Source organism: Leptosomus discolor, chromosome 2 (assembly GCF_034619465.1).
Source record: "Leptosomus discolor isolate bLepDis1 chromosome 2, bLepDis1.hap2, whole genome shotgun sequence".
Classification (NCBI taxonomy): domain Eukaryota; kingdom Metazoa; phylum Chordata; class Aves; order Leptosomiformes; family Leptosomidae; genus Leptosomus; species Leptosomus discolor.
Window position 1 is genome coordinate 22,603,651 of NC_141392.1, and position 139,476 is coordinate 22,743,126.

The following is a 139,476-nucleotide window of genomic DNA, read 5'->3' on the forward strand; positions in this document are numbered from 1 at the left end:
TGATCAAGTAAAAGAGGGTCATGGGCTACAGCAGTCTAAATAAACTTCACTTGTTCTACTTGTTCTAATTTGTAGGCTTCCAGAGGTGAGGATGTCCCCTGAAATAAAGTGGATATTGCAAATCCTCCACAGTGAGATTAAGACACTTAAGATTATCCAGGACCTTTAGTAAAATGGTGAGAGACAGACCTGAATAGCTTTGTTCTGCTGCTCAATAACCACCTTGTGTCTGATGAGTTTTCAACTTGATGTTTGTTTGAGTTTGGCTGTATTTTGAGCACTGCTACAACAATATATTGAGACTAAAGTAAGCTAACATAGGAAAGATCGTATATAGACGTTAGGAATTTCCACAGGGAATGCTCCATTTTTATAAGTTTAATTTTAAGAGTGCTATGATCCTGTAAAATTAGGAAATCATTTTTCCAGTAAAGCTGTTTAAAATGTTGCTTGCATGACAGAGAACATTGTAAGATAGGTAATTGGGTTGTATATATGAGACTTTTTGGTTGATTCTTTATTTTTTGGTGTCTGACATCCTTGAAGGGATAAAGGAGACATATATGTTATATATACACTACTTCATCTGAAAGTGATTGATAAAAACCACAAGTCTCGTGATACTGAGTCATATCACAGGTCCATCTAGGCTAGTATCCTCTCCTAAGTTGGCCAGGAGTAGATATCTAGGGTAAAGAATAAGAGCAGGAAAAGCATTTAAAACGACTCTGCAGAATGCTCTTGCCGGTTTCAGTGATTCGTGAATTCAAGACTTCCTAAGCTTAAGATGGAATACTTGTATGTAACTGTTTAATGGATTTTTTTAATTATTATTATTTTTAGTGAATTTGTCAAGTCACTTTTTGAATCTGTGTAAGCTTTTAGCATCTGCAGCAAAGATTTCTTCAGCTTAACAACTTGTACGAAGTTATTTTTGCTTGGTGTAGTTTGTCTCCTGATGAACATGTGTGTGAACAAGGCAGATGCATTTAATGTAAGACTTTGCCACGCTAATTGCAACATCAGGCCTTGCACTGAAATTCTTGCAGACTTTCCTCCTAAGTTTGTTACTGTTGGCTATTCCAGTCATGCTTCACTGCTGGATCTTGATTTTCATGTCTGCTAAGTAGTTGCAACTATAGTGCATCAGATTTTTGTAAGCTACCTTAAAAATGAAACCATTTACCCACAAGTGCTATTGGCTGGAACTGTCTAATGCCAAATACAAGGAACAGCTAGCAGAGCAGTGTGTCAGAATATATACTGGGGCTTATTAGCCTGTTTAAGCATGATTTTTTGGATTTTTTTTTTTTTTAAAGGCCAAGACTAAATTTATAAAGATTCTCCAGTATGGGCTGGAAGAGATAGCAGTATGCAAGAGCTGATTTCACACTTCTTCATGCTGAGGTTGGCCAAGAGATGGGATTTGGTCCTGTTGTCACTGTTTCGTTCTCACAGCTGCTTTCATTTCTGCTTCACTTGCTATTTCTAGGAAGCCAGTTTTACAGTCTCTTAGGATTGCTCAGCTCTCTTGCCTGTCTCCATGGGAGAGGAGTACAATCATTTCTTGACATCCTGTGCATTTCCTACAGGAAAAGCCAATCTGAATGTTCTTGTCTTCTCAGTCATTATCTTCAAAATTCTGTATCTGTACATTCTACAGTCTATACATTTCAAAGCTAAAAGTGATGCAGATGTGTCAAAGTTCACATGCTTGGTCACCCTTTGAATCAGTAATAGCTTTATTGGAGTTAGAGAGATGTAATCCTTCCATCTCTCCTCCAGTTCCCTGTAACACCACTTAGTATTTAGCATGCAGAAATGATGCTCTCTGCTCTGTGTTGGGGAAGAGACATTAGTGCCTTACCTCTGCCCCCACTGACCATCCTTTGCCACGTCCCTTCTGTAGCTACATTAGCAAATTCAGCTCTAGCATGGGGCTGGCTGCAGTCTTTGCTAGTCAAACAATTTTTACACTATATTTTATTGCTTTAGAAGGAATTACAATAATGCGTAAGTTAAAAGCATCATTTAAATGTGCTTATGCTTCCTGCACAAAGGTAACTTCATCCCTTCTTTTACCCTTTGTGAGGCTTCTGGAGATCTAGTCTAACGTGTTATGTCTTGCTATGGATGTAGGCAAAACTTCAGTGTTACTCTGGTAAACCCTTGGTCCATAGGCTTGAGCATGTTTCTGCAGTATTATTACTGCCTCAGGAACAAATTCTTGATATGTTAACACTGCTTTGTGCTGCTACTGTGATCTAAAACAGCTTGAAATTTGTCTTCGGCTGTAATTAAATTGGCTTTTGGATTGGCTGCATCACTCTGGCTATACCAGAGTATATCCGTAAACTTAGTTCTGTAATTCCATGTTGCCAAATGGCTGCTGTTCATGGTAGTGCCCAGGAGGATTTAGTTCTGTTTTGAAGTCAGTGAAGATTTATGCAACTCCTTCAAATAATAACTATGTTCTCTTTGTACACATGTATTATAACATTGATATAGGAAAGTGGAATAGTGCACCAGGGAAAACAGTCGTACCTTGCCTCGCTTTGACTGCTCATAGACTTTTGTGCTCTGTCTCTCTTCTAAAATTATTCCTTGGGATTACTTTCCACTGCTAGTCACTATACTGAAATCTTATACACATGCATTGCTAGTGTGTACATCACGTACCATACTTATTAGGTGTTTAGCTTCAAAGTGAAAAATAGCGCATGGCTGACTTTCTCTGCAAAACTGCTAAACTTCTTTCTATCTTGGTTGCTACTACTACCCCGCATCCTGGATCTCTAGCTGCCTTTGTATCCCCTGCAATCCAGAGCCTGCAGTATGCTGTACTTGTCTTCATGAACTGATACCAAGAGACCTTCAAGAGTAGGGAGGGGATATCTGTACCTGTGTGTTAATAGTGGGGTTTTATGTTTTTGTAATGTGGAGGGTTTGGGGCAGTCTATAATTAAATGACTTTTCTTTAAATAGTAGAAGAAAAGCCAGCCTTATAGAGATTTTTGCCGGGATTCTCTTTCCTGTGCAGTCTGTGGTGAAGTGCAGGGAGGCTGGGTGCACAGCATATGCAGAGTGCACTGGTAGCTTAGGGATAGTCAGTTCAGATGTTCTGGTGAGCTTAAAGGAGCCCAGGAATGGCATTAGACTTGCTCATCAGGAAGAAGCAGCACAAACGTTGAGCTGCCAAACACAGCATGTACTTTCTCACTGGACGGCTTTCCAGTTTCTTACTTCAATACCTGATGACTGAAAGGGCTGCTACCCCATACAGAAGCAGGAGACTCTCTATGAGAATTTGGAGCATTTTGCAATGCCTTTCTTCTGAATTTCTTTAATATTCAGTTTCTTCTTATTTTCCTTCTGTCATTTTGATTTAGCAGATGTTGAATTGTATGAACATTTCTCAGCAGCCCTCTTACTGCATTTTATATCTAGAATGAAATCATCTTTTGTGAAGATCTTTTGAGAAGATCTCTTTGAGATCTTTTGTTCATGTTTTGTTTGATCATCCTCTGTGTCTTGCACTTTTGACATACTTATTGTCTGCTGCTTCCTTGTGCACACTACATGCTGATCACTTTCTATCCATCCTTCTCATTCCTTTTATTGCTAGGGAATGAGCTGTTTTCTCTACTTGAGCTCAAAATTGGGAGCTACTGGTGACTTTTTTCCTTATTTTGGGCCTGAAGAAGTGTGATGGTTGAATAACCAGCTCCACTCTTTTTTTTTTTTTCCTATTTTGGTATTGATGTTGTTAATCATATTTAAGTCTGCAGTCAGAGTGCTACAGTAACACTTATTTTTAGAAAGGAAAATATCTCATATTTTGGGGGAAGGACGATAGAACTGCCAAGAAAGCTTAATAAAAGATCTATGCTTAATAAAAGATCTGGCCTACTTCTAAAGCCAGAAAAATATCTTCCAGGAAGAGAAGAGATGCATTAGGAAGATCATTTATTAGTCCTATTTCAATTCATTGTCTTCCAGGAAAGTGGAGTTAATGTGTATCTGAAAATATTTTTTGTAGAAGAATTAGAACCAAAAAAAACCTCCAAACAAAATTAATTTCAGCATAGGCTATCTGGAGCTCCCTATAAAAGCAGGAAAAAGGGGCATGAGGTAGAATGCAAACACCATAGAAACAAGGTATCTCTCTGTGTTTTAATTTGATAATTTTTAGCGCTGCGTGTATGCTATGAGGAGGACTAATTTATACATGGCTAAAGCCCTTTCTAACCATCCCCGTCTTCTTTGCTTGGCTGTTCATCACAGTGATAGCGTCTGTAATTCTGGCTCTGTAAAGGTCCTTCTACCCTATTCAGATGCTTTTAGGCTTATTGAATGCAATACCTGGCAAACCTTTCTGATTTGTGTTGGATGATGTCTAATGAAAACCATAAAAACTGCCTACGTAGCAGCTGCTTTGTTAAAGGAAAACCTTTTTGCTTGGTAACAATAATGGCTCTTGCAGCACTTGGCATTAGATTCTCTTTGACTTGTTGGCTGTCAGGACCAAGAGCCCTGGACTCCTGCATGGTATAGCAAATAATTGACACCCTTTTAGTTTGTGCTGCTGACTTGAAGCATGGTCGCGTCTGCCAAGTTTGTGCATGGAGTGAGCTCAGGTGTTCACAAGGTGAGTTTGCCTTCTTCCTAAGAGATGGGTTCTGATTTAGCCATAAGCAAAACCTGTGGAAGTGTAGCATGTACTTCTGCTGTGACCTGTACTAATTTTGTCATTCCTTCCCCCCGCCCCTTTTTTTCCCCAGATAAATGGCTCATTTAAATTGGGAGCTACTAAAATACTCTCTGGCTGGCAAATGCAGTGCCTAGCAGCAGTCATCAAGGACGAACCAAACATGAGTGGAGGAGGGGAACAGGTCGACATTCTTCCGGCCAATTACGTGGTCAAAGATCGCTGGAAAGTGGTGAGTAGCTCCATCTTTGTGCCTCTTTTGGTGTCCCAAACAGATCTCCTCCTCCTGTAGTAGAATAGAAACTTGTCTAGTTAATCCTCGGCTCCGGCAAGTAACAGTGGAGTGGTATGGTTTGGCATGTTAGTAAGGTACTGCAAGAAGATGGTTAGTATTGCTCTAGTGTTTCTCAGACTGTCTGGTATTTTTAGAAGACTAAACCTGCCAAGGATTTTTAGGTAGGATTGAACTCTTGCAACAGGCTGAGTCATCTTTTAGTAAGAACCTTAGATTGCGAGTTACTGTAGCAAAGAATACTACAGACGTGCCTATAAATAAATTGCATTACAATAAAATAATTTAAGAGCACATGTTTAGGGTTGGAATGTCAGCTACTTCAAAAGTGAGAAATTCCATAATTAGCTTGTTGGTACAACTTCTGTGTAAATTTGTAAGGATACTTTTAAAAATTATATCATCACATGTTAAGAGTTTTAATTCTTTGTGGGACAACTGTCTCATCTGTTGTTCAAGCTGGATGGGGTACGCTGAATTAGTAGCCACTTCATCTTTTATGTATTCATTATATGGCTGCAGATATCACTATCCATTTGAATTCATGGCATGAGTTTGCTATTTAAACTCAGCTCTTTATGTTTCTTATTGCTGTAATCTCTGTACCAGATATATATATTTATTTTTTTAATTCTTCATGCTTTTACCAGGTGATAGAGGGGAGAACTATTAGCTTGCTTTTACAGATAGGGTTTCAAATTGTTAGAACTTGATTTTTATTATTTTTTACAGACCATTTAATATTTATGACCAAAGTGCAACTCTGCTAGACATCATGGGCATCTAGGCACACTCATCACTTCTATAGATTGGACCTGGCTGTCTTGCCTTAGGCACCCAGCAGATGAGCATGTGATTAGTGATGGCTTGTGAGCAGAAACTTTAGCAGCTTGACCAGAATCGTGCAAGAATGCTGTGGCAGAGATATGGGAAGAATCTCATCCTCCAGACATGTATTTCATTGCCACCAGATTTGTTCAGAGGATGCAGTTCCACTTACATATAAGGCTTCCTTTTAAGTCATAAAGTGAGGTCTCTGGGATGGTGGAGGATGTAGCATTATGTTATCACCTCGGTTAAAGAAACTAGAATATAACATGTGAAAGGATCATGTACCTTCATACTTCTTAAAATTCTGTAGGTGTTTTTGGAGAATTTTTGTTTTCTGGCTTTAAAAGCTTTGCTTTTAAAAAGCTACAACAAAAAAATTAAATCCCATGTGTGCCGTTGTGTCCATTTTGAACTTGGATTACCAGCAGTGTCTGAATCATTAAACTTGCAGCAGAAGTCTTGCTAGTTTGAACTACAAGTGATTTGTAGTAGTAGCACTGAGTTGTTTCTCTGTGCTAACTAGCTATGGTACAGCTGCCCTTGAGTTTTGCAATGGGCTGTGAAGAGCAGAGGATTAAAGAGACTCAGGACTCTGAACTTGCTTCAGTTCCAGGCTGTGGAAAGGTTATTTTCAACAGCCCACTTCAGGCAACATATCCTTTCGTTAGACTTGTCCTGCTCGTGTTTCTTTGTTGCCCTGGACCGTTCCACCTTGTTCTGTTCTTGTTACTCCCTCATTGCCTGCCTCTCTTCATCCTAGCATTTTTCCTTCTGCTTTCTCCACAGCCTTCACTTTTCTGTCTGGCCTATCCCCAAACAGCCTATTTATATTTAAGCAAATCAAACTGCTCTTCATTCTTCACGCTTCCTGAGAGCAGATGGAGAATCTCAATTTTCTCTGTGATTAGATACCAAAATTGAGACAACCCTTATCCCCCTCCCAAAGCTTTCTGGCACAGATGAAGGAAAGTCTTGCTGTGCTCTTGCAGCTCTGGGCTGGAGCACGTATACTTGTTTTGGCAGGATGATACATGTGCAGGTTAACTGATGTATAGGACTTGAAACATGCTCTGTGCTTATGGACTTCTCAGAAAATACTGCTTGCAGCTTTTATCTGACATAAATGGAAATTTCCTCGAAGTGTACAATTTGGTCAGATTGGTGCATGTCATTTGCAAAGCTGAATTTAGATGCTTTCCTGATGCTAAGCCGTTGCTTCAGGTGCAAGGTTGCAAATACTCCTTCTTCTCCATTCTCCTTTACCCTCACTAGCTTCAGCTTATACCATTCCTACTGTTCATCAAGCTTTGAGTTTCTCCTTCACAGACAGGAGTACTAGAACTTCTGTAAATGACAGGAGTATTTTTTAACACAGTCTAAACAAAATAACTTTGAAATAAAGCCTAAAATATACTCTGTTGTGGTCATAGAGGAACATTTTAAACTAACTTTAAATTTGTAGAGGCACTAAATGTGGGATTCAGTGACTTCATTGTGGCATGAATCTGTGACTGGGGACTGCTAGAAGCTCTAGCCACTAACTCTGCCCTAGAAAATGTAGAAATGTGTGGCTATATTGTCAACAACAATTACCTCTAACTAGAGAAATAGCTTTTTATGTTTTATAATGTTGGTTCACAGTAGCCTCCAATACTGCTGTGAGGTCATTACCCCACTTGAAGGCCCTGAGAAATTACATGACTTGCTAAAGGGCATAAATAGCGATGAGAAATTCCAATTCACAGCTCTGAGTAAAGCTAGGAATTCGGCCTTGTGCTTGCTGAGCTTGTGGGCCTTCATTGAACAGTCAGTTCTGCTCGCTCCAAAATTGCACAGCCTTTAGGCAGGCCTCTGTCCTGTCCCCTTGCTTTGCTTGATGTTGGTGTGGGACCAGTGAGAACTGCGAGCTGTTTGGGGCTCAAAGTAATCTGGGAAAAACACAAAAATACCTCTGTGTGCCCAGGGAGATGGATAGCATAGGATCAAGTGACAGATAAGAAAGGGAGTGTACCTTAAAGCATACGGCTGTAACATCAGTAGTAGCATTTTTTTCTTTATCATAGACCTTTCTGAATCTCACCCATAGCATGCAAGCCAGACAGTCCAAGCTTTGCTGTGAGTGATGGATCTTGCTCGAGCAGGTGTGTGGCATATTTATGCAATGCTGGGGTTCAGCTGCCAGAAGGTTTTTTGTGTAATTTATCCTCCCATTGTGGCTGTCTGGCTGGGCATCTGCTTGAACCTTGTAGTTCTTAATGCTGGCATACTTCCAGTATTGAGCCAATTTCTAATTTTAGATTGGTGTAATGTATTCCTTGAATTCCTTTCCTCCGCTCCTATATGCTGGCTGACAGAATTTTGACCAATGAAGATGATAGTTATCTGCAGCTAGCCTGTTGGTAGTTCATTTTCCTGTCACTCCAAGTCTAAGACTTTACTAAGTTTGGTTGTCTGACAGCAATGATACTTTTCTTATTTTTGGAGAAAGGCATGGACAGGAAGTGCTTATGCTTTTTTATCAAAACTTTTGGACTTGAAATATTCTTTCAAGTCCTCATTCTTTACTTGCAGGTATTTTTGATGCTTTGACTGAATGTAATTTGGACAGTACTGGAACCACGTGACTTTTGCTGAGACCCCAGAGGGTGACTTGATCCACACGTGCTCTGAATGATGTGAACTGCTTTGTTCAGGAGAGGGAGCAAAGTCAAACACAACTCGTATTTGCTTTGAACTAGGTATATATGTTAAGGCTGAATGTATGTATCTCTTTATTTCACCTAAAAGCTTTGTATTGGGATTCACAACAGACTTATTAGCAAGACAGAGTTGACAGCACTGAGCTTTGAATACAAGTGATGAATCTTGTACATGTGTATGCTCTTTTGTCAGGCACCATCTATGCTTTGGTTTCTTCCAGGTTTCCAAGGTTCTTCAACTGAAGTTTTGGTTACATTTGTCCTTCTTCTGCCTATTTTGGAAACCTTGCTGTAAGCCCCACAAAATTCTGTGGACTCTTCACCTTGTCTTGGTCACAAAGGCCACTTATGGTTCCAAGAGGGAACTTGGGACAAGGAAGGTGCTTTGTCAGTCTTGGGGCTCGTTTTGGTCTCGCTCTGTGCAGAATTGCTTTAGGTGGGCTTTGACAGGTCTTCAGATGATTTAGAATGTGCCTGGTTGACTTCTTGATTGGCTTCTCAGTTCATGCCTGTTAGTTTTCCCCTGAGACCAGCATAACTCCAGTCCTCCTAAGCAAGTTGAGTGGACTGAGAGTTTGGTGAATGTAGGTCCACTCTTCCTCACTTGTTGTTAAGTCAGATGAGGCCTGCTAGCCATTTCTGGGTCAAGTAGCCCATTGAGTTGGGCTGCAGGAGTTGCAGGCTTGACTATACAAGTGCTCCTAAAAGGCAGTCACAGTAGTCATTGTTTGACCTTGTCAACATTTGAAGCCTGTGGATGACAGCCTTGACCCTGGCTGAGTTCACCATAGGTTGCTGGCTCTCTGTTTGGTCCTTTGCTCTGGTTTCAGAGCACATGTTCTTGTTCGTGACCTTGCCACTGATCCTGAGACTGAACCACTCATGCCTTGGTCCTGGAGTGTTTTCCTGGGAAGACCTAGTCTTTATATAATATCCTTGGAAGGCAGACTTTGTTTAGAGCAGCCGTGTCTTATACGCTTGCTGAATAAAAGATTACATTTGTAATTGAAGGCTATTTTTGGATGCGGGGTGGGGGTGTTGCCTTGGGTTTTTGAACTGTCCCTCTGTGAGTACTGATTTCTGCTTAGTGGGAAAGACTGTTTTGTTTTATTTTGGGTTTTTCTAATAGGCTCTGGAGGGTTGTGCTGCAAGTGTCTTTTCAGGATAAATCCAACATATTTCAGGATATTTAAAGGAGACTTCAAATGGAGCTATCTGTGCCCTGTGTAACTACCGATACATACAGGGGGGCATTGGGGAGTGGCTTCCACTATCAGGACATAGCTGGTTTGTGTTGGTAGTCCTGAGGGACAGTCCAGTTTGGGGAATTCCTGAAACCTCCTAGCTGGAGACTGCCACACTGAGGGGTCAAGTAGAGTGGCTTTTCAGTAACAGTTTTTTCCAAGGACCTAACATGCATGAAACTTCTTAGAATACAGAAGCAGCACTGCAATGAGCTGTATGGTTGTGTGGCCGTTAGTGGGATACTGAAAGGACTGAAATAATGTCTGAGATGCAGCTTACTTAATTTTTAGTTGTCTGTGTGCAAGTCCAAATAGATAACTGTGTTTGATCAGATGAATTGTCACTTGACTCCACAGGCTGTAATAGAAACGTGAACACCCAGCTCACATAAAGGCTGGTGCGTTTAGGTAGAATAAATCATCCTGGTGTCAACAGCCTGTATCCCAGTCTTAACAGTAAATGGACTGGTGGAAGGTAGGAAACAGGATAAGAAGAGAATACTCCCAGATCAGTAAGGCTTAGCATGACTCATGATTATCACTTACGTGTTTATGTTTAACAGTTTCCTTATTAATTTATTTTCTTGAGTGATATATGCACAGCTCTCCTTTGTGTCCTGCAGAAGGCTGTGTTGAGTTCATCTTAGACAGCAAACTCCCCCAGAGTACCCAAGCAATGAGGAAATGACTGTGTGGTAAGCCCCTGACCTCAACCAAGACCGTGAGTTGTAGGATAACTTGCTCTGCAACAAAGAAAAGACTATGGCTGCTGATGGCCTTTGGATGTTGCTGAAAAATCAAGGAGGATGGCAGTGCTGATAATGATGAATAGGACCATCTGGTGTGCTGGGAAAAGTGTGCCAGAGAATAATTTCTGTAAGAGGGTGAGGAAGGATGTGAGGAAGCAGAGGCAGCTTGAGTGCTCTTGGACAGTGAGGTGCATCCATTGGCTGGAATGTGTGTATAAAATTTGGTTTCTGATTCAGCAGAAGCTCTGATCTTGGTGTCATGTCATCTCAGATTTGTTGCTCTGTAGACTTATATGGGTCCACCAATTTGGCTGTTTTCCCAGGTAGGCAGTCTCAATACCTGTCCCCTTCTTCCTGAACCTGGTTCTCTGATGCACATGTTCTTTTGCTTTTTCTGAGGTAGCAGTCCTGGTCTGTCCATAGTTTTTACAGGCTCCTGATCATTCTTTTCATCCTGAGATGAAGCACTTCTAACTCAGCAAGAGCCCCTAGCAGCAAGGTGATCAATATTGTGCATTGTACATGACTAGACCTTCCTACAGATCCTTATAGTGCTGCTATCTTAATTATATTACTGTGCTGTTCCATTTATATTCTAGTAGCTTTGCAGTTTGACAACTTTGTGGATGTGGGAGCTGTCCCTGTTAAGGCCAGTGAATGGAAAAGGATCATTGTATGCATCTGTGCTAGCTCAGCAATATTTCTCCCCAGATCTATTTCTTGAATTTGCAACCCAGTGAGATGTTTGGGTAGCCTATGTTTCTTCTCCGTCCCAGCTATGCTGTGTTATATTTACTACCGTGACTTTTGCTTGTTATGATAACTGTTTTCCCATTGAGACTTTTTTAAATCTTCCTCAAAGTCCTTCCAGATCCCTACTAAACTTCTTGCTTTCTGCATCTTTAACTGTTCCTTTCCCTTCTGTGTTGTTAATACATCAGGCAACAGAAGATCTTGTGTACTGAATCCTGAGGTATTAGCTGGTATGTTGTTGCTATGCTGAGTGTATCATTGTTTTGATAGAAGGATTTTTAATAGCCAGCTCACTTAGTATGGATTTCCAAGTAGAAATAGGGCTGCACTGTAATAATTTATGAATAATATGTGGTGACCTAGTTATTGGGCTGTTTACTGTATGAATATGCATGTTTAGCCCAGTGGAAGGTAGTGAGGAAAATAACAAGTAAAAGGAGAAGAATGGCTCTGGACAGCAGCTCTCAAAGGGTTATCAAGAAATAGCTTTAGAGACAATAGTCAGGTTGTTAATACAGAAAGTACTACCTTCTTCATGCAGAGCTGTTTTTCTTGACCTGGGAGCCAGAAAAGCAAATGATTTGCGTTGCCTTAAGAAGACAAAACACCTGCCCTTGAGAGGCAGGGGCCTTTGTTCAGCAAACTGGACAGATGGACAGGACATGCCTTCTGTGGTGCAGAAGACAGTAAAATATCATCTAAACCTCATTAAACATTGTGTAAGATACATACTCTACTATCTGCCTGATTTTAAACTTCTTTTTCTCTTCAAGTGTTATTGCTGCTGTTGGAAAGAAGCAGCACTCAGGGCTTCCTGAGCAGTTGTGAACAGAAGGAACACGAAATGCTGAAGGGATTGCAGCTAGGTTCAATGAACAAGTGCTAAACAGATCAAAGGAGACCTGATCTAGCTATGCTGTAAACCTGAATTTGTTCCTGGGCAGCATAGTATGCTTTAAATGTATCTAAGAGAAACAAATATAAAATAATTTTCCTGGCATAGACATCGACACTTGCAACATGTTAGGAGTCTGTCTTATACATGCATATGTATAGCTATGTGCATATGCTGTCAAGTCTCAGCAGAAGGAGAATGAAGGAATCACCTTCCAGGAAAGGCAGAGGATCCCAGCTTGCTCTCTGAGTGGGTGGCTACTCTAGAACAGGCAGACGATCTGTCTCTAGTAGGTGCATATCAAATATGCTGAAACTTAGACATCTTTAGCTTTAGGTTTATCTCGACTGAAATTACTTTGATTTCCAAGTAGTGATATCCTTCTATTGTGAAAGTCTTTAATTTTGCTCAGCAACACAAAAAGCATCATTTGCTGTGGTTTAAAAATAAAAAGAATAAAAAAGAGAGAGAGAATGAGAAACAATGGAGCTGTACTTGTGACTTGTATGTAACTGTTTTGAAGTAATGCAGTTGGCAGTTCTCTGAAAGGTGACACTGAAGTAACCTCACTAGCAGAGCAGATCACGCGTCTTGTAAAATATTCCAGTGGATGTTTTGTTCTGTATTTAAAATCCTGAAAATGAGATGTAAACGTCATTTAACTTATTTCTTGAAAGCATTTGTTCCAACTACCATGGTTGTGTTTTACTGCAGAGATGTGTTTGTTGAGAGGGAATGACATTTTTTATCTACCATGGTCTGGATAGGGATTCTACTGTCTCCTTGAAGGATGTCTCTTGAATTTTGGCAAGAACATTGTTGAGGTAATAGGCATTTAAATGTATCACATGTCATCACTTGCTAGGCTTGTTCTTTGTTGTTACAGCAAAGAATTTATGCACAGCACAGTCAAGTGGGTAGCTGGACTTTTGCCTAGCTGTGCAGTGAAGGGATTCAGGCACAGCACAGATTGGGAGCTGAGTTTGTTCTCCCTATGCAGTAAAGAAGCTAGTGCCTGGCTCTGTGAGAGCCAGTTTGATGTTATCTCTCATGTACACTGTACCAAACCTCTTTGTACTTTTCTAGTTGAAGAAGATTGGTGGCGGTGGCTTTGGGGAGATCTATGAGGCGATGGATTTGCTGACCCGTGAGAATGTGGCCTTGAAGGTGGAATCCGCCCAGCAGCCCAAGCAAGTTCTCAAGATGGAAGTGGCTGTCCTGAAAAAGCTGCAAGGTAAGGCGGAAAGCTCTTTGGAAGTGCTAAAGGCCACTGTGCTTGTTAACAGTTAGAATCTGAAGTTGCAAATGGTTTTTGTATATTTTTTAATAATTTTTTCTTCCGCTTTCATCTATATGTGATGTTACATGAGGTCATTCAGCTCAGAAGGTTATCACATTCTGCAAAGCGTCCTACTCCAGTGAATTCTAACTACACGGACTATTTTTGTCCGCCAAGTCTATAAGAACAATGAGGAGACTTAAACTGACCTATTGGTACACTGGTCTGTGCAGTCTAGTGATACTGATTAGATAATAAGAAACAAAGTAAGCAGTGTCTGACTAAGAAATGAGGTTAGCTGATTGCCTCCTGGAGGACCAGGACAATGTTTGTGACTATTGCACTGTGAGCATGACGGAGTCTCCAAGTGAAATGGTTGGCTAGTAGGTGAGTGCAAAAAGTGGATAACATGAAGTATAGGGAAATTGGCAATTCGTTAATTTTTCATGTAACTGCCTTTCGTGAAGGCAAAGTGTGAAGTGATTTTTAGGTCACTTAGTTTTGGGAGTGGTGGTTGTGGATTATGTTAATTTGAATGATATGCCTATTCTTAATTTTCCCTAACACAGCTTTATATTGGTTTGGATGTGGAATTCAGCCCTGGGATCATCGATTTCTATAGCTGAACCTGGCAAAGCTTATAAGCAGGTTTCAAACTGGCTGGGAAGCAGCAAAATGGGAGCCTTCCTTGACTCATGTCCAACCCTGCTTCCACTTAAGAAATTACACTGAAGGGGGACCTGCCTTCTGCCAGGATGCCGCTTGCTGTTTGCTCAGATCAACCTATAAATAAAGCTAAAAGCTAAAACTTCCTGTGCCCTTCTTTAAAGTCACAGTCGTTCTCATGGGTGAACTAGTAGAACAGGGCAAAAGAAGCCAGCCAATATGCCGAAAGCTTTTGCAATGCTGATGAGATACACCACAGGGTGCAAGGGAGCAGTCTTGCTGCAGTTGTTCCTGGCTGAAGGAACAGTGAGGGGGCTTTTACTAAGAACTGATCACGAGGGGAGGATGTAAACAAGGAATTACAAATCTGCCTTTGAGGAACTGAGAACTGCTGTTTATTGAAGTGCATTGTGCATGGATTTCCTTGTGAAGGCGAGGCCAGCTATTGACAGGTACAGTTTACATGTTCTAGTATAATATGCCTTCGAAGGGATGTTCCTTTTCACAAGATTCCCGCTTGGGCTGAGGAAACACCTTCCCATGAAGCAGTAAGTAGTATCCTTACCACCAGAGCTCATGCTGCAGAGATGGCATCTGTGTCTATACCTCCGCTCTTGCACAAAATCTCCAGAGATATGATTGAATTAGAGGGTGAAACTGTGGCAGGTCTTGTGAAGCAGGGGTTTCTCAATATTTGTGACAGATCCCCTCTAGGTAAAAGTCAGTGAACTATTTTTGAAGGTCAAATAGTTTTCCACTGTTCATCTCTTCTGAAAGGAGGACTGATGAGGCCTTTTTTGAATGCACTGTATTGTAACAGATGCAGCTGAGCTGTGTAAAGAGAATCAAAACAAAGGAGAAAACAACACAGGTCATTAGGAGGAATGCTTGCTGTTGATCTGTGGAAGTCCTGGGTACACAGAGCTCCCAGAGAGCAGCAGAGCAGGTGTCTGAGGTTTGAAAGCAATGTAGCGAGGGCAAGCAAGGCAGAGATTTAGATTTTTGCATTTTGTTGTACACTTGGAACTGCTCTGAATTGAGTGAGAGTGTGATTGGGTGGAATGGCAGCTTATTAGAATACCAAGAGACAATCCTATCATGCTGGCTAGTATCAATATGTGTTACATCCAGGGCAGGGAATGCTTGAAAAGCATGACCTGAAGTCACCAAATCAGAACAAGCTTCAGAAAATGTGCAAGGAGTTGATTAATACTTGTGCTTTGCAATCGGTGTTTATTTCTGGAAAATAGTTGCGAATACCAAATGCTTGAAAAAACACCCACAGTTGTACACAGTGTGATCCTGGTAACTGGGGAGAGGGAGTGGTGGTGTGTGGAAATAGGAAAGTCCCTTGGCAAAGCAGTTAGCAAATATTAAGGGACAGAAAAGACAGAAGCAGCAGAATTGGCTATGCATCAGCTATCCTGCGTTTAAGAATGACAAATTACTTAAGCCATATTTTTCACAGAACAGCTTGATTCGTAAGAATTAACTTCTTTGGTTCAAGGTTAATCCCCAAATGCCTTACTGAAAGAAATGATAAAGTTAAAATAAGAAATAAGGTTGAGAGAGCTGGGAATCATGTGTTGTGTATGTTTTCACTGTGAACTGTTGCGAAGAGGTGAGAAACAGTACAGAAAGGGAGATGCTGACTTTATACAAATGGTGGATGGAGGAACTTGGTAGTATTACCATAGGTGATGTAGTCGGTTCATGATTGTCCAGGTGAAAAGCAAGGGAGCAGTGCTGTCTAAAATTCCTCTGTACTTTTCTGATAGAATTGAACGTTGCAGTCCCTCTTAGATAGTACAGCTTTATTGTTTTCTAGTTAGGTATCACACCAACATTAAAGGACTAATGAGCTGCTTCTCTTTTCAGAGCTTGTGGTCAGGGTCTTGCAAGATGCTAGAGCTTCACAGCATTTGGGATAGAGAAGGCTGGCCTAGCCCATACTGCAGAGCTACTTCAGGACCTGATTTGGGTGCAGCCCGACCTCTCCGTGCAGTATGATCACGAGTTGGCTGTTGCCAACAGTCAGACTTTCTGGAATAGCCCCATAAGGAATACAGCTGCAGGTCGCTCACAGTCTCCTTTCCGCACTGGCAGTCTACACAGAACAACTGGGGACCTAATCAGTTAATGACTTATAGCCTCTGTACCTGCTAGTAAACACTGTGTGTAGTTTTCTAGTGTGAGGTTGGTCAAACACTGGCACAGGTTGCCTAGAAAGGTTCTGGAGCCTCCGTCCTCTGACATACTCAAAACGCAACTGGACGTGTCCCTGGACAACCTGCTCTAGCTGACTATGCTTGAATGGCGGAGTGGACTAGGTGATCTCAAGAGGTCCCTTCCAACATAAATGATTCTGTTGTACTTGTGCTTGGCTATGTGAGACCACTGCCCCTTCAGTATCTCTCAACCGCCCTGTAGAGTCATTCTGTTCTGCTCTTATTTGATTTGATTTTTCTAACTGTATAGTGCTTTTTTAAAAATCTGTTTAGATATTAATGTCTTTGCCAAAGAGAAAGTTCTTTCTGACTTGTTTCTTGAAAGGATCATGGATCATCTTCTGACCAACCTTCCAAATCTTTATACTATCTGGAAGCACCAGCAATAGTGCCCTTTTAGGCTTTGGGCGAATCATGACGGAGAAGTCGGCTTACAGAGTTTCTTGCTCAAGCAGGCAATGAGCTGAAGCTCTCAGTTGTCCTGTTGTTGCATTTATGCAAAAAGTTTCCAGCAAAATTTCTGTCTTTCTTGCCTTCCATGGGCTATTTTAGTGAAAATCAAAACCGCTGGTCCCACAGAGTTTCTGTGGAGTATTTCCTTGCAGGGCTCAGGACATTCTGTCTGGTGCTACTCTATCTGGCCAATTCTAATCAGACCACCAGAAGATAAGTTTTTGTTTCATCTTTGTCAGGCACTGTTTGGCTTACATTGTCCTGTTGCTCTCCTTTTCTGACAGGGCCTTGGTGCTGTTGAACCAAAGCCATTTTCTCAGTATGTGTTGGTAATCTTGCTTGGGGAACAGGGGAATTACATTCTCTTTTCGGTACCATTAGGAATGTTGACTTCAGTATCACAATGTGTATTACTGTCCTTGCTTCTCAAGGAGGCCTGCCCCTTCCATGGTGCCTGATTTTACCCATATCATTGTTGCAGCATGAGCAGATGGGATCCTCCATGATGCTAGGCCTCTTCCATGAGGAGTCACCATTTGAAAATGAATCTTTCTTTCCAAATCCTTACCATGTGGTGGCATTCAGGCCTTGTTGTAGAGCCAGTGGCCACTACAGATGACCTTGGACCTCTCTTTTTACTTGAGATCACACCATGTGTTTACAACACTGTCTGCTGTAGGTGAAGTTCTCTGCTGTTTATCAACACCAGCCTGAGCAACCCTTTTGGCCTGGCTACAGGAGTTGCTCACCACTTCAGTTGGGCTTGATTATCTCTGGTTTATCTGTCCCTTCTGTGGATGAAGGACTAAGCAGGATTAAGTTGACTTAGAGGATCAGAAAATTTTCCTTCCTTGAAGAAGGCTGCTGTGCAGTTCTCAGCTACTGGGTGTCATGAAGAGTCCAAGAAACAACATCAGAGAGTAGACTTTTGCAGTAACAGATTCTTATGTACATATTTATCTCTCAAATGTGCAATAAGTAGCAAGTGATGTGGAAATTATATGAAGAATTCATGGTGTATGGCAGTAAGCATCAAGTGTATATAGTTGTTAAGTATAGGGATAATAAATCAAAGTAATAGTATGAAAAAAGATAATAAGAAAAAATATCCCTGCTTCAGGGATAGTTTGGTACATCTGCACAGGAACTTCTGCATAAACACAGCTTCTCTGTCAGAAGAATACTATTTTAGTGCCAAGCCCTCACTTTATTACCTTAATCGCTACTGTAATATTATGTTTAAGTGAGATAATTGTGTATGATTGTACCATTTGCATATACTTTTGACTTATTGGGCTTTTCTTCTTTGCAGTCAAGCATTTTAAAACCAAGCCTAAACTGCATTGACACAATATTTCCTGCAGGTACAACTTGTCTCCAGCAGAGAAGGTTGTGGTTTTAGTTGTATCTGCAAGTGTTTTGCTGTGTAGACAGGCCTTTTGATCATGTACATTAAAAAGTGAATGGAAATAAGATCTGCGTGGCTAGATGAATTAGCAACTTGCTTATCCAGAGAGCAAGAAGGGCCTTTGGGTTTTCTGTGTTTCACCCTCTTAAGCTATGTCTACACTAGTGAGCAATATAGTACCAGCAGATCAGTCCTTTATCTCTCCAGCATATGTGGCTTGGGGATTGTAAACTATAAACAACATGTGTTTTGGGGATTTTGCTTTGGGTTAGTTTTAATCTGGTTCCCCTGTCCAGTTGTTGGTTCTGACTGTCATCTTTAGGATTTGGGGACTATTTGGCGTGCAACTGGAATGGAGCTTCTGGGTCTGTTTGCTCAGAAAAGTTTACATGACCCAAAGCCACTCTGTGAACACTGACACGTGGTAATGGCGATGATTTTAAGGCAGCATGGGGGCTTGCTTTAAAACCTCATTGCAATTATCAATCAGGACTCTGAGACTCCTGTTCTTTGGAATCATAGGGAGAAAAAATAGAATGGTTTCCTGTCATTGAATATGTGGAAGGAAGAGTCCTATCATTTCTAGAAAAGCAGATGTTTTTCCATGTCTCCGATGGTTTCCTAACCCTTTGGAATACAGGCAGACATAAACCTGCCTTCTCTCTCTGACTTGTTTTTCCCCAGACCAGATTTGCTGTGGAGCAACATGCACATGGCAAAGGAGCACCTGTGAAATACTATCTGGGCTGTGTTTGCCATCTCTGAGGTCTTTGAGGTTAATCAAACTGCAGTGACACTGTTAGAGCAGCTCTTGCACAGCTTTTGAAGTGCTTCGCTGGGCTGTCTCAGTGTCAGTCTGCCCTTCCAACAGCAGCCTTAACTGCAGAAACAGCAAACCAGTATCCCTGATTAAATCCAATGAATTATTTTCTCTAGCTTTCAGGCTGCTGTAGAGAGGGGTGTGGAAGCCATCTTTACAGGCCGAACCTGGTACTGTGTCTGCTCTAGATGCTCAGCTGGAGCTGCGTGTGGCCCAGCAGCAGATCTTTGAATTCAAAAGTATTCTCCCTGTCCTTACCCACTTCTTGATAGGTCTCTCTGGGAGCACTCTGAGGGGTTGTGAGACTAGGACGGTACAAAAGGATCTCTCACAAGGCATGCGCTTTGGGTGTCTTCTGGTCCACAGGCTCCCCGAAACGCACATGTGGTCACGGCATTCAGCTTCCTTTGCTGGGATTCTCCTTGGAGCAGCCTAACAGTCAGATTGTCAGTTAAAATGGCCAGATTATTCTGGTGCTGAGCACTGTTTTCTGTTTATCTGCGGTGGCAGTTTTGGCCTGGTGTGAGGCCACGAGCCCCCATGTACTTGCCTTTGACCTCACTCGGCAGCCAGATATTCCTAAGCTCTCTTCAGTGTGTCTCTTTCTTTGTAAATGCCTTCTTTTCAGTGTAACCTATCTCATTGCTAGGACTCTGATTAATTTTATTCTGCAGTGCAGAGATCTTCTGCATATTGAGTAGTTGTGCAAGATGCAGCCTGGTCACAGGCATTGTAGTTTTAGAGTGCCTGATTTTATTACAGCAGGTAGTGAATCAGGTCTGTGTTGCTTGTTCCCTGTTTACTGCCATGGGTTGGACAGGTAAGGGTTTCCTAACAAAGTAAGGCAAGAAAAGGCATCTTGCTTGTTATTTCTCCTTTGTCAGTCCTAGTCTTTTCTCTTTGCATATGTGAGGTTTTTGAGTTGAAGTGGTGCCTTAACTCTCTCTGATTCAGTTTCTGTTGCTTTTGTAGACATGTTTTGTAAGTTTCTACAGTATTTTGCTAGGTTGATGTAACCCAGCTGTCTGTAAAGGCTGGAAAACAGGGTAAATTACCCTGGGCAGGTTTTTAGGCTATCGCAGGGTGGCAGATTCAGACACTTGATGTAGGTCTAGCCTCCCTGCTTATCACAGCATTTTTCCCTGTGGAAGAGTTCTATGGGTGTTTGAATGAACTGGCATTTGGGCCACATGTTTTCTGTGTCAGCCATGGTGTCACAGGATGGGTGAAGGACATGGGATGAATGAAAGAGGACTTAAAACACTTTTTTTTGAGGCTGTGTTGAATTCTCTCCTTTGCTATTCTTTCTTGTCCTGTGCGGGATCTATTATCAATTGCTTATCTTAAAGTTTTCAGTGGTCTTGGGAAACAAGTAGAGGAAATTATGTCATGCAAAGTCAGGCAGGTTTATGTTTTACTGTTTGATTAGAAGATGATGACCAGCCTTTTGTTTTTATGTTCATTAATTCATTCACTTCTTACAGAAGCACTAGCGAGGTTAACCCAGTTGATTAGAGCCTGGTTGATTACTATTGGATAATGTAGTTATTTAAGCCTTACTTCCAGCATAGAATTTGTTTTCTTTCACGTTCAAAACTCCTGGTCTCCAGCTGAGTTGACAAGTCCCTGAAGTCAGCTAGTTTGTCTGGCCAAAGGTGAAACTTGCTAACTGTAAAGGAAAGAAAACTCTATGCTAGTCAGCTTTGTCAGGCTCCAGACACACTTTCCAAGTAAAGTTAGAAGACGATGAAAATAACTCTCATTTCATTTTCCAGTCCTGATGGAGCCTCTATTTCTTTAGAATAGTTGTACAGAAGTGAATTCAATATTACCACAGTACAAAATCTGTAATAAGCTGATAAACCTGATACTGATGTTGACAGGTGAATAAAAAAAGAGGATATCTGTAAAAAGTATATTACCTGTAATGTAGAGCGTGAGAAATAGCTGCAGCTTTCCAAATGCCAGTGAGAGCAATTGTATAGCTACGTGTCCACAACTGTGCATATAACAGGGAACCTGGCAGTGCCAAGTGCTCAAGCAAGTTGTGTCACTAGGCACTTGGGCTTTACCTGTGCAGTTGTCTCTAGGGTTGAGCTGCTGGATGGCTGTGCCATGCTGGTTATTTTTGGCCAGCTGTATACCACTGGCTTTGATACTTCATGTATTACCTGAATAAAAAGAAACTTGACTGATGATTCTGGAACTAAGCTGAGTTTGTGATTAGAGAGATCAGAGGTCACTGCTGATACAAGAGGCAGGCCTTAAAGAAAAATGAGTGTTTGACATGGATAGATACAGAGGATAATTTAGGCTGGCAGGGGGCCTCTGGAGGTTCCTAGCACAACCTCCTGCTCCAAGCAGAAAGCAATAGATCAGGTTGCTCTGGGTCTCTTCCAAGGAATTTTTGAACGATCTCCAAAGATGGAGATCGCACAGTCTCTCTGGGCCTCTGTTCCAGGGTTTGACTACCCTCATGGTGAAAAAGAAGTGACACCTAATGGGAATTTCCCATGTTGCAGCTTGTGTCCAATGCCTGTCCATGCACCTTGGATAAAAGTCAGGCTCCATCTTCTTAGCGCTCTTCTATTAGGTGCCTCCAACCAGTAGTTGGATCCCCCTCTGCTGCCTTCCTAAGGCTGGACAAACCCACTTCTCTGACACTTTCTTTGAATGTCATGTTCTCTTTCTCCTGCAACCGTCCTGGTGGCCACTGCTGGACTTGCTCTGTTGTGTTAGTGTTGGTCTTGTACTGCAGAGGAAGTGGCAAGAATTGCTAAGGTAACAGTTAATGAGAGTAACAACAATTGCCCTGAGATTTATGATAATCTATGCAGCAGAAGTTTCTTCAGTGTTTTGGGTGGACTGTTAGCAATAAGACAGGTCATCAATGGAGATGAATCACAAAATAATTTTAGCATAAATTTAAAGATTAAATTCTTGAACTCCTTTGGGGAGAAGAGTGATTATTTGTTTTCTGCAGGTGAAAATGCAGGAAGTATGCAGTCTGTTATTTAAAAAAAAAAAGTCACATATTTCTTTCTTACTATTTATTTGATTAGTTTCATTGCTGTATTGAAAATATATTAGGAATATTTAAGAACTTAAATAAGTAGAAGATTGGAATTAATATTAGTTTCCAGCAGTTTAAAATTGATCCATGTGGAAAAATACACTCGAAAAAGGATCATCATTTAATTTTTAAGTGGTGCATAATGAAAGTTTTTCATGTAATAAAAGTTTTTAAGTGTTAACATAGGGTTTTTAATCATATCTCTACAAGATTATGAATATCTATCCTAGGGTGGAGGGGTTTTCCAGATACTTCTAAGTTATTTTTATACATGAGGGCATGGTTATTGACTGTAATTTTTAAGTTCCTTCAGAACAAGAATGGTGAAGACCATTCTGGTAACTGAAATATTTTTATTTCTTACCCAGTATTATATGTTCATTTTAGTTTAAAGGCAGCAGTAGAAAGAATATTTTTCTATGGATGACCATTAAAACGTTGCCTTAACTAAATGTTTGGAAAAATGAATGCATGTGAAACAAAATAAAACACATGTTCTCTGAAACTTTTTTCAGGTTTATGAACATCAGGCTGACTTATTCCTCCAACCTATGTTAGTTAGTTAGCAGGCCAAAACTCTTTATAATCTTTTGTTCTGTACCTTTATTTTGTTGGAAGATAGCTGATTTGTTTTAGTCATAAACAAATACAGATATAGGACTTATTTTCTAAATTATGAGCTTGTGATCTTCTGTAATATCAGAGGAGCTGTTTAGCAGAACAGTCTAGCAAAGGAGCAAGTGTGATCTGGCAGTTAGTGCAGTAAAATCATTGTGAGGCTCCCCATACTAAGTATACCTTGAAAAACTTTTTTTTTTTCCTTTTCTTACTTTTCTGGGTTAAAATATGCTTTGCTGCTCTCTGTGCTATGATCTTCATGCTTGAGGAAGGCGTATGTGAGGAAAGAGGGCTATTTCCTTCTGCCTTACAGGAAAGTATGACAGTCCCATCACCTTGGCTGAACAGGAGGTTATTAACATGACTGTTCTTGTGGGCTTCATAATTCTGGTCAGCCTCAGGACTGATCTGCAGGAATCTCAAAGTCACATCTGATGTCAGTCTCCATCTGCTACTTCAGCACAGCATGAACTCTTCCGAGAGCACATAGTTGTAACCTGGTGCCTCCTTTAGTTGAAAAATGAGTAAAAGCCTTGGAAACCCAGAGGGACTGATGCTGCAAGCATTTATCCCATCTCTGTGACCAGCTGGCTGTACATACACCGCCTCTAAATGTGGCCTTCTTTCTATATACTCTGTTATATTCTTTTTGTTTCATGCAAGAATTGGCAGAGTCTTCCCTCGCCTCCTTTCTTCTTCTTCTCCTGGTGTTGCTTGTATTGCAAAATAGTGCATCGGAGAGCTGTTCCAGGGAGAACCTAAATTCTCAAGATCAACAGGTCAAGAAGGAGCCCATTTTAGGCTGGAAAGGAAGATTCGGTATAAAATCAAGTCAGTTTGAGGATGTCGGTCATCGAGAACTGTCAGTCAGTTCATCATTTTCAAAAATTATAGTAAGCGGAAACATGTTGTCAGCCTAAACTTGCATACAATTCTCAGAGATAATAAATTAAAAATGTAAATGCTTTTTCTTTCTGTAAAATTTTTGTGATCCAGAAAACAATAATGTTATGGAGGAAACTAATTTAAAAAAAAAAAAGTCTCAGGAATATGCTTGGAATCAGAAGAGGCAGTATTGAATTAGCAGGGATGTGTCACAATCAAGTGTATTGGACACTACCACTCCTGTTTTGCTGAGATGTTTGATGCAGGTGGCTAGGTTCTCCTTGTCAGAGGATTGGTTTTTAGTGTTCTTGTCTATGGTCTTACAGCAATAAAAAGCACATGGTGTCCAGCCTATCAGTGCTTTGCAATTATTTAAAACAATAAAAGCAAGTAAAAATTGGAGTAATTTCCCCTTTTTACCACACATTAGCTCTTATTGCCAGTAGAAACAGTCATTGTTTTGGCTGTTGCCTCAATATCCATTTAATGGTGCTCTGAAAGGGAAAACAAAGCAAAGTGGGACTCACAGTATGTCTGTGAGTAAGCCAGGCTGGTCTGTGTGGATCTGTACAGACTTAAAGGAGTCAGGTCTTGGATGAGTATGGGCCAGTGCAGGCCTGTTCATCCTGTCTGAGACCTCTGTAGATTTCCAGATTGTTGAAGCACACAGGCATCATAAGCTCCTAAAGAGACATAACTGGTTCTTTCTAAGGTTACCAGCTCTGTTGACTTTGTAGCCACAAATCTGGCTTTGAGGCTGCCTTCACTTCAGCTGGCAGCATAGCCATCCATACTGGGACCCACAGCTGGAAGATATGTAGGACAGTTGAGGCTTGCTGGCAGTCCTTTCTTGGTAATGCCCAGGCCACGATGTGTGCTACATCCAGACAGTGTCTTAAAGAGTTCCGTCAGAAAACCAAAAACCTGTATGTCAAAATCAACACTGAATTTGCAATGAGTTTGCAGATAGTAGGAAACCAGTGGCACTCATTACGGATGGGCACACGCATGAAATGGGCTTGGAATGTGAGAAAAAGGATCAAGGAAGAGTGTGCAGGCTGCACTGATGTATAGGGAAGAGGGTACTTGCCTGATCTCTGAATATCTTTTCCTGAAATATGGTGGTTTGTGACATTCCTTGATGGTTTCAGCATGGCCTTGCATGCACACTCAGCCCTGAAACTGGACAAAGACCTTAAGTCTGTGCCAGAGACATGAAGGATCTGCAGCCACATAACATTCCTGCTTATCTGGGTGCTAGGATTGATTGGTTTGTTTTAAGCCTGTTCTTCCAAAGGAAGTAAGGGCTGACCAAGCCCTCTGTCCCTCCTGTTCTGGCTGCCAGCAGCTCTGTTCTCTCCTTGTGGTAGGAGAGAGAGTGTAGGTGTTCTGTGGGATGCTGCTGGGCCGTGGAGAGCAGGCTCTCGATGCTCTTGCTGAGACCCCTGGAATGGAGCTCCATATTCCACAGCTGTATGTATTGCTCTGGTCAAAGCTCTGGTTCTGCAGTGAGAAAGCTGCTTCGTTGTCTCCTACTGAACTTCAGATCCCTATTCTGTCACGTCTTGCTGTCCCCAACAGTTTTTGATGCCCCAGGCCTATGGTGTACAAAGTGAGAGGAACAGCAGGGTCCTGAGGGTGTTACAGGCAGTGCAATTACCGATTACTGTATATGTTCATGTTCTTCCCTTTTTTATTTTAAAACTGGGAAGTATCTAACAATAAGCTTTGGTTTAAAAAACTACTTAAAAACATCATTGCTCAAGTGCTACAAAGAAATACAGGGCAAAGCTATGCAACGATACTCACCCTCTTCCCTGCTTAAAAACCCCACCAGGAGCCAAATGTTCACCACTGTGGTGTGCATCAACCTTTACTCTGTTATCAGTAGTCTCCTATTAGAGGAATGTGTGCATCATGCTTCCCCTTTTGCTAATACAGAGAGCACACCATCACAAGTCCATTACAGCTCAGATTTGAAACCACAGCCTCCACTTGCTCTGCTTTTTTTTCTTTTGTTTGAAGGAAAGTCCTGCCTGGTGCCATGTGAGGAAATGTAGATGTTGCAGCAGCACTTTTGTACCACAGAGAATGAACCTAGAGGACTAGCTGAGTATTGCAGGGTAGCTGCTTAGTTTTGATTTTGCCTGAATAGATGTAGTTTGTACTTCTAACACCCTGCCAGAACTTTACATGAAATTGCCTGGGTTTACTTCCTTGTTTTACTATGAAATTGCTTTAATGTTTCAATGAAGTTTTTCCATAAGCATCTTTCTTTTCCAGATGTTTCTGACTATTAAAATCAGCATTTGTCCATGTTGCCATAGCATTAGTTTAGCTGTTTCAGGGCAAGCAATGCTAATAGGCAAGTGCAGTGCTGGTCTGTTAAAGTCAGCATTTACTGAGTACAGTTGGTGTAATGAGCTTAAATGTGCTGCCAGTGAACCTGTGAAACCATGTGGTCATGTGTGCTACCCATGTTTTAGTTCGGGGATGGTGGGGGCTGTGGTGGTGTTGCATTGTGGTGGGTTGACTCTGGCTGGATGCTGGGTGCCCACCAAAGCCGCTCTACACTCCCCCTCCTCAGCTGGACAGGGGAGAGAAAATATAATGACGGGCTCATGGGTTGAGATAAGGACAAGGGAGATCACTCAGCAGTTACTGTCATGGGTAAAACAGACTCAACTTGGGGAAAAACATAGTTTATTACCAATCAAATCAGAGAAGAGTAATGAGAAATAAAACCAAATCTTAAAACACTTTCCCCCCACCCCTCCCTTCTTCTCAGGCTTAACTTTATTCCTGATTTCTCTACCTCCTCCCCCTGAGCAGCGCAGCAGGACAGTGAATGGGCATTGCGGTCAGTTCATCAAACGTTGTTCCTGCCGCTCCTTCCTTCTCAGGGGAGGACTCCTCACACGCTTCCCCAGCTCCAGCATGGGGTCCCTCCCACAGGAGACAGTCCTCCATGACTTCTCCACTGAGTCCTTCCCACAGGCTACAGTTCTTCATGAACTGCTCTAGTGTGGGTCTCCTCCACGGGGTGCAGTCCTTCAGGGCGTGTGTCACCCGCGGGGTCACAAGTCCTGCCAGCAAACCTGCTCCAGCGTGGGGTCCTCTCTTCACGGGGCCACAGGTCCTGCCAGCAGCCTGCTCCAATGTGGGCTTCCCATGGGGTCACAGCCTTCTTTGGGCATCCACCTACTCCGGTGTGGGGTCCTGCACGGGTTGTAGGCAAATATCTGCTCCACTATAAACCTCCATGGGCTGCAAGGGGACAGCCTGTCTCACCACAGTCTTCATCATGGGTTGCAGGGGAATCACTGCTCCAGTACCTGGAGCACCTCCTCTCCCTCCTTCTTCACTGACCTTGGTGTCTGCAGAACGTTTCTGTCACACGTTCTCACTCCTCTCTCTGGCTGCAATTACTGCTGCACAGTATTTTTTTCTCTTTCTTAAACATGTTGTCACAGAGGTGTTACCACCGTTGCTGATGGATTCAGCCTTGGCCAGCACTGGGTCCGTCTTGGAGCTGGCTGGCACTGGCTGTATCAGACATAGGGGAAACTTATAGCAGCTTCTCACAGGAGCCGCCCCTGTAACACCCTCGCTACCAAAACCTTGCCACACAAACCCATTACATGCATACACATGGTGGTGGTATAAACTGCAGTTTGTAACACTCTCACTTGTGCCCTGTGTCAGTCTGAGGATTCAAGGATCGCTGACACTGATTTCCACTCATGACTATTTCACAGGCAGTTTTTGTGTTGAATGTCAGTATTCTTCTGAGCTACAAGACTGGGAAGTGGAAACAAAATCAGTTTGTTCTGCAGAACTCCCTGCCTGATGCCACTTATGGTTACAAGCCCATGATCAGAAACAGTTTTTCTAAAAATCATGATCACAGGGTTATTATCTTATGTTCCATTCCGTATGTTTCTGTTTCTTTTCAGGGAAGGATCATGTTTGCAGATTTATTGGCTGTGGAAGGAATGAAAAATTTAATTATGTGGTCATGCAGCTTCAGGTGAGTTCTGTGCTTTTCCTCTCCCCCCTGCCCCATGGAGATGGTGTCACAGGGAAGGATTTACAGTGAGAGAATGAGGCCAAGCACTGGTGTAGAGGCTCTGTGTTGGTGGAATGGGAGACAGTGAGTAGGGGTGGTGTTGCTGTGATATTGCTTGGGATAGCTCCAGTTGTCAAGATGCACTGAGATATTTCATCACTCTGCTTTTCTGTTTAAGATGTCTTTCTGTCAATTTTCTGGGGAAAGCACTCTATTCACAGTGCTTGCAGGAGCTACCCACAATATCATGCAGCAGTGGCAGCTGTTTGAAATATTTCCTGCTGAGCTCTGTGATGCAGCATTCAAAATGTGTCTTGTATCAGAGCTCAGAGTGCAGTAGGAGCCAGTGGTGTCACACCAGCAGCAGTCTTCTCTATGAAAGGGAGTGCTCTCTGGCTCCCCTGCTTCTACCAAGCTCAGCAGTAGCTTGGCTTCTGCTGTGAAAGTGTTTTCTCCTGTTTGAACATTGCTGATATTAAGTCAATATGGGTAAATACTTCAGTAGCTAGCACATGGTGACTGTACTGCTAGACAGCCAGCTATTTCTACCAGTTAGCCAGCTGAGGTCTTACATGGGTGCCTACACAAGCCACAATAACAGCAGAAGCTGCAGGGACCTCTGCATGGTTCAGCATGAAACTTCACCAATAAAACATGTATAGTTAGATCTTCAGAGCCAAAATACAGTGGTACTGTCATAAGAACAGCTTTCTTTTTCACTAAAGCAGCTTTCTTTTACAGCATACAGTCATAGGAGAAAGAGTTGGAAGGGAACAAGTGGGAAGAGATGTCTGAGTCAAAAGCACATGGAAGAAAGGCCTTTAAGGAGAGGGAGATTGTCCCTGGGTCGAGGGGAATACTATGAAACTAAAGGTCCTTTCTTCTGACACAGTTGCCTTGGAAGCTGGCCTGTTTCAACACCTGACATAAGAGTTGGCAGGGAACTTGTCCTATCTCTCTTGCAGCTTGTATGATCAGGGCTTTGCTGTGCAAAGCACTGTGTGATTATAGAATACAAGCCTGCCCTTCCCCTGAAGAGCTTACAGCCCATGTTATCTTTATGTATAGCTTGGGTGATAGAATATGCTGCAGGAAAGTGAGAAGGTTGAAGCAGTAAGTAATGAAAAGTAAGCTGCTGCATAAACTGTAAGGTTATTTTTTATTAGAGAATGGTGAACGAAGTAAAATACACGCCAGCAGACCCGAGTACTCCTTTAAAATAAACTTCTGATTCTTTTGAAGTGTAGTTCTACTTTGCAAGGCAGATGTATAAAACCAGTAAATTCTTGGTACTTGGGTTTGCCTTTTACACACCGTTGGCACCCCAGCTGCTATTATGGATAGAAAAAGCCTTTTTCTCTCTAACCAAACTTGGCTATTGCTGCTGCTGCTGCAGTGTGAGTATGAGTATAATCCTTGAAAGGGCTAATCTGGAGCTCATGGAACAGCAAGGCTTCTGACGCCCCAATCCTGTCCTTAACAAGCCTGATGAAGATGGCTATACCTTGGAAAAAAACTTCTCTGCACAGAATCTCTTTCTTTCTAGCCTGTTCTTGACTATGTAGCTGAGCTCGTAGAGGAGGCAGAGCTAAAAATCACTTCATTATTTGCAAATGAAGACCTTGATACCTAAAGCATTAGCTAGTTTTGCACCATCACTCTTCAGGCTAAAATTCTCCTTCAGCTTCAAGATCTGCTGAGACATGTTTTGTCATGTGTCCCTCAGGCTGTTGTGTACTAGTTCTTCCTTTCTTTTCAGTCACTGGGACAGTGGCTTCCACTCTAAGCTTTGCAACTCATTGCATCTGCTCTGTTTCTCAGCCAGCCTGGTGGTGTTTATTTGGAAAAATAATGCACACTTTCTGTCTTTTCCTGGTGGCAGTATTGGATATTCACATGCCTTGGATTGTTTCTGGAGAGCAGGTGTCTGAGACAGTCTCCCAAAGCAGCTGAGGAAAATTATGGCACATTTCAATGTGCAGCTCTGAAAAAAATCTGCCTTTCCATATTACCATTGGATAAGAGAGTTGGTGTCCAAGGAACCACTTTACAATGGAAAAGACAGATCTGCTGTTAATTCAGTAACTCAGATCTTTCAGGATAGCGATGACAAATCTGTGCTGCCTCTAGTAAATTGTCACAGAAATTAGAAAAGACAAGCACTAGAGAAGTAGCTTGGTCTTGGTTTGCTCATGCTAAGGAGCAAACCTGGGCTGGTTGCTGTGGCTTGGCTGTATCTGTATTAGCTGACCCATATCAGGTGTGGTTGTTCAAGGGACCAGAGTTCTGAAGTGAAACATGGGTCAAAATAATTTGAGAGATTAGTCATATGCTAAAAGAGCCAGTTGCAGTTGGCCCCCTAATGTCTGTGAATAACTTGAGAACTGGAAATGGATGGATGAGTAGATGGCATTTCACTGGGTTGGAGAGCAATCTATGTTTTCTCATCAAATGTGTGGAATCTTTTATATATCTTGTATTGTGAATTTTGTTTGAATACATCTGGACTTGTTACAAGCATGTATGTCTTTGCAGAAGTAGAATCAAGAGATTCCATCGTATAGTGATAGTCATCATGTCCCTATAACTTTTGTTCTTGATGCATGTCCTCTGAAACAGTGGACTTTTATTCCTATTGGTTTTGATCAGTTGATAAATCCATTAGTTCTGTGGATTAGAGGTGTACTCCACCATAAAATATAGTAACTTTTAACACCTTCTTTCTCTTTACAAATCTAAAGTTATAGACAAAACTGAGATAACAGAAATCAAAGAACACTGTGATTCTTCTGGTGTTTAGTCTGTTATTTATTTTTGTTTGTTTGTTTTGCTAAATTGTCTTTATTTTCATGCACAGCTGGTAGACTTTTTTTTCTCTCCAGAAATTTAATTAACTGGAGGTAAATTTTTTTTTTTTTTTTTTAACTTAGTGGAAAAATCCTCCTCTCCTGATTTTCGGTATAATTCTCTTAATAGACAGATTTCCCCATTGTGGCACTGCCACAACAATGCTGACTTGAGCTTGAGCCAGACAGTAGTGTGCTAGGGAGTTTCTGATGAATCTCCTTCTATGAACTGTAATAGATAGTGGCTTCATGACCTGCTTATCATATTTGTACTGCTTTAATCTTTAGATAGCTCAGAGAACAGTCAAAGGTTGTTCTTAAATCAGCTTCTATATAGTCTGGGTTTAACAGTAAGGAGATGCTGGGCTCATACAGTCTGAGGGACTGCTGTCCATGCCATACCTATTTCCCAAATAGTACATCAGCTGACTTCCCAAGATAACAGTCTGTTATCTTCTCATCAGCAAATACATCACTCAAAAGTTAAAAATGAAGTATTGCAAGATCACATACAAGAAATAAAGCAGACATAAGGTGAGCATCTCTCTGATTAGCATTTCTGCTTTTTTGGGGATGCATGTTAGAACTTGCAGCTGTGAAATGCTATGCTTTACTGTGATGATTTAAGTGTTTTATTGATTGTTTCAGGGCCGAAATCTTGCAGATCTCAGAAGGAGTCAGCCTCGAGGGACTTTCACGCTGAGCACTACGCTGCGATTAGGCAAACAGATTCTGGAATCAATAGAAGCCATTCACTCTGTGGGATTCCTGCATCGTGACATCAAGCCTGTATGTTGTTTTGGAAATTCTTCTTTCGATTGTGTATCTGTCTGTTCTGCTTGAGTCGATAAAGGTAGTCTGAATATGGGCAAATCTCGGTGGAGGCATTTAGGCCTCCTTACACACTCCCACTGTCTGACACATTGGCTATTTTCTATAAGTACAGAATAGTGATACAGTATTATCATTCCTTTAAGTGCATAGCAAACTACTTTTTATCGGCAGAGGCTGCTCTGTGGTGAGTTAGTAGCTGTCAATCATACTTGTACCAGTTAAGATCACGTGATTAAGCAATCTAATTTTGAATAATCATTTCAAGTCCAACCAATTATTGCTATAAAAGGGATTCAGAAAGGATGTCTTGCTCCATGACCCATCACTTGAATAAATACTATTTCATGTATTTGACTTAGCTGAATAATCCTATTAATCTTTTCTGAGCAATTGCCAAAAAAATCAGAGCACAGTTTCCAGTGTCGGAAACACAGTCATGGTGTTGGTCATCTGCCTAGGTGAGACACAATAATTCCAAGTCTCACTGTAGGAGCCAGTCTTTTTCCTGCAGCTCTTCACTACTTGACCTGAACACTTATTGCTACACCATCCCTGAGACCATCTTCCTTCCAGCAAAATCGTTTGCTGCTTTTAAAATCAGCTGGTTTTAGCTGATCAAATTCAGCTGAAAATCAGTTCTCTAATGTGACTGGCCGCAAATCCTTTAGCAGCCATCCATCATGGTAAAGGATATAACTTTAAGATGGGGATTAAAAAAGAGCTGTTCCATTTGCATGTTGTCAGTTTATTTACAAAGAACCAAACCCAGTGGTTTTTAGATGTCTGAATGTTCAGATAAAATAAGGGAATGCAATACAGTGGATGGGGGAAGATTCTGGGAGTTAGGGCAGAGTAATGCATGCTAGCAGCTGAACCACGAGCAGAAGCATTTGTCTACAATAACTCCAGCCTGTTATGCAAGTGATGGAGCTCTCACTGCAGAGCTAGGGGTGTTAAGTGTAGCTCTTTCTCATAGCAGCTGAAATTTAGCTAACCTAATGTGAATTTTAGTTATTTTGAGACCCTGCAGTCACTTGTCTGCAAAGTGAACTTCTTAACGTGGCACTGATTCTCTGATCATGATGTTTAAGATGCATCTTAAAATTCTTCTCTTTGACTTATGTTTTCACCAGAGGCCTATGGGGCTATACGACAAAGTTTTGTTAACAAATGGCCACTGACCCAAGTTGCTGGTATCAAACTGATTTTTTTCTTTCTTTCTTTCTTTCTTTCTTTGTCTAGTCCAATTTTGCCATGGGCCGCTTACCTTCAACATACAGGAAGTGCTACATGTTAGATTTTGGTCTGGCCCGTCAGTATACCAACACTACTGGTGAAGTCCGGCCAGTAAGTAAATTTTTTCCACTTCTGCAACTGCTCAGGCATGGAAAGGCTTTGTAATTTTTGGTTTGTGGTTGTTATGCTTGGTATTATATTGGACTGCATTTTCTGCAAGGTGAGAAGCAGCAGGTGACTTCAACTGAGTTGGGAAACTAAGAAGGGATGCTTGCTTTTGTCTTACAAGGTGTGTGGCTTTTCTCTTTTTTTTTTTTTTTTCTTTTTTCCCTTTATGATAGTTATGTTTTCCACAGGCTTGGAATACTTACCGAGTACATTATGGCCAAGCAAAGAGGGTGAGTCCAATGCTGGCCATGTAACTTTTGTTACCAGTCCCAGAGGACTGGTCTAGGTCAGTTCTCTGCAATCTGGGGAACAAGGTTGGTGCATTCTTAAAGCTTTTTATGAAAAAAATTCTAGAAGTTAGAGGCTGACCCCATTTATGAGGCTGAGCTTACTGTGAACTGCACCCTGTAATGCTGTTCTCACCCTTGCCTGGCTTTGGTTTTGTGTATATTGCCCCCTGTCCAGATTTCTTAGCGGGAGTATTTCAGTGTGCCTGTGCGGAGGGGAGGTAAGGGCAGGGGGCATAACTTGCGCCACATGACGTGTGTTATCTTCAGTCCTTTTACCAGCACTGTGTTATCTGGGATCACTCATAAGGATGCCTTAAGCTTCAGATGCGCTAGGTATCAGTCAGAGCATTCCTAGATTTATTTTGGAACACAGCACAAGCAAGGAGGGCTCAGACAATCTCTCTGTTTGTCATCCTAGGCTTATACCTTTTGGTCTGCACATCTTTTCCATCTGCAAGATAATTGTTGTCCCAGAAAATGTGACAATGTGAGAGCTAAATTCAAAGACTCTGTAGTACAGGATATGGTTGAGGAGTGGGAAGAAAGCAAAGATCAGTGAGCAGATTTTGTGTCTTTAGCAGATGAACACATCTGGGGGGGATTTTTCTTCTATTTTTTCTTCTTTTTTTATAGGTCTTTTCAGTTGGACATTGCAAGCCTTTTCATTTAGCTATAGATGAAGCAGCTCCAATGGTTGTGTCTGCATCTTATTCTTGAAAAGACACACACTGTGCACTACTGGTCTTCATTGTTAATGTTATTTAGTTTGGGGATAACCCTTCTCCATATTGCCCTTTTCAAAAAGCGGCCCCACTTTTTTCCTCTTTCTGCAGTCAGAATTCAAGCCTATTATGAACTGAAACTGGCATTTGGTTTTCTGCAAAATTTCTTCATTGCTTCAATGAAACAACTATGGTTTATGTCTATTTCAAGTCCCGTTGTTTGAACGCTGTTCTTTCTTTACAGTTAAAGAAACTAATTTTTCCAGATGTCTGTTCTTTTGCATCCTCTCTTTTCTTCCTTTCTCCCACTAATCTAAAATTACTTCGCTTTTATTTCGCTACATCCTTAGAGAATACTCTCAGGTCCTATTTTTGGAAACAGCACTACATCCAGCTTTGACATTTCTCAGAGCAAAAGATTCTTCAGCTGTGTCTCACAAGCTGTGTCCTGCTTGGGTTGGTGTGGGTGAGGTGGGGCTTTGTTAGGATGCAAGACTCTGAGAAGATTGGTGTTAATTGTAGTCGTTCTACTGGTTGGTTGCTTGCTTGCTACAAACGAGTCTCATAGGACCAATGACACGTAACCTTTTCCTGAAAAAAGATGTGGAGATCCCCAGAGGGGTGGGAGTGTGCTCTGCTTAAAGTGGTAAAAAGTGTCAGATTTTTGGGATGCGGGACCATCATATGGAGTAACGTCTCATATACCTAATGTATCTATTCTCGGATGCCACACTTGGGTGGTGAAGCTTTGACAAAAATGATACAATAAAAAACACATAAAGATTCACTTCAATCCCTTTTAACATTATGTTGTAGTCACTGGGCTGTTCGATTGTTTTGTGCCCCTGCTGCCTGATACCACTGTTGAGTCCCACTTAGCGGACTGAGGCATTTGCCTGGAGAAGCATGGTGTGATTGCTGCCCAAATAATGCACTGAGGATTAGAAAGGAGATGGGGGTGAAGGGCAGTATGAAGACAAAATGAGATTTTTTTTTTTGGTGAGCTTTTTCTTCTTTAAGAACTTTATCTTTTATTTCACCGAAGAGATTATTTCAAGCAAGTAAGCTAGATTCTTCTTTCTCTGTTCTCTTTCAGTTCCTTTATCCATGAAGAATACAATTCCCAGATCTATAACACGATCATCCTGAGCCTAGGTTTTTTTTGTGATTTGGTTCTGAGCTACAATACACAAGATAGGTAGGAGAAGGAGCCCACTTTCTCTTTCTCTGGAAGCATGTCTGAATTTTGCTTTCAGTCATATTCATTTATTAAGAGATTTTTTTCTGCTAAAGTAGGTTCTGTGCAGTTTCCTTCATTTTCAGAAGCATTGGTATACTTAATGAATAATACCATAAAAAGTATTTGCTGTTTTCACATCCTCTGAAATTCATAACCTTAATCTTGCTTGTCAGCTTTTCAGAAAGACTCTGAATGACTTGGTAGTAATACAGATAATGGGCCTGGCCTTTAGGATGCTGTGGTTTTGGTTTGGTTTTTTAACTTGCCTTTTGCCTTCTTACTTTTGGTCACTTTCCTATTTTTAGAACACCTTTGATTTTGAAAATGGGAAGAGCCAGTGATTCTGTGGAGCAAAACCCTCTAGAAAGCTGTGTTGGCACTGATTTTATGTATTTGGTTTTTTACATGCAATTCACTGATGCCAAACAGTATGTTGTTGTGTTTTGGGTTTTTATAGGAAAAAGCAAGGAGCAAGGCTGATAGCATAGGCTGTCACTAAAAGAGTCTCATTCTGATTTTCTAGAGATGGATTGAAGCTTTAGTGTAGCATCATTTCTACTTTTCATGATCTTCACTGAGCATTAGTTCCTCCATCCTCAGCTGTTACCGCTCTGGCTTTACAGACCCTCTTTCAAGGGCTACCACAGTAGCTTTTACCTAGGGAGCCGTTACTCTGCTAAGCTTCTAAAGAGTACTATATATTTGGTTTGTATGTTTTTACAGAGGTTAGCTACTTGACAGACAATCTTTATTGCTTTGTATTTGTGAAGTTATGGGCCACTTGGCTTAACTAAATCCAAATTTCATAGAATCAGAAGGTTGGAAGAGACCTCTAAGATCATCAAGTCCAACTGTCAATACAACACCACCGTGCCCACTAACCCATCTCCCGAAGTGCCACATCTACGCGTTTTTTTAACACCTCCAGGAATGGTGACTCCACCACTTCCCTGGGCAGCCTTTTCCAATGTTTAACCACTCTTTCAGTAAAGAAATTTTTCCTATGTCCAATCTAAACCTGCCCCTGGTGCAACTGGAGGTCGTTTCCTCTTGTCCTATGGCTAATTACTTGGGAGAAGAGAGAAACACCCACCTTACTACAACCTCCTTTCAGGTAGTTGTAGAGAGCAATAAGGTCTCCCCTCAGCCTCCTCTTCTCCAGACTAAACAATCCCAGGTCCCTCAGCCGCTCCTCATAAGACTTACTCTCCAGGCCTTTGACCACCTCCATGTCTGTCTTGTAGTGAGGGGCCCAAAACTGCATACGGTGTTCAAGGTGCAATTTTTTCTGAATCTGAATTTGTTCTGTGCTTCTAGGAAAATAAAACTGATCTACCTTATGTGGGATGCTAATATTAGCACAAATAATGCTCTTTCGAGAAAAGCTGTTGTCATACAGATTTTCTTTCATGAGAGCAGCCTAACCGCTCTACCACTTGACAGATGTTGCAAAATCTCCTGGATAACAGTCTGTAGGAACTCACATTGCACTATAAAGATAAAAGATGGTTGGAGCCAGAAGGTGTGTAAGGAAGCAACAATTGTAGCAAGCCTAGATGCAAAGCCTTCACAAAGATACTCTTGCCACACTGTCAGATGGATCCCTTCTTTCACCAATAGTCCTTTTTCATCAGAGAGGGACCCATGGTCATAGAAGCCAAAGCCTTGCCTTTGATAGCTGGGTGTAGACTTGCAGGATGCATCCACTTTTACCTAAGTCTTTCCCACTCACTGGCAGGATTTAGGAGGACAGAACCTGGGCCCCCATGCCATCAGATCTGCAGTCACTCTTAGTATACTCAGGGTCACCCCTTGAAAAACAGGTGCTTTTGGTGCTCCCATGAATGAGCAGCAAGGGTTAATAGTCAGAGAGCCACACAAAACTTGGCAATCTGTCCTAATCTTCCCATACCCAGGCTCTCAACAAGCCACAAAGCTCTTGAGACATCGAGTCAGGCCAGTAGATGGGGCTTCCATTTCCTGCAGGAAGGAGTCTTCAGTGACCATTGCTCGCCTTTGCTTCTTGGTATGAACATTTGGTTCAGGCTCAGCTGGCTCCCCTGACATGTCTTGTTCCTCCTCACCAGTTCCCAAGTTACTAAATCTATTGTGCAACTGAAGGTCTGCATGTGGAACAGAAGCCTTCCTTCTGCTGCTAGCTTCCCTCCTCTTGGGAGTCTCCATCTGTTGCTTCTTTGAGCATAACTGCTAGTTGTCCCTTTTTTTTTTTTTTTTTTTTGCTTTGCAGGGTTCATGACTTTCACTTTAAGAGGCTCTGTGAAGATTCTGTTGTTGTTCTTTTGTTCACCCTTCCTGATGCTGCAGTCTACTCGCCTCCTTTCCCACCTCACCACAGCTCCTTCACCTGGCAACTCTGCACCTCAGCCAGAGTACTTCTCTTAGATGAGGTGCTCTCTGCAGCCCAGTGTGGATGGCCATATCCTTCCTTTGGGGTTTTTTTCTGGGTTGAGTTCTCCAATGTGCTAAAGATAGTTGCATCAGCCCATGCTGGGAAACAGGCAGTGTGGCCCTTGACAACCATCATCGCAGCCTCAGTCAAGCCTATGCTGTCCTGAGCAGTTTCTGGGCCCTTTCGCATCCTTGTTTTGCTAAGTGCTGTCACACCTGCTACAGCTCTGTTAGTTGTCTTTACTGTGCTGCTTATAAATACCATAATAGAGGGGGGGGAAAAATCAAAATCTTCATGCTTTTCATGCCAAAGTTTTTGTTATAACATCAAGAATCTCACAGTTAAATTTCAATCTAAAGGAAATCAGTTTCTAAATGTGTCTGATCTCAAGACTTTATTGTCTCATGATATGACAAATAATGTAACAAAAGAGGGGAAACTGAAAATGCAACTTTGACCAGGTTGTATCATAAAGTTCTGGTTGTGTGCAGGTCTTTAAGAGTTTTTTGCCTCTTTGAAGAATGATTGTAATTGCCACCACTCAAATGAGAGAGGAACATTGTCTTTTGCAGTGTAATTTCTTGAAGTGTGGATGTTCTCAGGGACTGATGTTTTTGAAAATTCAGATGTACTGTACAGACTAGGTTGCACAAACGCTGCAGAGAACACTGTTGGTGATATGATGAAAGGCTGAGGGAGCTGGGTCTCTTTAGCTTGGAGGAGACTGAGGGGTGACCCGTCAGTGTTTATAAATACGTAAAGGGCGAGTGTCAGGAGGATGGAGCTGGGCTCTTCTCAGTGATAGCCAGTGATAAGACAAGGGGCAATGGGTGCAAGCTGGAGCATAGGAGGTTCCATGTTAACGTAAGGAAAAACTTTTTCACTGTGAGGGTGACAGAGCACTGGGACAGGCTGCCCAGAGAGGTTGTGGAGTCTCCTTCTCTGGAGACATTCAAAACCCGCCTGGACGCGTTCCTGTGCAGCCTAATCTAGGTGGTCCTGCTCTGGCAGGGGGATTGGACTAGATGATCTTTTGAGGTCCCTTCCAACCCCTAACGTTCTGTGATACATTACTTTCCATTAGAAAAGCTGTGTAGACTTTTCCTAATTACATCCCAGCTAGCCACTTTTCTACTGATTTTGTTCTTTAGGAGAGTTTCAAGTATTCATTCTGCTGCATGGGGTCCAAACCAACATTACACCTTTTAAAAATTAGTATTGCACATGCCAGATTGAACAGAATGCAAGGGGACTAAAACTCCCCAACTACATGTAGCCTATCTGTAGGATATCCAGAAGCACCTTCTTTAGGGCTGGAGGCAGAGTGTGCTGTGGTAAAGGTAAGGGCCAGCTATAGAAAACAGGGGGTGACCATAAACTGGCAGGTGAAACTCTGTGTGGATCAAAGGTGATGCTCATGGTGTGTGTTTGGCACAGGGGGGAGAACAGTTCTAATTTCACATACGTGATAGTGGCCTATGATCTGACAGGTATCACTGATAAGTGAGACCTTGATGTTATGGAATAGCTTCATGAAAACATGGGTTTGATATTCAATAGCTTTCAAGAATGTGCTCAAATATTAGAAGTCATCAGGAAAGGAATATAAGACAAATCAGAGATCACTGTTGTGACCCGTGATGAGAAGGGGGGTGTCTTTTCAGAGTTCTCATAGCATACCTGAGAGAAAACTTTAGACTGATCTGAGGTGGACTGAGTATCTATTGACGTTGTTCTTGAAAAGAGCCTTTCTCTTCGTGCTAGTCATAATGTGATGCTAGTAGCAATTGTGGGTATAGACTATCTCTGCCATCTACTGTTAAAAGAGCTTGCTTTAGGGTGCCTCACTTTTTAACCCCTCTTCTCTGAGATTCTTGCAGTGGCTTCACTTTGTGGTTGCATGCAGGCCCAGCAGTAGGAAAAGGGACAAATATAAAATCTATTTAGAAACATGTAAAAATAGGAGGTAAACCAAAGAACTGGTGTTCTCTTCCATATCAATGGTCCTCCTGCAGAACGTTTGCACCCCTTTTTTTGCCTTATTGAAGAAGAAAATTGGGGAAATATAGTTTGGTGGCAGTGTTGTCTAGGACCAATCTGACCTTTGTCCCGACTGCTGATAATAGGAAGCAGTTTTTCCTTCCCTTAATACCTAAAGCAATCCCATTTCCTCAGCCAAGGCCACTGTCCTTGTTTTTCAAGATTACGTTCTGTACCCTCCTACACCCCACAATACCTTTTTCTACGTGAGATCTTCCCAGGATTTGTGCTATTGTATACCTTCAGTGGCAAGGAAGCATAGGTTTTTATGTGGTTATGCTGATGTGTTATGTACTTTGTTATCAGCACAAGAGTTCCCATCCAAGTGGGCTTGAAGTGGGCAGTAGTTCTTGTTTTCCTTAGTCGCGGAAGGCTTGGAGATCTGCTTAAGAAGAGATGGCTTATGGAGGGTATCTGTTAGTTCAGCTCTAGTTAATAAGTGCTTTCAGATGCAGAGGGTACTCTTCTGAGAAACAAGTCTTGTTTTCTCTTTGATTTCCCCCCCACCCCCATGAGAAAGTCCATTTTGGGGTGAATCCCAAGACGTTCTGTAACAAATTTGATATTGCAGGATGTAAAGAACTTTTGTAGGGATTTAACTGTTATTCTAGATGCAACCTTCTGCCGTGGCTCAGACAGAGACATGAGCAGTTTTATTCACTGTGGTGTCCTGGTTGTACAACCTACCTTTGCCATGCAGCAATATAAGCAGTCAATGTTGATGCAAATGTTAAGGCAACAGAGCTAAACAACTGGAGAATTAATTGAATTTTTTTAATTTGTGGAAGTATTTTCTATAGAAAGCACACAAGCCAAAATTTTCATCTTACACTAATTTTTATAGCAGAGAGCTGGACTAGCAGAATGTGTTTCATATGGAGAACTAAGGCTGAGAAGAAAATTGGAGGGGAAATAGACATAAATGTCTATAATAATATGGACAACATATGCTTATATAGTGGAGGTGTTCTGAGTCAGGAAGGTCTTCTGTGCTAGTATAGGTCAGGTTTTGGACAATAATTCCTTGATCACTACCGGTCTTTGTTCAGGTTTGCTAGTTTTGTCACTAACGCAGTACAGAAAGCATTACATTTTTCCTCTGTCTGTGTACCCTGCCTTCAGAAACATATTCCCTGTGGCTCCACAAATATTAACTGAAAGTGGTCAAGGGTTTATTTATTTGAAAACAGAGGAGAGGTTATGTTTTTCCTGGAGTCTCTCTCCCGTTACAGGATCTGACATTGGGCTGTTATGCTCAGCAAGCACTTTTTTTTTAGCTTAGTCAGCTGCAGCCCATTGATTACATCTCCATCTCCTCGTGGCTCACACTGCACTGCAGTAGTTTGCAGTGCCTTGCTGAAGATACTGTACATGTGTGAGGGCGGCTCTGTGAGTCAGTGGGCAGAAAGATGATGCTGTAGGCAGGACAGTGCATAGCCTGTTCAGATGAGCATGATGAAGGCTGCAGAAATGTGTCAGCTAACTGAGAAAAAGGTACTTATTTTCCAAATGTCTATAGTGTTAAAAATAAACTTTGCTGCAGTGAACAAGGTATTAGAAGAGGAGAGTATGGCATGTTTCTCTACTAAGTAGTTTTCCCCCCACTGGAAAAGGAGCTATAAAATAGCACAAAGGATATGAACTCCTACATCGTAAGACCCCAAATATTCAAACATAGAAACCCAGTAGCTTTTATAGTTACTTTGTACTTGACATATATGTATAGCTGTAGTGTTATGTAGGAGACTAACATTTTGCAGTAGAATAAACAGATTTGTGGAGCTGTAGTACTCAGAGTACTATATTGGCTTAGGAAGTGGTATAATTTTTATCTTAAACTCTGTATTGTAAAAAGATAATTAGAGATAAGTCTGAAAGCACAGCATAGCTATATTAGTTCACACAGAGATGGCAAAAAGGAAGAAAACTGACCTATGTTTTTAAAAATATTGTACATTTAATATATTCTAGAAATGCTGTTTCTGTGGGAATGGGTTAGTTATAAAACAGATCATTGTGAAAATTACATAAAGGTTCTCGTTGTACTTTCATTGTTGGAGTAGCAAATTTGGACTTGAGAAGGGAGTTTATATTCTGATTTAAAGCATTACAACTACAGAAACCCAGTGCAGTTGAAATTAAATGTATGATAAGCAGACTAGCTGATGGATTTGAAAATGCATTGGCAAGCAGGGACTCTTGTATCTTGTTGTAACTAGCTGTTTCTCTGCTTTCCTTCTCTGGAAGCTGTGGTTCAGTGAGGGTGATCTCAGATCACCTACATCAGATTGTTGGCGGTTTTATTTTATGTAGCTGCTCTCTGGAGCTCTTGTGTTACAGGGGTGAGGGAGAAGGAAGGACAATTCAGGCTCAAATCCTACATACGCCTGCAGGGAACTGAGATCAAATTTTCCATTTGTGAGTGCCTTTACTGCCAAGCTGCAGGGGGGATACGGTACATCTGAATGTGTCATTCCTTCTGGTTGATGCAATTCCACTTGAAGCTCTGATTATTCTTCCCACTGGACTACAGAGAGAGGAGCAGAAAACCATTACTGTGTCCGGTGGTGAGGGAACAGGGGCTTTGTTCCCTGGGCAAGTGAATGTTGAGTTGCATTGCAGGTCAAGTCTCCCCTCCATCAGGTAAGTGCATTTGCTGCCATGTTTCAGAGTGCCTGTCATACACTTTCTCTCTCTTGGTAATAAATATTCAATTATTCTGTGCGAAAGGGATCCTTTCCAACATGAATGTTCTTAGACTTGTATCTCAAAGCACCCTGTGGCTTAGGGTGAAGGTGTACTCTGGAAGGAGGGAGGTGTGGTTTTCTGTCTGTCCAAGGGGTGGAGAGATTATAACTTAGCTCTGCTGCATCTCAGTGATTGCCGTGACGATCTCTTGTCTTCTTATTTTGGTAGAAAAGCATTGTCTTCTCCATCTGACTCCAGGAAAACATTATGAGCTGTAAATCCCAGATGAGATGTGACTAAGACTCTACAATGCTCTCCAAAACATTTCCATTTCAGTGGTTCCCCTGCTCTGTGTTACAGCACACGAAAACCTTATCTTTCTTACTTAGCACTCCTCCTGCATTCCATGGGGATATTCTGTGCTACTTATTCCCCTATGATACCATGCATGTAAGTCAGAAGTGCAGCTCTGAGGTGAAAATTCTCTTGTTAAAAATCAAATGATAATTGAATAATAGGATTACAGCTGGAATAAGCTTTTGATAAAAAAATTCTCATTCTTAGCCCTGTTTCTAATCTGAGAAAGGCATTCTCATCTCCAGACAAGTTCTGGTTCAGGAATCATATGATGAGACGGTTGGTGCATGCAATTCAGAAAGACAAAATTATTACCTTGGTCTTTTCTGATGTTAAAATCCATTGGAAATTTAGAATTCTCCTAAAGTAAAGAAGGAAAGATGGCATTCTAACTCATCTCCTTCAGGTCTTTTGTTTGGGAAGAAGAGTAGGAGACTATTAAGTAACTTTCTCAAACCTAAATTTAATGTAAAATTACGGAATTCTTAAAACTTGCACATTTTTAGGGAAGAGGAATACTGAGACTAAAATAAGAAACTTCATTGGGTTGATTGCTTTTGATTAGTTGATTTCTGTTGGAATAGGTATCTCTCAGCTGAGGTCTTTCCTCAGTTTACTGAATGGTGTTTTAAGGTTATATAATATATTATAATATTAGGTATTGCTTCTGATTAGGGTGGCCCTCATGTTTCCATACTGTGCAATGCGCATCTTAAGATACAGTGACTGCTCCCACGGCCTAAAAGCAGTCCTGACTTTCATTCTGCTCTCTTTCAAACCGACATGGACAGCAGAGACCCTGCTGTTTCTCAATGGATCACTGCAGCAATCATCTGGGAAGGGGAAGATGCCTGAAGTTGGCAGCTGTGAAGCCTGTGAAGTTGTCAAGCCAGTGATTGTATGGCAATTGCTGGTGAGAAAGCAAGGTGATGGTTGTAGAAAAAGCCAAATATCTTGGGCGGGAACACCTGACAATTCAAATGGGGAAGGGGACATCTTTGTTCATTTTTAGAAACTTCTGTGCTAACTTTTAGAACATGCTTTTGGTGAAAAGGGCAGGAAATAAGAAAGAGCAAATTCCCTTGTTGGTTATTAGGTCAGTTTGATTGGGGAAGGAAGTGAGATATAGGCATCAGATAATTTTAGGAAGGAAAATCATGGTAGAACCGTACAACTGTCCTGTGGTTAGGCTGTATGCATCTCTGCTCTCAACTTTTTTATACTATTAGGTGTGATATATGAGCAGAGGGAAGTTAGTCTCTAGAGGGACCCCTCTCACCACTTTAGAGAGCACTCACAAACCACACAGGCTCACTCAAAGCTTTGTGTCTTAAGTGAAACTAAATATGGCACGGGCCAACAGCCCTGGGAAGGATGCTGGGAGATGGCAACAACTAAGCAAGAGACCCAGGGTTCTGGAGGGATACAATATTGAATTGGTTTTTAATTCATTTCTGTTTAATTTTTTTCTCATTTTGTTGTTTTTTATCATGTTTTTCTTTGGGTTTTTCTCTGTTTTACAGTTCTTTTGGGCTCTTCTTTTGAGGCTGTGTTTGATGCGTTGGCTTCCCATCCGCTGCTCGTAACCATCTCTGCTATGAGTTGTGAGTGAGCCATCACCATGCTTCTGGGTTTTCATTTTGTTTTGTGCTTTTGTTGTATATGGAAGTCCAAATTACACCTGGTTTTCTTTTTTCCCTCATGATATGTTTGTTTTTCAGCAGGATCGTGACAGCTACCTAAATATGATGCAAAGGCCTAGAACACATGGGATTCTGCCTGAGGGGCTGGCAGACATTTGGGTAGTGCCAGAGACTGATTTTGTTGCTTCTGTGGTTTTAGAGGCAAGGGGAGGGGAATTCTCTCATCTTTTTTGGCTCCAGCTTCATCTATTCATTTCTGACTCCCATTGGTATAAAATACACTGCTGTCATTAATAATTCTACAAAGTGCTACTGTTTAAATTAGCAAGTCAAAATGCATATAAGAGGTGCAGAATTTGTCTCCACAAAAGAGGTGGAGATGCATATCCCTGTGTCTCCCCCATGAGTCTAACTGATGGAAGCAGGAGATTCTTAGAAGTCACAGACATACTTCTTTTTAGTTCAGTTAAAGCTTCCTTTCACTTTTCCTTCTTATCACAACTTTTCCAACAAGTCATTACAATCCAAGATATACGTCCAAGTGCTTCCCATGATCTGTGGCATTTCCTTTCTTCCCTTACCACCTTCTCTTTGATCTGCACTAACTTTCTTTTCATTTTCTTACTGCTGGAAATCCTTTTCCTGTTTCCAGGAAAGGTGGGTTAATGATCCTAGATGTCAGCAGGCTTGCGAGGGGCAGAGGTGATGCATCTCATGAGGTGTTTGCACAGGCTTCCAGAAAGTTGGGGAGGAACCAGCGGTCATGTTCCATGACAGTACCACAGACATAAGAAACAGCAGGAGGAAAGTACTGGCATCCAAATATAAGGTTTTAGGAAGGAAACTGGAAACCGGGACATTGAAAATATCAATCTAGGGACCAGTGAGGCAAGAGGAGAAATTTTAATCTCTATGTATGAATGTCGTATAAGAAGCAGGGATTCAGATTAATGAGGAAATATGAGCACGCTTGAAATAAAGGGAGAATAAAGGGAGCATATACAGGAAGACAGATTTCATGTGAATCATGAGGGAGACACCGTTGGCTCTTAAGATACGAATGATCATGTGTGTTTGAACTGGGGAATGATGAAAAGCTGATCGGCGCAAAAGAGCACAGTTTGGAACAATGCATCCACTTCATACAGGATTTTGTTATCTAATTCTGTCCTTGTCTGTGAGGTAGTGTACATTGCTAATATATTGAAAGGAACACAGAGTATAATTTTTGCTCTGTGGTACTGATCTAAAATATTCTCCCAAGCTAAAACTCATTTTAAACCAAGCTTCTAACACAATGCAATATACTTCGTATCTCTGTCATCTCCCTGACAGCTCTACGTAATAAATTACTTTAGCTTTGTGCTAGATGCAATCTGAATGCAGGAGAAGATGTTTTTGATAGTAATACTGATGTGAAAAAAAATTAAAAATAAATAATGTATGGTTTAAAATTTTATTTCAGATTGCTAGCTTATTACCTTCTTATCATTTTTGGGATTCAAATCAGTTTGTTATGTGTGCTTCCATAGTCTGAAGCTCCTAACTGTTACAATTTTAGTTCTGTGTCGAGTGTGGACTGGTCTGGACAGCAAGGATGCTTTATCCAGGCTCTTTTCCACTGCTGGGCAATGCAGTGATGGGATGCAATTTATTAACTGGAAGAAATGAAGTGTGTAAAGAAATCATCTGGAAAATTAATGTTGATGAATTCAGAAGAAAAGTCAATAACACTTGGGTATACAGCATGTGCTACAATAACTGCTCAGGCAGGAGCTGTTTGTTTGGGTAAAAAACAAGGTATCTCCACAGCCGTGGAAATACTTGATTGCAGTGATTAGTGACACAGTCAAAAGGCATGACTAATTGCCTTGTGCTTGGCAGGGCAGTCAAATATGGTTAAAGAAGTGAAACCTTTATGAGAAAAAGATGCTGTTAACACAGTTAGCATCTGCCTATTTTTTCCAAAGCTTTAAATGTCCTGTCAAATCTGTTGCAAAGTCTTACTCAGTTGTGCTCACCCTTCACTGAGAACCACACAAGAGAGGACTGGAGAGAGAGCCCTTTGAGTTCAGCTGCAAGACTGAATAGGTGAACTGTTCATGTTGGCTGTGGGACAGATGCACAGTTAAAAGGTGGCTGGACTTTTGGTTTGGTTTTGAAAGAGGAGGGGAATACATTTGCAAACTGCCTAGAGTTTGTTTCAGAATAGATCTAATTAAAGACTGTAAAGACAGCCTGTCTGCCAGAAATAGGAAGTATTGATCTAAAAAGATTTTCAGATACATTGCCAACCATACCAAAACCAGCACGTGTGGTACTTGGTTCAGTACGTACACAGTTGATAACTGAAGACAATGAAGTAGGGAAAGAACGTGAAAGACAAACTCCCATGGACTGCAAGCACTGAACGTTTGTTCTGAAAACATTACGGGTTACACCACTGGAATTGTTCACAATACGCTCTTATTTTATGGCTCATGGAAAGTATCCAAATACACTAGCTTCCACTCATAATGGAAAAGAGGGAAGTCCTCTTGCTTTTGCATCTGTAGAGGACATTCATGGTGATGGCTGATTCCAACAGATGTAGTCCAGTGACCAGTATTCTCCTTTTCAGGAAATTATATCAGTGAATTCACTGGAATTCTGAAAAAAAATTTGCAGTCATTTGTCAGTGGGAGTCCTAAACATATGTTCCGGGAGGAATGAGTTGCATTGTCATGAATATAGTATCTCTACTGTTACCTGCTGCTAAATAAATAGCTTATAGCTCAGGCTGAGATACTGCAAGATTAAATGCTGCATTAAGTGCATCAGATACGCAAACGGGTTCTCCTTGTGGAGTATTTGATTAACGTAAAGGAGTTTTAAGATAGACTTGTAGCTTTTTTTTGCTTGGAGTGACTATAACTTTAAACACTGTTCAGGTGTGTGTTGGTGGCATGGTGTTTGTGAACTTGTTTAAAAAACATCTGAAGTTTTATTCTCTCTGAAGTATTGAAACTCAGACCAACTTCCCTGTATCCAAAAGGAAGGAACTAAATTGTACATATTTAAAATTGACAGAAGGGTGCCCTAGAATAAAAGTACAGAGTTTTAGGCTTAGTTTTGAAAGCATAGGCACAGCTGAAAGAAGAAACATGAATCAACTGACCTAAGTGGGACAAGTCACCCAATTAGAGTTCTTATTAATGTGCTCAAATTTCCGCAAGAGTAGGCTTTTAATTATGAGTACGTTTCGTTCTTTGGCCAAGCTTAGCCTTATGATGGAAGATGTCTTGGCCTGAACCTGGTCTTGCCACATGAATCTTGACAGCACTACGGTTGACTCTGGTGCTTCTAGCTAAGCTGAAAGGATTTGGTGGATGTCATTATTTAAATGCAATGTTTTTCAGAACAATGACATCTTCAGTAAGTGAACTCACGTGGTCTAATGTTCTCGTGGAGGCAGCAGTGGAAACAGTTGGAAGTGTTGGTCAGCCCCCAGAACAGAGAAAGCCTCCAGCTCAGAGGAATAGTCGCAGGAGGACTGCCTTCTTCCCAAGGCCACTATGTCGAGCCTTCACTTCCTGAGGATGCAAAGAACAAAACAATCAGTAAAGACAGGTGGTTTAGGATATGTTGGGAAGAATCTGGAAAAAAGCAAGAACTCTGAAAGTCAGAGGTTCTTTATTTGTTTAAATCTTAGAGAGGATGTTGACAAGCAGTGTCAGCAAACGCATATGGTCATCTGCCCTGTGTCAGAGTAGGGGATCACCATTCTTGTCCCGACCAGGCTGCTCTCAAGCTTTGCTTAGCTCATATTATTCATGACTCAGTTTTGCACTTGCGCTTCTTTACTAGCTTTTTCCCTTGACCTGGAGTTTAAAAAGGAAAATATAATCTTGGATACTGTTCTTAGCTCTATGCCTAGACTGTTACTGTTCTAACCTATCACTGTAACCACCTTGCCCTCTCTGTAAAATAAGCTTTTCTAGAAATGCGGAATTGGAGAATGCTGTCTGTTTAGCTGGCTGCTAGAGCAGATGAAGGCAGTAAGAGCTTCGTATCCCTTGGGTAAATATGAAATAACAGTACAGACGAGAAGATCTCGGGAGTTAGCTGCACAGGGGATTTAGTAATCTGCTCAGTCTCTGAGATTTTCTGTTGTCTCCCTTCAGCCTCGCAATGTTGCTGGTTTTCGAGGAACGGTCCGCTATGCTTCGGTGAATGCACACAAAAACAGAGTGAGTATTTTTGGGTTATAAGGAGTGAACAGTAAGGTTATTTCTCCTCAGAACCTGTTTTCAGGAGCAGAGGAGTAACAGGTGTGAGTTGTCGTTTGTTACCTCCAGAAGTTAGTATATCAGATGAATTCCATCAGGTGGTCAAGACCATTGACTGTAAAATCAAAATTATGGTTCATTTATTGGATCCTCTCTAGTTTGCAGCCTTAATAATTTTAAATGTTGCGTTATCAGCCACTTTTTAAGGTGGGGTGGTGGGGGCGGAACCACGCTAAAGTGGAAATCGGATTAAGTGCCAGGCTGCTTGCTGCTAGTTTCTAGCAGAACTTGGCTGTGAATTACCAAGTGCCAGGTTCCCAAATCCATTCTCCATCTGGAGTTTTTAATATTAACATCATGCTGTCAGGTGAAGAGCTATCTAGTGAAAGCTAAATTTATTTTTCCCTGAAAAGAGCCATTATTTACATAGTGTCTGGCCTGTTTCATTCTAAATGCTTTCAGAAGTCTCATCAACATTATTCTCAAAGCACTCATTTGTCTTATTTCAGTAGTGTTCCTGTATAGACAATAAATTGTAAATCCTCTGGTTCTGCTGCTAAATGCTTGCCAGATGGAAACTATCAGCCCTCCTGTGTTACCTCCAGGTTTCTGGCTTTATTTGGGATGAGTCTATAGGACAGGCTCCATCATATGAGGAAGTTTCAAGGTTTTTTAGGGAAGAAGTTATTGTCTGCAGAAGTTCAAAAGTGTGATGTGGGGAGGGCAGCTGAATGCCATCTTGAATTCATTCTGTTTCCTGGGAGACACTGAGGAATCTGAGGTGTAATTTTTGGAAGAGCTGAATAGTGCCAGCTGTAGCTGGCATCAGCTGAAGGTATATTTAGACACAAAAATTGCTGTATAATGCATGCTATTCTGAGAAATAATGTTCTAGACATTGGATGTTGAGCACCAAACCCAACAAATTCATGTGCTTTGACAATTTCAGCCTTCATCCCCATGTTTCAATTTCCCATTTGCTAGGCCAGGAAGAGAGTGGTATGTGGAAATGCTGTAAGTCTGTAAATTGTTGTGGTGCTTGATGATGACTGTTTTGCAAAAGCCCTTGAGTAAATACTGTCTTGTGAAAAGTTTGAATTATATTTAGCTTAAAAATAGTAATAAAAAAGACTTTCTACACACAGTTGTTTGTTTGTTTGTTTTTTTCCTTAATGTAGGTTATTCCACATCCCATTAATAAATATGCCTCTCCTGTATACTCAGTGAGGAACAGTCCTGTGGAAAACTTATGCTTTGTTGTGTAGATAAAAACCTCTCCTAATATATTCACAAAAAGGAGAAAAAAAAAAAAAGAGGTTAACATGTGACTGTATTGACATTGCCAAGTTTAATAAATGCTTGATTTTGCATCTTTAGTCTTTAATCTGGCTTCTTTAATCATTGAATGGGAAGTATGACTTCTCTTCCTGCTTTTTAAAATGAGGTAGCTCATCTGGATAGCACACCTGGACTACTGAGCAGCATGGAACTTTGCTCCTCAGTTTTCATCTTTCTTTTCTCCAGGAGATGGGTAGACATGATGATCTGTGGTCCCTCTTTTACATGTTGGTGGAGTTTGCGGTTGGTCAGCTTCCATGGCGGAAGATCAAAGATAAGGTAGGAAACTTGGTGTCCATGCTTAAGATAGGGTGCTACATTTTTATTATTATGACTCCTATTATTCCTCCTGCAGCTCAGTGCAGCTTTTTGCTGAAGTAAAGTCAGAGCCTGCTTTTCATCAGATCTTGCTGCAAGATGCTAACCTGATTTTGTGTGTTCTGACGCACAGTATGGAGCTTGTTTTATTTGGAGTAGCTAGACACTTTCTTATGCACATAGTTAATCATATTTGATCAAGTGACTTTGACTTTGTTCTTGCAAAGCAAACAACAAAAGTGGAAAAGCTGAGCTGTCCTTTTGACAAATAAACAGAGCCTTTAGAAGGGCGGGAGGATAACGCTTTGCCATGCCGAACAAGCCAAATAGGAATTGCAACTGGAAAGTTAAACAGAACAAAACTAACTGTTCATGTTGTCTTGGAAATACTTTGTGCTAGAGAATAAAATCCCTGGAAAGAAATAGGTCACCTGTGCAGAAGTCTCTGCTAAAGGGACAGCTTCTGAAAAGTGTTTCTGACCTTTTGACTTCTGACTTTTGCCTGCACTGATCAACCTTGTTTTGCTAGGGACAGGAAAAGGAGATGTGTGTAGACGTAGTGTTGGGTCTAAGAAGAGGCCATGTTCCAGGAATGATAAGACTAGATGGTATTCCAGGAATGATAAGACTGTATGAATATGAAGCAATAGAAGAGATTCTTGGCTCTGAGATATTTTCTTTTTTCCAGGAGCAGGTTGGCATGATAAAAGAAAAGTATGAACACCGAATGCTGCTAAAACACATGCCTTCAGAGTTCCACCTTTTTCTGGATCATATTGCAAGCCTAGACTACTTCACCAAGCCAGATTATCAGGTAGGAACCTGCCTTTGCTACCAATCTGATGCACGGCACTCTGGATTGGCATTTGGATTTTCTAAAATTTCCATGCACGTGTTCGTATCTGGCTGAGGAATACCTTTGCTAGGACCAGGAGAAAAAGGTTGGAATGTACAGCTCTTAAACATCTCAAAAGTTTTTTTCTTCTCCTTCTACCATCCTATCCAAAATAATCCTGTACTCCAGCCCAGAAAACTCTTCCCAAGCAACAGAGTGCTTTGGCTTTCATTAAAACATGGAAGTTGTGTTTTAATGTGACAGAATTTTAGCACAGCTTGCCAAAGTCTGCAAAGAGCCTTGGCCAGCAGCTCAACAGTGCACACCAAGCCCTTTGTTTTCTTGCAGATTCATATTGTCCTTAGCTATTTTTCTCTTTCTTTAATATTCATCTTAACTTCTTTTTTTCCTCCCATTCACTGATGGCTGTCAGTGTATATGTGATCAGTTACAGTAACTCAACTAACACAATATATCTTGAGGCAACTTGATTCTGTGTCCCTTTGTTATCACAGTGGTTTTCTTTGTACATTAATGCCAGAGTGATGAAAACAACATTTTATTAGCATATCTGTGCAGTCTTATATGAGTGCCTGCTTCTGTTGATAGTGCATGAAATGAGTGGGGAAGTGGTAGGAGGGTGTTCCAGCAAACTCTCTCCAACAGTGCTTTTGTATTTTAGCCACATATGTGTTGCAGCATAGCAACCACAACTTTTTAAAAAAGAAAAAAAAGGCAAATGCTTTCTGGATAGTACAATGGAAAAAATAACATTTCCTACTAAGATGGAGGGCTATAGGGGGATGGAGGTAAACTGAGGAGATGCCGAGACAGCTGGATTTGTTTAGCCTCGAAAAGAAAAGTCAGAGGGGATCCAATTGCTATCTTCTGTTGCTTCAAGTACAGTTGTGGGGAGAATAGAGGTAGACTTCTCTCAGAGGCAGCAAGGAAAATTGTGACAAAATCTAGGTAAAAAAATCAGATTGAGAGTTCTTAAGTACAGAACAGGTACCTACAGAAGCTGTGGGATTTCCATCTTTGGGGATTTCCAAAAGTTGACTGGATGAGGAGCCCAGTCTGACTTTGCAATTAGCGCTGGTTTGAGCAGATGGTTGGATTAGAGATATCCAAAGCTCCTTTTGAACATACATCCTCCTATATTCTATTCCAGTTTAAAACAGTTGTGTCCTAACGGTACCGAAAAGCCATCCTTGAGATGGAAACTGAGATGTTTCCAGACAATTTTAGTGCAGTGCAAATAGTGAACAGCTCTTTCACAGGGGATTTGTCTGAAGCTGTGAATTGCCTCTTTGCCTTCAGTTTCTTACAGGTGCAGCTCTGGGAAGAAGCCTCCAAAAGGGAACTCCCCCAAAAACTCTGGCACCTGCAGCTTGCCACCAAACACTTATTCTTCTAGCTTGACTTGGAGGCCTATTCCAGCCAGCAAATTCTCCAAACATCTTAGCTCCAGAGATGTCTTTATGTTGATTTATCTGGATTTATTACTGTGAAAGATTAAAAAGTGTGTTAGATGGCATTTGAGTTTTTCAGCAGTACCAGACCCTCAGGGAAATTAAGGAAACTGGGGAAGTATGTCTACTAATCTATAAAGATATGGTTTATTTAAAAATTGGAATGACAAGGTTAGAAATAAGGAAACAGAATAGAAATAAGGAAACAGAATAAAACATATATGAATATAATTTGAAGTTACAGTTCACCATTTCCCTTCTTAGCTCCTTAATATATTTCAGTTCAAGATCTATGCTAATCACCAGGTGAGGATTGTGACTGAATGCTGTTCTGTAGCTGGACAGGTTTGGTGTTTCATATAGCTACCCAGCTCTAGTTGACCTCCTAATTCTCTTTGAGAGAAAGTACAATGAAAGGGCAGCTTCACTGGGCCAGACAAAAGGTTTGTCTGGCCTAGTAGCATGTCTCCAACAGTGTTGCCTGTGGGAAGATTATAAAAGAATGACTATTCAGTGACATTTCCCCTGAAAACCCTCAAAGCTTGAGGATCAAGGATCCTTCAGGCTCAAGAATCTCCTAAACCAAAAATGTCTTTGTATTTCGTAGCCCTCAATGAATTTGTCTTCCATGAACTTGTCCATCCTCCTCCTGAATTCATGTAAACCTTTAGCATCCCCCACGTGACAGGGAGGCACCACAGCCTAAGTGCTTGCTGTGAGAAGAACTCTTTCCTCTGTTTTTTCTAAACTCGCCACCTGCCAGCCTTGTTTAATGCCCCTTACATCTCAAACATGACTGTAAACGCTGGTCCCTAGCCCCTCTCCTGCTTCCCAGCCACACAGAATCTTACAGACCTCCGTGGTATTGCTCTCCAGTTACTCTTTTGCCTAGACTGAAGGATCCTAGTTTACTTACTTGCCTTTTGCCCAGAAGGAAACCTTTCCACACCTTTGGTTTGTGTCCTTCTCTGAACCTTGTCCAATTGTACCTTTGTGAGGTGGGGACTTGCCAGCATTGCATGTTTAAGATGTGTGTAGCCCATGGACTGCTAAACTGCAGTTATGATGTTCTATTGCATTCCTAAGACTTTCTAATATTCTGTTTTATCCAGTGGCAATGCAGTTCTGATTGCTCCCATCTCTGTGTACCAAATGAACCTTTGGCTTCTTTTGGCGTAGCATGAAGTTTTGGTAAAATCCTTCCCTCGCCTCCATCATTTTGAAGTGGGGAATGATGCATAAACACTGCATGTGAGCATCTGATAATAAGATCATTCTGACTGCTCCCTCCTCCTTCACTGTCTGAATTCTGATGTATTATATCTCTGACTTCTCCTGTTGTATGTCTTCTGGCTTTACAGGATGCTGGATATCATAGGATGCTTTTGGCTTTAGAAAGAGGCCAGACATGAATGTAAGAAGAGCCGTACTGGGTCAGCCCCTTCTTTCTTGCTGCTCTGTAAATGGGGACAGACAATAGGGGACTGGCCACTGCTGCTGTCCTCCTTGCTACAAGTAGTCCATGCCCTGAAGTTTGCAATGTTTTTCTTCAGCTCTGCCACCATCAGCCTTTGGGATTGTCCATCTAAGAAGATATGCTAGTGTGAAGGGTGGGAAAGGGAGAGGGGTGAAACACACCTATAGTCCTCACCACCATTGTGCAGCATACCTTAACTGTTGCATGAAGGAAAAAGCAACTGCATCTGTTATCTTCAGACTTGTTTTATCACTGTCACAGGAAAAAAGTTTTAGGGGTGGAAGGCAATGCAGATACTTCATCTCAGTGACCCCATGACTTCCCACCACCATCCTTCCTTCTCTGTATTGCTGTTTAAAAAAAAAACATATCTGATCTTAGTGATCTTAGCTGTACTCAGAAGCTGATGGGATGGTGAGCCTTTTCTTCCTGGACCTACTTCTCATGGCAGTCAAGGTTGCCAAGATCATACTTGGTCACAGACTGTGGCTCTAGATCCATGGGAAGTGTCTAGTTCCTAATTACTGACATCTATGTGCCAAGGCCAAGCCATCAAAAAGTATTTGTCAGTAGTCGTCTGCCTTCCATTGCCATTTTAGATCCTCCTAAGCACACTTTGTGCTGAGTGATAATTTTATCACAGTTCTGGGCCCCCAAGATCATGTCAGAAGAGGAGATACCAGGCTGTAACTGAAGATTAAGTGTGACTGGAGACCACTACTCTCTGATGGATAGATGGCACAAGCTTTGCCTAGGCATAGATGAGGAGGATTATGGTAGAATAAAATAGAGTTGAGCTGTAATGTGATTGATCTTACTTACACCTTGTGTTTTTGCACTTTCTGAGCTCGTGGCCTCTGACATAAGGCCTGTCCCTTTAAAGAATCATTGACAGTATTGGTTCATGCTTAGGATCAAACTTTTAGCACTTTCACGTAGGAGGATGTGGGCATATTCTGGGGTTTTGGACTCATTGACAGCAGGAGAGACATGCCTTTTCTCTGGCATAGTGAAGATAGGATGCAAGAAAGGTGTGTGAAAATCTTTTCTACTACAGTTGCATGCTGGGTGCAACTGGTAGAGGGATAGTTTCAGGTATATCTGGGGAGGCGGCTGGCTTCTCTTCGCAAAGATCCATCTTTTTGCAATGAGTAACAGAAAAGGAATGGTGACCTTTGGTTCCTGGAAGATTATAGAAATTGGGGTGCCTTTGTGTTGGGAGCCCGTAAGATTGCCTCCACTGGTGAACTGTGGATTGCATTTCGTCCAAGAAAAGGTGATTACATAACCTGTGATTGTATAAGAGAATGGCTGTCTTGTACACATCCAGAGCAGGTGTGGGAAGGTAAGAGCTTTGTATATGGACCTCTTCCTTTCAGATCCAGTCAATACCAGATATTGTCAGAGCATTTGGGAAAGACTCCCTGTGGACAACCAGTGCCAGTTTGAGCTCTCTCATGCTGACCAAGTTATTGGAAGTCTTCCATCACAGGCTCAGTGTTTTCTCCTAGACATCCCTCAAGGGGTTACAGACACGTATCAGGAGCATTCCCTTGTCAAAAGGGGACCCCTGCCATTTAAGAGGTGTGCCTAATATTTATTCTTCAATACTATATTGGGAATTACAGTGCGGATTAGAAACTTGAGCAAGAGCGACTTGCCACACCTGAAATTTGTGCTGAAAGATTCCGTCTTCCTAGATGAGCCCTGAAGAATTCAAGGCTGGAGCATCTGGACAATCCATAACTGTTTTGGGACCTTTTTCACTTGATATTTCAGGATTGACTTGTGATTCATTTCCTGAACCTTGGCCAGGAGAAGGCATTTGACAAGATGTATCATGACAGTTTAATGAGTAATTTTTGCACAATTGGCTGCTTCTCTCTCATTCTACGAGGCATTAGCCCAAAACATGGTGTGCTACTACAAAATGTGCAGTTAAGCTTTATGCCCTCATGAACATTAACATTTTTAATATAGAAACATGTTGGACCTCTTCTTTTTCCCACTAGTGGTTTTGGTACTCGAAGAGTTGGAATTGCACATTGTCTTGTGGAAGTTGATATGCTCTGACGTGACATGGTCTAGACCTGGCACATGGCCTGACAAGCCATGCCCTCACCAGCTTACATCTACTGAGTCATGAGTCCTTGTCCAGTGCTAGGGGAGGAAAGGGTTCCCTAGTTCCTATTGCTGAGATGCAGTTTGGTTTATCTGATGTATTTTCTTTACTGCTTACCCCTATCAGGTGTTAGATCTGTCCCAAAAGGAAGCTCAGGAGTCTGAACAGCCCTAAAGGGGCAAAGCTTACACAGTTCATGCTTTGCCCCTGTTTCAATAACATTCTCCTGTGACTCTGATAGCCTTCCAAGGGAGAATTCTGTATTTCTTCTCACTGGGGTGCTATGGATCTCTGCTTACCCTGTAGGTGAGGAAGAGGATCTGATCTGCATCTGTAGCCATTGCCTCCCTTCTCTTTCTGGACCCTGGAGAGGTGAAGTGATTGCTGTACAGTGCAGCTAGTCTGAATGAAATATACTGCCTTGTGCCTTTCCTGTTACCTCCCAGGGTTCCAGAATGGCCAACTTTTCCTTTGTATATGAGGAATTCCCAGTGAGACCTATTCAAGCTGTTGGTCTTCTACCACAACTTCCCTATGACTTGGAAGTTCTTTTCCAAATAAGGCCAACTACAGGTACTGTGATAATGGATTGCTTTCATAGGTCCCTATCTGCATGTGGTGTAGACCTGTTGGGCATACTAGAGGTTAGTCCTGTCTGGTAGCTTCATGGTTTAAGCCCGATTTTTAGGTTACAATTAGGCGTACATAACTTTTTACCTGGTGCGTGGATGACAGACATATGCATTCTTCTCAGCCAGTAGAGAGAAACTGGAATATCTTCCTGCATGAAGGAAGTCTTATGAGAAGATGTTACTTGGTCACCTACTACCTTTTCCTATGTTCCCTCATCACCTGAGCTCAGCCTTCCCTGAAGTCTCTTCATGTATCTTCAAACCCCATCAAATGGTTACTCATAAAGTTTTTGAAAAAAAAAACAAAATAGTAATATTGTTTGTGTATACCCATGCTTCATCATCACTTTCCTTGGTTTTGTATTCTGCCCAGATACCAAAAGGCTAGGTTTGCTACTGCGAAGAAAACCATAGAATCATAGCATGATTCGGTTGGAAAAGACCTCTAAGATCAAGTCCAACCATCAACACAACACCACCATGCCCACTAAACCATGTCCTGAAGTCCTACACCAACATGTTTTTTGAACACCTCCAGGGATGGTGACTCCACCACATCCCTGGGCAGCCTGTTCCAATGTACGACCACTCTTGCAGTAAAGAAAATTTTCCTAGTATCTAATCTAAACTTCCCCTGGCGCAACTGGAGGCCATTTCCTCTCGTCCTATGGCTAGTTACTTGGGAGAAGAGACTGACCCCCACCTCACTACAACCTCCTTTCAGGTAGTTGTAGAGAGCGATAAGGTCTCCCCTCAGCCTCCTCTTCTGCAGACTAAACAACCCCAGTGCCAAATATGGCAAGTCATCCTCTATCTGCCCTTAGGTCAATGGTATACAAACTAAAAAATTCTTAATGGATTGGTGTACACAGGCATAGCTGTAATGGTGGGCATTATATTCTTGCTAGAGAGGGAAGCTGAGCTCATTACATAACAACTACTTTTGGAAAGCATGTCCAGGTACATGAAAGATTAGAAGGGGACTCGGGAGACCCAGCATGGATTTATCCAGGACAGAGCATACCTGACCAACCTGACCAGCCTTCTGTGAGGAGGTGACTTCTTTTATGGATGCAGAGAGAGCAGTGAATGTTATCTCCTTGACTTTACACAGTCTCTCATAATGTCTTTGTAGCCAGATTGGAAAGAGATGGTTTAAGTAAGTGGACCACAAGGTTGATGGCAAATTGTACAGGTTGCTGGGTGTCAGAGGTTTGTGAGCAGCAATGCAAAGTGCAGTTGGTGACTAGCCACTAGTGGTATCTCTCAGCAAAAGTACTGCTGCTAATAGTGTTCAGTGTCTCCAAGTGTCTCCAAGACCTGGATAATGGGACAGGGCACAGAGCACACTCTCAGCCATTTCACAGAAGATGCCAGGTTGGGAGAAACAGCTGATATGCTGAAGGATAGTACGGATACTCAGAGAGACCTTGATGAGCTTACAGGAACCTCATGAGGTTCAGCACAGGCAAGTACAAAGACCTGCACTTGCGATGGAATAAACATGTGGAACAGTACAGGCTGGGGATCAACTAACAGGCTAGGGAAGAGCTCTGCTTCTGCAGACCTGTGTGTCTTAGTGGCAACCAGGAAGCAGTAGTGTGTCCTTGTGACAAAGCAAGCTAACCACATGTTGGTCTGTATTATGAAGAGCATAGCCAGCAGTGTAAGGGCAGTGATTATTACCTTCTGTTATGCACTTGTTAAATCACATTGGGAAGGCTGTGTCCAGTACAAGAAAGACAAACTGGAATGAGCCCAGTGGAAGGCTACCAAGATGACTGGGAGCTAGAGCACATGCCAAAAGGGGAGAGGTTGAGGGAAGTGGGTTTCTTTGACCTTAAGAAGGAAAGGATCAAAGGGGATCCTGGTTTTGCCTTGTGCTGTCTATAGGGAAGACTGAACTAGACTCTTCTGAGGTGCACAGTGAAAGGATGAGATGCAATTGTTGCACTCCACAACAAACGAAATTGCAATGAGCTCTACAGGAAAAAGTTATCACCAGGAGGATGTCAACCAGTAGTGGGATCTTCATCTTTGGAAATAGTCAGAACATAACTTGACAGGGTATTGAGCAAGCTGATCTGACTTTGAAACTGGATCTGACTTGAAGGTAAGCCCTGCTTTGAGCAGAGGGTCATCACCTGAGTTCCCTTGCAACTTAAAGATCTTTTGAGTTCCAGCCCTCTGCATCTGTAGCACCTCCTGCTAAGACTCTTGCTGTGCTCCTTATCTGATATCCTATGTAACTGAGGGATCTCTTGTCATCTTTCTCCTGGCTCTGCCAAGTTAGCTGTTCTGGGGCCCAGCAAAGGGAAACTCAGTATGGGAGGCTTGCAGTGACTGTGGAAACTCCTCTGGTCCCTAATAATAATTGTGTCTGCAAGCAGAGGATCCCTAGACAGGATCCAATAACTTTTTACATGACTTCTGGGAGCAGTGGTGGTGGTTGGGACTGTTCTGTGCAGTTTTCCACTCCACTTTCCTCCTTGTAAAACTTTGACCTTTCATCAGAAGTATAAAGGGTTCAGAGAAAGCTGAGAAGGCTCAATAAGACCATGGAACAGCTTGAGAATAATGGCAGCTGAGGATGCTACTATCCTTCAGCCTGTGAAAAAAAAGACCCTACAAGGAATACAACAGAGGTTTGTAAAATCCCACATGGCCTACAAAGTCAAATGCAGGCGCTACAGAAGAAGTTATGGCAGAAGGTACAAAAGTTGTTTTGACTGAGTTGGTCCTTGACAGCATGAAGGAATTTTGAGAATAAGACAGGTGAACTTCTAATTTTAGCATGTGGTTTCTTACTTCAGACTGCTTCAGTATCAAAGGAACGGAAGGTGGCAGAGGCAGTACCAATTTTTAAATGGCTTCAGAAGATACTAGTCCCTGCCACTGACATATAAATCACAAAGAATCAGAAACTGTGATAAAAGACTGGGATTAGTGGACAGATGGGTGAGGATGATCTAATGAGCAGAAGTCAGTATGGCTTTTATAAGGTGTGAAAACACACCCTATAAATCTGTGTGAAGCATAGTCTTAAATACTGTGTGTAGTTCCATTCCTGCATCTCAAAAAGGATATCATGAAATCAGAGAAGTTTTAGGGAAGGGTAGCAAGGAGGCTAGAGATATATTCACTTCCAGATACAGAAAGACTAATTATACTAGGACAGTACACTGAAAAAAAAGAGAGGACTACATGTACATGACATCTTCAAAATCAAACACAGATGAAAATGAGGAACTGCCAAATGAAATTAGTGGGTGGCAGGTTTGAATGAGCAAAGAAGATAGTTCATGCAATTGGTGCATTCTTTGCCACTGGACAGATATAGTTGAAAACTTTATGTATTCAATAAGTAATTAGGCAAATTAATGAGAAAACGTCCAAGGTTACTAAATACAAGAAATGCATTTGCTAAAAACAAGACCGTGACCCTTTAGTAACTCACGTTCAGCTTTGAGCAAGAAATTCCCTGCCAGCAGCAGCAGCACAACTCCTTTTTCCATCAGAGGTGAAAGGGGGCATCGTGACATGAGGCTAACAAGCAGAAACACAATCCTATCACATTAAACTGTCATAACAGTAAAATCCCTTTCAAATCAAAGAAGATGCTACTGCTGCCATGTCACATCCACTCTCTGGAAAGGTGTTTTCTGTTCCTCGGTCTGACCAACAGTCAAATCTGCGAACTCTTTTAATCAAATGTAATGCCACTGCAGGAGTGGAGCACCTAATTCTAGGTCACAAAAAGGAGGAAAAATATGGCTCAACTGAAAGCTGCAAATAGGCATTTTACTGCAGTTTGGTGGAAGGTGGTAGAAGATGGCAGGGTCTCCTGGCTTTCTGATCATGCTGATAAACAGAACTGGGAGGGGTTGTTCATGGTAATTTTTATTCATAACTTAGTGCTAATTCTATGCCCTAAGCCAAATGTATTTGTCACCATGTTGTCTCTCTGTATAGCCTTTAGGCTGAGTCCTCTCAGTTCTGCATTATTTAGCTGAATAATTGTATTAGAAAGGCAGGACCTCACATGTGGCTGTGTTGTCCTATAGCATCCAGTTTCTCTTTGACAGCAGAACATCAGATTTCCCTGGGTAACACATCAATGCATGGACTACTGCTGCCATTAGTTTCATTCTCTCCTAGACAATAGCTATTCTTAGAAAGCAACAACCATAAACGACCTCAGCATGCATATTTGTACCTGCTATCTGATAAAGAAAATTGTATCATCCCTTTTAAAGTTTTATTTTCTTCCACAGCCAAATGTCGCAGGCCACATTGTGCACAAGCATATCATAGGTCTGCTGACCAAGCTGTGTTTGAGACAGACACTGCAACGAGCTTGCATCCTAGGACTGTGTTTTCCTGTTGTGTTTTCGTCTTCTGGCACCCTTGAACTCTACATATCAAATGTACTATTCTGCATATGTCTAATCTACAGGAAAGATGAGCTGAAGTTAAGGCTTTAGAGTTAGAGTAACATGACAACTGCAAGATTTCATCAAATCAGTGTCAAAATGTTGCACGCATTTCTTTTGTAGATTTAAAAACACTTCAGTTACCAAGCCAAAACCAGCCTCAGAAACAACTGATACGATTTTATGGCATTTGCTTTCATTTCTTGGTACCTTTTGTAAGCAAGATGGAGACTATAAGCAGCACTTGGTCCTCATGGCCACACTTCAGATTTTTTGAGAGCGCCGCTCTCAGCTACTGAACATAAATTGTTTTTGTAAATTTATTCCAGCTAATCATGTCCGTTTTTGAGAACAGCATGAAAGAAAGAGGCATCACTGAAAATGAAGCCTTTGACTGGGAGAAGGCTGGTACAGATATCTTGTTGTCCACTAGCACCTCTACTCCACCACAGCAAAACACCAGGCAAACAGCAGCCATGTTTGGGTGAGTATTGCAGTTGTGCCAGTCAGACTATGGACATCCTCAGTAACAAGCTCAGTAATAACTTCATTTCTGAAAGATTTCAAGGCCTTCATGGGAAAGTTGGAGCTGCATGGCAGCCACCAATTGATTTGACTTTATATATGTTAACATAGATCTAAGGTGGTGGAACCCAGTTTCAGACCCTTGCTGTCCTGAAAACACATTTTCTACTGGAGATGAGTGTGTGGGTTGGAGTCACATTGAGGGATGTCTGTAGACCTTTGGCCAGGATTGATGGAGCCCAGATGCGTGTTACGTGGCACATAGCTGGAGCTTCTGTGAGACTGCCTGCTATGAGGCAGTTGCTTGCTGTGGGGTGGGTTTGTGCTCGAACACAGCAGAGTGCACACACTGGTCACACCTCGAACATGGCCCCTCGACCTTTACAATGTGTTTCATGTGCTGGTGGCAAAGGTACGCAGAGCTTGGTGCTCACAGATGGAAATGAGTCCAGACAAAAGTTGATAAGGCTTAATTGACTGGTCTGTCTTGGTGCTTTTGAGGGGGCTGATATTAATGGATAGCAATAATCCTTAGTAATATTATATAAGATAAAAGCCTCATTTGCTCCTGCAAAGAAGGGAAGCTTCTTCTAAGCTAAATATTGTGTAATGGGCATTTCTGAAGAAGTTTGCAGCCTGCGTGTTGAGTGCCAAGATGCTTTCACTGATCCATCTTACTGTCTTTGTGACTATATGTTAGGTGAAATCTTCCTGTTCTGTTTCAGGTTGTCATATCTGCGATAATGCTGCACTGCCTGTCTTCAACCTGGTAGTACCCTAAAAGCTCCTAAGGAATTTCTGTGGGGCAGTGTGATAGGCTTCCTTCTTTAAGTACTGATAATTTTACCTTTTTTGTTGCCTCTTCCATAGGGTGGTTAATGTCACTCCAGTACCTGGGGACTTGCTTCGTGAGAACACTGAGGATGTCCTACAGGGTGAACATCTGAGTGACCAAGAGAACGCTCCTCCCATACTGTCAGGCCGGCCAGCAGAAGGTCTTGGTCAGCCTCCAAACACCGCTTTCAATGAGGCTGAAGTTTGGGAAGAGACAGATGTGAATCGCAACAAACTCAGGATCAGCATCAGCAAAGTAAAGTATATTTATTTATCTTCTGTGGCTGTTTGATTTAGGGCAATGGATTCATAGACTGCTAGAAGCTGCCCAGATCTACTGATGTAGCATTCTACATAGTGCAGCCCAAAAAGCACTGTGGAATTTCCCTGTGGAAATATAAAATTACAATTTTTTCACAGAGTAAAAGCCATTGGGATTAATTTAGATCTTTATGCAAATGACATTTTGGGGGCCATAATGCTGGAGTTAATCTTTTGTGCAATCATTATATCATTACCTAGGATCTTGATACTTTAAGCAATGGAATTCTAGTCCTTGCATAGCTGATACAGTATCAGGAATGTCCCAGGTTCTGAAATTATAAACCAGAATTTTATTGCGTCCTAACCTCTTGTGTAAATAAATTTCATCAGAGATATCTTCATAAGCGATATTTTTCTACTTCTTGAATAATTGCTAATTTTTCTCTTCAAACTTTTTAACTTTCTAAGGGTAGCACAATATATAAAGAGTATCTAATGATGGCTTCAACCCTGTTAAGAGTGAGAGAAACTATCTCTTAATATTCTCATATTTCTGCATTCCAAGATCATATTAGACTTTTTAGCTTGCATAAAGTGTATACTTCAGTTGGTTTTCCTCCTACTCCCTAAGCTGTTTCTTGGTCCTTTCATGTAAATGCTATGTAATTTCTTGGAGTCATCCCCACTGAATGATGATTCCATAGTAAATGTTAAGTATGAGAATCGACCAGTTAGTTTATTTATTAGATCAACTTACTTACTGTAAGTAAATTAGTATTTGTTGTGTTGATCTCAATTCTTATTTAAAAATCAGAATGTCACATAGTATGACATCAGATACATACAGATACAGAGAAACCTTCATCAAGCAAACATAAAATATTGTCGGGGCACCTTGGATTCATTTCAAAACCTGTCTTTAATGGATGTTTGTGGATTAGCATGTTAAATCTACCAGTCTTCTCGGTCTGACCAGAATTCACTTCAGTCTCTACTGGCACAAAGTTAGTCCTTCTTTCAGCCCTGTAGATATCTCCACTGGCCTTAGTCTTATTAGAAAACATTATTCATGGACAAGAAATAATGTCATCTAAGTTAAAATTCTCCAATGCAAATAATTTGAATCAATGTGTTATCTGTATGGAACATTACCAGAGGCATTACCCAATACTGAGCATTATAAACCAAGTTCAAATCAGCTCTTAATCTCTCACTGGTGAACTGTGTGCATTCCCAGAAGTTCTCATTTGAAGGCAAGCAAAATAAGAAAAGCCTGGTAGAGTTAGGACAGTTCTGTTCCGCAAGATACAAAAAAAACCCCAAAAAAACCCCGCACACACACACACAAAAAAACCAACTAAAAAAATGCCCAAAAGAGTATTACAGAAAAATCCTGGTAACTCCTATGTGTTTTTCTGTTCCTTTGAACCATGAGGTGTCTTGATGCTCTTCAGACAGACCGAGATGTGTACAAGGGAGTCCTAAATGTCCTTTCTGTGTGCTAGTGGTACGTCATGTCTTAGGAACCCAGAGCTGTCATTCACAAGCTAGAGGCAGGAGAGGTTTCTTCAAGATCCACAGCACAACCAGGTGACTCTCCTGCCAAGCGATGTGCTATTTCTTGTCAGTTTACTGGCAAAGGAGCTTAGGGAGTTAGTCAGTGTGTCAATGAGCACTTCAGTTCTGACAAGCTCTGTAGCTACGCAGAAATCTGTGAAATAGAGCCCATTACGCTCTCCAAAGCTAAAGAAGTCTGTCCTTTCTCTCTATGAAGGTTGTTATCTTCAGTCTGATTCTTGGCTGTCCTTTTGCTTTGCTAGGCTTATTATCTTTAGTCTGACTGTTCTCTGAGAGAGAGAGGTCCCTGCATGACCTTGGGTCTGCGGAAAGCTCTTACAGATGTTGTAGTTGAGTATATAACCTGGAGAACTTTCTTTAGAGGATCAAGATTTAAAAAAAAAAAAAAAACAAAAAAAAAAACCCAAACAAAAAAACAAACAAAAAAACCTCACCAAACAAATAAAACCAAAAAAGCCCAAACCACCCTGGGAATTAGGAGGTGGCTTAGTCATATCAAGTTCACGGGAAGTAAAAGTATGTACATTGCAATATAATGCATGGACCCTGCATAGATGAATATTGAGAAACAAGGGCTCTTAGACATCTTGGATCAGCAGTTAGGGTTTGTGCATGCATTAGGTTAGCCCATGATTACTCCATTCAGGGTATCTGAAATGCAAAGGCCACCTTGTAAAGATGTTTGAATGCTTGAACTGATTTAAAGTCCATACCTTGTTTTAATACAAGGTAATTGCCAGGGCATATGGGCCCTTGCATTGCTTGTGTAGATTGTGAAAATGCAGCTGAAACTGTATCCTTGAAGAAAGCACAGAGCAACAGTGAAAGATGGGAAGTCAATGTGTTTGGTCAGATTTTGAAGTTCCCTGTGTTTATTCCCTACAGACTCAGTGTATGGTGGAAGAGGAGCAGAGAAATGGTGTCTGCCCCAGTTCCCCCGTCCGAGTGCCTCCGGAGTCCCCTACTGCACAAGTGCGCTCCCTAAGATATCGCCGTGTGAACAGCCCTGAGTCAGAACGCCTCTCCACTGCTGATGGCAAAGCAGATCTACATGAAAGAAGGTTTGCTCACCCTCTGTAGCCTCCTACTGCTTTTAGCAGTGTCTTGAGGATTGACTGTTGAGACCAAGCTGATCATTAGATCAGCAGGCACTGGAAGTTCATTGCTGGGTGGTGGTGTTCATGGGCTTTATGACCTTTCTGATGAGACACTCGTGTCTGTTAACAAGGAGAGTTAGTGGGAATGATTCTCATCCTGTTCCTGGATGGGAAGGAGGGACATTTGCCAGAGGGAAGACAAAGCATCAGATCAGAGATAATGTAAAGAGTCATAAAGCTTTTGGCTGGCCTGAGGTGGGAGGGAAGAATGGATCTTGTTAGAATATATACAGGGATGCATGTATTCTGGGAGCTATCTGGCAGGTCCTGATGTGGTGGGTTTCATTATTTCATTATTTTTCTGTTAATAGTAATAATAGTATTTGGTTTTCAGCATATAGCATTGCATTTGTTTGCATGTGAAAAGTACATGTGACACCCTGATTTTGAGGGTAATAAGAATACCTTCTCTGAGATCCACAGCAAAAAATAAACAAAAAAAACAAGAATAATAAAAATAATGAAAAGAGGCTTTTTAAAATATCATGTGCTGGAGAACACGTGTAACAAGACATAAGCCCTTGGTACTGGTAACCCCCTTCACATCCTGTGTCATCTTCTTCCCATTGAAAGTCAGGGCACGGACTGTGGTTGCAGGACTCACTGGTGAAATGGCCCGTCTAAAAGAGATGGGGGAGAGACAGGCCTTCTTAGAGAAAGTCTGACAGACTTCAGCCACGAGGAACAGTCACAAGGAGATGGTAGCTGGAAATGCAGGATCAAAAAGAACTAGAAAGAGGATGAGCCCCTAGCGCTACCCCCAGTTTGTTAGGTACTGTTTTATTCTGGGGGGCTGGGGGAAGCTGTAATGCTTCTCTGTAACTCAGGAAAGATTGTTTGTGTTGCTACTAGGGTTTGAATAATAATTCTTGGATCTTGCTACCTCTTCTTTTTCTTGCTCACTAGAAGGTCTTTTTAAAATAGGAAAGGAAAAAAAATATTTATAACAGCAACACTGTATATTCACTGAATGCTTTTAGCTCCTTACTTTATTTCTCCCACTCTTCCTTGTCTACTCAGCATCATGCGAACTTAATTCAGAAAATGTGTGTTATCCAAAATGCATCCCTTTCTCCTGCCTTCTTCCCTCAGCTCCTGCTTTTAAAATCAAGATCTTTTTTTCATCTTCCAAATAGGCTGCACCAAGTATGGTACAAATACAATCCCACTCTGCCACACAGTCTTCTTTTTATTCTGTTTCTGTCTTTTCACAACACAGACCTGACTCCCAGCACTGGGAAATTCTTCTGGCTTTCTGGAGTAGATTCTTCCACTCCAGGAGTCTCTCCTCTGCCAGTGAATGGATTAAGACATTGGCTAAATACAGAGTTTCTTGTATTTTTTTAGCAATGTCTCTTTAAAATCCAGTTCTTCACACACACAGTATAGGCCATTTTTCATTCTTACTTTGCATACTTTTGTGTTCCCTATTCACAATAATATATTTTTAAGACTAACAAATACAGCCTTGCTTCTTTCAGATCCATCAGATGGCTTCTGCTGAGATCTTTGGGTTTTGCTCATAACTTCTTCTGCATCAACCTTTGGTTCACCTCCTTCTCTACTTCCCCTTCCTTCATCAAAAATTTTTCGTTTTTGCTTGTTATTCTTTCCATCTCAGCTCTGACTTTCCACTGTGTTAAAGATTTAAGTTTTGCTTAGTAACCCTCATCCAATGGTCAGTCCCTTCTCTGTTTCCCCTCATGCTTTCTCACATATGGAAGGCTTTTCCCAGAAGAATCTGTATGGTCCTTGTTGAAATCCTTTTGTAAAACACACTGCAGCTGTCTGTTCCTGGGCAGCAGACACTGGCTTTGTGCAGCAAGCTACTAGCTTCTGTGATAGACAGAGAAGAAAAACAAGCAGCAGGTGCAGGCCAAATTAACACTGTGGAGCAGAAAGACAGAAGTGCCACTGGCTTTTCCAGCTGAGATGCTGCCAGGGCCATTGGGGCACAGGAAGCTTCCAGGACCTCTTTGAAAGGTATTTCTGCATGGCTGCAGAAGCTGCTGCTATTTAGACTATGGGCCACTGAACATTCTACTACCCTTTGTAAAAGGATACTTGCCATATTTCCTTCCTGCTCCTCCAAAGTATTTTGCGGTCAGCTGTGCACAATGGGATCAAAGATTCTTCCTGTCTTTGAAGAACTCTTGTGGCTGCCTTAGAGGCCTCAGTGGCCACCACAGAGATAGCACAGTGCAGCTGAAGAGGTTATAGGAGCCCAGCAGAGATGCTGTTAAGTCAGGCAGTAGATTTAGGATTTAGGGGTGATTTGGGGTTGTTTTTTTGTTTTCCACAAACCAGTAGAACTTAGCAAAGGGGAAAGAGTATATTGGTGTTGGGGGACGCTGATTATCATTCTGCCATCACCAGGGAAGAGAGATGCTGAATTGGCTGTCATACTGAAACAACTTAGGGGAAACATCTTTATACCATTGTAGGTTCTAAAAAAATAGTTTTGCTTAAGCCTGTCTTTCTGAAGCATACCAAGAAATGAGTGAGATGGACTATATAGGTTTTCTCTCAGCTCTTATGATCCCTAACTTTAACCACAAACCTGATGTATTTTTAATGGTTTCATGTTCTGTCTTTAGATCTCGAATGGATTTACCTGGCTCTCCGTCACGGCTTGTATGCTCCTCCCAGCCAGCCCAGATGCTGTCCATTGATACTGGCCAGGCTGACCGGCAGGCAAGTGGTAGGATGGATGTGTCTGCTTCAGTGGAACACGAAGCCCTCAGCAATGCTTTCCGCTCAGTGCCACTTGCAGAGGAGGAGGACTTTGATAGCAAGGAGTGGGTTATCATTGATAAGGAGACAGAGCTGAAGGACTTTCACCCAGGTGCTGAGCCAAGCACCTCTGGAACCACGGACGAGGAGCCTGAGGAACTAAGACCTATTGAAGAGGGTGAGGAGAGAAGGCGCTTGGGGGTGGATGCTGCCGTCAGGCCGAAGACGCATGATGGGCGAAGTCGAGGTATGCAGCCTGTGACTGAGGAGGACAGTTCCCACAGACATGAAGGACCTTCTCAAACAGTATCTGACAGTAAACATGAACAGCAGACAGGAAGTCCAGCCCACTCCCCCCTACATTCAGCACCAGCTATCCGACAAAGGAGACGAGAATCTGAACCTACTGGTCCTCAGAGACAGGTAAGTTCCCTGGGTCTGTATCTTGTTGCCTAGCGTAGCATCATCTTAGGAAACCTCAGCTGTGCTGGAGAAGTCTGTGATGCAGGCATGGATGCTCTTGTGCCACTCTTTCTGACAGTGCCTGCAAATGTTGTGAACACCTTAGAAATACTCCCTATAGCTAGTAACGTTGTCCCCCACTAAGGACACAGTGTTATCAAGATCTTTCAGCCACTTTGGCACAGGGAGAGGAGAGCACAGCTGTGGTTATGGGTATCAATTCTCTTATTGCTCTCCCATGGTGCTTCGTTTATAACTGCTTAGTTGTATGGAGGTGTCGCTAGCAAATTTTCTCCACATAGTTTCTCATCAGCAACAGCAGTGTATGGCAAGAGAATGCCCACTAATCTAATTACACAGCAGAACTGGGCAGGCCTGCAGCAGTGCAGATCATAAAATAACTCCCTAAATTAAACTTTCTTCTAAATGCCTAATAAAAAGCTCACAGTAACCAGCACACACGTCCCATCAACCTTACTTCAGTGACTGGCATTGTTGTTAACAGGTATTTACTCTCAGAAATGTTCTTTACCTAGTGTGTTTTTTTCCAGACGGTTGTAGAGGGCTTTTTTCTTTAGTTTTGTTTTTTTTCTGTGGTCCTCTGAAGATACAAAGAAGTTCAGATTTTAGTGGGAGTTAATTTATTAGATTACCTGGAAAAACATGATATACTGTTAGGCTCAGAGTTCCTCTGTCATATTTAATCTTCATTTCTCAGACATTCAGAAGAAGGCTGTCCCAGAGTGTTCACTGCAAGATTCTCCTGAGGGCTTTTTGTATTTTTACGTTAACAAAGCTCTCTCATGCACATGCAATCCTGCTGCAAAGAGCAGGCGAGTCTCAGGTCACGTACACAGTGATACCCTCCTACAGCAGTCGTTCGTGCAGTCTGCTTGTTCCCCTCTGGAAGACGGTAACTCCACCTCCCATTGCATCTTGAACTTATTCTCTAAGGGAGTGTTCACTGGACTGGAGCATGTTAAAAGAACATCCTTCCATTCAGACCTTGCCCAGATTCTTCTCTTCTCCGGATCCTGGAGAAGTACAAGAAAAAAAGGACTTTTAGTTTTGTTAGCAAAACATGAGTGATACAAGAAACTATATAAAAAAGAATCAAATCCTTGCCTGCTAGCAAGGTGTTCCTTGCTAAGGTGTATAAGGCTGCAGCATATACAGGAAGGAGAGAAATACTGACAGCAGGCACTGGAGGGAATGTCCTGCTGAGCATGGAATAGCAGCACTACATGCTTCTCATGAAGACTGCATCCAGTCACAAGGTTCCTAGGTGGAGGCGTTTGCTGTATAAAGCCAATATGTTGAATGCCCCAGATACCTAGAGATTGCACAGGCAAGATCAGCAGAGTTGGAAGGGTCTGTGTCTGAATTTGCTCTGTCTGTACACTTATTAGGCTGGTCAGTGCAAGATCTGCAAGATGCGATGAACACGGCAAGAACCAGCTAGTAAGAACCAGCTGTAAGAACCAGCAGGGACACATCACTGACGTATTTAGTGTAGCTAAAGAAGGCTGGAGGTGCCTTCTTGGCCATGGGATGTAATACTGCTATGTGAAATGACTGGGGGAGTTGGGTATGAGGCAATACAAAGGCTGCTTATCACAGCACAGTGATACTTAAAAAACAGGCAAGAAAGGTAAATCAGTGGGATTGTGGGTGATCACTGCTAATATATTAGACAGCCTTGGTTCTCCAGCAGACTGCGCATTTTTTTGCTCCTATGTTCTGAAATACCCTTTAGTTACTCCTGGGCCTAGCTTTGTACATGCAGACCAACACTGGACTGCTTTGGCTGGCCAGGATTTAGTTGTGCTTACTTTGGTGTCTGGATCTTTCAGTTGCCTCTAGACACACAGCTTTGCAGTCACATTCATATTTTTCCATTTGCTGTCACAAAACCAACTGCGAACTCCCAAAGGAAAAATTACTTGGTGCCTAAAGGAAAGCAGAAGCCTGTTCTCCTTAGGTACAGCAGAGATAGAGGGACAGTTGGTTGGGATGCTAATAAGAAGTTGACCAAGGACTCAACTAATGGAAATTCTGAAGGCCTCACTAGCAATGACTAGCAATGTTTCCTGTAGCTCAGGCTCGGGCTTCCTCTGTGTTTGATTGAAACTGTGATTAGATAGTGTGTGTTTATGAGTAAATCTTCCTTATCTTTCAATATGAACTGAGTTTTTAAGTAAAAATGTCACTAAATGCAGAACTACCATGACTAAGGTCATAGGTCTTACTGTACCAATTTCGGACCTCATTCTGGTCTCCCAAAAACTGGTGATCATCCATGGGTGTCAGCAGAGTACTAACTGAGAGCAAACAGGTAGTACCTGCTCTAATGCTTTCTTCTGTTCCTCTATTTTCTGGCTCCAATATATAAGCTGTTACTTTTTACTGGCAAAAAAACAGTGACCTCTGGATTATCATAGAATCACAGCATGGTTGAGGTTGGAAGGGACCTCTGGAGATCATCTAGTCCCACCCTCTGCTACAAGATGGATCGACCAGAGCAGGTTGCTCACAACAGTGTCCAATCAGAATATCTCTGAGGATGGAGACTCTACAACCTCTCTGGGCAACCTGTTCCAGTGTTCAATCACTTATGGTAAAAAATACTTCTTCTTATGTTTAAATGGAATTTCCTGGTTTTCAATTTCTGCCCATTTCTTCTTGTCCTTTCACTGGGCACTACTAAGATGACTCTGGATCCACCTTCTAAGAAGAGTTTGTATCCACCTTCTTTTTCTCATCAGGTATTTATAAATGTTGATAAGAACTGCCCCCCCCCAAGCCTTCTCTTCTCCAGGCTAAGGAGTCCCAGATCTCTCAGCCTTTCCTCAGATGAGAGGTGCTCCAGTTCCTTCATCATCTTTGTGACCCTTCGCTGGACTATCTCCAGTATGTCCATGTCTCTCTTGTACTGGGCAGCCCAGAACTAGAACACATCACTCCAGGTGTGGCCTCACAAGTGTTGAGTAGAGGGGAAGGACCACCTCCCTCAACCTGCAGGCTACACTCCTAACGGAGCCCAGGAGGCTGTTAGCCCTTTTTTCCACAAAGGCACCTTGCTGCCTTGTGTTCAGCTTAGTGTTCACCAGGACCTCCAGGTACTTCTCTGTCAAACTGCTTTCCACACAGTTGGCCCCGAGCTTGTACTATTCCTTCCCAGGTACAGGACTTTATAATTCCCTTTGTTGAACTTCATGAAATTCCTTTTTGCCTGTTTCACCAGTCATTCCAGGCACCTCTGAATATCAGCAGAACCGTCTGGGGTGTCAGCCACTCCTCCCAGTTTTGTATCATCTGTGAACCTGCTGAGGGTACTCTCTGTCACATCATCCAGGTCATTAACAAAGTTGTTAAACAGTAGTGGCCCCAATATCAACCCCTGGCTATACCACTAATGACTGGCCTCCAGCTGGACTTTGTTTCCCTAAGCACAATCCTCTGAGCCCAGCAACTCAGACAGTTTTCAGTCCAACTCACTGTCTATTTATCTAGCCCGTATTTCATCATTTTGTCTATGAGGATGTTATGGGAGACAGTGTCAAAAACCTTACTGAAGTTGAGGTAAATAACCTCCCACCCAATCATCTCATCACAGAAAGCTACCAGGTTCATCAAGCATGATTTCCCCTTCATATATCCATGCTGACTGCTCTCGGTCAAAACGACTTCCAGGAGGATTTGCTCCATGCCCTTTCCAGGCTGACCAGCCTGCAGTTCCCCAAGTTATCCTCATTTAGAGCTCAGATGTTTGTTCAAACATATGAATCTGTTGGAAGAAAGATATTGTAGTGCAAGTGTGAGGGCTGGTGGTGTCCTCATGAAACTGTGTGTGTGTAAGAGGGAGCACAGTATCAACATGCTGCTGTGGGGAAAGTCAAATACAGAGGACGCTCTGAATAGCCTGAGGGAATTTCTGACCCAAATATCCTCACATATTAGATATCTCCCAGTTTCAGCTGACAGGAAGACAGCTGCAGTGGAGTGTAGACCTCATGGGAAGCCCTGGTGTAGAGGGAGAACAGGTCTGTCATGAAACTGTCCTGTGCAAGCCCTTCTGTCTGTGCACTGCTCTGTGCAGCACTAAACACCCAGCAAGCTGTTTAACAGAGATCTTAGGGTTTACTTTAATGTGGACATTTCAGGAATGTCCTAATAAATCTCTGCTTATTTTTATGCACTAATGTTAGATAAAGCTATAGAAATAGCTAAAAAAGAGTGGGAAAAAAGATTGAACCTGCACTTCTGTTTACATATTAATCCTGACATAGGATTGGTGTTATTGTTGGAAATAATTTATAGCCACACCTAGCAATATAGTTTAAAAATCTGTCACATTCTTGAATATGCTGAGTAAATTCACTGACACTTGACAGAGATGGCAACTTACTGCTGCCTTCTGCATTGGAAAGAAATACGAATATTCATACATTTATGAGTTTTAGCAATTACTTCTGACTGTAGCACTCTGCTCATTGGTATTTCTTGACTCTGAATCTCCCTTGCTGCTAGTACAATTGACATTGTACAAAATGTTTTGAGACTTGCCTGTCCAGATTTGGACATGCTTGTCCAAATGATGTTGCATCTAAAAAACACAGGAAAAGTGAAGCAATAGTGGGAGATCATATTCCTTATCTATTCTGGGATATATTCTGCAGAGTTCAGAGAATTTTGCTTACACTGTGTCTTATAGTCCCAAAGTCACAATGTGAAGAGGCACTGGTGTATTTCCTCACCAACTTAGAATCACTCTTAAAAAAAATCTCCCTTAGTGCTATATTAGGCCTCTTGCCTCCCACAGCCACCAGAATGCCACAAATGGACTTATTTAAAGTTGTCCATGTCTTGACCCTGAGAGAGCAGCAGCTGTGGAGCTTATGAGCCCTTCCCAGCCATACCCCACCATTGGCGTCTTTGCTGAGAGATCATGCAAGGATGCTCAGCATGAAAACCTGTGTTGGTAATACCGTGGGTAAGACAGGAGGCAGTCAGAAGCACATTGGACAAGCTCCCTGGGCCAGCTTTACCTGGAAGTCCAACTTCACCTGTAGTCAATGGTTTTCTTCTGTAAAAAAATGTGCTGAAACCCTCATGAACCAAGAAAATATTCTCTGTTCTGGTGCTGAACCCACAGGTGCCCCCATGCTCCTGAACTTCATCATTGCTTCATTTGAGGGATGCTATAGTTGTCATGTTGCCTGATACCCTTGGGAGTAGCACAGCTGGTCAGGGCATGACCACTTCAGTGACCCCAGTATGCTGTTCTCTTCCTCCATTGATTCAGGTTGGTGATGATTATTCTTTGAAAAGCGACACAAAGGAGAGGCCTGCCTCACAACAAGGACAGGGCTCTAGCATTTTGGGTGATCTGTACTGCCTGTCTGGTTCGTGTGGTAGAGCCCTGAGTTGCCCTGGGTTTGGTACCTGGAGGAACTCCGATTTAAACTGAGGACTGAAAGCTGAGCAGGGCTTTCTCTGAGTTATATTTTGGGCCTGGTGGCCTCTGTGGCCCCAGACCCTGGAGCAGTGATGAGGGAAATCCTTGTCACTCCCAGAGTGCCTATAGACAGCAAGAGGAGAGGACAGAAACTACAACTTTGCTGGCTCTGAGGCAGAAAGAAGAAAAGCTGGCCTGAAATAATCGAGCAAAGGGTAGAAGTGAAACACAGCAGGCCCTCAGGTTTTATATAACCCTGGGCAGAAGAGGTAGACTGGGGGAAGAAGGTGGCAGGAAAAAATCTGATATGAAATGATGCTATGTGTCTTGGTTTCCTTGCCCTTCTACAGCATCATCCACGGTCTGCTCTGAGGGGACCTGAGGGACCATTTCTCAGTGGTGAGAAATGGGCATTTGCAGAAGAGGAGCAGACTCTTATTGCCCCTCACTCAATGTAATTCCCGCTGAGGTGCACTGGGTATGTGTTGTAGATGATGTGATTCTTTGATATTCAGCTCCTCCGGCTTCTCTCTGTCTGAGAAGAGCTTGCCAGCTGATGGAGAAGAATGTATATAGAGTTGGCCTCTGTCCCTTACACTCTTTAGACTCAGGCTCCCTGTCTATCTATGTGTTAGGAATAAAGGATCAGCAAAAGGATGATACTGTAAGAGAAGTAATGCTCACATGTGGTCGTTATGTATATACAGGTTGTAACAATCAGTAGAAATTCCTAATTACATTTTATATCTTTAAAATATATTGAGCTCTACCAACACAACATTTTTCTGGGACTTCACATGAGAGGTGTCATACTGCTCCTGTCCAAATGGTTCAGAATAGGCCTGGTGGAAGGTGGTCCAGCCTGACTGCTGCTAAGGGCAAAGGGATAAAAGTGAGTAGCACCTCCAGCACTGACTATGTAATTTAAGCATTAGAGCATCAGTGAAGAAAAGTGGCGTGTCTGTAACCTCAGCTTCAGTCAGGAGGCAGCAATACCTAAGTGTGCTTGCTGGTGGGGTGTTGCAGTTTGCCCCTTCATGGCCTGAGCAAGGTCCTTGGTCCTGTGCTGTAAAGGAGGTCCATCTGGGTGGCTGGATTGATCCTTTTTGATCTGAGAAGTCTTTACCATGTTGGGATGATATATACGTTGGAAATCACACAATATGCTGAGCCCAAATATTGAGCAAAAATTAATAATAAGAATTCCAGTATACTTAGTTGTGCAGCCTACAAACAGTACACCCAGGACTGAATTTCTACAGCATCTACACAAAGAAGAGATTGTTGTCTTTATGAGAAATTAGAGCTGCTGTCTAGAATTTCTTTGTCTCTCTCACTCTGTGTGACAGCATTACATTATTATTATTATCCAACAGTCTGATCTATGCAGTGACATGCAGTACATCTAGGACTGTGAATAATTTCTTGTCACATTTAATGCCCACCACAAGCTGAATAGTTCTCAGACGCTTATGAAGATAAGATACCTGCCTCAAAGTACTGCAAAGATATTGAAGGTGGCAGAAAAGAGATGAGACTGGATGAAGTTCAGCTCTTTTTCTGATATAATTTGCCAGGGCAACATCTCTAGTAAGGTAAGGGTAGCAGTGTTGGCTTAAAAAATATAATAATGCCTTTTCACATCTTGCAATTGCATTTTGAAACCTGCAGAGACTTCCTGAAAAGAAATGCAGCACAAGGAAGGGAATGGATTTGAAAGGAAAAATGTAATTACAGAAAAATGGTCTGGTTTTGGAAATTGAGGTTGCTGACCCCTGTGGAAGTGCTAGTTTCATAGCAGAGATAGAAGGAGGAAGAAGGGCTTAGCATTTTCAGGGTGAAGAATCTGAAGTCATTCCTGTAATGCCTCTCTTCTATTCAGTGCATAAAGGGAAGGTAGGGACTGCGATCTTATCCTGGGACAAGCTGTCCTCTGTGCATATACTCTCCTCCTCTCCTGGCCATCCCAGGATCACAGAAGCAGAAAAGGGACCTAAGAGTGCATCTACTCCTCATGCCCTTCCATGGCTCTGTGTTTTGAATTTCTCACTGAAAGGAGAATTATAGTCTGCCTGCCTTTCCAGCTGCTGCCTGTCCTCTGCTTACCAAAACTGGAAGCATTAACACTCCCCCTGCAGGTACTCAATATAAAAATGTATCGGTAGGCCAGCAGTGTAAGTGTGAGAAAAGGAAAGTCTGCTAACAGCCCCCAAAGCTGCCTTTTTATATTCCTGGCATGAGTTTTAATAAGACTCAATAAAAAAAGCCCCTGAGAATCCCTCACTTTTAAATATAATCATTTTAGCACCAGGTGTTTCACCTTTTCTCGTACACGTGGTTTCCAAGTGTGTTCAGAGTTTGACTGTTACCGAAATGCAAGATGTATGAGTAGCCTAATGACATGTCAACATCAGTGATGCCAAAGGAACAGAGAGGTGAGGCATGTGGCCTGAAGAGCCAGAGGAGGGGACTGATGTAGCAGAGCCTGACACTGCTGGTGTCACTCATTTCTGCGTGTGGCTGGGGAGAGCATGGCAGGCCCCCTGTAATGGCAGGCTCCCGTGGTGCCCATAAGATCCCTGGGAATTTATAGACACAGAGCAGTAGGTAAGCCCCGTGTAGAGCAAAAGCATTTTTCATCCGCCAGCGAAGATGTCTGCAGCATGCGCATCACAAACCAGGGGCGAGTCAAGTCTTTGCCTGACACCTTTTCCTCCACTCTTCTTGGTCTTTTTCAGTTGGAGGAGGACAGGCCTTCTCAGCACTCCCTCCCGAGGTACAGCCCCTTGAGAAGACTGGCGTCCTCCGTTTTCTCCTCCTCAACCCTGGAGACAGAACACTACCCTCACGTTGGTGGCACTTTCATACAGCGCAGCCGTTCAGCGGAGAGCAGTCCCGTGCGCATGCCCCACCGCAGGCACATGCCCCTCACGGCAGGAAACCACAGACTCATGCCTTCCGTCCTCCGCATTTCCAGGTCCCAGCTCCAGCAGGTGTGGGCCCGCTTCACACACAAAACATAGCCTGTTCAGGGAAGCAGCAGCCTCCATAATGCAATAATAGATCCCACCTGCCCACAATGTGTCACCACTTAATGCAATATTGAATCCCAGACAACACTGGCCTAAGGTACTGTAACTTCCAAAGCCCCTGCAACCAGACCCCACAGAGACTGAAAACATCTGCCTTTCTAAACCTCCCAGCAGCCTGGGCAAGGGGTGGCAGCATGGCCGAAGATGAGAACGCAGATGGTGAACGTGTGATGTGTGAAAGAGGTGGATGCCAGGGCTCATCTCAGAGACTCGCTCGCGCGTCCTGCAGCCTTGGGGTAGGAAGTGCAGGGCTGCCTCACTGAACGCGTGTGATTAAGCCACAAACATTGTCAAATTATGACTGGAGTGGAGAGACCGTGGAGGTATCAGCAAGCGTTACCTTCCCTGGGCAAATCAGTTCAAGCATCTTTGTTGGTATCTTACACTGGGCCAAATCTGTAGGCGGTTTTACTCCATCTAGATATAGGCAGACTCCCACTGGAAGCTCACCTGAGGCAGGACCTCAGGATTTGTCCCTCTTGTGGAGTTACTATCATGTATCTCTTTGTTGCTTTGGCTTTGGAAATCCCCTTGCTTTTGTTGCGGTTTGATTTCCATACAGCAATCATATATTTCTGTCTCTCTGGCTTTGCCATTGTTATGTGACAGTGGACCTGTTTGTCTGCTCTCGACTCCTAAGCTGCTCCAAACCTACCTGCCTTCCCCCAGAGGCACTGACTGTCAGGAGTTGGATGGCAAGGATTTTCTTATTGATCCAGCTGTATATTACACTGTTTCCAAATTCCAGAAATTTTAGGCACCTGCAGCTTTTCAGTGGCAGAGCAGCCCTGCTTCTTGGCCTTGCTTGGAAATGCCTGTGATAACAGATCTCACTTGAGAAATAAACTGGCCTCAGTACTTGGTATACGGAGCCCCTGGAGCCCTTGTCTAAAACTGACTTGAATCTCAGAGAAAAAGGGAGGTCAAAGTTAATTTAAATTGTCAGAAGTTTCCCTATTTCCTGGGTTTGCAAGGATATCTTGCACTTCTCAGTATAGCTCTAGTGTAAAACACCAGGCTGTATGAATACCTTCTGTAGTTACGGGAATCTAGTAACTGTCTTCTATTGAAATGAGTATTTGGTCCAATCTTCTGGGAGAAGAGGCTGTATGGATGTTCAAGTTAAAGAAGAAGGGGTCATTGCTAGTGCTCAGGGCTTTAGGAAAGTGCAAGTCCGAAGTAAAATACTCTGCAGAAAGTGTATAAGCACAGAATACAGACAAGAAAAAATATAGAAAGCTCAGGCAGATGTGAAAACAGTGTGGGATAAGTATGAGTGTTGGAAGAAAGTTGTGACACAGAGGTATTACTGCATAGGTAGTGTGTTTCCAGTGCAGTCACAATGAATGCTTCCTTCCAAATACTGATTTCTGTAGGTGTATCTGCCCTGCTTGAAGCTCCCTTAATATCAGATTCACCCTTCTATAAGCAACCCCAGACAGCGCAAACCCAGGCGGGCTGGGTAGTGTTTTCTGAAGTGGGTCTGCATGCCGTAGGATATGCTCAGGCAGGCTGGGCATGCACTGCCTCCTGCCTGCCCACAGAGCATCCCGGTGGGTGCAGGGATGGAGATGGAGGGGGCAACACACCTTCCTTGAGAAGATTCAGCATAAGCATGACCAGTCTCTTCGTACAGTCATTCTTGAATCAGTGACATCAATTTCTTTTGATTTGCCCCAAGAATGTGAGTGAACAGGACGCTTTACTGCCCAGCCAAAATTTTTATCTGCAATTTGTTGATGAGTTTTATTTTTAAAAAAGGCACTGGGCACTGCTAGAAATACTTGGACTGAATTAACCAGTAGCCTAATCCTATTTGGCAGTTCTTCACTTGTCAAACACAGAAACCAGAAAGAGCAAGGCTTTGCTTTTCTCAAAGTGACATGAGAAGGGATGATTTCCTTAAGTAGACTCTGCTCTGATGTTATTTTTTCCATGTTCAGTAGAGACTTTAATAGAACAGCAGATTCCAGAGAAAATGGAGTTTGTGAAAAAAGCAGCTCTTAATAATTTTTATTCATAGTCCTCAAAATACCGATGTTCACTTTTTAAGGGCCATTTTAAGAAGAAAAATTTCTATTGTTCTGTTTTTTAAAAAACAATTTTTAGTTTCACCAGTAGGAAAAGAGAAAAAACCAGGATAACTGGGTATTAATAAACTCTAACCTGCTCATTTCAGATAAAAACAATGACTAGCTGATAAGTAGCTCCATACATAAAATTTAAAGGCAGTAATCTGTCTAATGCTACTCATCATGATTATATATAGAACTGTTCTTGCCAAGTAAACTTTATACTGTTCTTCTTCTAGATTCAAAGTCTGTTGGGTAAAGATGGGTGATTTATATAGACTTAAGTAAGACTTTCTTCTAGTTAAAATTATTAATAAATTGAAAAACAACTAACCAAACAAAATATGTTTATATGCTGGTTTCTCTTACAAGTGGGGATGTTTCTCATTAGGACTCCTGATCTGCCCTTAGCTCAGCACTGTTCTATGCCTTTAGTGGCTGTCAAGAAGAAAAAAGAAATCACTGAGGAAAATGTTTGCAGTGACAGGAATATGGGTGGCTTGATAAAATAATACTGGCAGGCCAGCTCTGCAGAAAGATCTGGATCACTTGATAAGCAGCTTGCATCCAAATTAATTATTGCATTGAGCCAGGGACAAGGTCATGTTTCGACTAAGAAAAATATAGGTCAAAAAACTATAGAGTGGGAGAAACTGTGCCCTGGGAGGTGCTGTCTCCCAAAATGAGGTGGGAGTTAGGGGAAGTAATTAGCTGCATGTAAGTTCTCATTATGCTGCTATAGCAAAAAAAAAAAAAAATCTATTTGATGTATCAGCAAGAAAATTAAAATGTGAGCAGAGGGGAGATCTTTTGTACTGATGAGATCACTACCAGACATCATATCTGAGACTTGTATGGAAGGTTTTTTAGAATGTTTTCAAAACTTAAAAAAGGAGAAGTGATACAAGAATTGTTTCATTCTGTAAAACCTGCCTTGTAGAATGAGCTTGAAGACATTCAATCTGTCATTGAAGACAAAACTAAAAAGTGACATGATTGCTGTTAGGAGTACCTGCCCAAAGAGAGCAGGGTGGGTTTTTAACCTGCCAGGCAAAGATATGGCTCTAGGTGCTGGAAGATAAAGTAACAAAGGTCAAACTAGAAGATGATCATTTTAAAGACATAAGTGGGTGGTAAACTGCTAAAATACATTATTAAAAGACACTGAATTCTTCACTGTTCAGATTCTGTAAGGTGGGATACTGATTTCTAAACCAATCCTGTTAAATCACCAAATTTGGGCTCTGTACCGGAGTAATTGGGCATGTTGCTGTTGCCGGGGTTTTATGGGAATTTTTATTTCGTGATCAACATGGCTTTTACAATTTAATTCTGAACAAATTAATTGGTGCTAATGGCTGCAATCCTGATGTTACAGTAGTACGCAAAGTATTAAAAATAGTCAATTTGCAGATTTTTTTAACATCTTCATCTAATGCTGTAATAATTACTGTGGAATCCACATATTGTTGAGGAACAGTTGACAAATTGAAGAAACTAGCTCTCTTTTTATATATATGGAAATGTAATAAATTAATATTAAAACTAGTTACAGTGCATTTCTAAAAAAATCTCTGTAGATTACATTTATATTGCATTTATTTATTGTGTTTCATTTATAATGACTGCAATTATAAATGTAAATATGTCCAAAATCAGTTGTCAAAAAAAACCCAACTAGAAAGCTCAAAGGAAGTGGCAAGCTGCCATTTCCCATTGAAGTCTGCACTTCCGTGGTCAAGTTAGGGGAACAGAAGTGTCGCTTCTCTAAGAGGTACCCTCCTACCCCCACCCCATCCCATCCAGCTCTTTCAGCCTTTTCCCCTGTGTCAGTGCTGATGTTCGTGTGGCTGCATGGACCCGCACGGGGAGAAGGAAAGTTGTTTTCAGCTTTGGTTCATTTCCTGCTTTGGTTCACTGTCCATTTGCACAACAGACAGCACTGGCAAGCCAGGGTCAGCAGGGAAAAAAACAGCTGATGGAGGGCTGTTGACACAAAAAGTGATCATGAGGCTGTGGGCTGAAAAGTTAGTTGCCCTAGTTATTTTTTCCTTTTATGTTTGAAAAGGTTCCTTACATTCTTCAGCCAGAGTAAGTCACTGTAAATCAAAACTAGTGAAATAAAATTCCCTTTCAGCATCAGACTTTTAGGCAAATTGTGTTCATCAGAAGGGTCTAAGAACAGGGTTTGCACTGTGAAAGAGATGTTCTTGGTTTTACTTGCCATTGTACGTAGCACTTGTTCTCCTCAGAAACCAAAACGAAGGTTGAAATGAGCGTTTGCCACTCCTTTATGATACAGAGATCATTCGCATCAGGACAGGTAGCTGTTGCTAGGATCTCATGCTCTACTTCAGTGAGCAAATGCACATCAATTGTATATATGTATAAAAGCCATCTTTTTATATCTTGATCTCTTGGCTCTTTTCACATTCTTTCTATGCAGAATGGGAGATGCTTCCAATTTATCACTCTCTCCCAGCCTCCTTCCCACAGGAAGGAGCAAATGACATGTGATTTCTGTGAAAATGTTACTGTAAATGCTTGGGTTAAGCTAGTGTGAATTGGGTAAATGTAGTTATGTCAGCACACATTCGCATTCAGGGGAGAAGGCTTTGGTGGGAGGGGGCTGGCTGAAAACAAGCTATACTGACAAAGGTGCAAGTTTGCAGGTGCCAGTGCATCTGCGTTAGGAGTATCTGGTTGATATACTCATGTTGACAAAGTCCCTGGTGTGAACCTGACTTTACCTGCCATTCCCATACTTTTTTGCTAGTATTGAGGGGCAGGTAAGTGGAAGAGTTATGTTGCATCACCTCTTTCACTGTTTAAAGTCTCTTTTGTTTCAGTGATGTTACAGAATTTAAGATAGAAATGCCCTGTAAAACAGCCATATGGGTAATATAATCCCATCCCTATGCTACCCCGTCATGATGAAAAGTATCTCTTGCTCTTCCACTCCTCTTTGTTGTGGGTCTGAACCTGGACATTGTGGTGGTCAAGGCTGCTGCAAGACTGTTACTTTGGAAGGCACAAACTGGTTTAAAAGTTGTATTTGTTGGACTGTGTCTTTGTAGTTCCTAGAGACTTCCAACCTGGACTGATGCTTTCCTTTCTGCATGACAGATGTTGACTCCAAGACCTTTCCTTCAGCTCTTTTCCTGTAGTTTGTGTGGTGATCCTTTAAGGGTCCCCAAGGACAGAGGCAGATCAAGTCCACCTCTCAAATCTTGTGCCCAGAGACTTTTGAGGAGTGTGTAGGAAGCTGTTCTAGCTGCCTTTCAGTTACTAGGTACTCAGCTGAGGGTGAGACTTTGAGAGCACCTTCTCCCTTCCAGTGCTGGGAGGCAGCAGGCACCACCTGAGCTGTGAAGGATGTTGGCAGTTGCCACCTCCCCATCCCAGGACGAAGAAGCTGTACTTGGGACAGTTAGCCTCCGGACTGGACTAAGATAAAGCAGCTAACTCCAGGACTGGCTGACATTGTTCTCTGGGATGTTGCTGCTCGGCTGCCTCACAGTTAGCTTATGTTTAAATCTGAATCCGGATGCAAGAACAACAGCAGTCAGCTGTAGCCCTGAGCTGTTGGTAGGCTTCACATACAGTGTGATGAGGAGGCAGAACCCCATCATCCTCACCTCACTGCTTGTCTCTTTGCTCCCCTTTGCCTATCCCGTCTCTTGGCCATATGACAAAACTCTTTTTACTGCACCCTAGTTGCGAGTGCATGTCCCACTCCACCCATTCACTTGGTTACCACAAATGGCAATGGAGGTTATCTCGTCCCTGGCACCCTTATTACATCCCTGCACTACCTCCTGCCTTTGCCGTTCCCAAGAATATGCAAGGCTTGCCTCTTGCACCAGTTGCTTACACGTTGCGTATCTCATGTTGCACCGTACACTCCCTGTAGCAGTTTGATCAGCCTGTTGCCTTCCATCCCTCTGATTTCCTTGGAGGAAACAGTGAAAAATGGCATATTTTGACACTTGGAGCAGTCTCAGCTCTACATGGAGTCTGTGTGAGGAATAGTGATCACGTTGTTTAAAGGCAGTTTAATTTCAAAGATGATAATGGAAAATACCTTACGTTTTCAGGACAGTTTCATGAGTTTCAAATCCTGGTATCTTAAGACTTCACAAACTCCCCAAAATTATTGTGTACATGAGCAGCTAAATTTAGAGAAAGAGCTGTGTCTTTCTATTAAGACACAGCTACCATCTGTGACTGCAAACCATGTAAATAGCTGATTAAACATCACTTCTGTTGTAGTGAGTTTGTCTCTAAGTTCCATTTAAATTGTGCCTGGTCTCTGTGTGTGAAAGAATGTCTCAACTCCCGTTGCAAATAGTACAAGCTCTTCCAACTGGATGTTTTCTGGGCTGGCAAAAGCGGCTGTACCCATTCCCCAGCCTGGGAGCTGCAGGGAGCAGGGGGGTCCAAATAAAAATAGAAATGAATAGGGTATTTCAAACAGCCATGACAAGGCAATTTTAAGAGCAACAGAGCTGACACTTTGTTCATTAATTCTAAACTTTAACTCACTGGTGTGTCCTCTTGTTGCCTGTCTTATCTGGAGGTATCACAAAGTGGTGGATTTTTCCCTTGAGGATTGGTGTTCTTCACTTTGGCATATATAAGGAGAGTTCTTCTCTTATCTAGCCTGTGCCACGGGCATTAGGCCACCAAAGTATCACGCTGTAAACAAGCTACATGTTTCTTCTGCAATCCCATTCGGCAGCTAGCTTTCCCCAGCTGCTTCTGTGGCAGTCAAACACGGGTGTAATATGAGAAGGCAGCGTGCCTTTAAGAACAAGTCAACAATCTTTTTTCCTTTTTGAAGTGAAAAAAAAAAATCAATTTTTGATATATTTTTTGCATATAGGACTTCTGGAAAGAGGCCTATTGTTTCAAGTGATAATAAGCAAAGGTATCCTCAGCAGCTTCCCTAGCCTGCTCACGAGGCAGAAAGGTTGAGTGACTCTTCAGTAGTTGGGTTGTGTTTCTTTTCCAAAGGTGACTCTAAAGCTAGTTAACATACACCTTCTCTTCTAACTCCTCTAGGCTGTGAGCACTTTGAGATGAGAAACAAAACAAATGTCATTTGGGACATTTCTCTTCTCTGTGCTTCAAACATTTCTTCCAAAGGGTTCACGTTGGAGTGTTTTAACTACCTCATTTGTCTTTTGTTTCAGTAGCATCACCAGGCTTTGGTACCACCTTTATCACTGGCTACACTGCCCCAAAGTGTATAGTCTCTTCTGAGAGACCTGACCATTTGTTTTGTAGTAGAAGCCTTCTGCAGTCAGATGGGAAACCAGGGCAAACACCTCAATTTAGCCTTTCCAGAGTTTATTCCAAATCAATACTGACAGTACAGTACTTCTACTACTTCCTATGGCCTCTTAACCCAGAAGATCTCCAAGTGCTTTGTTTTTCCTGTGAGTCACTTCCCTGCTGTTTGGCATGTGGGACCACTGGAGGAAGTCAGCAGCAAATAAATCCTTTTCAGAGCATGTCAGGATGAAGCCAGATGTGAGAGTTTGATTGCACAGAGAGAATTTCAGGAGGCAGAATATTATTTCATGATCTGGAAGTTGTCAGGACAGTGGGTGGGACCTATATACCAAATACAACAAATATCATTGAGGCATTTCTTTGACTGCAAATCACCAGGAACTTCACGTGCTCTCTCATGTAAAAATGCACTATTTGAATCTGGTGCTGTGATCCTATGTAAATAAATTAAAGCAAGAAAATATAACCATTGCTAGTTTAGTCCTATGTTGTAAAATAGTTCGACAATAGGATGCACTGTGAGACTGAAGATCAGAAAGCACAGAAAGGTGTGTTCATCCTTTTCCTGTTTTCTGATGTCCTTCCCTCTCACGCCACCATCAATTAATCTTCCATGATGTATGTGTGTGGAACTTTTGAGTGCTTGGCAGGGGCATGAGATTATTCTTGAAAATATGAGGAGATTTTTTACTGCTCATCTGGAGGGATTGGTGACAGATACCTACCGTGTTTGTCCAGTGGGTATAGCATCTCTTCCTTAGGTTACGTGGAGTCTCTGTGATTTCCAGTCACACTCATATTACAGCCACAGAATACTGCATCAATGACCTAATTTATTTTTATTGTAAACTACTGGGTTATATGAGTGACGCATTTTATTCATGGTTGTCAGTGGAGATTTACTCTCAGAACTTTACCTGGAGCTGAGACCATTTTGTGACTTTCACATTAAAAAAGAAAGGGCTCTTTTATCCCAGTCTATTCAAAAGAGAAGCTTTTATTTTTGTTTTTCCTTTTCTGTTTTTCCTTTGGTGACAAATGGGAAAGAACTATTTAGAGATAGCTATCATATATTTGTCTAGCTCTGCTTGGCAGTAACAGATGGGCTTCGAGAGGCTAACTGAAGAAAATAAAATTGCATTTCCTAGCAGACAAAGTCTGAAGCCTTAAAAATCATAGTTGATTTGCAAATCCCTAAACTCCTTTTAGTGTTTATTGTCAATAAATTGCCCCAGATATTTCTCAGCTGGAGAACATGGGGTGTTTTTCTTCTTGACCTGCTTCCCCTGTCGTTGCCAGCCCTCCTCAGAGTGACTGGAGGAGATGACAGTTTCTGGAGAGGCTGACCAAAGTAAGCCAGATGTGCTTCCCGATTTCACTCTTGTCCCCAGGGTGGTGTTGGGATGCTCTTTGCTGGAGCTTCCACGTCTGATTGTATGTATGTTTATATGTGTTCATGAGCCACACGTGGAGTGTGAACAGCCGTGCATGGTCATGCCTTACTGAAGCGTTTCTGTGCCAGTAATGGGCCACTTTGCACACATCCAAGTGCTCAAAAGGCTGTTACAAAGAACAAATCTCAATCAGTTACAGAAAGTATCCTTGTGGTGTCTGATTCAGATGGTACAGCTGGCCTCCTTTGCACGTTGCAGATCTGATTTCGGCAACTTGGCCCAGCCCAGTTTTCTTAGTTCAGTGGCTTGTAGCATATGTATCCATCTATTCGCCATCAGCTGGTGGCAAAGTATCCTCATGATAGGAACAGTGCTGCCACTTGGGATGTAATTTGTTGGTGTGCAAACACCTATTTTGGGTGATGTTAAATCATTAAATAAAATGTGTAAAGGCTGATCATTGCGGTACTACCTTCCCTTTTGTTGCATTTTTATACCATGTGTCTTGTGTTTGGGTCGCTGTAACACACAGCCCTGCATTTGCAGTTCGTGGGACAGTGCAAAGATTAATTTCTGGGAAATGTTTTGAAGTATTTGATGTATTGCAACTCCTTTGTATTACACCTGCCATTGAAAAAAAATGATGTTACAATGAATGTACATAAATAAGCTGCTAACCACGTAACCTGGGGGTTGGAAGCAATCCCCATTTTACATTCACTTGCATGTCTTTTAGTGTTTGAAAAGAAAATTGATTTATGTTTGGAGGCTTTATTTTTTCATATGCAAAGTGTTTCAAGTCGGTTACCTCATCTAGCGCACTTGCCTCATAAGAATCCCCAGGGCTTCCTCCAACAACTCCAACAAGTTTCTCAGTTTAATTATGGGTGCAATTAATTGATCTGGCAATGTGAAACATAGTCATGGCAAATTTCCTCTGAAGAAGTCAGATAAGGAGGATTTCTGTGGGACTCTTGCCCCTTCAGCTTGGTCCTTCCTAAAAAAAAGCCAGATCAGGTTCTTTTTCAGCACTGCTGACTTCTGGTTGTTTTTATGGCTAGGGGAGATGTTTAGCTTTCAGAATCTCCTTCTTCTTCTTTCTTGCTGCTATTAAGTTGCCTTTAAAATTAGGGACTAGAACAATTTTTGGATTATCATTTCCTTCCACTTTGCTCGCCATTTCCTGAGTCTCTTATGAGTGATAAAAATGAGGTGGTCCCCATGTCTGCTCAGACAGGGGGCTCTGCATTGACTTTTGCTGGAGACACTGGTGGGTGCAGAGGTGGGAAGCTAAGTGGCAGGCATACCACCTTTACAGAGCTATTGCTTCCATCCAAGATGCTAGGAAAACTGGCACAAACCTAACAACATACGAAAGCACAAATAGGGAGGCGCAGAGCACTTATCCAGCATAGGACTGGACTGTCCTATCCACCTTGGTAAAAAAAAAAAAACAAAAACAAAAACAAAAAAAAACACACAAAGTGAAAGGCTGTGGAGCATTTTATGGTAAGATGCTGGAAAGAAGAACATCTCTCTGACATTTATGGTGCTGATTCTTGGAACGCAGAGATCCTGCAAGCAAGCGTGGCAGCTCTAAGACCCCTGCTACTTTTACCTCATCTGATGCTGGTTTGAAGAAAGAGCTGCTTCAGAAACTCAGATTCTAAGTTTTGTCCACTCACTGTTGCAATCCTGCCAGATCTCCCAGTCCCAAACAAGCTTAGTCTATGTTGGCAGAGGATAATGTCACTTCCAGGATATGCTAAGGTCCTGATAGTATCCAAATCAAAGCTGTTACAGGGAAGACCGGACTACGGCTCTTGCTGTCTGTGTGCCATCTGCATCTCTCAGGACTAAGGCCTCTTCCCATTCCCAATGGAACAATTAATGTCATGTTGGGAACTTGATTTCCACTTCTCGGACTTTCCAGCTCCCATGAAGAATCTCAGGGACCAGCATATCCTTCCATTGCATTACCTTGTGTCACCTGTTAGACTTCTGTTGCTGCTAAGCAGGAGAGAGTCCAAACCATATTTAACCAACTGCTATTCAAATAGGAGGTGAATGTGGGTTTCTGTAGTCATTTCTACTGAGAGGAGACAAAAGCTGTAGGTAACCTGTTGTGCTGCCTGGTTTGCTTGAGAAACTTCATCTGCTGGGACTTGAGTTGGCTTGAAGCAGTGGATTTCAGGAAAGTCCCCTTCAAGCAGGTCTCTGGCATTAGGAGGCACAGTAGAAGGGCTTCCTCAAGTGGCCAGCAGTCCTCATCGATTGCGAGGGACAGAAGGTTTGAAGAAGCTGTGGAAGTTCATCTCAGGGGGCGGGCAGCAGGGAGATGGAGAGGAAGCAGCCTGCTGTAGCTTTAAAGGCGGTACTGAGTAGGGATCCATTTGGAAGGACGTAGTTGACTAAAGGGATCCAAAGCTTGTTTTCCCTGAGTCTTTTTATTCTTCCTGTATCTAATCCCTTTAGAGCCTAAGGTCAACCCCTTTTTGTACTGCAATAACACTGTAATATATGCTTGCACTAATTCTTCTGGCACACCGAGCATGCAAGACCAATTTAAAGCTTTTTTTTCAGAAGAAAAACACTGTATTATTGTGTATATAGAATTATTGAGAGAGAATTTGAATTCTGTCTCCTGTATAAAAGCATGCATTGATTACCTGTATGTAGACCATGCTGTAAATGCTGCAGAGTACTGTAAAATCCTACACTTGAAACCACAATGAACAGGCAATGTCATCAAAAACAAACAAAACAGAAGCTGTGCAATGGATTTTGTGCCTTTTTTAAATCCATGTATGTTAATCCAGACAATCGGAAAAGAAAAAAAAAAAAAGAAAAAAAAGCTTGTATACTACCAAAACCTTATTAAAGAATCAAAGGCAGTACCTTGGTGATCGCTGGGTTTTTTTTTTTTTGCTTTCTTGCTTTGTTTTCCTACTCCCTTTGCCTTCCAGCTCTGGGAAGGTGTCCCCTGCTGATCCTTGGGTACGTGGGAGCACCAGGCAGGGAGGTGAAGGAGCTCTGGTAGAACAGTGGGAGTTTAATTATCATTTACTAATGTGATAACTGAAAACTTGCAGTCAAGACAGATCTGGGAATAGAAACAAAGTTCCATGACCGTTGGAGATGTGTTTCATGAACTTTGGGAAGGCTACACTGTGAGTTCAATTTATGTAAATTTAGGCTAGTACCAATTTCACTGTCTTGAACCCAGTCATATTGCAGCAGCAAGTTACAACGAGCCCCAGCTTATGTAAGTTTTTAGAGCTCTGCCTTGGTGGTTACCGGCATCCAAACTGGCTAAACTTAAGCTAGTACAGTTCAACACCTACAAACACAGCAGAAGCAGTTTATCTCATTTCTCTTGGGCATCTTCCCCTGGCTGGCAGCGCGGCGTGCATAGGGTGGGTGGATGGCTGTCTCCCATCAGACATTTGACAAGGTCTTTAAGAACATCTGGTAAACGTCCAGCCCTTCCACCCCTCCAAAACCCCAGAGAGCTGGATGCAAAATTGTGGCTGTCCTGCAAGTAATACTCCTGCCTGGGCTGCTCAATGGATCCGACCATGCTTGCCTTTCATCGTGCCTCCTATTGGAAAGCAGTCTCTGCTGTAGAGCAGCATGTGGTTCAACCCCAATTGCTGTGGTCTGACTGGAGTCAGGTTGGAAGAGGAAACACGGCAATAGACCCTGTCTGCTTTGGTGTACAGTGCACAGCTACTAATTCAGTGGGTTTTTTGAAAGTGGCTGGAGAGGGAGGCCTGCAGGCAGTAGGTGCATGCAAAGACTCTGGTACCTGTGGAAAAGATGGTGGAAACTTTACACCTTGCAGGAGAAGCACAAGACCTCAGCTCCTTAAAAGCAGAGAGCAGTTTGTGCAGGCAGGTGACGGTCTGGAAGGAAGACCTAGGATTAGCCTGCAGTCTCTGACTTACAGGGTTGTACAGTGTGTGAGTCCCTTTTTGCTCCTGGGAATTGTGCGGAAGGTCAGGATTCTTCTGAGTCTGCCTCTAGCAGGGTCCAAAGCCCATCTGCTCCATGATGAATGCCTCAAAGTGTGTTTTGTTTTGCCTCTGTAAGGCTGTTGGTGTGTGGCAGATGTGTCTGCAAACACTGCAGAAGGACACAGCGGTGCCAAAGTGGTAACCACAGTCTGAGACATGGTTTAGAGCATGGTCTGAAACAGAATGGTAGATAGAAGAGATATGGAATTCCCTGGTCTTCTGTTAGGCAAATATTGTGATTTGTTCCTATGTCTGGCGGGTTTTCAGTTGGGTTTTTTTCCTGCCCATTTTATTGCATTTAAAATGTTTAAAACCAAGAGATGAGAGTGAAGAGAAAAGAAAAAAAAATCTACAGTCCAAGGGAAAATTGATTTAGGCTCACACGGGAAACTGAGCCCTTTCCCCCACATCAGTGCAGAGCTGCTCAGGAAAACAGGCTTTTCTGGTGGACACTGGGCCTGCTCTGTGCCATGCCACAGACTGCTCTGCTTCAAGGGCATAGGTACAGGCAAGCTACAGGGTCTCTTCTCTGTGCCCTCATGAATCATGAGATCACCAGAAAGTTATACAGGCAGAGCAGGTACTGTCATCACTCTTCATTGCTGTAGGGACCTGAGCAGAGCGTGTGACTTGGTATGGGGCAGGACATCTATAAGCACGTTTACAAGCTGGATGCCAGTACTGCCCCTGAACGCACCAGCATGAGTCTGCTCCATGCTGCTGAGAAGAACACATCTGGCTACATTCCTGGTTACAAGGGGACCTGGGAACTTCTAATGCATGGTTGTAAACTTGCTGTAGCAAAGCGGAGACTGTGTCTTTGCTGATTTTTGCAGCATGTACAGCATTACTGGCATGTAGGAACCTTACTGCTGCCCATATTGGGTGATATAAGTCTCCTTGGAGGATGTCCCAGTGACAATGATCCTGCTAATTTGAAACCCTACCAGTTTATAGTAAAGACAAAACCCCAACCTCCACTTAGCTGTTCATGAGCACAGGGGCAGAGATGGACTTGAAGGGGCTGGTTCAGGTAGATCTTTTTTTCTCCTGACTCTCCTTCCTGTCTATATTCTAACTCTGACCTCTGTGCAAAGCCGGGATATCTTTTGCCTTCCAAATACATTTTGTTACCCAAAGCAGTTACTAGACAAATTTAATTTAAATGCAGTCAAGTTTTAGGAAGAGACAGAGTGTTGAAGAGGTGAAATGTGCAGACTTTGTGGGGAATCACAGCATGGTAGGGGTTGGAAGGGACCTCTGGAGATCATCTAGACCAACCCCCCTGCCAAAGCAGGTTCACCTGGAGCATGTCGCACAGGACTGCATCCAGGCAGGTTTTGAATGTCTTCAGGGAAGGAGACTCCACAACCTCCCTGGGCAGCCTGTTCCAGTGCTCTGTCACCCTCAGATTAAAGAAGTTTTTCCTCATGTTCAGGCAGAACTTCCTGTGCTCCAGTTTGTGCCCGTTGCCCCTTGTCCTGTCAATGGGCACCACAGAAAAGAGCCTGGCCCCATCCTCTTGACACCCACCCTTTAAATATTTATAAGCGATGACAGGGTCTCCTCTGTCTTCTCTTCTCCAGGCTAAACAGACCCAGTTCTCTGAGCCTTCCCTCGTTAAGAGAGATGCTCCAGTGCCCTAATCATCTTTGTAGCCCTCCACTGGACTCTCTCCAGTAGTTTCCTGTCCCTCTTGAACTGGAGAGCCCAGAACTGGACACAGTACTCCAGATGTGGCCTCACCAGGGCAGAGTAGAGGGGGAAGATAACCTCCCTCGACCTGCTGGCCACACTCTTCTTAATGCACCCCAGGACACTACTGGCCTTCTTGGCCACAAGGGCACATTGCTGGCTCATGGTTAACTTGCTGCCCACCAGAACTCCCAGGTCCTTCTCCGCAGAGCTGCTCTCCAGCAGGTCAACCCCCAGCCTGTGCTGGTGCATGGGGTTATTCCCCCTCAGGTGCAGGACACTACACTTGCCTTTGCTGAACCTCATTAGGTTCCTCTCTGCCCAGCTCTCCAGCCTGGCCAGGTCTCGCTGAATGGCAGCACGGCTGTTCACAGGGAACACATTCTCAGACACATACAGTGCCATACGCATTCCTGGATAATTGGCTGACAAGTCAAAAGAGAGTCAGGAGAGTCTTGGTAGCTTTTTAAAATGGGGTGGTTGCCTCAGCTCACAGCATAGCTCCTGCTCATAGTGGAGTGAGCCTAGCAGAGGGCTGCCAAGATAATTAGGAACTAGAAATATATGACATGAGGAGAGGCTGAGAGAGCTGGGTTTGTTCCACCTTAAAAAGAGAAGGATTGGGGTGGGATCTTATTTCTTCCTTGAACTACCCGATGAAAGGATGATGCCAGACTCTTCTCAGAGGTGCACAGTGAAAGGATGAGATGTGATGGACACAACCTGCATGAAAGAAAAATTAGATACACAAATTAGATATAAAGAAAAACTTTTTTACCATGAAGAGCCTCAAACACTAGGACAGGGTCCCAAAGAGCATCTCCATCCTTGGAGATATCAAAACTCAGCTGGACAGGGGCCAGAGCAACCAGCTCTAAGTTGATCCTGCTTTGAGGGGTGGTTGGAGCAGAGACCTCCAGAGATTCATTACACGTTTGTTATTCTACAGTTTTAAGGTACAGGCTACACCTCTCCACTGATACTCTGGCGTCTTCCCACAGTTCCTCCCCATTGGTACAGCAGAGCAGAAAAGTTTTCCAGCCTTTGGGGAATAGTCCTAGAGCAGCTGAGTGTGCTGTAGTACAAAAGACACATGATCACTGTCAAGAGAGGACACAACCTTCTCTAGTGAGGGGTTCATAGGATGTACACAGCAGGACTGGATTAAGTTCCTCTTGAACAGAAAGCAGATGAGGAGACACAAGCTCCTAAGAGCTGAGAGGAGATTTGAAGGTTTACATATGCAAAGAGAAACCAGCAATCCTCCAACTGTGCCATCAACCACAGCATCTGGGAAATGGGGTGAAGTAGAGCAGCAGGTGAACTGTTGTTGGGGATGGAGTACTCTTTCCAATGGGAGGCTCAGCACAAGGCAAGGTGTTGGTCAGGACTTCTTTATCAGGTCCCAGTCCAACTGGGGAAGCACATCTGTTTGATCAGAACTCCAGGGATAACACTGCGGGTGTATTTCTTGGGAAATTTAAATCAAGCCAACAGACAGAATCCAATCTTAGGCTGCTGAATGGACTAATTTCCAAGAAATGCCTGAGGGTGGAAGCCAAGTGGGTAATTTCCTTTGCAAAGCGTGGTAAGTCCCTCTTACCAGTCTAAATTCCATATCTGCCATCCTGATACAACAGGTAGAGTGTGTCAGTGAAAGCCCAAATCAAGTTAATACAGGGCCATCTTCAGGGCCAAGCTTCAGCTTTAATGAAAGAAGAGAAGCAGCTTTGGACTCCAGTGGCATTGACAAAACCAGGCTGTGTTTTAATTTATAAGATATAGAAAGAAATATTTAATGGATAACAACTTATCACCATGCATAACAGCTTGATGCTGCCCACCAATCTATTTGAAATGCCCCTGTTATGCATGAGCATAAAGATCTTACATTTTTCCAGCATACTAACAGGGCAGTTGCTCTGCACAGAGTAACATGCAGATTTGCAGCACAATTTCAAATTGTGTCATTGGATAGAAAAGCTATTGAGGGCTTTTTTCCCCCCCCTAGAGACAAAAAGATCTGTTCCCATAGCCAGGTGAATGCACTAGTTGTTGGCAGCTCTGTAGCCCACATAGTTAAGTGGGTGCTTGTTTAGTCATGTAGCCTAAATATCCTCTGACGCTGTCAAATGCTGCTTGAAAACGCAGATGTTTGAAGCCCTTCTGTCCATGATTAGGACTTTTCAAGGGTAACATGTGATGCATTATTGACTGGTTGAGTTTATGCAGAGGCTTTTGTTTTCCAGCTCTCTTAATAGAAGGGTGACCTAAATGGGGTTTTTTTAAAATCCATTTTGCAGAGTGCTGCTGTGGTTTTCATTTACAACCAATTGTTAATTAGGCCAAACTTCAATGGGCATTTCCTATTTATTTGTGCCCTTTTTTGCTTGTTTGGTCAAGTGCGTGCATGTGTGTGTGAGCTGCTGTTTTTCTGTTAGTATTATTTGCAACCATTTCACAGCCTACTCCTGGCACCTTACAGGCAGTCACTCTGCTACCGACTGCTGCTTGAGAAACACTGCCTCCACCAACTGTCCCGTCCTCCTGTTGCTTTCAATGGTTGGGCCCCCCAAAGTCTAATAGTGATACTTTAGATGTCAGCTTTTATGGCTTACTTGAGGGAGGGACGAATAGCACAGCAGGGGAACACAGGAGCCAGGAGCGCTACAAGGGTTATTGCCCCAGGGGCAGTGGTGGATGGTACTGGAAAGTGATCAGGAAAGTTACCTAGCTTGGAGGGGCCCCTTGAGTTCATTGTGGCCTGGGCATAAAAGAGTTGCTGAATGGTTCCTGTAAGGAAGGAGTGGATATGTAAATACATAAATACTGAAATAAATATATAAATCCGGAAGAAGATTGGGAAACATGAAAAAATCCTGAGGAATTGCTTGCAAAGAGCTCTTTTAGGTCCAGGTTCAAGACTGCTAACAAAGGAACTCCTTTGGCAGATTTTTTTTATTTGCCTTATTGATAAGTATCTGTGAATCTCTCCTTCCTAAGGTTTGTAAGAATTGAATGATCGAGTGATCACTGCTCAAGCCTGTATTTTGGAAGCGTGATAGTCTAGATGCTTTCCACTGATGCTTCCCGCTGCTGTTGATCCTGATGTCTTCTGTGTCAATGCTATGGCTGAGTACTCACCCTTTTCTTTTGTCACATCTGTCTTCTTGCAGGCATATATGCTGAAGTCATTTGAAATGAATGGTCTGCCGAAGGCGGTGCCTTTAAGTTTGCCTTACCAAGACTTCAGAAAAGATGTGTCAGACTTCTGGGAAAAGCCTAAGGTATCCCAGCGGATAAAGAAAGTTGATTTCTCAAATGTTGTCTTGACTGCTCCTTGCAAACCTCTGGAACCTTATCTGGAAATGAATGGAAAAGAGGAGGAGGAAGAAGATGAGGAAGAAGAGGAGGAGGAGGAAGACGAGGAGGAGGAGGCAGAGGAGGAAGGGGATGAGATTGATATGCACAGTGGTTCCAGCAGCGACCTGAGTCAAAAAAGCACAGAGCGCAGCCAGGAGTGTGCACCATCCACGCTTCTGGCTGATGACCAGAAGGGATCCAAGGGTCGGGCATCCACTGCTGACGGGGACTTGGAGCTGGAGGAAGGCTCAAAAACGCTAGTGCTGTTTTCACCAGGTGATCTGAAAAAATCTCCGGTGACCACAGACTTGGCTCCAGAAGTTGATCTGGGCACTCTTGCTGCACTGACACCTCAGAGTGAGCGGCCACAGCCTATGGGTAGCCAACTGGATGTATCCGAGCCAGGGACCCTGTCCTCAGTCCTCAAATCTGAACCAAAGCCTCCCGTGGCAGTGGCTACAGCTTCCTCCCCCTTTACCAAAGTTGAACGCACGTTTGTTCATATTGCTGAAAAGACCCACTTAAATGTCATGTCTTCCAGCGGCCAGCTGATGAGGCACGAGGAATACTGCCCTCCAGGCCAGTTTGAGGAGGTCATTATCGAAGAAGAGCTGGAGGACAACCTGGTGCTGGTAGAGAATGGAAGCATACATTCGGGGCTAGAAGGGGCAGAGACAGAGAGCTGCGCACTTTCAGCTAATCACATTGAAACCACCTCAGAAACAGTGGGGGAGCAGCTGGCCCTTCCCAATGGCATAGCAAAGCCTCCTGAGGACAAGCCAGAGCTCTCCGACAAAGTGATGCTCTCGCTGGATTTGGAAGAGCCTGGCAAGATGGTTACAAGGGAGCCTGACCTTGAGAAGTCAGCAACAGTGGCAGAACACCTTAGGCGAGCAGAAACCCTCCTCGACACACCACAGCAGGGCCCTAGGAGACCTCTGGGCTCCAGGTATAGAAGTCGGATACCCATTTTGTTCTCTGAGGAGGACACCGGCTCAGACCTTTCAACTTCTCTCTCAGCCAAAGAGAGGCTTTATAAGAGGGCAAAGCAACCTGACTTGGCTCGCCTAGTGATGGAGAAGAGGCAAAACCGCCTCCTTCGGCTGGCCTCAGGAGCCTCCTCCTCAGCATCCTCCAGCGATGAGAGGCGACGAGCCTCAGAAACCCTGTCAGCCACCGGTTCTGAGGAGGACACCCACGACTCTGATGACTCCATCCCAAGGAAGGCAGGAAAGGTGAAGGCTGCCCTCCTGGGGAAAGAAGAGAGACCCATAAGCACAAAGAGCAGAATTCCTCGGCCCATCACACCAGTGAAAACACCACTAGAGGCGTCAAAGTCTGAGAGCTCCATGACTGTCACGACGGCAGTTCTATGTAGCTCCCCGCAGGATGCGGCTGTTGCCCACAGGTAAGACCAAAATGGTGAGCAGTGCAAAATGTTGGACTTGTTAAGGGGGCGCAGCCAGGGCTTTACTCACCTCCCACTGCTTTACCCTTCACTTGGCTTGGATGCATGGTCCATCCCTGTTTCCTACAGTCATCTCGGCTCACCAGTGTGTGAAATTCCCACCTCTCTGTCTTATTTGGCTCAGCCTGGCCGAAGAGCCAAGCCCCTCTTCACTTGCCCTGGCTTTGAGGCCTCCTTCCCTTCCGTGAGCTCTTTCATTTAGTCTGATCCTGCTAATAACAGATCCCTCCAGTGTTGAGCTCTCAGTTTTGCAGCATGTTGGGCACAGCCATGACTGCAGGCAGACCTGGCCTGGCTATTGCAATTAGAGCTGCAAGGGCTGCAAGACTGCCAGTTGTGATTGCCTCAGAAGATGGCCAGCATGTGAAGAGCTTGAGAGAGGGAGGTGCATGCTCATGGGCTTTAGCAGTGACCTAGGACAGTGTGGGCCACCTCCTCATGGTCTGAATTCCCTACACATCCCTGTGCCTTGATTTTTTTGGAGGTACCTGGCTCTCTGTCAAATAAGCACAGAGATGTAAGTGGAGGTGGACCTTCTGAATTCACCAGTATTTGGCTTTTCTGCCCGGTCTTGGGGCTGGAGGTCCAGCCCAGGAGCAGAGCTACTGCTTTGGCTCTGTCACAGGTCCAGCAAATTCTGTTCTTTCAGAGATATGGGGTGAAAGGAGGGGGTCCCCGTGAGTTGGTTTATCATCTAGCACAGTTACCGTCAGAGGCCAACTGATGCAATCCATCTCATGCCCATGTTCCCAGATTGTACCTCCTGCCTTGAAAGAGGTTGCTGCATGTTAAGAAGAGTCTCAGATATGTGCCATCAGCCAAACCATGCTTGTGCATTGTCCCAGAGGGTGGTGGAGGATCGTGCAAACACTTGCTAGTTAACAGCATTAAGAGTTACAGGATGGTGTTCAAACCAGTGCCCCATCTTGTTCACAGTATAGCTCGTGTCATCCTGGTGGTGGGGAATCCTTGTAATTGCCCAGCAACATTCATGCCAAACCTGCCAGGAGCCCAGAGCCTCTTGCAGAAATTCCCCTTCATCCTCCCTCTTCTCTTTCCTTGCAGGCTTCAGGCACAGAGACCAGCTGGAAGTGTCCCAAACGAGTGCCGAACAACGCAGATGCAAAGTCGGCTTCCTCTTTCGCCAAGCTCCACTTCTGTTCCTCCACGGAGCAGCTCACAGAGGTCCAGCTGTGCATCCCCTCGGAGTCCTGTCCTTCCTTCAAGAAACCCCAGTGCTTCCCCCAGAAGCCAGCTGCCACCTCGGAGGGAAAGTCCTTCTCCCGGCCGACAGCATAAGCCAGGGACTGCTCTTCAGCGAGTTCCTCCTTCCCCCCGACCTCAGCCCCCAGCTCAGGCCCTGGGGCCAACAGGAGATTCCCTGCCATCTCCTGGTGTGGCCAAAAAACGACAAAGAGGAAAAACCCAGACTCAGAGTCCAGCAACCAAAGGAAAGCAGGTGTCCCTGGAAAGTAAGGCAGCTGCCAGATAATGATCTTCTTCTGCCAGCCCAACAGACTGGGTAACTTCTGCATATAGTATACACTTGAGATGCTGCAGCACAGCCTTCCATGCTGGACCCACGAGTGTATAGCAGTAGCTGTACTTCAATGCTTCACTCACTCTCACCCCACACCGTTGCGATCAGCTCCCACGGGCCTGAGAGCCTCTGAGCCACGGAGCCTTCTTCAAGGGAGACATCCAGCCCGCAGCTCACGCTTGCTAATGCACAGCACCAAGCAGCGACCCAGGCAGCCTGCCTAGTGCCTGACCCTCCTCCCTCCCCAGGCATTCCCCTCTCTCCGTTAGCAATACCAGTTGCCAACACCGACCCTGGCTTTGGAAAGAGGAGCAGAGGTGATGAGAGCAAGGCCTGCTGGAGAGCGAGGCTCCTGTCCTGCAGGCAGCTCCCTCCTCTCTCCTTGCTGTGAAAATGCCAGCCTTGGCCACCACCTTCTACCTGAGTGTTGGCTCACCTCCTGCCACCTGTGTTAGCAAGGGATTGTCACCAGCTTAGTCAAGAGGGGTGGATGTCCTTGTGTGCTGAGATAAGAGCAGGGGCAGAGTGGAGGGGGCTTTGCTCTCCTTTTCAGAGATGCCTCTGCAGGTGGGAATGGGAGACCAGCAGGTTTTGCTGGATGCTCCTACTTGCTCCAGTGTGTCCCACAGGGGAGGCTGTCTGGCCTTGCTGCTCAGTGACACTGCTGCTGTTTCAGCAGATGCCTGTGTGGTCGGTATTTAGATGGAAGTAGGGATGTATTGGCAGCTTGATGGGAAATCAAGAGTGCTTACAAATTGATGTAGAAGGGAGCACACTGCAGCTGCTTCTGTCTCAAATACCAAACTGTGATCTGTGGAGACCACATCTCCCAACACAGGTGGTTCCTCTTGACCTGAGTGTGGTTGGTGCCACAGACCCGTAGTCCACCAAACACAGCTCCATCCTGAAGATGTGAATAGTCACTGGATGCCTTTAGCTTGGGTGCCCCTTGCACCTAAATTCCTTGTGCTTTATTGTCACGCTCTTGGTGTTTGTGAATTTTGGCACTGTGGTTGAAAGTTACCCTACACGGCAGGGTGGGAAATTATTATCCTGTAGTATACTCAAAAGCTGCTGCTTTGCGAGGAGAGGTTTGCTGGCATGCCGTGGGTACCTTGTGCATTTCTATCCAACCCATATTCAGTGGGTTGAGTTGTGGAGGTCAGGTTTATGTCTTTCTCTTTCTAGGTGCTCAGCTCTTCCACACGTTGCGTGAGAACTAACAATGTGAACGTAAAAGCAAGGGCTGTGCTCTTCAAGTAATATTATCAGAGCAGAAGCTTAGCATTGAACTAGAACTAAATCAAACAACTTTTTAGGCCCCAGACTAATTAGGAAGGTTTGAAAATGAAAGCCAGGAGGACTGATACCTGTCTGAGATCTTGGAAGCAGTCACAAAATTTTCCCCACACCTCACAGGGGGAAACACTCCAGACCCAAATACTTCAGGCTTCACACCATTGTCATGCCTAAAAGAGGATTTGCGTGAGGCAGAACAAAAATACAGCTGCTCTGTACATCCATTCCTGCAGCTGCAACTAGCTGCAAATATTTGCTGTTTGCAGACAACAAAGCCTGATAGATTAATCTGGACAGTAATTACCTTGATTCATTTGAACATAGATACAAAGAGTCACACTGATGGCCATTGAGTCCGAGGAATCTATAGTTGTTCACATCTACAGGAACTGTTCTGGAAAGGAGCATGAGAGCTGTGATAGGGTGGCTGGGAGAACAGGATACTCCTTGGACATCTGAACAGGGAAATGTCTAGAAATAGGTGACAGGCATTACCTCTTTATATGGCAGTTTCAGTGTTGCCAATGCTAAGAATTTATTTTGTCTAGCTCAAAGTGTTTGCTGTTTTCTATTGATGTTGTTCACCTTGGCAGAGTAAGAAGCACAGCTTCTAGTCTAAAAACTTGCCCTCATCTTTGCAGAGAAGCATTGGGAACTCCAAGGTCAGGTTGTGGTTTGATGGACTGAGCTGGTGTTGCCACCAAAAGAGTGGACGCTCCAAGTTCCAGCTGCTTTGTTGCACTGTCTCATCTCAGCTATTTGGTGAAGTGGCTGGACATGCTGATCCAGCATGACACCAAGCGTTCTGGTTTGCTGGTTTGTTTTTTGTCTGGTTCAGTTCATCAGTCTGGTTCAGCATTTGGTTACATGACAGAAGTGGGGGAAGGAGAGGACAGAGAGTCTGACCACTTCTTCTAGTGGCACTATAACTTCATGTGAGTTTGAAGTGTGGGTCAAACTACAGCCTAAATATGCCCTGCATGTTTAGAAACTAGAAAACAGAATAAACGCAAACACAGATTCTTTCCAAAAATATAAACTGCAATGGCACTCCTATTAATTTGTTGAGGGACTATTCATTTTAGAGTGCTCAGATGGTAAGACTTTGTCTTGAAGCCTTTACCAGATGCTCCATCCAGATCGTAGATGCACATGCCAAAAATTACATTGAAAAAACTTGGCAAGAGGGCTACAGGACTATTAACAGAGTTAGCAAACCTGCCTTATCATGGGAGGCCGGTAAAGCACAATCAATGTATTTGTTCAAGAGAAAGTTTAAAAGAGAGTTTTCCATGGCCCAGCTATACCCACGTCAGGAGGGAAGCTCCAGGGCAAAGATCTTCCATGTGGCACATGAAAGCAGGGAAGAGAGAGTAGCTGAGAATGGCAGACGAAGAAATTGGGCAGGCTTTTAGTGGTTAAGCAATTGCCCAGTGAAATGTTTCATAGGAATGTGGGGAGTTTTTCTTATTAAAGCTGTCTTCAAAGAGGTCTTCCTACCATGACCCAACCAGAAGTAGCAGGCAGGATGCTGGTGACACCAAGGTATCATCTCTCTTTGTGGTGCAGTAGATTCCTGATCCTGTCTGATAAAGCTGTCACATGTTGGAGAGCCACCAGACAGGTCCCGCAAGTTTCAGAAAGCCAGTGAAAGATTTCCAGCACAGAAAGTAACAGTCATTCCCAGTGTTGTTTGACAGGGCTAGGCTGAGGGTGCAGCTGGGTTCACAGAGACCTGGGACTGGCATGAGTTGTTTCTCCCTGTAGTTGTGCTACCAAGCCTCCCTGCCCCAGCACAGCCCTGCTTCCCACCTGTCCTTGGCATGGAGGGGAGCCAGAGAGTGTGTCAACGGCGTGGTGCTCCCCTGGTCATTTTGGATGAGAGTGGGCTGTGACATCAGGTGCAATGGCAGGGAAGGTTTGCTGACTGCAGCAATTCTTTCTCCCCAGACAGCCTGCACAGGAGCTGCCGAGCACTGTCACTGAAAGGTTTGTAAGGGTCGTCCGTGCAAGGCCTGACTGGCCCTGTGTATCCCACAGGTTTGGGTCTGTGGACCTTGCTCCCCTTCCCAGTGGCAAGTGATGCTGTGGTCTTGGCTGGATGTCACATTGCCTCTTTCATGCCTTCACTGAAGTTATTTTTACAGGCGTTTTGGTGCTGGGCTCTTCCAGTCAAGTGGATATCAAGAATTGGGTAACAAGAGGTGGTCTTCAGAGTCGTGTTTTGCTGGAGAGCGAGTCACAGGGCGCTGCCTGGCCCAGGCATGCTCATAAGCCCCCTCTTAGCAGCCCACATGCTGCAGAAGATGATGTCTTGATTCCTCTTTCAGGTGTCAGCAGAGGGACTCAGGAAAGCCCCTGCCATGTGGGTGCTGCACTGGATCTCCTCCGTGGTTCTGATTTTCAAGGCTGTGCCCTTCAGTTACTCAATGGAGAGTGTGACATCGGTGTACTCCCATCACTGGGGTGCTCAGCACACCCTACTTGCAGATGTTCCCCTTCCTCTTGTGTGTCTCTTGAGGAACCTTCTGGCAGGCAGGTGGATGAGCAGTGAAGCTCTCCACTAGTGTTACTGTGAAAATAGCCCTGCAAAAAGGTCAACAACTCTGGGTCTTCTCATCCTCTGTTCTTCCTCTACCCTGCACGGAGGCTGGAAGGGCACCTGCCATAGTTGGAGCAAACATGGGAGATCATGTTTGGGGGCAGAAGGGGGTGAGGCCTGTGATTTTAGGAGGGAGTTATGTGGTTGAGGGTTGTCAGACAATCCAGTCTGGCATCGCAGGACATGGTGGGCTGTCACATCCCAGAAAGGTGGGAGAGGCAAGACCCTGCTGTTCTCTGCCATGAAACACGGTGTGCAAGCTCTGTCAAGCCTCAAGGACACACAAGGCTGCTCAGATACTGCTGGTGGTGTGTGGCTGCTTCCTTGTTCCACTGCAAAGGAGAGAAGATCGAAGAGAAGATCGAGCTGACCAGAGCAGAGGAAATGGCTAGGAAGAGTAAAGAAAACTGTTTGGCGTCAGGGGAGGAGAAGCAGGCTTCCCAGCACTTTCCTGTGTTTGCGTGAATTTCTGGCAACAGCCTGACACTACGTGGTTCCCCATTGGTGTCTTTGCTGCCGGGTCTGTCCTGGCCAGCTGCAGATGGTTGTGCCCATGTGTGTTTTGAGGGGAGTCATGGGACAGGCTGCCACCATGCCTGCATCTGTATGTGCATGGGTGGCAGGAACAGGTAGGACTTGTTCAGGGGAGCATTGTGGGGTCCTGTGTGTGTTGGGACCATAAGTGTCTTTGGCACTGCCTGGTATCATGAGATAAAGCAAACACTCTGCTGAGAGTCTTTGCTTTGCTGGGGTCTGTGAAAGTCCCGCCGGCTTTCTTGTCTGCCAGCTGAGAAGATGGCATGCTGGCTGGTAAAAATGAGTCAACGGCTGCTTTCTGGCCAGGAGATGTTTGCAAAGAAACAGGGATACAGGGGGCATGTGCCAAGTGGCGAAACTGAAAGACAGCACTAAGCCAGCGTGATAACAGGTTATGTGAGCAGAGGGAGCAAAAGGACTGATAGCACCAATCAGATTAATGCCATGGAGGGGCTTGAACACATGGATGGAGCTGCTGAACTGATTTGTCTGGTTGGCAGCACAAACACTTCTGCTTGTCTTGGTGGAAGAGGTGTTTTGGTAGCAGACCTCTTTGAGTCAGTTGTGCTTGGAATCTGTGAGAGGTAGGAGACTTTGCCCTTTCTAAATAAAGAATATTATAATATATATATTATTATAACAATATAATATAAGTAGTGCCCATTATATATAGTGGCTAAAGATTGAAAAGGATCCTGCTACCTTCAAAGAAGTTTTCTGATGCTAATGTGACTTCTGATGTGTGCGGGACTGACTGCTGTGTGCAGTGGATGTGGATGGAGGAACAGGGTACCACTCCACCAAAGCACATGTGAGCTGTGAGGCTCCACTCGCCCGAGCATGAACCAGGGGCAAAACAGCCCAGCTTGGATGGTTGGCAGCCATCATGCTTGCCATCAGAGTTGTAATAACGGGTGGACTGTCACACATCTTTGTGTGGCGTGGATCGGGATCTGGAGAGTCCCTGTTCACGTGTTTGCCCTTGGCTAACACAAGCATGGTTTGTTTGCTAGTGAAACGCTTCAATCCAAAGCAAGTTGTGTCGGGGCAAGAAAATCTTTGATGTTTCTCCTTTCCAACACAGAGGTATTTTATCAGTGTAGCTCCTCTGTAAGAAGATGTCTAAGTATCTATTGATAGGCTGACCAGCTCCAGTAGCAGCTCAATGATCCCTTAGCACACTTCTTTCCTCTCTGTATAGTTTACTGACCCGTGGCATGATCCCACACTATTCTGTGTGCACAGACACCGATGCCCACCTAAGGCCTTGCCCCACACATCAATCAACTGCAGTTAAATTCACGTTGTGAACACAGTAGAAGGTCCATTGTAGACATGAGTTTGGTTTCAAGTGAATTTCTTCTGGCTTAGCTGAAATGTGCCTGTGCTCCAGCAGTGCTAGGCTGGTTTCACAAAGCACACGGGAACCATGTGGGAGTTTGCAACCGCCTTTGATTCCATCTGTTTGCCAGCCACCCTGACATCTACGTAAAAGGGAGAGAGCTTGGGCTCCTGTTTAGGCCCTTTCCTCTTGTGGTGTGTGCTTGTACCACTGACATTGGGTGGGTGCCCATGGGCTCCCAAGGTCCTCTGCAGAACCCTGAATGGTTGTTTTGCTCTTCCTCAGCCTGCTGCACTCCGAGGGGCTGGGACCATGCTGATAGTAACAGCAGAGCCAGCTGACATTGAGACAGGTTGGCAGCATCTCCATGAGCATTGGGGTTGGTATCTTTGTGAGGCCTGGTTGGCCTGGTTGCAGGCTGTAGTGAGTCATGATCCCCAGTACAGCCAGAATCCCGTGAAAAGACAGTGATTTGTATGCCCTAAGTCTCCTGTCCCTTCATTCCTAATATACCTCCTCTAGTAAATCTTGTCTTCAAAGTCACCATGTACTCCCTACAGGTCAGTTCCGCTGTGGCTGGGGGCTTGAAGCTCTCCTGGATTTCTGCAAAGCTTGAGGCAGGCTTGGCTGCCAACCTGTGCAGCAGGCCCTGCACCATGCAGTCTGGCGCTCTGGGTTATAAGGAGGAGCTGCAAATGCCTGGAAAGCAGGTTTGAAGGATGCATTGATGCCCTCTCTGCTAAAACAAGGAAGGGAACTACCACAGTAAATCCAGAGGTGGGTTCCTGGTAGGGACCAAGGTGAGAACTCCTGTTCTTAGCTTCTAAACCAGAGGGGTCTGCTGGGGTAAGATCTCTGCTTTGGTGAGGGTACTGCTGGGGCTTGCCAGTAGCTGTTCTGCCTCTGGCTTGCCTCGTATTGCCTCTGCCCTGAGTGCAAGGAGGTCTGACACAGGGTCGCTGGAGGACGCAGGGGCTGACGTTTACTCAGCACTTGGGTAAATGGCTGCCAGGGTGCAAGGCAGAGGCTCCTCGACCATCGCCTGCAGATGGCGTGAGGAGCTCTGCAGGACATGGGGGTTTAGGCAAGGAGTCCAGGTGTAAGTGTGTGTGAAAACCAGTGTCAGCAACACTGCTGTGCTATGGGACCTGGGCTGCTTCTTCTCCGGACAGGAATTGGAACTGGAAACGCAGGTAATTTTGTATATCTCCTTTTAACACTATAGCATGTGACTCTACACTCAGACATTGTATCTGGCGCACTGACGTTTTCCTTCGCCTCTGGCACAGTCTGACGAAGTCTTTTGGCCTGGAGACAGGACTTCTGCTCCTTGGTATTGCCTGCCTGGAAATGCGACTGGGTCCCAAGGCTAAATCTCTCTACATATCTTCTTTGCATTCTTTAGGAAAGCAGCTGGAGAATGTTTACACACTGCAAACAGAATGTACGACTCCGATCGAGGAACCACAATCCGGTTCAACTGCATGGCAAATTTCTTGGCCATAAATTCTGGCATGCATCACAGAGGCCCTGTCTGTGTACAGATCCACCTGGCATTTGTCATAACTTCAGATCACGTCTTAAAAAAAAATAAATGATGATGCCATTTCTTGTTCATATCAGACACAGTTGTTATTAGATTTGTTATTAAAAGGGGATTCTTGATCATGCCATTAAAAGCCTGTCTACCTTTTCATTGGTGTCTTCTTCAATTTATTGGTTTTGCCCATGTGAAGCAGAAATGCCACCTGAATTGCTGGCAAGGGACCTTAGCTACAATTGTGCTCGGCTTTCATTCCAGCTGTGTGGCAGCTGTGGCCCTCATTCCTTCTTGAAACATCCTGCAGAGCTGTGCCCCAAGTTGCCATAAAATCTCCCCACAAGGTACATTATTTTTTCCTACATCATGACGACTCGGTTGGCTGTGACCAACCCCAAAACCCTTGCTGGCAAGGACCAGGAGCATTCCCGTGTTTCAATACGAGATCGATGACGCAGCTCCTGCCTTGTGCATGTAAACAGGTATGCAAAAGCTCAGAGCTGTCTGATTTGCTGGTAGCCTTTCCCTGTGCCACAGCGGTAATGCTGGCTCTCTCTTCCCTTGTGGGTTGTGATTCATGCAAGCAGGCGAGGTCGGGGAACACCTTGGAAGAATGCACAGAGCGGGGCTGTTGGTATTCATGCAAGCGTTTCTGTATCATAGGCATGTTCCTTCACCGTGAATCTTGCTCACAGCCATGCTGCAGGCAGGCAGCTCAGCTATCCACTTCCAAAACAGCATCTGTCAGACAGCAAAGCCTCCTTTTTTGACAAAAAAAAAAAAAAAAAAGAAAAAAGAAAAAAAAAAAAGAAGATGCTTTTAGGGTAGAAGCTACAGCTGAGCAACACTTGTGCAGTTGTTTGCAGGACACATGCCTGGCTGGTCCATGCAGTCCATCTGGGACTTGCCTGGAGGTCTTCACTGAGCTCCAGAGCTGGCCAGGGCCAGTGTTTTACACGACTGGACTTTTGCTCTTCTGCTTTATATGGTCTTCCCAATTTGAGCACCACTAGGGTCATTACAGTATTTCACTGGCCCCCTCTGTACTCTGTGCTGAGACCAGCCAGCTGGGGCTGCAGCTGGACCTGCACATTAATGTGCTGGAAGTGGAGCAGAAGCAAACCAGTAACTTGGCATGGTTTGACTTTTAATACTCTCTGACAGCCTGACATTTAAGCCGAGGACGGCTCCTACAACAGTCGTTTCATCATGTGCAAGTTGCCTGGTGGCTGTCGTGTGCAGACCACACCCAGGTCTGTGTAGCACAGTTTCTTACCCAGGTTTGGGAAGGGGTGGTGGAAGAGGGAATAGGGCAGCTATGAAGGATCATTTACATCAATTGGTAAGTTCATACCCCTTCACCACCTTCACTTGGGCACCTTTACTGAGCGCTCTGCAGGCAGGACTGGACACAGCTTACAAGCAGACAGCTCTCCTTTGCAGCCTGATGGAGGGATCAAATACGTTACTTGGCTAAACATTCATAAACTCATGGCCTCCCTGCAGGCACACAGCAGACATCTGCTGGCAAGTGGCTGTCAGGTTCCATGGCTCCCTGAAACAGGCTTGTTCTCCTGTCGCTCAGTTGCCATTTCAGTTTCTCTGCTGCTTTTTTGGGGGGCGGTTGTCTGTGAGTCCTTGTGCTGCTCAGTGTCACCATCTCAACAATTTTACTTTTGCTTGTGTTTTTAGTTTTCCTCTCTGGCATTGCTTTAGCTCATAGACTCTCTCAGTCTTTCCCCCAACCTGGAGATATTCTCATTAAATCAGGGTTTGGCATCAAATCTGGTCCTTAGCTCCCAGAAGCCTGAACCCTAGGCTCAGGGTTTTGAGTTGAGCTAGCAAAAATAAGAGCTAAGACACCAGTAAACACAAAGGCATATATGGATACTGTCCCCTTGGAATGGGACATGAACCTAGCTTGACGCTACAACCATCTTTGAGGTTCCTTTGAGCCACCTTGTGTCTGATTCAGACCACCTTCTGTGCAGCTATGCCTCTATTTCTACCCATGTGTTAATGTGATCAACACTAGCATATGTCACATGTAGGTTCCATGGATTGGATTTCTCTGCTCAGCTGTGTTGTTTGCTTTCTTGTCTTATGAAAGTACATGCATTTACAGCTAACCAGACCAGAGTTTCAGAGGGATGGAAATCCAGGCATGGCAGACAGTAGAGGGAGAGGACACATCCTGGCATGTGGCCATTATCCAAGGATCTGGGAAGAAGAAGTAGTAGCAAGAAAGATGAAAGGAGGCTTTCACAAATCCTGCTGGTAAGGTAGGACCCAAATATTCTCGGCTGTAACAGCTGGTAGCTGTGATAGCATGGAGGTGATCATTTCCTGCCGGAAGAGGCACTGCTATTTCATGTGCTGGATTTAGACCAGTTGTAGTGATTCCGTCACGAGGCATTTCAGACTGTATGTCAAAAGACAGGTTTTAATTCTGAGAACTCACTGTATTGGTGAGTTTGATGGGATTTAGAGCTGAAGAACATCAACATGGAATCACTTTTAGTAGAGCGAAAAAACCTATCAGGAGTCCATATTTGAAGGGAAGAGAGAAATCACCCCAAGAATTGCTCCCTAGATGATTATATTCAAGCATGACACAAAGGATTTGAATGCTTTGAAGTGGATCTCTTGGTGCTTTTTCCCTCAGGTGAGCACACCAACATGAAAAGGGTTTTGCACCTCTAGAACAACATCATTGCACCTCAAAAAGAAACCAAAGGAAAGAAACTGAGAGCTGCTAGATAAGGAAGTAACAATAAATAACTTTCCACCCAGCTCACTGTGTGGTCAGGTCTTTGTTTTCATGCTCGCTCTCACCAGTGTTTTCAAAAGGGCTCCCTGGCTTGCAGCCAACTGTCTACAGTACACCCAAGTCCTGTGAAAATGCCTATTTAGGTCTCCTCTGGGATCCAGGAGCATGGCTGGTGTCTGCTCACTGATCTCTGGTGATGCTTCAGGCTCCAGCTGATGAGAGTTCTCCCTTCCTGCCCAAGCATCAGCATAGGTCACCCCCAGGCAGGCTCAGGTGCTCTTACGAACGATGCTCCCAGGAAACCCTCTCCCCATAGAGTCCCACTTGGCCATCCCCAAGGCATAAGAAACAAAAATGAGGCCAAGGGTCTTGGCAGTTGCACCATGATTCCCATTTCATTAAAACATATCATAGAAGACATGGTAAATGCAGTCCAACTAAAAAAGCAGATTTACTCACTGCTACAAAAGGTGAGGAAAGCAAGTCCATAAGTCATGGGTACGGACTGCAGAGATCAAATGGTGCAGAAATAAAGCAACCAGAGTCAAAAGAAGAATTGGATTTTGCAGAGAACAAATAATAAAAATATATTCAGCTCCATGAATAAATAAAAAACAGCAACAAAAAAAAAGGCCCAGGCAGGAATAAGCATGGCCACTAGCCAGTGAAGATTGTTAGATATTAAAAATAATAAAAATGAGGCTCAAATAGCTGGTTAAAATAGTGTTTACAACGCATTAATGCTCCCAGGCAGCAGCAGGAGGAGATGGGAAGGACACAAAATTCAAATTCACTTTGTCCTAATTTCGTTACTGTGGTTGGGACTGAAATACTTATTTGAAACATTTGAGTATACAGTAAAATACCTCAAGTAGCATCATCATGGTCTAATACACCAAATGAGTGCTTTGTGTGAGATTTCAGATGATAAAAAACCTACAGGGTAAGAACATAATTTGTACCAGTCAATGTGATTTTCTGGAAGTTTGCTTTGTTAGGCAAATATGGTGGCTTCTTTTTTTTACATTGCATAGATAATCATATACAGCATTTGACTAAACATCCCAAAACACACTAGTTCCACATTCATACACTAAGCTGCATAGTTCACAGGTGAGAGTTGCCAACCCCCCCCTGAGTCCCGGGACATAACTAAGCCAAGCTGGGCTAAAGAAGCCCATGGTAATCCAATTAGGGAGCAACGAGGAGCAGCAGCAATCTTAGTCTCCTTTGAGTACACCAGTCTGACAGGAGAACACCATCAGCTCCTCTCAGCTTTAAAGAGCTGTGAAAAATTGGTCAGCATGAAGAAAAGAATAAAAAAGAAGTGCTCCCTTGGAAAGATGTTCCTATGATGATAGATTTTATTCTTTCTCCTATAGCCAAAAGAAAACACAGTCGACTCTAGTGCAGAATAGAAACCCATAGAAAGAAACACTGGGATCTAAGAAAGCTCCTCAAAGTGCATGTCAGGAACAGGCAGATGAAAATTAAAGCTGAGCAACATCAACTAGCATATTGAGAAATATTTCAGAAGCACACGGACCAGCTTCCAGCAGGAGGGGTTGCCAGAGGGGCTTCATCACCCACCCCTACACGGTAAAGTGAGAGGTCCTCTGGAAGGCATGTTTGTCAGATGCAAGGCGCCAGGTACAGCGTTGGCTGAGGACTTTGCTTTTGTCAAGTGAGAAGGCAAGTAGAGAAAGAAACTAAACCAGGCTGCTCTTACTGGAACAGTTTCAGGAAATACAAAAAGACAGGTTTGTAGGAGGAGGTGATATCTTTTCTTGGACCAGCTGATATAGCCGGAAAAACCAAAGAGGCTTTTGTGCACAGAGATTTTTCTTCTGCAGACCTGATACAGCCACCTTGAGATATTTCAAGACAAGAAAAGTCTTGACAAAAGTGCGGACAAGGCAAGCCACAGAAGTGTCTCAGCACTGTAGGGGAAGCCTGCACTACAAGGAAATGCGGCTCCCACTTGTTGTTCCTGGCCTTGCCTTCATCTACCCTCTAATGTCAGAGGGCAGCTATGATGGACTCTCTGGGGCTCTGGAGCCAGCTAGACCCAAGGACCGCTGACGTGAGAACAGGTCCCTCAAGTCTGTGGCTTCAAGGAAGCTGCTAAAATGTGTCTGATTGCAGAGAGCACCTAAAGACCAACAGACACTTACAGCAGCCACACAGGTTTCATTGCTTACAAAAGAGTTCAAAGACAAAGAAAATAATGAGTCAAGCTGTTTATATTCACTAGTTCATTTTTAAAACACAGTGAGGCAAAGCCTCAGATTTAAAATAACAGGCTATACTAGTCCAAACCTTGTGGTATAATGTTCATAGACTCACAGGATAATTGAGGCTGGAAGAGACCTTGGGAGGTCTCCAGTCCAAGCCCCTGCTCAGAGCAGGGCCAGCGCTGGGGTCCTACCAGGGGAGAAGCTGCACTTGAGACTCCCAGCCTCCAAGGCTGGGGTGGAGATGCAGAGCACACTAGTGGCTGGGGAGGAGGTCATCCTACATTGAAAGCAAACCATCCTCCCAGGGCCTGTCCCACAGCTGCCTGTGGAGGATGCTGGCTGAAATGGAGCCATCACTGCAGGCCCAGACGTGGCATCACCACGAGTTGTGTGGACCCGCATGGACTGACGAGGCCCAAGTAAATTTGTCTGTGGTGTCAAGAGGCCGTCACGCTCTAATTTCAGCAACGAACAGCAAAAAGAAATCCCAGCTGCATGAGATGCAGAGAAAAAAACAACTCTCCACTCTGATGATAGGAAGGAGTCCAGCAAGAGCTGCCAGCGGTGAGCACGCCTGCGACAGAGGGGCTGGGCACAGTGCAGGCAGCTCACAATGTTCCCTGCTCAGCTACCACCTCTGCAGCCCCAGTGACTGCTTAAGGGATGTCTTGTGAGCTGGAGGACACCGAGATGGTGAGGGCAGGAGGAGCATTTTGGAACAGCCAACATTGCTAAGGAAGGCCCACATGGTGTTTTACACCAAACAGCTCCTTGCAGCCACATTCTCTGACATACTCTCAATGCCACATGCAGGACTGATGGACAGGCAGATCAACACTGCATGTCAGTGATTACATACATGACATTACCCTCAGCAATTACATACATGGCAGTACAACCTGTCAGCAGGCATATAAAATTACCTAAAGATAAAATTATGCTGGAATTTTAACCCAAAACATTGAAAGCTGCCAATAAGCGTCCAGTTTCGGACAACAGATCTAATAGGAACTGCATCCTCAAACAAGGAATAGGTTGAAGGCAAGAAGACCATCTGGAAAGTAATACTAGATAAATGTCCTGTTCCTACTCTTTCCCAGGCTTCTTGCTAGTAACAGAGATGGAGTATTGGGTGAGTTTCTTATTGATTTGAGGGGTCAAAGCCTGTGTCAGTTCCTGTATTCCTGAAACTGTGAAGTGCAGAGGATCAAATGGAAGGCAGAAAAATCAAAACTAAAGTTTTGGTCACCCAAGATCATACCTAGTGGATGCTTAGATTTACATGAGAAAGTTGGTGGAAGGAAGGTAATTAGTGGAGTAAGGTGATCAGTGCAGGAAGGCAGAGCAGTTCACACCACTGGAGGTCTGATGCTGTGCGGTGAAGGCAGCTCTCCTGGACACTCTGCAGCTTTTCTTTACTTCTTTTGGGGAGGAACTCATTGGGAATGGCCGGGGGGGGGGGGGGGGGGGGGGGTAGGGCAGGACAGAGCTGTGGAGCTGCTGCGATGTGATGAGCACACAGCCACATGGGCAGAGAAACTCACCGGCAGGGTGAGCGTTAGACCTCACTTCACCCACTCAGTAATTACCTACAAATCACTCTCAGCATCCAGTCTCCCTGTCTCCTCTTTCAGCGGAAGAAAGTGTGTGACTGTGCGCACTTTCACTCCCACACCTTTACTGTCTGCACGTGCTCTCCAACAATAGTGTTCCAGACAGTGCTAAAGCCTGCTCCAAGCTCCCCAGGCAGCATTGCATGACTTTTTGATGTAAAACCCTGGTAGTTCATACAGCATGTATCAGTGGCATTAATGGGTATTAACTGCCCTGCACCTGCTACTCATGCACCTTCTGTTTATGGCCGAGGACCTCATTTAAGCTCAGGCGTGAGTCTCTCATCCCTGTCTGAGCTGCATTAGATGTGTCCCTGTCTCCAGCCCTGGCTGCTGCATGGACCCTGGACCTGCCTTGTAGCCTTATCTCCAGTCCTTTCTCCTGCTCCAGACTGGGCTCCCTGGAGGGACCCTGGTCCCAGTTCATCCCCTCGCTGTGTCTGGGGCTGCTGATGGACCCTGTCCCACCCTTGGCTCTACCAGCCATGCTGAGATGCTGTAGGACTGTGCCCTGTTGGGGAGGGCATGACCAGCGCTGGGGTCCCCCCAGCTCCTGGCTCATCCCCTCCTCGTGCTGCTCCCTGAACCAGAGAGTGTGTGTCCTTTGCCCCCTGGTAAAGTTTTACTTCACACATGATTATCCTCTGCAAGTGACAGTGATTTAATCAGACGGTATCTCACCCCAGAAAACATTTGATTCCTGCTGTGTCTTTGTTTCCGTGGCTGAAGGAGTAGTTTGGGTTTGCCCTTCCCTCTGTAAAACGCAACCTAATAATTTGGGCTGAATCTCTGCTCTGCTAGTTTCCCAACAGCACTGGTGAGACGAAAGTGTAAAGAAAATAGTTCCATAAGATGACTGTAGGAAGAAACACGAAACAGACCTAGCAGGGTCTGGCTAGGGAGCAGACAGGATGCAAGTGCTGGCTGTGGAGCCATGATCACGCATGGCAGAAGACGTAGAAGTGGCTCATGTCATTTCACATTAAAGCAGGATCAATGCTGATATTTCTGATAGGCAAGAAAAGAAGTTTTGGCCAGAACTAGTTTACTTACAAAATCATTGTCGTTTGTTTGTGTAACTGAGTAAAATGGCTGCACATAAGACAACTGCAAGTAATGGAAAATATAGGAGTCTTGTTAAGGTGACACCAAGTCAGAATGGCATAAAGTCACTTTCTTGTAACACCAAAGAAAAATCTTCAGGAGCCCCAGGACTTCTTGGTTGGCTCTTCCTCCGCTTTCTGCATCTGAGCTACAAAATCTGGTGCACATACATCCTGCCAAGAGTGTTTGGACACACTGCTGCAGTATAGTGCACCTTAGATTGATACCGCAGCATCCTCAGCCAACTTTGACCAACTTTGTAGGACCTCACTGTCCAAACAGCTCTTGCAAATAACAGAAAAAATGGAGACTCCCTGTGTGTGGTGCATCTCCCTCCTGCAGGCATCCCAGCTGGCGGTTAAACCCAAAACACATTTGGGTTAGAGAAATACAGCAATCAACTGATGTACATTTTAAGCAATTGCAGTATGAACAGCAGAGCCCCAGGAGTTGCAGAGCAATGACCCATAACTGCATTTCTGATGGGGAGACTAGAGCTGCTTTACAGTTTAAATATGCAACAGCATATCAGTGAGAGTTTCTCTTCCTTGATCTTAGAAGACCAGTGGTGAAGAAAAACAATTTGTCCTTTAGTTCAACTGCAGCTTAAACTGTAACCCTGGAGGCACAGCATTGTCAGATGTCTCTGCTTAGCTCCTGTATGCTTCTTCCATGCTCATCCCAGGATGAGCACCGAAACGGTTCACAGCAAGGACTGGGGCAGCACATTAGTTAAACATTGGCGACCAGGAATGCTGCTGAAGGGAGCAAAGGTCTCCTAAGGTCTCCGCATGGCATCCTTTGCCTTGTAAGAATAAGCCCATGATGTTACCCTGTTCAGTGTGCTCTGCACCCTTGCAACATTTAATATCTGGGTGATACTCAGTTTGGGCATTCAGCCACAGCAGCAGGCCCTACAAAAAGCTTTTTTGGACCTCCTCATCTCTGCCTGCTGCTCTACAGCCCTTTCTCACTAGCCCTCTGCTCCAGGGACAGGGGCAGGCAGTCACCAGCCAAGGCAATGCAGACAGGCAGCTCTCGAGAGTGCCTGGCAGTAGGCAGCTCTTGCACTTTATCTGTGACCAGCCTCTTGATGTGCCTGCATCCGCATACCACTTTCTAGGTGGATGGCCAAACTAGAGCTGCTTTAAAGCAGAGCGCGTCCCAGGACAACAGCTTGGAGAAAGGTTCGGGATGACACATCAACATCCACAAACACTCAAGACAGCAGGGTTGGTGGAGGAGGGAGGACACAGGCTGTGAGGACAGAGTTACAGAGTGTGAAGATGCAGCAGGAGATAACCTATAGCAAGCTGTCAGTAACTGTGTTACTTCACGTGCACCTTGCAAAGCGGTTGTAGCCTTTGGACAGGCAACAGGGTGCTGCCCCTGCTTGCTGCATGATGCACTGCTCCCAGCGTGACTGTCTGGGATGCATTACCCCCAGGGGCTGCCCCATGGGTCCAGTCCGCCCAGAGCACCTGCTGCAAGGGAAGCGTGCCTATGCCTTGTACCCAGACATGGCGAAGGTGTTAAGGGACTTGGAGGAAAGAGCCCTGCAGGCTCTCCAGACAGAGTCAGGGTAGAGCCCCTTCTCCCACTGCTTCCAATTCAACTGCCCTAATCTCACCCCTTTTCCAGAGCTTGCTCAGTTGTGGGGCAGGGAGATGTGTCTATCTTGTCTTGAAGTGCCAGTCATCCTCCAGCCAGGTCTCTGTGGGCCATGGAAGAGGTTGTACACCTCCTGGCAATTTTGGCAGTCCTGGGTATCTGGATCTGACACTTCTGCTGGATTTTTTTAGTTTCTGGCTCATGGACTAGGGACTCTTTTTTTGAACCGTGTTGGTTGTGTGAACCAAGCTGTTCCAGCTCTGATGCCACATCTCCCCGGTTGCTGCATTTCCCAGGCATTGTTTCTACAACTCTTCCAAAAATTCAGCATTTTGTTCTGCTCCCTGCCCCGCTAGGGTCAAAGCTTCTGCCCAGCAGCTGTGTGATCTAACCGCATGTTACACGCCTTTGATGACTTCTCAGCCTCTCAGATGCACTGTCCATTCTTGTTCTGCCGTGGCTCCGGCTGAATAAAGAGCTCATTTTCTTGGTTAAGAGCATAAAAAGAGTGGAAATCCACATTAAAGACCCACCTCTTCCAGGAAACCGCTCCCTGAAGCAGGCAGTGGAAGTATCACGGTGCAAGGCCTGTGTAGCGGTGGCAGCAGTACCTGTGGCCCTGTCACTCCTTTGGCTGGCTCGTCAGTCCCCAGAGCACACCAGAGTGTGGCTGTGACCTTGCAGGAGTATGTTGTGGCCCCTAACATGGCAGATGCAGCCTCTCTGTGAGCCAGCACTCATCACTTCCTTGCACTTTCCCAGGTGGAGAAACGGACTCTGTGGGGAAACAGTTTCACATTTTCCCTCCTTTGGAGGACAGTGGTGAGCAGGTGGCACTCACCTGCAGCCCACCCTTTCTCCCTAGAGTGCTCACCTCCCTGTTTGCATCCATCCAGAGACTCACCTCTCTCCTTTTCTGGGCACCCTCTCACCCTCTCCATACTCTCTGCTCCCAGGTCATGACTTGACACAAGCCATCCTAAAAACACTTAGCTGATGCACAGCAACCAGGCTTTGGTGCCCCTGGGCATCCCTATACAGTGGGTCACCCCCCGCTCTTCTGGGGGCCTGTTTTATGATCCAGCTGGGCTGGCTGGTGATCAGCTTGCACTAGACAGAATTTGTTGCAGCACCTGAGACACTACACAGTACCCCTACACTAGAAATGACAGTGCTTTCAGAGCACTCTTCCCACAGTCTCCTTTCCTAATGTGGATCTCCCTCTCAAATACCACAACAGGTGAAAATAACTCTACAAAAAGACGGTGCCATGTTCTGGGTCCACTTGAAATGGATGTGTCGTGCGCATACAGGATAATTTCTTTGGCTCTACCCCAAATGGAGAGTTTCACTGTGACTTTTGACTACCTTTCAACAAAGTCTCAAAGTCCAACGAAGTGGCTGTATGTAAAGCCATGGGAAGTTGAGCTCCAAGGACAGAGACCGCTTTTCAAGCTCATATTGCTGATCCTTGGTACACAGATGCTCTGAATGAGCAAACTCCATAGAAAAGATGAAATTTGAGGATCTCTTGCTGGAAATTGGTGGCTTTGGCAGATTCCAGATTTTGATTTTGTTTATCCTCTGCCTCCCAAGAATCAACCTTCCCATGCATTTCCTGCTGCACAATTTTCTTGCTGCTACCCCTTCTCATCACTGTGCAATTCCACATCAAGAGGCATTTGTGAACCTCACCATGGAGGAAGTTCTGCTCATCAGCATCCCCCGGGAGTCCGATGGCACTTTCAGGCCCTGTGAGATGTTCTCGCAGCCTCAGTTTCAGCTGCTGCTCAATTCCTCTCTGCAACCAGAAAACAACTCCATCATCCAGCACTGCCAGCATGGATGGGTCTATGACCACTCACAGTTCACCTCCACCATCTCCACTCAGGTAACGCCCGACCTGTGATCTAGCAAAAATTACATTAGCTCAGTGTTTTAAGGAGCAGATGGAGACATGTTTGCTGGGTGCATAGAGTCAGAGGGGAATCTTTGTATTTTAACCAGTGGAAATTACTTGTTTAGAGATTTCCTGGGATGGGAAAGCTATCGGAAGCTCAGAGTTAGAAGCCAACATTTATCATTTTTATCATGAATATCTTGCTTGGATTGATCATCAGAAGCCAACATTTCTTGTTATAAGCATCTTGTTATAAGCATCCAGGTGACTGAGAGATTGGAGGGAGTTGGGGGAAGACACACATGTAGGATTTCCTCTGCTTGGGCCACACGGCATTTGCACAGGGTTACACCCTGTCAGGATTTCATATGAGCCCATGACTTGTCTTCTTGATTTTCCAAACACTTCATAACATCTATTCTCTTGGCCACTCCTCCTCACTGATCTCTGTCTTCCTTCTCTTCTCCCTAAGATCACGCTGCCTCTCTTCTCTTACCACCAGTGGCTCTTGCTGTCAAGGCAAATGTGCTCTCCAAGGGCCTCCCACTGAGATGAAGCGCACTGGCCAGCCATAACCTTGAGGCTGCCCAAGGTCCCTGCCCAGCAAACATTAACCTTCTGAAACACTTTGCTAGGGCTAACAGTGATACCTCTGGGTGTTAATGCTTTACCTTCCTTGAAAAGCAGCCCAAATCACAGGAGGTCTTAGGGGAGGGGAAAATTTGGCCAGATGAAAGGGGCTCGGTGAGTTGGAAATGATAGTGTTGACTGTCTCAGTGGGAGCAGGGCCGTCTTAACCTAGAGCTGGTGCCTCCTCCCCACCACACAATCACCCTTGCTTTTGGCAGGCACAGAGGTGAAGGTCAGATGTGCACCAGGTCTGTACCTGATTTCTGCACTGTTTCAGAAAGAAAGGTGTGAAGCACCCTTGGGGAAAAGGCGGGGGGGTGTTCTGTAGCACAGATGCTGAGCATGAAGCCTCGTGGTGCTGCTCCCATGATGCAGTAGCCTCGGTACATGTTCAAGGGGCCAAGACTTTCTCTGGAGTCTTTTGCTCTTGCAGCAATAAAAGTTGCTCAAGGTCTGGCTGGCCTTGTCAGAGAGGCTGCAAGGCTGGGTTGATGATTAAATTAAGTTTTGCCAAGTCTGCACATAAAGAACATTAACTCTGCAGCTTGGCCACAGCATTCTGTAATGATTAGCGACATTTGCACCTCCAAGAAAGTAAAATGATGCTCATTAACTTAATTAGGAAGAATGTCTAGACCAACTTCTCAGTAAGAAATCGGTAAGTTAGCACCAGGAGCAAATATTTGGTCTGACTCCCCCTCGCTCCTCCTTCCTCCCTGCACGGACAACTTCAAAGGAAACTGGTCAGGGCAACAGTAACTGGATATCAACACAACTGAAGGCTGAGGCACCTCTTAAGCTCCCTGTAAAGCTCCCTGTGGCACCCTGCAAACACCCACGGCAATCCCAGGAGCATGATAGAAGGAGCTAGGGGAGACATGCACCCGAGCAGGTTGAGAGGAGCTATCACAGGGTTCAGGAGAAGAAAAAGGGGATCTCTCCATGATGAGTGGTACCCAGGAAAGCTTTCTGATGTCCAACAAGTGTCCACAGAGAGGCTGTCACAGTGGGGATAGATAACTGGGAGGCCTCTGAGTTCTGTAAGATGCAGCTTTACATTTTTCAGGCCTCCGGCACTGTCCCATGCACAGTTTGGTGCAGGAATCAATCCCTCGATCAGATTTGGCCAATATGAATTGCAAGATACGATGGCTGACCACCGGAGGGAAGCGGTATGAAAAGGCAACTGGGCACTAAGTGTCATTTTGGCCTTGTGTTTCAGTGGGACCTTGTGTGTGAGCAGCGAGGACTGAACCAGGCGACTGCAACCTTCTTCTTCATTGGCGTTACAATGGGGGCCGTGGTATTCGGATACCTTTCAGACAGGTTTGATCCCTTTCAGGCTGTTCCTCCAGGGCTTCAGTTTCATGACGAGAACATTACAAACCTGTGACCTGCAAAAGACGATCAGAGGGGTGGAGAAAGGAGAAAACACAATGGTAAAGGTAGAGACCAGCCTCTCACATGAAATTTGGATTAAAGTCATACTGGGAAGCAATGTAGGGGATAGATGCTCCATGGTTTAGAGTAAGATGCACTGCAGCAATTACCACAATGCTGTTGGTCAGCATTGCTGCAGGAACAGTAAAAACTGAAAAAAATCCACTGACTGTGAGACTGATACCAGAAAAGACAACTGTCTAAAAAGGGAGAAAACTGGCTAAAACAAAACCGAAACAAGATGCTTAAAGTGTTAACTCCTTGCAAGTTTTCTGGAAATTGGTTAAGGACACCTGAATGAGGGGGTCAGAGCAAATGCATGCCATAGCTGAAAAAAAAGGGTCTCCAGAAAGCAAAAACTGACTATGTCATTACTAGAGAAGCAGGGTAAAGGAGGTTATTAGAAGCAGGGAGGCATTCCTTGAGGAAGAGCTGAGGCAACGAGGAAAACAGGAACAAATCTGCTCTCTCTGGATAAATGTTAGAATGTGATAATGTAAACCTGAAAAAAATCTGAGTAATAACCTAGAAAGGGCAACAATTAAGAACGTAAATGTTTTTGCAAACAGCAGAACCAGGAAACCTACCAGAGAACACGTAGTGCAGGCGTGCAATCAGGATGTGCTGTTCACTGTATGCTATTTATTATTTAATGTTTGAGCTCCCTGCGCAGGAAACTGCTTTCCGATTTCCTTCCTCTGGGATCAAACAAGCATTAGGGTACGGCAGCCTGCAAAATCACTGCATAGCAGAGGGGAACCAGCTTCACAGCATGAAGCACCCAGAGAGTTAGTGCTGAAGATGGGAGTTTTCACATCCATATCTGTACATATAAGTACACTTTTACAAGGACCCAAGGCACCTGACTGATCTTCAAACTGTGTGTCTTGGGTTTTCATCTAAAATGGTTTTATAGCACAGCTGGAGGGAAAGAAACTCAGAATCACAAAAAAGTGGGAAAAAATAAGGCAGAAGAGAAAGTCTCTGCTAGAGCATAATGAAAAATAATTCGTTTTTCAAACGGATTGTGAGGGGGAATAGCCAGTAGAAAATCAAGGTATAAAAGGAGCATCTGGAAACAAAAAGGCTTCAGTGTGAGACATAAATGAGTTTCTGCTCACAGTGGGAGAACGTGTAGGGGCAGGTGTTGCAGCTAGAGCTTTGAAATAAGCTGATAGAAGGTGGCATATAGAAATACACCAGGTGAATTCCAGTAAACTGCCGGGAGCGGAGGGTGGTCATCCTAGAGCCCTACAGGATCTTCGGGATGAAAAAATTGGAACACTGTTGGCATTGTGTGACCTCTAGAGCAGAGGGCTGGGAAGGTATCATATATCAAATGGGTTTTAAACTGGTTTCCAAAAAAGATCTCAGGAACTACATTCCATGCAACCTGACATCTATCTGTACGAGGCAAATTAGTAGAAACCATTCTGAAAGACTCAGTAGCTGCATGGGTAGATATGACATACTAGTGATGAATCAGTGAGGCTTTTGCAAAAGATTCATTACAAACATACTGGATTTCTTTGAATACGCTAACAGGCATGTGAACAGGGGAGACACCATCTACACAGATTTCAAGAACTTTCCTTACCAAAGGCTCCTAAAGAAACCGAGCTGCTCTAGGATAAGAAGGAAGGTCTCTGCATGACTACAACTGGGTGGGAGCATCAGAAGACAAAATTTCAGGGTAGACTAATGTAAAATAAAGAGAAACAACTTCTGATTTAAAATTGAGGCCTCTAAGATGATCACAGCTGCTCAGGAGCAAAACTTTGGGGTCATGACAGACAGCTCTGGGCAGACATCCACTCAGCAATGAGAAGTGGCTGGGGAAGCAAATGGAAAATTAAGAATCATTAGGAAAGGAATATAAAATTAAAGAGAACATCTCTATGCAATAATATGTAAATACCTGGTCCCACATCTTGAATACTGTGGGCAATTTTGATTTCCCTTCATCCTCCTTCCCCATCTCAAAAAGATATAGAAGAAATGGAGAAAATTTGGAGAAGTTAACAAAAAAGACCGAGTTATGGCTTGACTTCCAATCAGCCAGACAAGAATTCTCCACAGCCAGCTGTGCCCTTGTGAGGAGCCTGGAGCAGAGCTGACTGTGCACTGCCCACCTGAGCTACCTGGCCACAGGGCCCGCAGGTCACGCCAGGAAAGGCTTGTGGCCTGTGCAATTGCAGTGGGGGCAGTGCATCCAGTAAATTGGGCAGTTCTGTTAAACCTCATGCCCCACATCTCCCTAGACCTCTTAAAAGCTGATGTCCCATTAGCAACCTTTCCTCTCTGTAACAGAGGAGAGGTCCCACTTCTTTGTGCTAACAGTAATGTAGAGATTTCGTCTCTAGTGCTCTGGGATAAAAATCATTTGGCCCTGGAATTTTGCTACAGTTCAGGTTCATTTCTTTCTAAGCCTCTACAGACATTTGGATTTGAGAGTATCTGTACTAACAAATTTTACCCTGGTAAACCCTCCAACAACCCTTCACTGTGAACATATATATGCAAAAATATACTGTTTCTGTTATTGTCTGCTGCTTTCCAAACACTCCTTTTGTACCTTGTCCTTGTACTGAATTGGCTGTATGATGCTTTGGCAGACATCCAGACTGGGATATTTATGACAATGGTTTTTTATTAATTTTTATGTTTGTGCAGTTTGCTCCTTTTATTGTATTTTCTACCTTCAATCTTTCAGAGGTTGTGCTTTCCTACCTCTCCCTTTGAAGACAATTTTAACAGCATTATTTCTAGCAGCCTCCCTGTAGCCTGCAGTTCAATCCTGCCAGCTTGCCTCTGGTTTCCCTAGCAGGTGGCATGCATTTGCTGAGAGAGTCTAGTAATGGGTCCATAAATAGCTGCCTTGCACCCTGCAGAGATTCTTATGGTTTTATACCCTTCCTACCGTATTTTCAAGAAAAACCTTCATTTAAAAATAGTATCTTCTTTCTTAGGCAGCTACCCTATTGGAAACCAGATCCAGCTTTGTTGTGTTTATGGGTGTTTGCTGCTCCAACTGAGGCGCATTGCGATGACTTCTGCAAACTGATTCTGCTTAAATTTCAAAGCAGATCCAGCAAACTGCCTGGGCCCAAGACACAAGCTGGTTTTCTCCAGTAGATTCATTAACTAGCTGCTGCATGAAGTCGTTTATGACCACTTTTAAGGAATGTTATTGTGGCATTATGTCCCAGCACATCACTTTTTCCCCTGGAGCAATTGTTCTTCTTCTTCATCCTTCTCAGGTGGCTACTACGAAAGCCGTAATGCCAGAATCAGACCAGGATTTCAGGGTAAAATTTGTCAGTACAGATACTCTCAAATCCAAATGTCTGTAGAGGCTTAGAAAGAAATGAACCTGAACATTACCTGTTGACAGGGTTAATTTACCACTCCAGTTTGAACCTAAACTTTCCTCACATGCTATGCTGATGTTCATCAGAACACTGATGCCTTGTGCTCCATTTTGATTTTTAGATTTTCATCAGTTGTGTAGAAATACATACACATATATTTTATTTGTGTGTATGCATGTGCATGTGTGTGTATTCAGTTTTCTGTATTTCTCCACACGCTGCACCAGGGGTAAGATGGTCCTACAGTTTCCAAAACGCTTGGGGAACAACCTCCTAACAGACTCCTCATAAACCCCTTAGGACATCAGGGCTATTTGCACATGCGGGCTGACGACTGGAGTCCTTTCATCTTCTTTTGGGACCTTTGTTTTCCTTCCAAGGATAGGGGTGAAAGTGTCATGGTTCTGTCCTTGAGAGCAGCGGCAGTGGCTGGTCCCGAGTGAGCCACAGGAGGAGGACATGCTGAGCCAGGCATGGGGACAGGCATTGGAGGGAGCAGGGAGTGACAGCAGCATGGGATTTCAAGCTGACATCACTGCTTTTAGTGATGGTCTTGAACATGGAAGCCCAATAGATTGTTTCGATCAGTACCACTCTTTCCATGGGAGAGCCTTTCCATGGCTGGCCCTCTGAATGGGATTGCACCACTGTGGCACCGGCTATATTCAGAGCTGTTTCCTCCTCTCTGGGGCATTGCATCATGCGCTCTTTGCAGAGCAGACAACATTTTAATTTTCCTTCCCAAGTCTCTGGTTTGCCCCATTTCAAACCCTGCTCCAGGGACAGGTTTCCAGCCACTGTAACCAAGACTGTGCTCATGGCAGGTTCGGACGGAAAGCCATGCTCCTGCTGTCGCTTGTGTGCTCTGTCATATTTGGGATGCTGAGTGCTGCCTCCATCTCCTACAGCATGCTGGCCATTACAAGGACCCTCACTGGGGTGGCTCTGAGTGGCGTCTCCCTTATTGTATTGCCTTTGGGTAAGTATCTGGGGGTTTGTGGGTTTTCTGTATTTCTGTGGTTCCCGGTTGTAGAGGGGGACTTCTGATTGGCAGTGGGTAGGTAGGGACTTGTCTACCAGACAGGGCAGAGCTAGCAGGAACAGGAGTTTGGAAACCATTTTGTGTACAATTTCACTACAGGCAGCCAAAAGAGCATCCCTCTTGGGACAATCCAAGAATTACAATTTTCTGTTAGTCTAATTAATGTTTTAACAGTCTACTCAAAATATAACAACCACTTATTAGTACTTCTATTGCAACATTAACACTTGCAATCCATGCTACCCAATTCCAAGATCATCAGTAATACAGTAAAAGCCATAGACCAAAGTATCTGCCCCTTTCCTCTGATACTGAGGAAACTCACTCTTCAAACATGCTGTTAAGATGATACATCAGCATTGCCATGTGCTCAGCAGGAGGAGGATGGTATGTCATTCATGGAGTGTTTCTATCTCCCCAGTCTTGAGTTTGCTCACAGTTTTCCTAAGTTCCAAATCTGTATTTTTAGAAAGAGTGGGGGGAAAGAACCACAAAAAAAAAAAAAAAAAAAAAAAAAAAAAAAAAAATCATACACATTTAAGCAAAATTGAAGCTGAAAAATTTAGATAATTATATAATAAAAACAAGCTCCAAACTTCAGGGTGCAGAACAGAGCACTGGATGATTTTGCAGATACAGTTGGGACATACTAGGCAAGACGCATTGTACCCAAGACCAAGTTACAGGTGCAGCAAAAATTTCCAGGATTTTTGCAGATATAGCCAAAATCAAGATAAAATGGCTTCAATACTGGAAAAGTCCACACAAGACCTGACAAATCCCAAGGCCTGTTAGCGGTTTTTTATTGTTATAAAGGTTGATGTCTGCAAGATAAAGTAGAGCTTGGGAGGGAGGTTTCTGATTGTTAGAGGTTGTTGCAAGATGTCCAGATCTTTGGAGGAAAATTGGCTTTTAGTTCACATACACAAACAAGGAGATCATGATCTATTCTGGCTTTACATGTGCATTAGTATCTGCTCCAGAAAGATTCCACATGAATGACAATTCATCTTAATATATTTCTTTAATCTGGAGTAATGAATGGGCAGAGAAATAGGAAACTGTGCAGGTAAGATGGTTAGGGGAAAAAAAAGTATCTGTTTAATGAAGAAAACCATTTGAATGCTATTGAAAGGGATAAAAAAAAAGTATCACCAAAGGTATTTTTAGCACTGTTTCTTTACTGTATGTCCAGTATTTCTTCTTTTAAGGCTTTATTTTAGTTGCTTACAGCTTTGCAAGAGGTTAAGCATTGTGGATGAGCATTTTAAATGTGCCAAATGTCAGCCAAACTGTGGAACTTTCCTGGAGGAGAAGACCAGGGACGTTACCTTGCTTTGCCTTTGTTAAAAAGCCCTGCAGACCCCTTCTTGGAGAAGTCCTATGTGTTCCAACTGATCATTGCCTCCCTCTTGCAGGGATGGAGTGGGTGGACATACAGCACCGCACCTTCTCCGGGATCCTAAGCAGCATCTTCTGGAGCATCGGGAACATGCTGCTGGCGATGGTAGCGTACTTGGTGCGGGAATGGCACTGGCTATTAGTAGCTGTAACAGGACCTTGTCTTCTGAGCATTGTCTGCCTGTGGTGAGTGCAGCGACCTGCAGCCAGATGGCTGGTGGGGATGGAAGCAGGCTGTGATTTGCCTCCTCTGCTCTGTGAGCATGGCAAAGGTTGCAATGCTGGTCCTCAAGTTGGCTCCAGCAACTCAAAGAGGAGCAGGACTCACCTGTGTCCTGCACTCGGATTGCCCAGGCATGGCAGCTCTTGAAAAGTGGAGTGGCCTGGGTTTCATATCTCCTCACTTCCAACAAGGCCAGGAGCCAAGGTTGCATTATGGCTTTGAGCACAAGGAGGAGGCAGGACTGAGGTTGAGGCCAGGCATTTGGGGGACAGGCTGCAGTGCAAAAAGCCAATGACATCCGCAGGCCAGGTCAGGTGCGTTTATCTGTGCACTTCCCATGGCCTTTCTCAGCTGTGTAACCATCACGATGCGTCAAATAGATCTGCTTCCTGTGGGCTGTTTCCCTCCAGTAGCATTATTTAAGAAATACCTCACAACTCTTAAGCCTTAAAATGGGATTGTTCATTTAATCAAAGAAACTAATTTTCCATCTTCTTTTTTACCATGTAGTAACATAGACTAGAATACAGGGCTGACTCAGTAATACTGTGACCATAATATGAAGTGTATTGGATCAACTTATTCGATGATCCAAACCAGTCCTTTGAACAAGCAGCTCCATCTCCTGGCTGGACAAAAGTCCCATGCTGAAATAAGCAAGCAAGCATTCCCACAACTGCCCCACTGAAATATTCAGAAATGGGGGTCTGGGTCTCCTCCACCTTTGAGTGGTCGTTTAGTTCCTCTTGGACATCAGTGTGGTGCTGGATCACACCACAGAAATAACAGACATGTCTCTCAGGGCAATTGGGAGCTCTAGCTGCAAACCATGCAGAATAAGCTCTAATTGTTAGACACATGGACCCCAAAATTATATGCATAATCAGTGAGCTGAAACAGTGATATCCAAATGCTACAGTGCCTTTCAAGTGCCATCAAAGAGGCTTCTAGATAGATGATTTGTTTGCTTACTATGTCTGTCCATCAGCATGAAGCAGTAGATTAAATAGCTACACAGATCTAGCACAAAAATCTCAGTATTTACAAAAAATGGGATATAAACTGATGCTGTTGTTAATCAATAGTTCAAAAAAAAGATATATTGTTTCACTGGTGATGAGGGTTTTCTGGCAAAGAGTAGCATCTGATATCATCGAATCACAGAATCATAGAATCATAGAATGGTTTGGGTTGGACGGGACCTTAAAGACCATCTAGTTGCACCCCCCCTACCATGGACAGGGACACCTTCCACCAGACCAGGTTGCTCAAAGCCCCATCCAACCTGGCCTTGAGGGATGCCTCCTCCTGCCAGGGAGGGGGCAGCCACAGCTTCTCTGGGCAACCTGTGCCAGTGCCTCACCACCCTCAGGGTGAAGGGCTTCTTCCTAATATCTGATCTAAATCTCCCCTCTTTCAGTTTGAAACCATTACCCCTCATCCTATGACTACCCTCCCTGATCAAGAGTCCCTCCTCACCTTTCCTGCAGGCCCCCTTTAAGTACTGGAAGGCCGCTACAAAGTCTCGCCAGAGCCTTCTCTTCTCCAGGCTGAACAACCCCAACTCTCTCAGCCTGTCCTCATAGGAAAGGTGCTCCAGCCCTCTGATCATCTTTGTGGCCTCCTCTGGACCCGCTCGAGCAGGGCCATGTCTTTCTTCTGCTGAGGGCCCCAGAGCTGAACACAGCACTGCAGGTGGGGTCTCACCAGAGCAGAGTAGAAGGGGAGAATCACCTTGCTTGACCTGCTGGCCACACTGCTCTTCATGCAGCCCAGGATGCTGGCTCACATTGGTTTTCATCTACCAGCACCCCCAAGTCCTTCTCTGCAGGACTGCTCTCGATCTAGTCATCACCCAGCCTGTATCTGTGCTTGGGATTGCCCCGACCCAGATACAGGACCTTGCACTTGGCCTTGTTGAACTCCATGAGGTTTGCATGGGCCCACCTCTCCAGCCTGCCCAGGTCCCTCTGGATGGCCTCCCTTCCCTCCAGTTTGTCAACCGCACCACACAGCTCGGTGTTGTCAGCAAACTGGCTGAGGATGCACTCAATCCCACTGTCCATGCTGCCAACAAAGATGTTAAATAGCACCAATATCACTGATCAAGTCCAACACAACTAAAATATGTGTTCTGCTGACTTTTTTAGTTTGAGGTTTTTTGCCCTTTTTTCTAGGACAAGCAGCCATAATAAATTGAGTCCTGGGAAGTGCTGAAATTCACAGATACATTTGGACCCATCCTTTCCACAATAGCTGATTTTTTTTCTCTTATTTTAATACCTTTTACAGACATTAGTTCCCCAACAAATTATACTATAGTCTGATCAAACTTCAGGCATGCAAGAGGTCAGTGATTGTTGCATAATTAAAAGACCCTGAAGTATGGAATCAAAATCTAACTTAGCACACTCTGTAGATATTGTTGGCACAATGTCAAAACTCAGTTGAGACATTAGACAACCAAAAGACATTTTATACTTTAGAAATGGTGGCAATGAGTGCAAAATGCCATTTTTCATTCTTTATATTTCCTGAGGTGCCTTGGGTTACAAGCTTATGGGAAGGAGTTGAAAACTTCCCAGAAGACCAATTCTGTGAATGTTTCTGCTCTACCCAGCCTTTTCAGCTACTGCTTGAACAGTGACAGCAGCTTTTATTGTAATCTGATTTAGGGCACATTAACCACCAACAGGTTACAGGGAACTGGTCTCGAACCACTCGAGTGGGAGACTCCAATGGAGAGATTTTGACAACTCTATGACGTCAGTAGACCTCATATTCACATACTTCTTCAGGGTTGTAAGTCTTCCCACTGACTGCACTGGATGCTCAGACAAAAGTCTCCATGAGAATGCCAGATTCTGTTTCCTACATCTCTCGGGACAGATTTGGGTAACAGGAGGTAGGTGTTGGCTACTCTGGCAGGACATTACCACTGCAGGGTATTTCCAGTGTCTTCTGGACCCTGACTGCTATGTGGACCCACAAAACATTATATACCCTCCAGCAGTACAGCATCCTTTGTCACTCAGTGACTAGCGTGGATTCTTCACTGGGGCCACAGCCGCAATGATTTAGACCCTCGTTGACTGTCTTGTACAGAAGGCTTTGATTATTGTAAAAAACCAAATAATTTAGCAATTAACAAAGTAAATATAGAGTTCACTAAATTCTCTTTACATATTATTTTTTTACATCCTACAATTTCTAAGTTTAGAGTCCAAAAAAGCACAAATCTGTAAATATAAACTCCCTGGTGCCAATTTTAATTGATAAGAATTTGAAACTTCAACCAGCTCAGAAAATTCAAGATTTGATCAAAGATCACATGATAAAAATTTTGCCTAGACATACTTCAATTAGCAGACTGTACTCCTTTAAGGGTAGAACAGCACGTACGTGTAACAAGGGTGTCTCATTACTCATGTTCTCATGCATCACAGTTGCTATTTTTAGCTGAGGTTGAAGTCTCATAGAGAAGACCCACTCTCTTTAGCCAGGGCCATGTATGTGGGGTGGAAAACATGGAGCACCATCAAGAACACTGTCTTCTCTCCTCACACCAGGTGGGTCCCAGAGTCTGCTCGGTGGCTCATAGCCAATGGCAAAGTGAAACAAGCTCACAGGCATCTGCTTAGATGTGCAAGAATGAATGGAAGGAAAGACTTCGCTGTCTCACCAGAGGTGAGAAACTGAAGATCCATACACATGTTCTTCCTCTCACATTCTTTCTTTCTCTATTTTACTTCTATTTGATACCTGAAGCAATGCTCAGCCTGCAGTGTGATCTGTGGGGCACTGAGGTCCACAGGGTGCCATGATCCATTCTACTCTAGGAAGCAGCTACATCTACTCCTAAAGATAAAGCAGCAGCTTAGCTCCCATAAGGCCAGAAAGCCCTTTCATTAGATGGAGTGTCTTTCCACTCATTATTGCCATGACTAGAAGCCTCAATGCACTGGACACTGCACTGACTACGCATCTAGGGAGAAGTACAGCCTGAAAAAATAAGGCAGAGGCATCACTCCCATAACAGAGAGGAGAGTGTGCAAGTGTATGAGCAATTTGTGCAGCTTAGAGGTTGCCTTCTTGATTGCGGTAGTGTTTGCCGAGTGTTGGTACAGTGCTAGTAGAAAGCAGACACACATTAATAGCACGTACTTAGCATATTTTCTCTCATATTGCACTTGAGATACTGCACATAGTGTTATCCAAAAATGTAAAGGCTAGTCCACCTCAGGCTGCATTTACTGTACACGTGAAACTGGAAGACTGTCAGCCATAGTGCCCCAGTGACAAATGTGGGTGTAAAGAACATGTGGCATAATCAACTTTTTCCCCTGGTTAAAGCTCTGCTCTCAAGTCAGTCATGGCTCTACCAGCAGTTTTAAAGGAATGTGGCAAGGGTGAGGAGTTGGGCAAAGTAGGCATGTACCCACTGGTTTGAATCCATTTTTGCTTGACCCCAGAGGTGTAAAGGATGGAGCAAAGATGCTCAGCTAGATGACTGAACAAATAAAGGGGAAGGAGAACCCTAAAAAATAACCATCTATTCTCAACTCCAAAGCTCAAGGTATGAGGCTGATCTGGAGATCTTCATCTTGTGCTGAGTCCTATCTTAAAAATGTATTTTTGCATTCAGATTCACACATGTTGAGACCTTAGTTCATTATGTTTCCTTAAGGACACACTGGTGGCTCCAGGGGATGGTGACAAGCTCAAGTGTTGTCCCAGCTCTAGAGAGGACTCAAGGGCCAGGCAGAAGCTGGTCTCTCCCTTTGGAGAGACACCAGAGCATAGACAGTGCTCACAACAACCCTTCACAGCCAGGCTTGGATGGCTGCATGTCTGTCACCTCTGACTAATTCAGTCCACAAGATTCATGTCAACATTCTCAAAAGCAGCAAAGCTCAGCTGTGAAATCCAGTGGGCACAGAAGTTTGTGGTTCATTAAACATCAGTCTTTCCTTTAATGTCCATTGGTTTTCCTCTCACCCAAAAAGGAAGGTGGGAAACCCCTGGCACCAGCACATGAGCCCTGTGCTTTGCTGTCATGGTCCAGCTGCCTCTCCATGTGCACCCAGCACTCCCGCAGCCACATCACTTTCTTATCCTGTCCAGCATGCCATTTTTCAAAAGCAGGTTCTTAACTTCTGTTGAAGAGGTGATTAACCCTTTTGATTTATGACAGAACAGTGGTGTTTAATCACATGAGGAATGACAAGTTTACAAGTTGTAGCAGACAGGAGTTGAGTGTGACTCTTCCTTGTCTTTAATCAAGCCAGTAGCTCTAAGTGTGTAAAAATAGCAAATTACAACCTCTTTCATTCAGTCTTGGCTGACAAGACTGTACTTCAGAGTGAGTGCAGCGTTTCCTCAGGAAGGGCATGGGCTTGCACCCTCATACCATTCTTAGGGTTAGGAAATGTAGCTGGGGCTTCCCCATTGTCACAGACTTGCACCAAGTCATACCATACTGTGACCAGTGGACCATGATCAAGAAAGGCTTGCAGTTGTGACCCCTTGCTGGATTCATGACGTTTATAGGGACATACTTGTATTTTTCTTGTCCATATCCAAACATGCAGGCAACACAGAACTGTCTGATTCTACTTTGCTTAATTGACTTGACTGTGCACCAGTGTGTTTTGATGGCCTATTAAGGTAACAACTGATTTCCCTTAGTTCAGAAGACTGAACTTTGAAAGACATATAATCTCCGGATAATTGCACAGCACGTTACTGATGTACTCTAAGGTGTGTTTAATAGCATTGTCTTACAGAACTGATTAAGGAATTTCCCAGGGTGAAATTCTTTTTTCAGTATGAAAATCTTTGTCATTCATCCAAAAACTGCAAATAATTGTATGCAATTAGAAATAAAATCTTAGCTCTTCCCTAGTGAAACATGCTATAGCTATCCTCTTTCCATTCCTAACATTTTCTTTCATTTTGTACAATTCTTTTAACCAGAGAGCTCTTTGGGCTGGGATTTCTGTTCTATTACATATTTGCACAAGTCCCCAGCCCCCAGAACTGTTCAGCATTGTCTTAATTGTAGGCAATGCTGTATGCCTGCTGATTCCCTCACCCTCCTCGCTCCCTCAGCTATCGCTGAATTATGTGCATTTTAACTTTCTTGGGGCTCTCACTGTTCTGACTCTCCCATTTGCCCTTCCACACACCAAAAAATCTGGCTAACAATACATACTGGAAGATGTTTTCCATGTTAATGTCTTATGTTACACATTTTAATAGTGAATCATGCAACTTAAAGAGTATAGACTGCCATCGGGAGAACTTGAATCTAATATTGAAATTCTCAGCATTGCAGAAGTAGTCTGTTATCAGTGCTACGATTCACCCTACGCATTTGGGTGAAAAGACTGATTATTTGACTGTGAAAAGGTAAAAAAGAAAAAAAAAAAAAGTTTAAAAAAACCTACTTGCCATACTGGAGTATTAACAAAAGTTACCAGATCCAGAAATGGGTGTACAGAAATAAAAGAAAAACATGGGTTCAACAACCCAATAGATAATGTGGGAAAGGATCATCGAGGTGCTGAACACACACCCTATCTGGTTCAGAAAGATCCCGAATGGCTGGAGGCAGTGACATTTCTAGGGTATTATCTCTACATGCTTGCCCAGCTCTTCTGTAGGCTCCACGGCAGGATGCTGTTGGAGACAAGGCACTGGAGAAGATGATCATCTGGTCCAAGATGCTGCAGGCCCTCTTCACCCATCTAAGTTGTAGGTTCCCTATGCAGCTCTGTGGCTGGGATTAAGCAATTATGCAAAAGCTTTGGCTGAGGCCTTGCTTTCTCTGAAGAGAATATTGATTTGAGAACACATGTAACTAGTTAACCAGACTCTCATCTCAAGGTTTCCTGTGATTCATAACCTAATCAGTTTTAACTGTCCTACCCTGCATGTGCTGATGGTTTTTAGATATGATGAAGCAAGGCTGTCCTGAGAGGAATTCATCTCTCCCAACACTAGGTGTCCACATCACCACTGTCTGCGGTCTCCTCTACAGTCTGCAATCTAAGGAATAGCCAATGGAAGCCAGCACGTGGTTCTTCTGACCAAATGCAGTTGTTTGCGCTAGGATAAAACTCCATCACTTCCGCTGGAGATCTCCATTAACTACATAGTGGGCCTATGTCAACTAGCTTAGGTATAGCTGGCTGCATTGCAAACCTGTAGTTGTGCGACTCTCTTGCACCTCAGCCAGCAAAAAGGCCTTACCAGCTCTCCTGGGACTTACCCCTCAATCAATTGGTAAAAGACTTTGTGAATTAGCACTCTTCTTCCATACGTGAAGGGCTTACTTCCCAGTGCCTGACTTTTTCTATATTCTGTATTTATACAAACAGATGTATAAAAAATCACACTTTATATAAATGCACTCATGAGAAAAAAGCATGCAGCTCACTGTTAGCTCCTGCCTGAGACTTGACACAACAGCAGGCAACCACATGGGAAGAGGCTGGAACTGGCCAGCGGTGACTTTGCTAACACCCTGATGTGCCATTTTTCTGCAAACCTTTCTGCCACATGGGGTATGCAGGCAAGAGGGGAGAAGTGGCCGTGGGAAGAAAAAGAGGTCTAAAATGGCAGCCAATCTATAAAGTCACAGGAAGACATGCCTCTGATAATGTGTGCCCTGAGAATTGTTCTGCAACGGGAACATATGGAAAACGCGAGCTGGAGCTGGGAAGGGCACGGGCCCCAGCCTGTCTAGGGTTTCATGTCTGGATCCTAAATGTACGTCAGCTGAGGTATTTTCTTCTTTCCACTTCTCTCAGGCACTCAGAAGGATGGCAAAAGACAAAAAGCCAGGAGAGAGTTACTCCTACATCAGCTTGTTCAGGACACCAGTCCTGCGGAAGATCTCTCTGTGTTCTGGCGCTGTGTGGTAAGCAAAGTATCACTTTGCACAAGGGATCTGTCCTGCAGTTCCCTGGCTGGATTTCCCTAATCCCCATTTCCACACACTCCTTGCAGGTTTGGTGTTGCCTTCTCGTATTATGGCATGAGCATGAACCTAACCGGCTTTGGGCTCAACATATATCTCTCCCAGTTTGTCTACGGCATCATTGAGATTCCAGCCAAGGTGATCATGTACGTGCTGGTGAATCGAGTTGGACGACGACAGAGTCAGGCGTGGACACTCATCCTGACCGGACTATGCATAGGAGCCAATGTCATCATTCCCAAGTGTGAGACACCCTTCCGCTATATGCAGTACTTTCTAAAGGGGAGATTTCCATCCTGTGCAGTGCTAGAGAAGGAGAACCATAGATCTTGCCCACAGGCAATTACGTATGGAGGTGTCCTCCTCCCAGAAGAGCAACTATGGAACAAGTCTGCTAATGTGGGCTAGCCCTAATATCTGGTAGCAACAGATGGTCTCCAGTCACCGAAAGTGACTAATAAGGGTCCAGTGATGGCGAGGTCAAGTGTCAAACTTTATTATAGATATTGTCCAGCTGGAAAGATTGGGACCTATCCTTTCATCAGTTCATCTCCCACTTGGGCTAACAGTTACCAAATTTACCAATCCAGACTTTGGAGGCAACAGCTCCAGGGCTATGAAGCTCCCAGTTTTGTCTGTAGGACCACTGAACCTTCTTGTAACTGAGGCCACAAGAAGCTTCTTCCTAAAGACTGCTCTTTGACCGTTGTCATAAATGTCTTTTCTTTCCTCCTAGCCTTCACCTCCTTGCGCTCTGTAGTAGCCATTATGGGCAAGGGTTTCTCAGAAGCTGCATTCACTACCGTCTTCTTGTACACCTCTGAGCTCTACCCCACCGTACTGAGGTAAGAGATGCCACTCAGCAGAGTGCACAGCCAGAGCCTCAGTGGGATGTTGCTCTCAGGTCTTCAACAATAGCACAGCATGATGTGCTGTTGGCTAGGCTGCAGGACCAATGCCTTGCCTCTAAAACTAACAGGTTCTAGGGATTACACATATTCACAAGGAAGGGGCAGAAAGCTACCCTTTTTTTCACCTGGGTTATGTGTGGTTAGGTTATGTTGATAGGGAGATGTATCAAAAGGCGCAGGATATTCTCTGCGGGAAGATTTTTGAACTCCATAAGGCAACTGTGCTTAGTAAATTCTTAGTTCCCTGTGATAATCTGCCAGTAACTGTTAAAAGACCACAAAAATAATCATTTGAAATATCAAGTTTTATAAGGGACAGATACTACCACACGTTTGACAGTTTTCTGGATATCAGATGATATTAAAGCAAGGATTAACTACCCTTTCAGGAGGATAAAGAGAGCTTATTTGAATGGTGACATAAAACCAGATTTAGCATCAGCATAGTTTGGGATATATCCGAGCCTGGTGGAGGGAATCGCCTCACTGGTTTCTTTGTGAAAGTCTGAAAAAACCCTCACGGATTACAGGAGGTCTTGTGGCTTACTCCACATCTGTTACTCCCTGCCCAGAGTACCCTGCTCTGCCATGTAGTCCTTTAACTTTCACTGGTCTGTCACATGTGGGGAATGATGCATATTTAAACAGAAGCGGGCACACTGATCTGCTACTTTTCTTCTCAGATAGGTTTGTGTTTTTATGTGCTCAAAGACGTTGACAGGTAACGACAAAATTTTGGTTCCCTCTGCAGTACTTACTCTGCGTATGCACAAGTAGGTCCTGGGATCCTTGTTGTCAGCGTGAAATGCCACCCATCCTCTGAAAATTATTAAGTGAAATAGGTCCCAGGTCTTAGCTATAAGCTTATAGCTACAGCAGGACCAAAGGTGCTCACAGGTACCTCTAGTGCATGCCACCAGCCTAGAATTACCTGGGAGAAGGTGGGACTTAGGTTTGCTCTTAGCAGATCAGAGGACTTACTAGGGGATGGGTAGAAAATGCACTCAGGCATTTAGACATTTACAGTGGAAACAACCTTTGAGCAGATATTTTTAGTGTGGTACTGCAGTTTCTTTCTCATAATAGATATAAATCTGATTCTCACAGCAGCTACAGTTGCTTCCTGGGAAATATTACCGTTGTAGGAAGACAACGAAGAAAGAAAAAAAACAACCTAGAAAAAACCTGGCAGATGAAAAACCTGGGGGGGAAAAAGCCTCAGCACTTACAGAAAAACAGGGGGAAGGGGCAGAAGGTCTGCACTTTTCCCCAAGATCTGGTATGAAAGAAGTACCTGTCTTTCTCGTGGTGGTCTGCATCACCACGGTGCCCTACCTTTCCAGGCAGAATGGGATGGGGTACACCTCCTTCGTGGCACGCCTCGGTGGGGCTTTGGCCCCACTTGTGTTTCTGCTGGATGAGGTGTGGAGGTCTCTACCCGAGGTGACGTACTGTGGTGTAGCAGTGTGCTGTGGCTCGGTGGCCTTCCTGCTCCCGGAGACGCTCAACGTGCGCCTGCCTGAGGGCATCGAGGACATCGAGAAGGCACAGTGAGTCAGGCCCATCCTGCCCTGCGCGTGGAGCCTGCCGAAAGAGGCAGGGGACAACCCTCTCTGCTGCCTGTAATTCCCCATCTGTGGGTGGCAGCAGATGAAGGGACAGCCCAGTGGGGATCAGGGGTCTCAGGCTTCCTGCTCTTCTGTCCACCAGCCCAAACGTGCCTTCTTCTCTTCCAGAGTGAAAGGGACACCACAAACCAGCGCTCCCAAGGACATGCCACTCCAGCCTCTGTTGAAGTGAGGGACTCTGTGGGACAGCCACTATGGAGGACAGCAAAACCATGCTCTGACCTGCCAATAAAAGAGCCTTCACTGTTCTGTTATAGAAGAGTCTGGGGAGACCCTCTGCCGAGTCGTGAGGTTCAGACTGGACCCCCTTGCTTTCTAAGCTTCCTCTCAGAGAGGAGTCCAGGTGCGGCTGGATCCAGTCTTAGCCCCCGACTGTAAAGAAGAGTTCGGACCCTAGGTTCTGCCACAGAGTCGGTTTATTTCAGCTCGAGCTGGGACCCTCCAAGATGGACTCCAAACAAAGAAATCCTTAGGCAATTACACTCTTACAATCCAAGATCCCCCCTCCTAGCGTGACAGTTCAGTCCCAAGAACAATACTTGGGTCTGGAGTCCTTTTGGTTTTCATTGGATGCTTTTTCTGCCTCCATCTTTTCTTATCTTGAGGATGCAGCTTCTGATGAGAATATGGGCACCTTATTTCCCACAGGATGCAGCTTCCGCTGAGAACAAGGCTGCCTCACTTGTCCCAGGATGTAGCTGTCTTGAGGCCTCCCTTCATATTTTAAGTATAAGTTCAGCATAAGTTCCCCAGTTGTGGCCTATGGCTTCAGTAAATCTAGCCACCCATGCTAAGCAAGTTATGCCAAGTATTTTACCAAATCACACAAAGCGATTCATTCCATGTAAAAGTTACTCGAGCTAAACAACAAGCATTCCTTAACACACGCTGAGCGAAGCCACTCATGCTAATCAAAGTAAAACAAGTTTCAATTCAGCCTAAATTTAAGCGATTACACAATTAATTCTAGTATTTTACAAGTAAACTATTTTAAACCCCCACAGTCCGCTTAGTCTCTCTCTGCAGGGAAGTGGGGCTGAGGACACTGGAGGAAGGAGGCGGATCACAAAACCAGCTGGAAGCAGCTAACCCCGCTCTGTAGTGTGGCCAGGAGCAAGAACACAGAGGTTGAACAGGGTGTGGAAATAAAGGCATTCTGTGCTCTTTCAGCCTTGTTGGACCAGCAGCACCTTTCAGATCACTGCACAGCCTTCCAGAAACTACAATCCGCTGGTTTACACACCCCAAGAAACACGATGCAGTAATGAAAAATACTGAGTGTGAATCATAGAAAACCAAATAAGCTCAACTAAATCTAACTGGATGGTGAATAAACCATAAACTCTAGCTATTAATATTTATTGAATTTGGAAATGGTCTGGACATTTTTCACACTGAGGCTCAAAGCCAGCAAAAAGCACATGCAGGAATCTCATCGAGAACGGGACATCTGCAAGCATTTGTCTCACATACACAAAGAAGAAAAAAAAAGCTTTTGAAGATTATTTAAATCTAGTGTGTATGCAACAAGTAAACTTTGAGCTAAAAAAAACCCACCAAACAAACGACCTCGCTACAGGAACCTTTGCATGGAATATTGAATACTTCATTATGGGACTTCATTCTGCTTATTGATCAAACACATTGATCTTAAACTTACAGAGAGTGCCTTTGCCTCTTGCACTTCTGCAAACAGAGATGAGCCACCAAATTACCTATAAATTTGAAACTCTGACAAACAGCACTTCCCTAAATTGGGAGGAGGGAGTGGCCTCACCAGCTGAGTCCCAGGCGCACCGTGGTGCCCTGGGCTGTGGGGTGTTTTAAGGTGAGCCGCGCACAGCTCTACGAGGGTAACGCAAACTGAGGATGCAGCGGAAAGCAGGCGGACAGGCCCATCCAATCCCAGGTCACTGAGCGCCTCCTAGTAGAAATAAACGGCTTGGCAAAAAAGGTATACATCACTTTTTTTTACTTTAAGGCAACAAAAGGAAAGCAAACTCCTCGCAACCACCCTAAGGCTGAGACAATTTTGCATATCGTTTCTGTCTGAGCGATTGGGTCAAATAACCTGCCAAATCCCTGGGAAAAGAGCATCTCCCTGCGCACTGCCGGGGGTTCACCAGCGGCAGACCAGAGCTAACAATCAGCTAGCTGCAACGCGCCAGCATGAACAGTAGAGCACAAGACACCTTCGGAAGTGCCATGTGCAGAGCACTTGCCCGGGGACCTTTTCAGGGCATTCCCCTACCTACAGCAAATATGTGGTGGAGATACCTCGTGCCACGAGGCAGCACGCAAACTGTGCCAAAGAGTAGAAACTAGTAGAAATTTCTGGGTTTGGACAAGCCTGGTATCTCTCACTAGTTCACATTTAGCAATTGCAGGAGCTTTCACATCTTCTCTATATGCCTGCGAGTACGATAAATTGTATTTGTCAATGCTGTCATTAGTTTCTGGCCTGGGGGCAGTACAGCCTCGCCTTATTTTGGCCGTCGTCCTGCTCACTGCCATCGGAGAGCTGGAAAGGACATTTCTCCTTCGCCGGCAGAGCAGCCTGAGTGGGCTAACGCTGCAGCGCTTTCTTCTGAGCCACCCAGGACAGGGGGCAAGACAAGCTGTGAAATTCACTTTGACACAACCTGGCAAGTGCCAGTGCAGGAAAACCTCCAATAAAGAAGCTAAAATTTCGCTCCAGAGCAGGAGAAAGTTGAGATTTAATGTCCTGATTTCTTCCCCATCTCTTTAGTCTTGTCAGAAGGACAACAGATGGGGTCCCAAATGTGGAGGGTTGGCAGTTCCCATTCCCACTCTGCCCACACAGGAGGGTACCCACAGGCTTTTCCTCACAGACACAGGTGTGCACTAAAAAATTACTGTGGCTCACTTCTACGGGGTGGGGTTGAGACAATATTGCTTTAAAACCCTTTTCTTTTTCTTGAGGAGGTATTTTAAGCTTTGTCTTTTCCTGGTTTATATTCAGGAAAAAACTTTTAGCTTCATAAAGACTAAATTCAGTATCCCAAGTTTCATCCCAGTAACAAATAGAATACACAACTACATTTCATTTTAATAACCTCCACTTTGGCATTCTGTCAAAGCTGATAAAAAATAATCCGACAGTTCTTTTCCATTTGAATGTTGTTATCATCCATTTGGCCTATGGTTCAGTGTTCTGTATTTTCTTTAGACTATTAATAAAATCGGTGTTTTATTATACCAGCTTAAAAATACTAATTGTTGTCCCTGTCCATAAAATTCTTTCAAGGTGAAGAGCATTTTATTAAAAACATTTCTAACAATTTAGCAGGTGAAAATAAGATAGCAGCCATTTTTTTAAATTAATTTTTCTGTCCATGAATCACATAACGCCTTGCGCTGCCAAAGAAGAAAAGGCAGTAACATCAGCATGCAGGTCATGACCAATCTACCACACATCTGAGCTTCCTTCAGCAAATTGTTCTTGACCTACTGGAAGCACATCATGATTTATAGCAAGCAACATGAGCATGCAATGCTGATGTTATTCCTCATACAGCATCTGTAGGAAAACCAGCACGTTAACCAACTCAAGAACTGAGCTTTCATTGCTGACAGGTTTGTTAAGACAAACCTGAACTGGGAGGGTGGGGAATCTGAATTCCAGGTTCTGAATTTGTGAGGCAAGATGTCTCTGGTCTGCTGCAGACTTGTTTACAAGGACAGAAGGGACGGTTACAAACAAAAAGACCTTTTCACAAACAGAAAAGATCAAACTAGGTAACAATGCAGGAGAAGGTAAAAACACATCTTTAGGAAAAGGTATAAAGAAAAACGTGGTTTGTAGAGTCAAACAGGTCACAAAGAGGAGAAGGTCTGTTGGCTCTCCAGTCGGTCATGCGGCTCGGAGCACTGCATCACCGCCGGGCACGGTCAACCGGAGCCTAAGGGGCCAGAGCAGAGGAGGCAGCCTGGCCCGTCCCTCGCTTGCCGCCCTCTTTCGCAAGCAGTTTATCACCGATTTATCAACGTCCTTCTTGAACCGGACACAGTACCTAGATGCAGCCTGACGGGCACAGAGATGGGGGGGTGAAGGCCCCACAGCCCGTTCCCTTCGAGCCCGTTCGCAGGGCCCTCGCGGCTCAGGGCTGTGCCCACCAGGCCCCCAGCGCCCTCCTTCCTCGCAGAGCCCCTCCGGCTCCCGGCGCGGGGCTGCGGCCGCGGGGTGCGCCTGCATGGCTCCCGGGGGCTGCCGCTAGGCCGCAGGCCAGCTGCGGGGCCCGCGCGGCGCGTCCCCCGCGGGGCCTGAGCGGCAGCACGGCCA

General features: G+C 43.9%; 2 protein-coding genes across 2 annotated transcripts; both read left to right on the forward strand.

Moving 5' to 3' along the window:
• Positions 1 to 4,832: 4,832 nt before the first annotated feature.
• TTBK1 (tau tubulin kinase 1) lies at positions 4,833 to 97,940 on the forward strand. Its single transcript, XM_086460737.1, has 14 exons — positions 4,833 to 4,940; positions 13,258 to 13,405; positions 27,558 to 27,631; positions 31,165 to 31,305; positions 32,593 to 32,697; positions 48,308 to 48,373; positions 49,937 to 50,029; positions 50,757 to 50,882; positions 61,369 to 61,523; positions 62,435 to 62,654; positions 65,126 to 65,301; positions 67,995 to 68,553; positions 94,794 to 96,388; positions 97,514 to 97,940. Exons 1-14 carry the CDS (start codon positions 4,833 to 4,835, stop codon positions 97,938 to 97,940), a joined length of 3,993 nt encoding a protein of 1,330 aa, XP_086316863.1.
• An 18,213-nt stretch (positions 97,941 to 116,153) lies between these two features.
• SLC22A7 (solute carrier family 22 member 7) lies at positions 116,154 to 135,345 on the forward strand. The gene is made up of 10 exons (XM_009961411.2): positions 116,154 to 116,534; positions 118,396 to 118,499; positions 122,809 to 122,963; positions 124,445 to 124,613; positions 128,220 to 128,337; positions 132,465 to 132,574; positions 132,664 to 132,878; positions 133,371 to 133,479; positions 134,889 to 135,095; positions 135,282 to 135,345. Exons 1-10 carry the CDS (start codon positions 116,157 to 116,159, stop codon positions 135,343 to 135,345), a joined length of 1,629 nt encoding a protein of 542 aa, XP_009959713.1. The 5' UTR covers positions 116,154 to 116,156.
• The last annotated feature ends 4,131 nt before the right edge of the window (positions 135,346 to 139,476 follow it).

What these genes read in the sequence shown, in the direction of transcription:
- TTBK1 (XM_086460737.1), top strand. Translation starts at nt 4,833, where the DNA reads ATGCAGTGCCTAGCAGCAGTCATCAAGGACGAACCAAACATGAGTGGA. An exon ending in CTACTGGTGAAGTCCGGCCA is followed by an intron (nt 32,698 to 48,307) that starts GTAAGTAAATTT and finishes GTCTCCCTTCAG; the next exon opens with CCTCGCAATGTTGCTGGTTT. An exon ending in TGAATGCACACAAAAACAGA is followed by an intron (nt 48,374 to 49,936) that starts GTGAGTATTTTT and finishes TCTTTTCTCCAG; the next exon opens with GAGATGGGTAGACATGATGA.
- SLC22A7 (XM_009961411.2), top strand. Translation starts at nt 116,157, where the DNA reads ATGAAATTTGAGGATCTCTTGCTGGAAATTGGTGGCTTTGGCAGATTC. An exon ending in CCTCCACCATCTCCACTCAG is followed by an intron (nt 116,535 to 118,395) that starts GTAACGCCCGAC and finishes CTTGTGTTTCAG; the next exon opens with TGGGACCTTGTGTGTGAGCA. An exon ending in CAATGTCATCATTCCCAAGT is followed by an intron (nt 132,879 to 133,370) that starts GTGAGACACCCT and finishes CTTTCCTCCTAG; the next exon opens with CCTTCACCTCCTTGCGCTCT.